This window comes from Cyclopterus lumpus, chromosome 23 (genome assembly GCF_009769545.1).
Source record: "Cyclopterus lumpus isolate fCycLum1 chromosome 23, fCycLum1.pri, whole genome shotgun sequence".
NCBI lineage: Eukaryota > Metazoa > Chordata > Actinopteri > Perciformes > Cyclopteridae > Cyclopterus > Cyclopterus lumpus.
This window is the reverse complement of record NC_046988.1, coordinates 7,341,455-7,485,633: the sequence shown is the minus strand read 5'-3', so window position 1 is coordinate 7,485,633 and position 144,179 is coordinate 7,341,455. Positions and strand designations below refer to the sequence as shown.

The following is a 144,179-nucleotide window of genomic DNA, read 5'->3' as shown; positions in this document are numbered from 1 at the left end:
CCACAGAACTGTAAGAAGCCCCACAACACCATGTGTCTCCGTCCCGCACAACAGATAATTGTTTTGTAACTGCTGAAAACGTACTTTCACAATATTTTCAGGACAAAACAATGTTCACCCTTTCAATTTGCTCGATGACAATCCGACTATTACATTAAGTTGTATTTTGCCAACTAACCCTCGCTGTCATTAAAATCCATTTATATTTAATCATTCCTTTAGTCTCAGGACATTGATAACAGTGTCTGCATGGTGTTTATTTCCAACTGGCTACAGCCTGTAGGGCCCCAGGGGGAAAAAATAGAAAAATAACCGTATCTCCACTTGCTAAAATAACTGCTTGTGAATCAGCTTTTCTGGCTGGATTGCTATACACAGGATCAGACCTGCCCCAGTTCAGATCTTTGACATGACAAATGAAGCTATTGATCCACACAAACAGTGTGGCGGTTTCTTTTTAGTCATTCTTTTATATCTATTTTTTATGTTCCTCCCTCCACAGTAAATCCTCTTTTCAGTGACCTGTCTATATCCGCCGCTTCCTCCCTTACAGTAGCTGAACAGAGCTAAAGCAGACTTGACCTCTGAGATTAACTTCTAAGACATGAAAGCTTGATAATTTAGAAGGCTTTGTGGTGATTATAATAAAACGTTAAACTGCTGATTTAATTTTTCTCTGATCCCTTACTCTGTTTCTACACTTTTTGTTTTTGATGTGTCCTTCAGGTACTTGTGGAGATGCGCACGGTGAGGTGCGCAAAAGTGTGTAACCAAATGTGTCTATGTGTGTCTATGCTGAGCCAATAGTTTATTTTGTCCAATAAACATTTGGACAAAAACAATTATATTAATCCATCTTATCTTAATATCCCATTCCATCACACACACACACACACACACACACACACCATAGAGGAGCACTATGCACATCTGTGAGCTCATCAGTGCAGCAGTTGATTTGGTTTGCCCGAAGCGCATGGATTACAGCTTTCCCTTATAATCCGTAGTGGTGATGAAGATGAGTCTTAAAGATCTCAACTTCTGGTTTACAATGCACAGCTGCAATGAGGTCAGTCATCTGGCCTGTAGTTTTTAAATTGTTATTTCCTTTGTTTCTGTAATTCACATTTAACTGCCAACTAATTTTGGTAAACTCTATACTAATCCACTGATCCAAGATTAAATCACCCCTGCTATGATAACTTATATTATAATTTATATTATTCATTGAGCTATGGAAAGAGATTTTTCATGCATGAAATCATATTGAAGTTAACCAATGGTGCATATCTTCCATGAAATGCAATGCCATCCGAAATATAACAGTACAAAACAGCCTCAAACAAATTACCACTAAGTTAAATCAACACACCATTTGACACAAAGTCAAATATTGCATTGGACATTGACTCAATACATAGATGTCTCATCTCTCATGTAGCTCTGACTCTCATCAATTAGAAAGAAGCATATGACCTTATTTCTGTCATACGTTGTCATCCTGTTCACACGCCAATCCAACGTAAATAACCTATAGGCCATGTGGGATAGATTGAGAATGTGAGACAGAATGTCTACACCTGCAGAGACTTGCAGCCCTGCGGTAATGGTCTCAGGAAAATGAAAGATTTGCAGTTTGACAGGATGTGTCAAAAGTGCCCTTCCAGCCTCTGAGATATCCCATTTTTAAACACATTGAGCAAATGGTGCTATATTATAACCACTGCATGAGAAAGAGCCAAGATAGAGAGACAGGAGAAGGAACAGCTGGCACCATTCAACAGATGTGGATGTGTCACTTCACTAAAAGGTCAACGTAATAAAAACGAAGAGTCCATGCGTTCACATAATAACACTAATGCAGTCACCATAAGAAATGATGGCGAATAGATAATGTGATACTAAACACATTCACACTCCATTCCAATCACACCCAAACATGTAAATGTGTACAAATGCACAAAAACACATCTCCCTTTTTATCGTGATTCTTCTCCCGTCTCATGAGTAAAGTAGGTATCCATCAAAACAACTAAAACTAATGTTGGCATGAGGCCATAATAGGTAGTAATTGCCAGTAATTGTCAATAATTACAGTTAAGAGTCTCCTTTGGGCTTGTTGTGAAAATGTTGACAGTGTTAATATTTTATTGATGTATAGAATGATGCACTACGGGAGTCGTTCATGCAGCAGATGCATGCCAAGCCGATGAAGCATCAACACAAACGCATTCGTAAGGAGGTTCTGCAGCCATTTGGCGATGACGATGGTGTTGCTGAGATCAATGCACACACACTAACACATTCGCCTTCTGTGTGCACCTGTTTAGTTCTCCTGTGCTCGACTGCATTGGAAAAGGTCAGAGCTCAAATGCAGCTAAATCAAAGAAAGAGTGTAAACTGGCAGATCAATGGAGGTGATTCCCTTCCAGTGATGAGAGTATCTAAGCAGAACATAAATGCATGATCGGAAAAATGTGTGGAATGCAATGCTCACAGAATTATTGCATGCTTCTAAAACCATCTGTTGAAAAAATGATTACAAATACTGTGTGATTTTGAAGGTGTTTGTGTTGCATACACAAGTGCACTTAATGCAAGACAAACATTTAAACAACATGCACTGTTGAAGTCAATTACATTCCAACTAATTAACTAAACAAATAATATTGAAGACATTTATTGTATGTGTTATGTGTGGGGTTTGTACGTGTGTGTGTGTAAGGGAAATAAACGGCAATCCATTCAACCATAAATCTGCACCACAAGCCAAATGTCAGCATCATCCTTGGTCTGCGATGTCCTGGGGCACAAAGAGTTATCTGAGAGGAGGAGGAGGGAGTGGGATCAGGACCATGATTAAACGATTCCCAGAGTCATAAATCCACTATGTCATAATTCTGGTACAAGCTGCAGACTCATGCACATGTTCTGTCACTTACACACTTGCACACAACGATTACAATTCACAGGCAGTGTACAGCAGCACCACAGACCCCGAAATAAAATCCCCACTGTTGCAGAATTCCTTTGGCATTGTCAACCAGCGTCCCACTGGCCAGAACAGAAACATGGCGCAACTTGTTTTCAACTTGTTTGCTGCAAGAAGGAGAAGCAACTGTAGCGACTTCGCTTTAGAAACTTGAGTAGTGTTGCGAAACAGCTTTGGCCCGCAGCTGCTGCCATTGGCTGTTGGATACGCAGTCTCCGAGAGAGAGAGCCACTGCACTTATTAATAAGGGTGCGCATATATTCTCGGTGTGTCTGAAAATACTCGACAGTAATGGTGATGACTTTGTAGATCATTATTGAATGTCATTATTAAAAAGTCATGTGGATAATTAACATGGGATTTTATTTGCGAAACGAAATTCACGCGGCTGACAATTTGGCATCAATAATATATAATGTGCACTCTGAATGTACAATAAAAACATCCTTAAACATCAGCCGTAAACTGAGAGGTGGGTGAACTGAGTTCGGGCAGGTTAAGACTCCATTACATGCCTTTCCCCAGCTCTCCCCTCTTGTTGTCTCCCCCTCAAACTACCCCTCCTCCCTTCAGCTCCATCCCTGTAAGCCGATGGCATAAACACATCAGGCAAGCTTTCTAAGGGAGAGGATGCAAATTGTTATCCAGCGTTTTACCCCTCCCTTCCTCCCTCTCCCCCTCCCCTGCTTTCGTCTCTCCACAGTTGGTCATGGACGTTTTTGTACTTTGATTTTCTGCAAGCTTTACCTCATCGCATTGCTTTTGCCAGAGACATGGAGAGAAACCTCTTACACACACGACTTACACATGGACAAGCACACACACACACACACACACACACATGCACGCACGCACACACCACACAACTATCTGGTTGCCAGATTTGCCGGTGGGCCCAGAACAACCCAATCAAAGCTCAGCTGTAAGGAGTGCCATGACAATGCAGAACGGATGGACACAAAGAACAGGGGAGGGTGAAGGGTGGGGTGAGAACTTCTCTCAGAACTTGTGCTTTCTCCTCAGTTGCATGTGTTGACTCAGAGAGAGAGAGAGAGAGAGAACGAGAGAAAGAAGATGGCCTTTTTGTGAGCCAGCAGAGAAAACCATCAGAGGGAGGGTGCTTGATGCAATCCAACAAAGTGGTTCCCCTTTCCTCTTTCAGTCTGCGATTTTGGAGATTGGAGTTGTGCTGAACTCCCAGTTCTCTGTGTGTGTGGGGGGGGGGGGGGGGGGGGGGGCATAGCATATATAGCATAAATACTATATATAAAGCCTATCATTGTATATTGATCTTCCGATCAGACTAAACAAGCAATTTGAGGACGTGTGCTTGGGTTCTGGGAGCCTGTGATGAACATGTTTCACTTTTTAGATCAACCTTTACTAACCAAATGATTCAACATAAAAATTATCATTGATAATATAAAAAAAGATGTGTTAGTTCCAGATGGAAGATGGAAGAATAATGTTGCCGTCGCTTAAAGATAGTATGAGCACCAAGGAAGCAACAATCAGTCACTGGTTTCAAATTGTTGTCGAGCACCTCTAAATGCAGGCGATGGAGATCAGCATGTTGAGTATGCCAACAGGTATTTGAAGCTTTCTGTCACTGCAGAAAGGGGAACGTAAAGGTCAAATGTCCATCACAGTATCAACCACCGCTTCTCTTTAGTGCCTCCTGCTATTTTTTCAAGGCAAGCAAAGAAGTGAGGACAATTTCTGTGGAGGGGCTCTCAGTTGATAAATCGTGTTGCCATAGGAACGTTGTTAGTTGCGTGGGTGGCAGGTGAGGATGTTTTGTGTCGTTATAGAGGAAAGATTTAATAGGTCCTCCCTACACAGAGCAAGAATGCAAGCTTGAGATGGCAGGAAGCTCTCATCATCCAATTTAAATGATTATCAGTCCCAACAATATACAGGAGAGGGAGTGAGAAATGATGACATATCAAGCATATGTGTCAGAGTTAAGGGGTGATATCATGCATGAGTCAACACCTCTTGCAGATTAAACCAGTTTTATAATGTGTACGTTTAAGGAGAGCCAGAGAGGTTTAATATGGCGAAACTTTCACATGGCAAAACTTTTACATTTCAGGGCAGTCGCCGCTTTTCCTGGCAAGTTTAATCACGGCAATCAAAAATCAATAGCCGTCAGTGATGAAAAGTCCGAGGCTTTACAAGGATAACAAGGAAAACACACTTTATTCCAGCAACAAACTTCTCCCAGCACTTGGCTGAGAGTCAATCACTGCATTCGAACAGACACAAGCAAGTCCAAATCCCATCAACAGAAGAAGAAGAAAAAAATACTCAAGAAAGGCAAAATCCCAAACTCAAAAGGGAGTAAGTAGCACACAGAGAGGAGAATAACACAAACACCCAGTGTAAGCCTTATTAAATCTCTCTGTAACATCCCCAACATTATGCTGCTACACTATGATTTATCCATAGGGGGGGTGGAGACAGGAGTAGGTGGGGTGATGCAGGGAGGGTCTTACAGTAAAAGCAGATCCTCCCCCCACCCCACTGCCTTCTGGCTAAAGCGCAGCAGGGGTCCTCCTCAAGCCCGCTGTTTCACAATTACTGTGGTAACGGTGCATACTGATGCCCCCTGACACCGCTGACACTCGGAGCAGACAGGAAGTGAGAGAGGGACAGGGAGAGTGGAGCAGAGTGGTGAAACATATCATTAAATCACTTTACATCCTTTAGTCATCACAGCAGAGGATCCTTCCAGTGAGGAAACAATAGAATACTGGAGAAATATAGTAATCAAACGTAGTAATCCTTTTCTCAATATATTGTATTGTCAACTCTACTCAATAGGGCCATTCCGACTTTCAATCATAGCAGCACTGCACTTCAGTGAGGAACAACTATTGTAAACAACACATCTGCAGCATATAATAATATATTCAATACATTTTGCTTGGCAATTTTTTGGAATTGGTCAAAGTATTTTTTTTAAGACCTTTGGACAACAATAAAAGCTCTGAGCATGCGTCTACCAAGAAACGCTGGTGTTCTTATATTAATATTTCTAAAGGAGAGGTGGTGCGTTGAGTGTTCACAACCCCCTAACACCTCTTATTGCACCCAGCGCCTGAAGCACTTTTCAAGTTGAAACCAGTTCAACTTTTTTGAAAGCAGCACTTATCAATGTCACTCCAGAGTTCCCACAAGCAATAAGGTTAACGTGGGCTGGGACCAGGGTGGCCTTGTCAAGCGGTGACATACTCTGAGGTTACATAAACTGAGATTAACTTCTATCGCTACATGTCGACTCCACTTCAGACCCTAAAAGTGCATGTTGCATACTATCAAAACATGGTTGTATTCTGCACTCTAATTTAAATATACCTTGATTTTGTGGATTAGTGTTGTTTTCCTGTTTTTTTTCTTCTTCTTTTTTTTTTTTTTCCTGCATTATTCAACATTTCTTCTGTTCTCCATGTACAGGTGCAGTTTCTCCGTATGTATATTGTACTTAATTCTATATTGGAACTTGAAAAGTAACGATCTGGACAATTAAGAAAAAAAGGAGTGTCGGAAATAAAAAAGAATTCCAACGGTTAGAGGAAGCGTCTGCCTGAACAGAGTCACCGAGGGATAGATTACAAGCCGTGGAGAAAAAAAACATAATTCATACGTTGGTTGTAGGTTACATGATGAATATTGAGAGCTACGAGGTATTGTCTGATATGGATGAATCAAATTTGTGCACGCAAGCGTGCATACTTAAGCATGCGTGCCCATGCCTCTTTGCGATAGACAGGATGAAAACGGAATTAGGGGCCTAATCCTTGCGTGGACTTAAGGCGTCGGCGCGGGAAGAAATGATAGAAAGGGGGGGGGGGGGAATGCCCCAAGATCGTCTGCAATTTTCTCATCATTTCATGGATCCGAAACAAAACTAATTTACTTCTTGTCATGCTCGGCTTGGCACACGTAAACATAAGAGCCAATATGCCACAGCATGTCACCTGCCGCTGCATCAAAGAGAGCTGTTTATATATCAGGCTCACGGCTCCATATGAATCATAGAGACCTGGGAGAAACGCTTTACATGGTCTTATCAAAAGGAGCTGTCAGACCATGTTGGGTTCTTTCAGCGTCACCCCGATTCCCATCGAAAACAGCAGCAGCCCGTGTCTACTTCTCGATTTGTGTCCTGCCTCATCGCTCACCTCTATGTCACAATGGTCAGGATTCTTATTCTTCCTCTTCTTTTTTTGGGGGGGGGGGGGGGCCAAACCCCACACACGAATACACACAGATAAAGTTATGTGCTTGTCAGCTTAGAGTGAGGCAGAAAGATATGGGACGAGAGAGCCGGAGGCAGAAGCAGTCAGTGAGAGAGAAGGATTGAGGAGAAAAAGATGAAAGGAAGCATAAGTGAAGGCTGGAGGGAGTGAAATAAAAGTGGTGCGACTGATAGATAGAAGCATGTACATGTATTCAGCCCCATTATAAATGGCACGTGACAGCTTAATGGGACACTGGCCACCAAGATGAAAAAAAGAAGTGAGGAAGTTCTGAACAGCAGGATAGCAGACGATGTGTGTGAGCTCACACACACACACACAGACACACAGAGACACACACACATGCATGTGTACATTTCTTCTCTGTAGGCGTCACACATAGGCTGAGTAAACTCTTCGGAGGAGAACAAAGGTTCTTATTAAATTGGATGCTGTGACGGTTATTGATTTCTCCGCATAGAAATCAGAACGCCTTTTGTTTGGAGGTCCTCACTTTAGGTCTCTGCTGTCATTGCTGCAGCAAACATCAATATGCAGCTCTGTGGTGCATTACAAAAGGGTTAATTACGAACTTGTAAGCAATTACTCTCTTAATGTAGCATATAGTCCTCCCCCCATATTGGAATTTAGAGCAAAACCAGCAAGCCGTCAGTCAGTGAGACCATCGTCCTAATGAAATGTCAACTAAAATATAATAGACTTTGAATCTTACATTGCACACCAAGTTTGAACTCTGCTCTAAGGTCAAGTCCTCACAGACAAAATACAAAAGACAGCGGGTCTATGTGACAAGTCAAGGTCAAAGATAACTGTAACTGAATTCCATACAAAGCAGTTAATCTCTTATCCTAAACAAAGAAATAAACCAATACACTATATTTAATTGTGTCACACCTGCCTTAGAATATATATATATATATTAAATTAAATGTTAGCCCTGCAGCATTGTTAGAGTCATGTGTCTAACCATCCCAAAATATGTGAGACCGATTATGCTGTGAAGAACAGTTGGTGACACGGAAATACAATTTGCAAGCTTCTCTGTGGTGTTTGGTGGCACGGGAGACGAGGGGGGTCTAATTGGGCACTAGCCAGCGTCTGGTAGTCCTGTCACAGCCCGGAGGGGTTTTAACTGTGTGTGTGTGTGTATGTGTGTGTGTGTGTGTGTGTGTGTGTGACAGAGAGAGAATGAGAACAAACAGAGAGCTCCATTCAGGTCCAATCCACAGATGCATCATTCAGTCTGACATGACGATACATCTCTGTGACCCGAGTATTCATATAGGGCCTCACCAGGCCAGTCACAGATGCATGATTCACACCCACACACACACACACACAAACACACTTCTGCATAGTCTTTCCTACACTGCTAACAGGCATTAATATCACTATGGAGAATCTTCCCAATTCATATTCATTCACAGTGACATGAACACATTGCAAAGATGTTCTATGGAGCTTATTCTTGTAAGTGCGTCGCCTCCAAAATGTAACGAATGTCTTTACTGCCAAGGTTGGAGTGAGAGTTTATCCATTAGCAAGCCATAATATTGACAGGGCCGTGCTCTCCGCGTCCAAACTCCAGCCTTGTAGCCGTAACATTGGCCCACAGACAGGGGGTAGTATGTCAATGTGAGGTGCTTACAGGCCGATAAAGGCTGCTCTTCCAAGTCCTATAGGCAGGCCTTGATGGACAGCACGCGGGGAAGAGAGAGAGGGAGAATGACTAGTGCCAAGTGCTCTTACAGCCTCTAAGAGTTTAGAACTGGGTTGGAATTTGGTGAAAGGACAAGGAGGCAAGACATAGATGAGATAGGATTATCAAACTGCCCAGGGACTAAATGTCTTTCCCTTAAACTCCCCCCCCCCCCCCCCCCCCCACACACACACACACACAACACACACACACTAAAAGACTACAAATGCCCAAATTGGAGCATGTGTCAGGAATTGAGTTGAGCGCATACACAAACAGACACACGCTACACTCCAGCTGACTGGCCAGACACACTGACACAGATAAGCAGAGCAACCTCCGCCTGCCCTGTGAGGGATCTGCTCTCCTTTACCTCACAACTGCAGGCCCCACACAGCTAAACAGCAACTAACAAAGCACTCATCACGCAGCAGCAGTAGCTGTTTATCTTTTCTTTGTAAAGTTTGTGTTCAGTTGTCTGTCAGAGGGACTTGGGGAACAAAAAGGCATATCATTTAATAATATCATAATGTCCCCTATGTAAAAAAAGATGTTATAGGGAAATTTGGTAGGCTAATGTCAATAAACATGAATTATCCAATATACAGATCACACATAATATTACTACTGTGTGGCTGAAACAAAATCTTAATTGATGCCAAGGAACGCCTAGTATATGGGATCGATCCATCCACTGTACCAGCCTGTGAAGTCACACTGCCCCTCATGGTTTTTCCAGGATATAACCTTGTCCCTTCAGCCACGGTGAGTGAGCACTAAACACAAGTATGTAATCTGTTGTTGGAAAACAAAAAATGACCCGCACACCTCAAAGTGCATCATCACAGTTCTTGCAGGATACCCGTGCAGAAGCAATAACGGTGAACACGAAGAGTTAAAACAAAGAGCGTTTGGATGGGCGATATTGAATTGATGCATTGAGTCTGGAGTGCAGGTGGATCGAGGGAGGAAGAAACCGGTAGAGGGGCTCAGAGTACTCAGTGTGACTGCTGTACTGGGGATCTGCATTTTGCATCGGCAAGAGCAGCTGTTTTCTGCACATGAGGTGCAATGGAGGGTGGGAGGAGTAGGAGGAAAGAAGGCGAGAAAGGGGGGGGGGGGGGGGGGGGGGGGGGGGGGGGGCGTTGGTGCAGGATAGAGACAAAGTAGGTCCTTGACTCCATAAGTGGCGTTTGGATCAGGGATCCACACTACATGGTTGAAACTATAGCATGTGCTGAGGAGCCTGCATAAAATCAGCTCAGGGTGCAACAAACCCTCCCAATCAAATATGAATCACACAGATTGTAGGGAATGACACACATAAATGGTGTGTGTGCCAAAGGGGTTGAGCAACCTTGTGTACAACTATATAGGTACAAAAAAACTAAGCTTTTGATAATAAAGTAAATAACTGTTTGAAGGCAGTGTTGACGGTAACACGATCTTAAACATTCAGCATTAAAAATAAATACATTTACTCATCATTGGTCATCACAACGTCTCCTGGACCAAACAAAAGGAGGCTCATTATAAGTCAATGGTGTCTCTAAAATACCTCTAAAATCAAGTTTAAATGAATGAAAACAGTGAAGTAGTCAAGACACAAACTTTATTGGTGTGTCAAAGCAACAACAACAAAAATCATTCATAAAATGTGTTTCAATAATCTGTTAAAAAAAGATTAAAAGAACTCGTAAATTGCACACATCACGTGACCCAGAGGGATACTGTATAAGTATCACAGGTAATTCATTCCATGACTTAAAGTCACTTCAACCTCAGGAGTCCGGCCCTGCAGATATTACAGGACAGTGTTTTCAGTTCAAGCCCTCCTCGCTTCTTCTATGTGGTCAAGTTCAAATGGAGCAGACACAGTCGACCCAACTCTCATAATGATAAACGTGCGGTTACATCGTGCGTTATCAAAATATGTTATGTATATAGACCTACACTGGCTACGAGGAGATACATTTATAAAAGGCAGATACGCGAGGAAATTATCCATATTGTCCAATCTTTGAAACCCTGATGTTATAAAAATAATAAAACGTTTGGAGAGGAGTAAATGCTTGAATAGTTTCAGGCTACAGAAAAGAGACATCCCAACGTGGACCCCTAAAGATGCAGGACATGCTCTGAAGCCGGCGCGTATTAACGAACTTTCCTCAAATAAAGAACCACGCCGTGCTCATCACTCTCACTCACAATGTGTTCCATCAAGCCGTCAACAAGTGACACAAACACGGTTGCTAAGACCGACCGAACCATGTGTGGCGCAATATCACATCACAATTGTCCATGTCCACGTTTTAGAGCCGAGACACCACTGGCATCCCGATTGCAGACCACGAGTCTGCGCGGCACTCAACGCTGGTCCGATACGCACCGGGTTGATCCCCGAAGGCACTGCGTAAGTCTTACGCGGAATCCCCGAATACATCTTTCAGTGTGTAACCTTAACGCTCCAAGAGTGTGGGCATGGGGCGCTCTCTCTCTCTCTCTCTCTCTCTCTCTCTCTCTCTCTCTGGCTTACAGTGAAGGGCATGGGTGATATGAAGCGCCCAAACGGAGGGAATCCAGTCAATAAATGGGTCCCAAGTTGAGATAAATAGCAGGTCATTAAAAAGCTCTGCAGTTCTCATCGGGGCTAGTTGGAGCCTACGATCCAAATGGACAGGTTCGGGAGGAAAACCCGCCCGATCGCCGGAGTGCGCAGCGCAGGCATGGCGCAGCGAGAACAGGTGCAACACGCCTTCCCGTCACCTGGCTGGTGCAGTGGCAACCTCACACCCAAATCCTGGGGAAAATGGCACCGAGGCACCCTAGAAACAGTCCCGCCGGTGGGAACTAACGCCTCGAAAAGCCTCTTTCCTTACCTGTAATCTATGCAGATATCACTTCACAGCCGCAGCCGCATCGACACTGCGGATAAGAGGCACGTCCAGAGCGATGCCCAACTCCTTTTACTCCCCCCAAAATGAGAAATGCTCAGAATAATGTTAGATCCCGATCAAACGGCTTGTCCACTTTAAATCCCGAGCAGAGGTGAAGTTAGAAGGCGATTCCTGCAAAGGCAAAATAAATAGCAGCGGACTTCCAGCAGCATCCCCCGATCAGCAGGACCTTACTACGCCGCTCTGGGCGCTCTGAGACACCTCTCGTTCCCCGGCGAGGACGCACTTTGTATGCCGTTGGAAAAGCCGCTGCACCGTATGGGATACCGCAGGAGGCTGGACGTGTGTGCGCCCGTGTGCGTGTGCATGTGTGTGTTTGTTTGTGTGTGCGTGTGTGCGTGTCGAGAGCGTGTGTGCATCGATGTGACTCAGTGCGGTGCTCCTGCTCAACTGAGCTGCGGACCGTGCTGCAGCGGAGTGCGAACCGGAGAGAGGGACCGGGGGGGCGGGGGGGGGGGGGCGCTGCCTCGGAGTTTGCAGCTTCGCAGCGGATCTCGAGGCTCGGGGAGGACGGAGCTGGTGGCGCTTCGCCCTTTTCAGGAGGCGACTGTTTTTTAGTTTTATTTTATTTTATTTTTTTACCAAGGATGCACATCTCGGGTTCGGAGGGGGCCGCGTTTGGGTTTAATTCTTTAAGTCCCTGGCAACAACCCTAAATAGGCTTAAAACGCATTAATGAGCTACACAAAACAAAACAAAAAAGCATGTATTACCATAATCACGTTTATTATCTATATCGTTCAAAGACATGGGACAACATGACTGTCCGATTCCACTCGTGTCTAATGCAGTTCCACGTAGACCTTTTAGTGTCAGTGACTTAAAACCACTTTTTAGAAGTTGGATTTTTAAAGTTCAATAGCTCCACCCTTTTGGTGGATATTTTTTTTCTCCACGAAAAACAAGAATATGACAGATATGAGCTTAAATAGAGCTTATGCTTTGTTAAAAGAGAGGTTTATGTAATGCATTCATCCCGTTGAGAATGGGATTTGGCTATGCCAAAGGGGAATTTACACAAACAAATGCAGGGTTGAAATGATCAGATCATCGGATTTGAATATCTAATCGCATGATCATTTAAAGATGGTGATTAGGCAACAGAGGAACATAATTACGACACTTGCATAGTTGTAAGGGATTCAGTATTTTTGTTCTTTGATGATCGTTTAACATGCTTCGGGAGTGTATCCTCCCCCCATACATTTTAAGCAATTAATATTCTAAAAGGCCTAATTGTGTAATCATGTCTTTAACGAAGTACGCAGTGTGGGAGAGCAGGGATATACCTGTTTTATAAATTAGGCTACGAAGCCTATTCCTTATCTTCTTCAATTAAAGCAAAATCCTTTCAAGGTCGACTAAATATTGCGCACCATATTGAGTCAATGGTGAGGTTTCTTTAATTTCCATTGCATGAGCTAACTTTTAAATGAATATTAGTATTTCAGTCAGTGGTGGGATACAGGGTTTGGGGATTTGTCGAAGGGCTCAATGAAAACAACTGAGAAAAAAATAATAAACTTAAGAAATGTTGCATGCGCCCCGGACCGTTTATCCTACTTCCCTCAGAGAGGCAGCGTGCGCTCGGAGAGATCATTTCGAGAGGGGGGGGGGCGTGCCTGCTGCAGCATCCTCCCTCCGTGCCCCTCTTCCTCCCTCCCTCTCTCTCCCTCCCTGATCTCACTTCCAGAGGGGTTCCTCGCTTTGAAACACTGCATCAGAGCCCCACCTACAGGCCAGAGAAACTTTACAGCCACCGACAAACACAAGAAGTGATTCACTGGCCCTGCAGTGCTGTGTGACCATGTCAACCTTTTTTTTTTTTTTGGGGGGGGGGGGGGGTTCTACAAAATGTTTATAAAGTACAATGCCAGCTGTAAAAGCCTTGTTGTCATACAAAAGTGACACAAACATAACGGAAACGTGACGTCCAGCCAGATAAGTGATCAAATGAGCGGTCGCCTCCAACAAGCATCCATCCAAGTAGTGTGTGCAGCGTTCCCCGAAACATGATGAAGCATGATGGAGCCGGCTGGACCATCGAGCAATGATACAGGAACGAAGGTCATTCTAATCTATACTGTGGCCATTGGTCTCTTGGGAGTGATGACGAAGAGACTGTTTTACAGGCGAAAAACAACGAACATTAACAGAGATCATTTAGATTGCATGTAAACTAACCATGAGTAAAATGGCACTGAAGTACAACCACCAACTGTAACATCTTACTTCCCTCGAATGTTTCCCGCGGCTGCCTTCAAGAAGGCATATTCAGCCCTAGTTTAGACTCAAGTTAAGGCGTTAAAGTAGACGTTGTTAAAGTTTATGCAACTTCGTGATTGTCAACAAACAGGAAATTGTCACAGCTCCCTATTTAAGGCCATTTAGGAGCCAGTGACCGTAATCCCGCCCACCTGTGTACCTCTTCTACAGCTATATGCAAAATAAACACACACTAAAATAGTCGCACATAATAGATAGCCTACTTAGCTATAAATAGTCGAAGAACATTTGATACAAACAGGCTTGATAACAATGTATAAATGAGCCTGCAGACATAGCTTTACACGTTTTACTTTTTCTTTAGGTTTCTTAAAGTGTTTAGAAAACAGTTTCTACACTGTATGCTATGCAGCATCACTTACAGTGTATCTATTAATGGCTCGCATCAAACAGTGATATTAAGTCAGTTTTTTTTTTTTCTGTGTGATACCCATGAGATTCAGGCTATTATCTTTGGAAGCTCCGGGGCCTCTTCCTGAATTTAAAATACAGGTCTGTGGGTTTGAAATCAAATAATGGACTGAGATGGCTTTTTGTAAACAAATAAAAACAAACAAAGGTCTAAAAGTTCAATGTCACCTCTGAGGAAGGCTGACCCCTTGTAAATCAATTCACACGATAAATCAACAGTGTGTGTTTGGGGGTTGTCCCGATTTGCCCAAATCACAATCTGACACGCCATTGATTTCAGTATGTGTCAGATAAGTGTTCATTTATTATACTTGTGTCCTTCAGACAGACTCTGCAAGTATGTCTTGGAGTCATTTGAAGGGTGAAAATGCATAGATATGAACAAACCTATTGGTATTTAATTATTCAACACAAACATAGCCCTAAATCAACAGTCGCTGGATCTCAATATCAGATAGCTTTCAAAGCACAGCAAATCAATAGTGCTGCAATCTACAGTGACAATAGTCATTCCATGAAGGGTCAGGATTGCATGACCTTATCAAATTAATGTTAAGGTCACTGGCCCGTCAAACACGCTTGGACCAAATGATAATGGATCGGTTTAATTATGTTTTATCATCGGAGTTCCATCCTATCGTTGTGCTGCACGCGCATAAATTAATTCAAGGATGAACAGGTTTGTCTTGAAAGATTTTTTTTTGTTATTATTTATTCACTTGGTTTAAAACATATTGATCAGATAAGTAGAACATGGACATGAATATCAGGCATGGCATTAAAGACAAATATTGTAATGTCCATTGTTCTCTCAACAACTTACAATAATATTGGTGCCTGTGACCCTTTATGTTTGTACACTTTATTGTCACACAAGACCATAAACATGAACTCTGCTCAGCAGCTGTAAGTGTTGGCAAAGCAATCCAACCACAAGGTCCTTTATGTTTTGGAGTTATCAGTCACATGACACAATTTTCCTCAGCAGATGGAGTGGACAACATTTTATGAAGTCTTTAAAATGCTCATTTTTGAAATGTGAACATCTACAATTCAAAATCCATATTGGCTAATTAGTTGAGATTCATAGTTCATTCCTCATCTTGGAAACAGCAGTTGGCGAAATAATCTGACCGCAACACCCATTAGCAGCTGTTTCGGAGCTTTCATTAGCAGCACCATAGATCTTCTTCAGCAGACGGGATCCATCCAGTTGTGGAATTTTGTTCCATTTTCCATTTGTCCATCTATTTGTCTGACATTGATACAAAGTGAGAAATTGATACAGGACCTGTCAGGTTATTTATTGTTATACAGATGTCAAAGTATAGATGTAAATGTTCGTATATCAAATGTTCAGTAAATCTGCTCCTGCTGTGTGAACGCTGAGGGCAGAGGAGGAGAGGAGGATGCTAGCTCGGTGCTCGGCTCTTTATTAAAATGCACTGACCAATCTGACTTCCCCATTTGTCTTGCAAATGAGATGACGACTTATGGAAGCAACATGAATAGCTTTGATGAAGCCTCTTTTTTAATGCAGTCAAGTGGGTTGGAGGGAGGTGCGCGTGTGTGTGTCTGTGTGGACCCTATTGCCAGCTGGCACAGTGTTATTTCAGCAGCTCTCCTCATTTTACCGAACACTGCGTGTGTGTGTGTGTGTGTGTGTGTGTGTGTGTGTGTGTGTGTGTGTGTGTGTGTGTGTGTGTTGTGTCCCTGTGTCCTTTTAAATTAACTCAGTGAACCCCTTTAAACACAGCTGTACATGGTTTATCTTAAGCCTGTGGGGGAAACAGAGATCACCCCACAGTGCTACACTGTTCCCGCGGGTCCCCCGAAATTCCCAACACACACACACACACTGTATCACACACATATTAGACATTCATCACACATCTGTCACTGTATATCCCTCAATCCGGAAGGCTGCTGAATTCTGTATACAAAGCGTGTATATATCTGCTTTATGGTCAATTTACAAGTCATTTATATCCCAGGGACGAGGACATTTATGAGCTGCCAATGGTGATGCCGGATTTAGTGTGTCCATCTTCATAAAAGTGTATGTCCAGTCCCTTCACTCTCTCAAAGACTGAATTCCTCCCGGTTCGAATCACACTGAAACACTGGATATGTCAGCCTTGTCCATGATATCTCATTTTCGTAGAGAATCTATTAGCATGACGCTGAGCTAATGAAGTTTTATGTGCTGTATGGGCGCAATGAATGACACTCTGATAACCCATTGATTTGGATTGTAAATAGGTTTTCAATCTTCTGTCTATTATATGAGTTACTGGATCGTAAATTATATTGAAGCTGACATTTCTGTATATCGTGTGTGTGTGTGTGTGTGTGTGTGTGTGTGTAGAGGAGGGTGCATGGGGGTGGATGGACGGGCGTGTTGGATATGTCACTCAGGCATATAATTAGTTAGTTTGCATATTGATGACTTACTGCTTTTTGTGTAAATATGTGTTTCAGTTTTTATTCCATCATATCACGCGTGTGTGTTTATCCATCCATGTGTCATCTCCATCAGCCTCCCCATCAAGCTAGCAGCTGCCTGTCCACATCGCTGTGTGCAAGTGTGCGTGTGTGCGTGTGTGTGTGTGTGTGTGTGTACCAACACACTGCAGGGCCAGGTGAGTCAATGTTTTGCCAGCCATTTCTCCAGAGATCCAAGCTCACGTCGCTGTCTGTCCCCCCAGAATTAAACTCTTGGGATGGGCGCTGCAGATGGTCAGGGGTTTAGAAAGCGGGGCCACATATTATACAAGCAAGAGAGCAAAAGCAATCACAAATAAAGTTATAGAGTGGAATCAGGCACAAAGAGAGCGCACAGTTAATCTGTGTTAACGTCCCCTCTCCACTTTAGCCTGGCATCCCTTCACATCCACTGCCAGCACCCTGTGCCAATGTCCAGTGCCATTACAGGAAGTGGAAAATAAAGGTTTGGCTGTCGGGAGTGGAGCAGACTGGAGTTGGTCGTCACAGACATACAATTTTCACGTCCCCACTAAATGGAATAAACAGTATTTTCCCTGTTGAGGCAGATGTTAAAAATAAGAAGAAACAGTGCAACCAATGTGTGAAATCAATAATATGATATGCCTAACAATCACTCAGAGAGCACCCTCTCATCAGTGGCCTCCACTGCAAACTCAACATGCTCAGAATGTCCAAACAGCTGCTGATGAGGCCAAGCTAGAGCTGATGCTCTTCTTATTCAGACAAACACTGACGGTTCTGAGAATCCATTGCTTATAGTCCGTGGATGTAATGTAAAGACAGCATCTTTCACCAACTCCTCCGGGAGCTTTCAGCACTATATATCGACTGGCACCGTTCCACATCACACACTATCACTATTCCTCTTTCCACTTCCCCTTTGGAGTGCATCCACTGGTATGTTCATATCCTCTATCCGTAAAAGCTTCATTTTGTATGTCCACATTTTCAGATAGTCTTGTCCTTTGATATTTATTCATCCTTATATTTGTTGGGCTTAAATGCATGAGTATTGTAGCATGTAATGAATTTATTTTGGCCCTTGTGTCCTGCAGTAAACCCAGAAAGCGGATGAAGTTCTCTGTACGAGCAGCAAACAAGTCAGCATACACAAACATGTGTCACTTGAAATCAGTCTGACGTGTGTCTGAATACATCTTGTTAAATATCGGAAGACAGGAAAGTTTCTAAAGGGCACGACAGCAAAGGCACATCACGGGCCCATGCACGCAGGGTTGCTGCTTGAAATACATGGATGGAGGAGTGTCATCGTACCTTTCTGCCATTACTGAATCCTTAACCTCCATCCCGTCTTCTCATGTTGTTGATGAAATACAGCATTAACGTATATCAAGCATTTAATCACTGAATATGGTCTAAAATGTGTCTATTTGACTATGTCCACGCTATTTAATCTTGATTCAGACCTTACATCATGATAGACGATGAGCACCAGTGATAAGATAAGGAGAATACCCACAAATGTTATTTTCACTCTTAATTGATTGAACACGGAGGGAACGCATTTACATTTTAAATGGATCGTTGTCTTCCAAGTCTCATGGAAGAGCTGTGAATTGTGTAATTATGCATGCATGGATACATGACTTACACCTGCAGTGTCATTGCACTGTACAGAAAGCGCTGTATGTGTTACCATAAGTAATGAGTGGCAGACAATATCATATTCATTTTGCATGGGGTTTTTAACAGAGGAATGATTGCATTTTGGTAACAAACAATAACTGAGCACGCTCAGGTGTGCAGACAAAACACTACCATGTTGCTACATTTGACAATATTTAGCGTGGAATATATGAATGACGACAAAACATCATATTGCTATAATCTGGCGGCACCGAAAAACAAGAACACAAACAGGTCACACTTTATAGTAACTGCATGCTATAAAGAATTAGTTAAGTATGAGTTAACACTTAATTCATAATTCATAAAGCATTGTTCCGTACAAAGTGTTACCGTTTACTTTTGTTTGTCTATTTAGTATTTGGTCATGTTAGAGGCAGCAGTGGCCGAGAGAAGTCTCTCCCCGGTCCTATGGCTCAGTAACACTTTATAATAACTGCACGCTATGAAGCATTATATAATACTTCATTTAAAAATGGTGAATCCATCATTTCTAAAGTGTGGAACAATGCTTTATAAATGATGAATTACTCATACTTAACTAATGCTTCATAGTGTGCAGTTATTATAAAGTGTGGAACAATGCTTTATAAATTATAAACTACTCATACTTAACTAATGCTTCATAGTGTGCAGTTATTATAAAGTGTGGAACAATGCTTTATAAATTATAAACTACTCATACTTAACTAATGCTTCATGTGCAGTTATTATAAAGTGTTACCCACAAACACACTATGCAGATATAACGCATGCTTGAGTTACAAAAGCTGAACAACAGGATGCACCAAAACAACACATCCAGGCCTGTTTATCATACAATATGCAGGGGAGCTTCTTTATTAAAACATTTCAACGGATGCTCGAGACGCAGTGTTTGTTGTTTGCACGTGTAGTCACGGTCACCGAAGAAATCCCTTTTAATGCATTCACCCTCCCTTTGATAATCCTTCATTCATTGAATCTGTTGTACTGTAGTTGTTGTAATACTTTATAATCCCACTCCACTTTGCTTGTGATGGTTCCGCGATAAAATAAATAAATAAATGCCAAAAAAAGAAGCACCGAGCACACAAAACCTAAACAGCACACTGTGTATATATTGAGGTCAAGAGGACAATCCAGTCGGATCCTTCCACAGTGACATTACAAGAAGAACAAACCGTTCAAACCAAATGAGTAGAAGCAATTTCACTTCCAGGTGGAGATGATGTGCTGCAGTAAAAGGTGAAGCTGATATTTGAGTCTACAGTTGTGTCACAAATAAGGGTTAGAAAATAGCTTCATCACAGTTTTCATTGCAGAAGGAATTGTGTAAACTGGTATAAAAATACCTGCCAGAACCATCTGAAACACACAGCAGTTTAGTCACGGCCATCTGATGATTCTGGCACATGTTTGGTACACCTACACAGACAGGCAGGAGACGTGCGTACAAACACATGGCCACGCATTACAAAGCATTGGTTCCCAATTGAAATGTCAGGAATGTACAAAGGAAAGCAGTCCTGCATTAAGAAAGGTTATCCACTGCCATGCAGGCCTGCAGTGGACGGTTCATGCACGTCAACATCATTGTTGGTTTCTTATGCTAATCCTATGTTTTGTTCTCCGCTGTATCATGTGAGCCACACGCCAACCCACCTCCCACTGATGCTGCACAGGAATTAAAACAAGCCAACCCCCACACTTAATGGAGCAGGCGGATGAAGAACCCAAAGTCAGTAGCTGGCTATCAGACATTATGTGAGGGTAAAGATTTTTTTTTTAATATTAGTGTAATTATTGTATTTACTGAGAAGAAATGACATGGTATACTTTGTAGCTCGATGAATTGCTGCCTTGGCATTTGTTTTTACGAAGGCACCGTTTGTCATCCAAAAGTAAAGAAGAGGGAAGCCTCAACAGCAACATTCAAAACACAAGACTGAAATCTGCTACAACTCCCAAAATGTTTGACAGATCGTTTAATTCAGGGATTTACACTACACAAGAGCTGTATTTAAATTATTAATGTGTTCACATCTGCGGTTCTTGTAGATTTGGCCACTAGTTTCCGCTTATGATCAGTTCAGAAAGCGCACGACATGCAGATCTTTCATCTACAGTGCAAGTCAAACTCTTCACTTATGTATGAGACACTCGTAACTCCTAGAAATTATGTTTGTATGCGACTACTTTTCTCAATGGTGTAAATGCAGATATTTTGCAATATGTCACTGAACACATCAGTAACGAGACATGACATAACCCTCACCAAAGTACCTTTGGGGCTTTAGAGGTGCAACGTGTAATTCCCTGATCAGCCCCAGTCTCCCTGGGATCAGACCCCGAGCGATTGGCTGAATTCGAGCTAATTGCTAACTGAAAGGTCCCTCCGGAGGCCCCCCCCCCCCCCCCCAAACACCCGAGACAAAATACAATATGAGTCGTTTACTCGTTTCTGCCACTTTGGATTCAATCCAATGAATAAAACCTAAACCGACTCTTAACCTTCAACGTCAATGACAAGCCTTCCGGGCCGCTCACATTCTTTATTTTCTCATGATGGACTGAGGACAGGCTGGACACTACAGTCACTCGCCATCGGCCCTCCAGGGACAAGTGGTACTACAAGACCGGACGGGCCCAGGTCAGCTGGGCGGCATGCTCGTTTCATATCTCTCGGATATCTCTGCTACACAATGCGTAGAATCACATCTTCCACATAATGTCAACACTGTAACCACTCCACATTCTTTTGATAATGTTTGTTCATTTTCAATGAAAATTCTGCTCAGGCCTTACACATTGTCCCTTTAACCATAATTTATCATTTGTTAATTTAGTTTTTTTTTATATATATATATATATATATATATATATATATATATATATATATATATATATATATATATATATATATATAGTTTTGCTGCAATGGAAATACTGTATTGGTAGCTCTTCAATATTGTTACTATTTTAGTAGTTCAACACTCACAGTGCACACACTCCCATCTTACCAAGAACATGCACACAATCACACAAAAGAAGAAGGGGATGAAGGAGAAGACTTCTGCAAGCTGACAAGCGGAAGATTAATTCATCTTTCCCAGCCAGTCACTCCCACTCCCTCCTTCCTCCAGTTTCTCTTTCCAGCCTCATTGTTTTCAATAAAGTGTCAAGACTGGCCATTTTATAATCACATTTGTGACTTGGGATCTGGGATTCAGATGCAATCAATGTCTAATATAATCACAGGGTTATTGATTGAAATTGGAGAGATGGTGTGAGCCATCCCTCTCATTTTCATTTTAACACTCTTCCTCGCACATATTGTACACATATTTACACAGTGCCAACGCTGGGATCTTTAAATTATTGTCTACAGGTTGCCACTATTTTACTGGTGGTAACTGTTAGAAAAGAAGGAAAGGAAATGATATATCAACCTAAAGATAGGCCTACAATTGGTAATTGGTAAGAATAGTTCATCCTCCTTTTCCATTTGTTACGTTGCTGCTACAAATCTAATGGTGTCTGTCTTATCAGTGTAGACATTTGGGGCTGAAAGGAATACATATCATGCACTCTAAGTGGTTGTTAGGGATTATTAATACATGAACTTCCATTCTGATATTATGTGTGTTCGACAGGCAGCAACGAGTTAAAGCACTGAATGTGAATGTGACTAGAAAGCATTGATGAAGATGGAGCTGTGCTCTTGTATGTGTTCCTTATACAGTATACAGTTACATTATACAGTATTTACCCTATACAGCACCGTGTGTGTGTGTGTGTGTGTGTGTGTGTGTTGGCATACAACAGTGCTTGTCAGCCAGAGTCTGTGCAGCAGTTCCACAAGGTGACATTTAGGGGACAGTTTCACACACTGAGGAAAACTGCTGTTTATCACCTGCTTCTGGAAACGTCACCTAGCCTTACAATAGCTATAGATCAGGGTGTGTGTGTGTGTGTGTGTGTTACTGTGCATGTGAAGGAGAGATAGAGAAAGAATATGTATTTGATATTCTATATTGTATTTTCTTTTGATTATTTATGTGCTTGAGTCAAGTATGTGAGATATTTTGGGGCTGCAGGTTATGTCTACGCTAGAATGGATAATGTAACTATGATGTCACCCCCTACCATGTTAATGTCCAGTCCCACACACACGCACACGCCCCCGCACACACACACACACACACACACACACACACACACACACACACAGGAGTGCTTCTTCATCTAAGGTGTCTTTCCTGTTAAGACGTTAGACTGTATAACTGTGGTGAGGTTATAATTAAGTTAGGAAAAAGGTTGGAGTTAGTTGGGATGGATAAGTTTAATATCTAAGCTATAGAAAATCTTTAATATCACTGAGAGTCCTCACAAGTATAGAAGTACAACAATATGCACTGATGACTGTGTGTGTGTGTGTGCTTAGGTTTGTGTGTTAAAAAGCCTCAAGTCCCAGGACAACTCATTAAGTGCGGAGCCCTTCCGTAGAAGAATAAGGAGGTTTACTGTGCTGCAGTCTGCTCTCAGCATGCCAGTCACACACAGGAGGGTGTGTGTCAGTGAGTGTGTGTGTGTGTGTGTGTGTGTGTGTGTGTGTGTGTGTGTGCGTGTAGGAGAGACATACACACTCAAATCAGTTACAAAAAAAAAAATGTTTTCCTCCTCACTCACATTCTCTCAAACACCCCACACTACTGACACACAGTCACACTGGCCAAGACACACACTCACGCACACACACACACACACAAAACTTATAAAGACTGACGTGGATTAATGTTCCCCACTGCTCAAGGAGACAAGCCTCTGGAAAAGGGGAAAATTCAACCAAAGAATAGGAACACCCACTGTTCAGAATGACACACAAAAACACAAAAACACACACACACACAAACAAACACTCTCACCCGTAACTGGAAATAGCTTATTGACTGCGTGTTTAAAGCAGATTTGTGTGTGAGGGAGATACTGTTGATTTAGTCACTGCCTGCTACTGGGCACTGTCTCCTTAATCGAATAATTGAGTGAAGGAATTCTATTGACATGTAAAAAGTAACACACACACATGCTCACACTGATAGACGCTGATGGACAGAAATCTGCGATCATTGATTAAAATCCTTTGGATTTAAGTTATTTGAATGGAAATTAAGCATACAGGATTATGCTCGGTTTCTATCTTGGGGTGACATGTGTGTGCTTCCATGAAATGGATTTGTGGAGGTGATTGTGAGACGACCGGGGACAACAAGCTTTTAATGAGAGCTTGTTTGATTTGGGAATTGGAAACTGGAAGGTTTTTTTCTTCATGCTGATTTACTCTGTATAGTAATAACTTAAATATTGCTGATGTGCATGGGTGTTTTTGACTTTCTTCTATCCATTCTTCTTCCTGCCTTCTGTTGTTTTCTATTGTCTAAACTTGGTTCTAAATTCTATATTTCTAAACAAAGACAGGAAAATTAGGTCATAACAAAACTAGAGACAGTGAAAGGGTAAATGGAGGACACATGGCATGAATCTTTTGTGTGACTCTTTCTCTTTCTCTACCAATCTCCCTCTCAGTCGATACACAAGAGCATATGCGGGGGAAAAACACAAACAAAAGGAAAATAGACTATGCCTCCACAGCAATCAATAATCAATCCAAAATCTCTCTCATCTCTTCCACCTTCTCTCTCTCTCTCTCTCTCTCTGTCTGCCTCTTTTGCTCCATCCTCTCCTCCCTTTCAACCCCTTCCACGTCACTAAGATATTGAAGCTGCTGCGTGGACACGCACAGGACTGTACAAACATTCATTTTATTTTACAAGCACACAGACACAAGTTATCGCAGGAAGACCGATAACTTTTAGACAAACTATAAATGTTGTTCACTGCTAAGGGAGGGATTATTTCTCGTCCGCAGTCACTTCCTGGAGTCTTTTTGGTACCAAGAGGTTACCAGGCAACCAGCGGAGAGGAGACTTCAGGAAGTTACTGAACCTGGAGGGAACTAATCCGGCTCCATGAAACCACAGTGTCATCTCTATACCTCCGTTTTTTAAAGGATTAAACACAAGAGCAGTTTCTCCCTGTTTCCTGTCCCTGTGCTAAGCTAACTGCTATTGTTTGTAATTCCACATTAACTATACAGACATTAGAGTCATCTAACTTTTGAAAAGAAGATACACCCAATTCCCAAAACATTGAACTACTCCTTTAGAGGAAGATAAGGCTGTATTTACGTCTTTGATCTAAAAAAAAAAATATATATATATATATACATCAAAATACATCAAAATGATGCATTGCTTTTTAAATAGATCTATTAAGGAGTTGTGAATTTAAGTTCAATGGAGAGGTTTTATGCAAATGCATGAAGTTGTGTGCCTTCTATAAAGTGAGGTGGAAATTAAGGATGTTGAGTACGAGAATGGGAGTGTTTTGATTGCCTCTCAAAGGCTCTCCACATGGCGTCGGCTGATAAAACAGATCTTATTTTCGGGGGAACCGGAGGGTCAATGCTACACTTGCGCGACTAAGCTGTTGGTCGGGACGGGGATTATCGTCTGTAACTGCTGCATGAGCCCGGTGCACAGCGGCGGCCGCGAGCTATCCGGCGTAGTAAAACCACGCGAGCTGGAACGGCTGTGTCGACAAAGCAGGGAGGAGCTTGGATAACAACACACACGAAGGAAGACTCGGAAAGACATTGCTCCACTATGTCTAGGAAACAGATGTGTGCTGCTATATTAATGCAGGTTGGAGTGTTAAACAGGACTGTTGCATATGTGGGATCTCTACGGCTGTGATTTCGAAGAATGAGGTTGACATCCTAATCCCTATATAGTGGAAGCTATGCCTTCACACACAGATAGGTGATGTACACTCTAATGTCTGCGGCCTCGGACAGAGTTTCAGGGAGGCAGAGTCTCCGGTGCCTCCCACCATCAAATACTGCAGCCACACACACACACACATACACACACACATATATATATATATATATATATATATATATATATATATATATATATATATATATATATATATATACAGCCTATATAAGGATCCGTCGCTCAAATGTAGAAGGAATAAATCGACCTCCTTTACCTTCGTGTACCTTCACAGGTGGCTACCGCTTTAGGAAATAATATAATCTTGCCCACATGGACACGATAAAAGAGACATATCTGAGAGATTAGTGGTTGACGGCAGAAGCGAAATGAAAGAACAAAATGGGAGACAAGACAGGAGGGATTGTGGTTTAATCCACCTGCTTTTGTAACCATATGGACCCCCGTTGGCCTGAGATCACACCTACCATCTCCTCTGTAGCTGCTGCCTCAACGTGCTAAAAACATTAAGTTCAATAAATAAATAAAGAAACAGAGAGGAAAAGGCAAAGATGCATATCATGTCGGCCCCTGTGTTACACATCCACAGCTGAGTTCCAGTAACATTGAATAAGACCGGTGACTCTGTTAGTGGAAGCCACCTGCTGTTTTGGCATGGTTGTGTGTGTGTGTGTCTGTATGTATGTGTGCATCACGCTGCTGTGGTTATTAAGGATGAAGAGGTGTCCTATTCAACATCTGTCCGGCTGCAGCGGCAACCGCAAATTCACACTCAGTTGCTTGTGAAATATAAGATGAATAAGGAGATTATATGATTTCAGCCAAGCTACTTTTGTTATTTCTCTCATGTTCAGGGTATATTACTGTGTGTCTGTTTGTGTAAATATGTATTCACCTGCAGGTCAGTGTGCATACAGTACATATTATACTGTCTGTAAATTTAATGTAAGCCTTTTCTATACACTGCCATAGCTGGTAGGAAAAATACTTCCTCGCAATATTTGGTTTGTAAGTTTTAAAATAGTGATCGAGGCCTTTATTTAACCCAACTGCATGAGGGACCCGACCTTAGTTTATAATTCATTATATGGTCCTAATTCATAACATTGACTTCTCGGTTGATTGATTTCCTCAGTTTATGGTCTCAAGTCTTTCAAGTCTGCTTCAATCCAGCATGATGTTCACTTTGTAAACTTTAGTCCCATTGAGAATAACTTTTTAGATGAGTCATCCAGAACAACAACGTGTTGCAAATAACATATTTATATTGTTGAAGTGATGGAAAATGTACATATTTCTTGTTTATCCAACCTTGTTTTTTCCCCAGGCTTATATTTGTTTTTGTGGCGACCACGCCCTAGCCAAGACTGACGATATTTATCCTAACATATAATTGAATTATTTACTTGGCCTAAAATCACTCATCTTTCATGTTTGGAATACATGTTTTGTTCCTCTTACTTGCATTCTTTCTCTTTATTGTTGTTTTTATAAATGTCATAATCGACCCTGACATGAAAGACTTCCATCGCTTATCCAACCTGATCTGTGAACAATGACACTATCACTGCTTTTATAAAGGACATCATAACAAATCGCCGCATCTGGTTTTGTATCCGCTGCTATGGGAAAGGAGATTATTGTTAATCAGAACAACAGAACAGGAGACATCATTTCTTTATCCAATTTCAGCCCTGAGGTTGTTTTCTTTTTGTGCTTTCAGAGGCATTCAATAATTCCAGCTCACATCTTCAAAAGTTGCCTTATTAAACAGCATCATATTTGCATTTCTTAAGATTACAACATTTTAAAAGGACTATGTGTGTGCTATGATCTCTGTGGGAAACGCCAAACATTGATGGGGCCAGCAATGATCACCATCTCTGTGGGATCAGGAAGTAATGGTTGGAAAATCCTGCGGGAGGAGGTTTGTTGTGCGATTGAAAAAAAGAAGAAGAAAAAAAACAGTCCTGCACAGACCTCTGAAGCAATGACTAAAACATCAAAAAGACAACTTAAAATTGTAAAGCTAAAAGACAGAGAGAGAGTGAGCACTGACAGCAGCTTTCCAATTCCGCCTCCACAAGTGGTATAAAGTACGAGGAGTCGCCGCCGCCTCGATTTGTTCCTTTTTGGCTGCGTTCCACCGTCCCACATCTCCACTTATTTTAAATTCCAAATGTAGGCACTTAAAACTCAAATCTTTTATTCATTGGTCTGATTGTGAAACACGTAGGTGGTGTGAAGTGCTTACGGTCACTTCCCAAATGGCATTTAGTGATTACAAAAGCTGAGAGACAGAGTGGCTGCTTTCAGTCTGCTAGCATGGTTATTCAATACGTCTCTGACACACACACACACACACACACACACACACACACACACACACACACACACACACACACACACACACACACACACACACACACACACACACACACACACACACACACACACACACACACACACACACACACACACACACACACACACACACACACACACACACACACACACACACACACACACACACACACACACACACACACCTAACATATTAAATGGCCTGTTTGTTTGCATTAAATATAATACTCACCCAATTCCAAACCCTGCATTGTGATGTAAACCCTTACCTTGTTTTTTACAGTCACAAACAGACACACCTTCTCACTTTCACCTCGGTCTCAAATGCTTTCATGCACCTGGAGAGACAGAACTTGGGCCCATTGTGAGAGGGATAGCTTTGCAATGAAGTACCAATTGGCAGAATAAGAATGTTCCAAACTCAATAGACCGTTTTCATCATCTAAATTCAATTCATGAATGCGTACACACATATTCACAAAATATACTACTCACCTTTCTCAGTATTATATCAATGACCATAAAAATGTGATGTGCAGTATTCATCCGATATGTTGTCATGGTGACTTCCCCGGGCTTTTGGCATTAGCTTTGGCAGAACAATGTGCTCTGTAGTTCAAACACAACCTACATTTTAGTTACACTTTTCATTATCATCATACATTGTCATATTCATGTAATGTGTTTATGTAACTTTGTAAATGCTGTTCATTCTGTACACATGACATCTATTGCTTCTGTCCATCCGGGGAGAGGGATCCTCCTCTGTTGCTCTCCTGAAGGTTTCTTCCCTTTTTTCCCTGTCAAAGGTTATTTTTGGGGAGTTTTTCCTGATCCGATGTGAGGTCCTGGGACAGGGATGTCGTATGTGTACAGATTGTAAAGCCCTCTGAGGCAAATTTGTAATTTGTGATATTGGGCTACACAAAATAAACTGAATTGAATTGAAATTATATCTGTGCAAGGAAATGTAGAAATATGGGAAGAGTCAAAAGTTCATTCTTGCAAAGAGAAGGACCAATGAAGAGAGCGTTTGAGTGTGGCATTACACCAGAAAGAGATGCTCATATATATATATATATATATATATATATATATATATATATATATATATGGCTCACCAATAAATGAGCTGTTGATCAAAGGGAACATAGAACAGAGAGCATAGAACTTTTTTAGGACCAAACTAACTGCCTCAACAAGTGGCTAGCCTGTGTGTGGAATTACCCGTTTATGTCGTTATTGTTATATTTAAAACAAACTGCACATTATTAATTTGTTTATCTGTGAATTTCACAAAATTTCACTACACACACATTTGTTTTCTATTTTCAACAACATGGAGGTAACAAAGATGGATTAGGTAGGAATTCCAATATATTTAAGACACTTTTTATTATCCTGACACCATACATGAGATCCAACGTTTTCTAAAATGTTGCAGCAATTAATGGCAACATAATATTGCTGGAGATTGCATTCATAGTCACACAACAGGCTATTTTAATGCAAAAGATAAAATAAGCTGATGAACAGTAGAGTAGCTTGGGAAGTGTACCACAGATGGTAAAAAAAAACATAAAGGTTTGGTATAGGCTGAGGGAATAATTTAAGATAAATATAGAAGTCCATGCAGGACTTCAGAACAACATGAACTGATTAATGGTTTTCATTAAAACACCACACCACAATAATTCTTCCTCGGAGCAGAAGATGTTTATTACCCCAATGCACACGCCATTAGTGTAAGGTTCTGGTATCTTAAACAGACAAACTCATTTGCTGATGCTGAACACAAGTAATAAGGCATGTGTGCTGATACTGGTGCCACGGATACTACTGGTGCACCTCTGGATAGAAGGAGAAGCTGTTGTCCCCAATGTCCTCTACAATTAACCCACAAGTGCTATCCGCGTTACGTCCTGTAGCAACGAAACCTTTTGCCTCTGGCACTGGGTGAGTATGGGTAAGAGATTAATTGTGTGCACGTGTGTTACAAATAACAATTCAATTTCGATCATGATGTTCAGTCAAAGTGCTGACACAAGCCAAGAAACACCCGTTAGTGTTTATGAACCTGCCTCTATTACCTTCACTGCCACTTAAACACAATGAGCTCCACACATTGATAAGATATTACCCATCGTCCCCTTGGGCTGGCCAAACACACACACACACACACACACACACACACACACACACACACGCACACACACACACAGGCACACACCTCTCCAGGGTTAAACTCCTCCAAACGCTGATAAGCCAATGTCATCCACACAATGCATTAACGCAGCGCCATGTCTGCTCCATCAAAATCGATAGCGGCCCCGGGGTGAGTGCCGCGGCCGTGTTTAAGAACAACCGCACAACGCCAGCAGCAATAATAACCATGTTAATGAGCTGCAGAGAAAGGTCAAGGCTAAACAAAAGAATTCCTCCTTATAAATATTTAAGTGTGATTAACATTAGCAGTCCTAATTAAGCCATCAGTCTCTGCCCTGTGAAAAGGCCTCTGATTAGTCAACACTCAGGATGCCTCACTCCACTGAAGAGCAACTCAGCAGCACCTGATGGGCAAGCTTTTGAGGGGGGGGGGGGGGGGGGGGGTCTGTTATTTAGGTTTTTTTTTTACTAATAGCGGACGTAATGTGAATCATGCAGAAAACCCAAATGATGAAATCACTCCTAATGGTCTCCTTGACAACAGCCTTCTCATTGTTAAACACTTTTTCTGGCAGAATACATGCAAATGTGCACCCTAAGGCCTACGATCATCAGGAAATGGTAGCAGCTACTTCATGATGGGCGATATTGTTTTAAAAAGGATCAGTTTTATTAATTTGTTTGGTGAGACTACACAGACACATGAGGATGCACTGGCCTGAAAGCTGAAGTTACAGCAAAGCAAACCAAGTGTTGAATCCTCTCAATCATTATGATGGACACAACTATATATATATATATATATATATATATATATATATATATATATATATATATATATATATATATATACACACACTGTATATATATATAAAATGAAGTAGCATTAAGGTTTAAACAAACAGGTGTACTCAATACTTGAGTATATATGAAAAGTATCCAGGTGAAGCGATAATCTTTTTTTTTTTACTGTTCCCATCAAAAGTTACAGCTACAGATTATTGTAAAGCCAGGGGTTGCATTTACTTTTTGGGAACCCACTCATGTATGATGCAGATACTTTACTGAGACCCTATTTACCAACATATTAACAGATGTTAGTCTGTGGACATCACAGGGCTCAGTGGTTGGCCCTGTCATCTCGCAGCATGACGGTTCACAGATCACATCTTGGCCCTAGACTCCTCTGTGCGGGTGTTTGATTTCCTCCTACAGTTCAAAGTCATGCAGGCTCTGGCCCAATGAACCTGGATATAGAGAAGACTTAAATGGGAGGTGAACAAAGCAATGTTGAAAATGTATGCCATCGCCACTAATGGACACACATCCATGTAAACACACAAACACGCACAACAATCAATACAGCACCAAAGCTCAGTGCCAAATTACAATACTCCTCATCATGCAGAGGCATTGTGTTGACCATGTGTTGACCCAGAGTCCCCTGGTGTATACATACATATGTGTGTGTGTGTGATGTGTGTGTCACTGCTCATGACTCCATGATCTCATCCGTCCCAATATGACCCAATCACAGACATCAAGTGATAATCATGTTTGAGTGTGTGTCTGTGTTGTGAATGCCCCGAGGCGCCATACACAACTGGCAAGGGCCAATGAAGTCTCAAACACAAAGCATGTTCGTGTGTGTGTGTTTGTGAATTAATGTGCAATATCTTCTGTTTGCCCTCCAGCGCTCTGCTTACAATGTGTGAGTGTGCATGAGCTAAACACTCTGAGAAATGAAGGTGCTAACTAGAACCAAATAGGGTTATTTGGCTTGTCCTCATGACAACCCTTTTTGGTTCTTGGTAGAACCTTTTGTAAAGGTTTCACCTGGAACCCTTACATAGGGTTCAAGCTAAAACCCAACATAAAGAGTTATACCTAGAACCATCTGTGACATGTTCCACCCAGAACCCCCTATGAGAGGTTCAACAGACCCTTTTCGACAGACCCATTTTTGGTGTAGTGGTATTATCCAGAACCTTTCCACCTTCTAATCAGCAGGTTATACCGAGAGCTGTGTTATATTCCAAGGGTTTCATGTAGTACCCAACCAGGGGGGGGTTCTACAGGGAACACTTTTATATTCCAAGGTTCTATTACCCATGTTTTCAACAATCTTTGAAAGAACTCTTGGATTCTTTGAATGAAAAGGGTTCTTAATGGAACAAAGAACCCTTGAAAACCCTGTTCAATAAAGGGATCTTTAGAAGCAAATGGCTCTGGTTAGAATTGTAGCCCTTCAGGAAGAACCCTTCTTTCTAAGAGTCATATTATAAATGAATAAATATTGATGCGTGTCTCAGTATTCACCTTCTGTCTCTATCTGGCACAGGTGTGTGTATATTTTTGTGTTTCGCCTCAACTGCATGTGTTTATGTGCTAAAGCAACGCACATGACAATAAACATACATTTCAGTGTGTGTGTGTGTGTGTGTGTGTGTGTGTCTCATAAGGATACAATGTGAACACACGTATGTATATAAATGGGCCCCGGTCACCCAAGTGTATTGGGCTTGTGGACAGAATTAACAACAGAAATGCTCCGGGCACCAGCTGCACATCGCAGGCAAGCCCCAGCACAAGTTGTAAGTGTAAAGTAATTTTAATCCTCTTCTGAAGGATGAGAAAACACTTTTTACAGCTGTGGGGATTAGTCTAAACTGGATTCTCGCAGGTCACAGATGGATAGGCTTACGCAGAGCCATGTAACAGGTTTAGAAGTCACTGGCTTGTGGCACAGTGCTGCGTCTCTCTACATCTAGCCTTCTAACTTATAGCCTCTGGACGACTTGGTTGGGTTAGTCAGTGGATATCAGCTGATAAAGAAGAGAGAGAAACCTATTGTTCAGGTTTTTTTGGTTTTTTTAACTACCAGAGATTATATCATAACAAACCTGCATGGTCAATATTGTCACCATATTGGTACTATAACATGTGTGTGATGGGATCATGCACACCATGAGGTAATAGATAGGTACTTGCCATTTCAACACTGTATTTAATGGACTGTCTAATGTGACTTACGTTATTCCAACCGTAAGTCAACGTTTCTTTAAGCATGACCACCATGGTAGTGACCGGTTTACAATGTCGCTGTTCTTTCATGGTGTAGTGTCATGGCGGTGTACTACCACTGTGCTGCGGTGACCGCATGCTTCAGTACAGTAATATTAAATCAGGTGCTATGACATTCAGTAGTAGCATCATGAAAACACTAGTAATACAATACAATGAGCCATAATGCGTCTCCAACAGGAAACTCCTTTTTGTCATTTAAAAATGCATCACAATGTAAAAAAACGGAGAAATAAAAAGAACTAAAACTTCCTCTGCGCAGTAAAAGTATGAAACGTCAAACAGAGAGAAACACAGTTTTTTCTTGTAAGCGGTGGAGTTTTTTTAAAATCATTACCAAACTTCTATCGCTTCTTTTTTTCGGACTTCAGCCTTCCAGCAAGTAATTTCCTTTAGTTGTGCAGCTCAGAAAAGAGCACAGGAGAGATTTGTTCTTGTCACTCTTAAGAACACAGAGACACTTCAAACCTGCAATCGGTTACTTTCCTCACATAAAAACTATAGAAAAGTCTGCAGAGCTTTTATTGTGCCTTTAGGAAGCCACGTCGCCTTGCAGTGAAGATACCGACTGACCAGGTAACAAGACGAGTTACGGTAAAGGGCACAAAACCATCTCACACCATGGTTTCTAAGAGGGAACCAACACCTTTCTGAAATTATGTTGAAATGGATTGTATTTCATTGCACTGGGCTTTCTAATTTTCCGGTAATTAAGAATAAACTCCATTATCATCACAGCACAAAGGCCTCATGTGTGGGAATGACATACACAAGGAACGAAACAGGCAGCTTCCAGGGAACTTTTACATTAAAAAATAGTTTCCATTTTGTGAGTATGTGTGTGTGTTTGTGTGTGTGTGTGTGTTCATGGTCTACAAGGTCATCCTCCTGTCCCGGTGGTCCTACTGTCTCAGCGCAGCAGCTCAGGGCCTCATTACTGCTCACTTTTTTCTCTGGAGGGAAACTGAGTCAAAGCCAAGCTCTCACTCACTGCCTCTGTCTACCTACATATACCCCCCCACCCCACACACCTGATGTTGAATCTCTCACAACGCTCTAATGATAGAGATCCTCCATGCATGTGTAAGATCTTTCCCTCACATATTTGTCCTTCTCTTCCTGTAACTGTTATTCTATCACCAAGTGTATTTAACAGATAGCTCTTCATCTCTGTAGCTTTTTCCATGTCAGCACAGTAATGTTTTTTTTTTTTTTAATACATAATTGACTTTATGTACTTGTATTGACATCGTGTCCTTATAATGGAATTGTTGCCAATTAAAAAAATGCTGTTGCAGGGTCAAACTAACCTCTGGCAAGAAAAGAGAAGCACTTAAAGTAGTAGGAGTATTAAATAGACACATGTTCATATTTAGTTGCTGAGCTATTAGTACAGCATACGTTGTTTATTACAGAGAGTTTCCTGCCTTTCAAAATCTGTCATCCAAAAACTAGAGACCCAATCATGGCTGTCTACTAAACCTGCTTTATTCTGCTGACTTTCCATCAATTGGCCACCACAGTCGTACATAATTAAACAGGAGCAGTGATTATCGATGTCGTTTAGCTAGTTTGAGAATGTATGGAAACAAGCTTCTAATATAATCATGCATAAAGACTGGAAACAGCGGGCCTGGTTCTGTCCATAGGTAACAACATTATGCCTCCAAGCCCCGACACAGCTGACCAACTAACATGTTATATGTTGTCTGTTTGGTCATTACTACAGTTTTTACAGTGGGTTATGTGCCAGACAATTTCATGGCTGACTGTGATGTTACGAGTGACAGCAACAGTTACAGCTCCCGGGCTGATAAATACTGCACCTTTAAATGTGCATTTTCTTGCAAATAAACACACTTCCTAAAACCTGACACTTCATTTGATATTTTTTTTCATTCTAAGGTAGATCCCTTTCATCGCAGTGAACTATCGTTTGGCTCAATGACCACTTCAGTTCGACTCGGCCCAATGAGACTTCCTCTGTCACCAAATAATGTTTGCATGACCAGAACTTCAGTCTGCCAAAGAAAAAAAAAACAGGGACAGGAAGGAGGCAGCACTTTCTAACACAGAGCCAATAACTCACTCCCCCTAGCTGGAACCAAACATGTTGTTATGGCGCCATGCAGACAGACAACAGAGAGAATTAGAGAAGAGGTGCAGACAAAAACTAAAAAGTACAAATAAATAAAAGAGCAGGAGAGAATGGCAAAGGGGAGTGTGAGGGAGAGAGAGCTCTATAAATTGTAGCCTGAGCTGCAGGGAGGGCGAGCTGCCTGATGAATAGAGCCATCAGCCTAAGCAGAGGCTACAGAGCAGCCTGCCATCTGCCTGCCCATTACTAGAATGGAGTATACGAGGGCCGACTCATCTGCAGGCCCCACTGGCATCGCTGGCAACCAAGAACTTTTCTTTATGCGTGTGCGTCTCTTGATGAAGTCCAAACGAGACGAGGTGTCCTCGCCATCGACGAGATCCAGAAGCACATTCCCCAAGTGTCTTCTGTTGGGTTTTTAATATTTGCGGGTGAATGCATTTTTCAAGAGCTTGTATCTATTTGGAGCGTATTGTGTGTTACTGTTTGTGTGTGTGTGTGTGTGTGTGTGTGTGCGAGGGCGGCCCTCGTAGAAGAGTTACAGCAGCGTGGCAGACGCTTCACACATCATTGGCAAGCAGGGAGAGCCAATCAGCATCAACAGATCCGCCCCTCAGGCTGCCGGACTATTCCTCAGTATCCTTGATGATTTAGAGAGTGAGAGAAAGAAGTGGGGGGGAAAAAAAGTACGACAAAAAAAAAAACCCCAAAACAAAGCAGGAGACGGAACAAAAGAACAAAAAAGGAGAGTAAATTCAAACACAAGAATGGGGATTGACTATGTGGAGAGACACTAAAAAGGCACACACACACACACACACACACACACACACACACACACACACACACACACACACACACACACGCACACACACATATATATATATATACACGGATAAGAGAAAGAGAGAGTGTGTGGAAAACTTTCAAGGGAAAAGCTATTTTCTCTCCATAGAAGGTCATTAAATCAAATGTGATTAGTCATCATGGTGGAGGAGGCTCTCTTTTGTATTTCAGAGTTGAGTGCATCTGGTATATTTTTCTGCTTAAAAGAGAGCAGAGGCAATATAGGATTGAAATATCATGAAAAGCAAGGGAACAACAGTGTAGCGTTATCCTAATCGCTTCACAGTCCAATGCAGGAAGTGGTTGTCGCTGGGAGTGACAAAGTTTCTCTGCTCGTACAGGGACAGATGGCACGGAGCGCTTAAAGAAACCGTGAACGCCTCACTGACAGATGCTGATGGCTCACTTCTCTTGGGACACTCTGAATGTACGTGTTCTTCCTACACCGGGTGCGTGACTTCTCGTGTTCTGGCGTCTCCCAAGGGTGTCAATGCTCGGCGACTAACGAGACAGACCTGTCCTCCCGTGTCGACCATTGAACGTCTTGCTTCTCGTGCCCAAATCTACTGAAAAGAATGATCACAATCAATTTTTCCAAAAAGAAGACCGTGCTGCGAGAACACAATATTTTGGCACAAACATTTTTGGACTACGTGACGAGAAATCATCCTGATGGAGCGAGCTCCAAGAGACGTAACAATCCAAAGTATTGGAGGCACATCTTTAGTGTTCCGCTACTGCCAAACATATTTGGATCGGTGTGAAAATAAAAATCACGGCTCTTGTGCTGCAGCAGCAAGTTTGTCATGTGTTAAGAATTCAAAATTCAGAGCACATCTATTGCCTCCACACGGCTCTCAACATGGCGATGGATGAGCGATATTAATGCTCTTAATAATCACTAAGTGAAGGCCAGATCGGTTTCACCTTCACATGAATGGGCCCGACCCCGCACAGCGGCCTTGGGGAGCCCGAGAGCTCGGACGCCGCCTGTGGGCCCACTGCACCTCCACTTCAATATTTAGGAGCAGCTCGATCCTCAAGGACACCTCAGCAACACTGTGATGCGGAACAATTATTCTTTTTTTTTTTTTTAATATAGCTCACTTTGTTATTAGGAACACTTTTTCCTATATTTATACTGGAAAAAGCTTATATTAAAATCTCATTACTCATACCACCTGATAAATGGAATATCTTAACAGTGGCTTCAGGAGGCGGGCATACAGTATAAATTCCAGCTAATATAGCACTACATACATTTTGAATTTTATTATGCCCATCCCTTATGTACCGTTTCTCAGGAAATGCATTAAACTCAAGAAACAGTGCTTCTTTTTTTCAACTCATAAGAGCCAAAAGCACAAGAAGCTCTCCACATAGAATATATTGTTGAGATGGAGTATTTTCATAGGTCATGGTGGAGGCCTTTAAAAAGGGAAAGGTGAGCTCCATGTTTGGATCTTATGATTCTCTAATCATCCTTTAATCATATCAGAGGGGATATAATCTCATTACAGACAGAATACACCGTTAAATCACTTATCCTGGCTCGGAGGTACGGGGTCAGATGGAGGAGTCGTGCAGCTTGTGTCAGAGTCACAGAGGGAAGAACAAGTGGGGTATAAAAAATAAAAAAAATAAGAAGAGGGCTTGTGGAGAAACACCTGCCATGAACTCCAATAGCCATTATCCCCAACCTTTAGAAAACCCGTCCAACGCACACACACACAGTATAATAGCGGTCAATCCCTCGCCCCTTCGAGACTCCAAAAGTCAAAAGGCAAGAGGACAGCTGACTGACAGACAACAGCGGGATTAGTCAGAAGGAATCACATGCATGCGCGCACACACACACACACAGCTTGCTCTCTCGGTTGCTCTGTCCGTCCATCACTCTCTCTCACTCACTCACTCACTCACTCACTCACTCACTCACTCACTCACTCACTCACTCACTCACTCACTCACTCACTCACTCACTCACTCACTCACTCACTCACTCACTCACTCACTCACTCACTCACTCACTCACTCACTCACTCACTCACTCACACACACACACACACACACACACACACACACACACACACACACACACACACACACACACACACACACACACACACACACACACACACACACACACACACACACACACACACACACACACACACACACACACACACACACACACACACACACACACACACACACACACACACACACACACACACACACACAAACACACACACACACACACACACACACACACACACACACACACACACACACACACACACACACACACACACACACACACACACACACACACACACACACACACACACACACACACACACACACACACACACACACACACACACACACACACACACACACACACACACACACACACACACACACACACACACACACACACACACACACACACACACACACACACACACACACACACACACACACACACACACACACACACACACACACACACACACACACACACACACAGCTTCTGATGCAGCATTAAGATAATGTCTCCAATATGATCACCTGCCTCCACATCAACCCCAGACGGCGTCCCCTCTGACTGAGAGAGACAGAGAGACACACACACACACACACACACACACACACATACCAGTTAAACCCAACCGAGAGAGTCTGGCAGAGTGCAGACAGCGTAGAGAAGCCGTCTCCTCCAAGACAACATTAGCCTGGGAGACTGAGCCGAGAAGGGACACTCCAGAAAGGAAGAAAGACAGAAGGAAGTACATAAGTAAAAGGAAAGAGGGACAATGAGGGGGTAAGGAAAGAGAGATCCCTGCTCTTTCACTGAATAGCTCGAGCGCAGCGAGGATTCACACAACAGAGATTTATAAAGAAAAGACAGACAGCTCGAGAAACAGAGAGAAAGCTAGATTATGAACCAGAACATCTGGGACGGATGTTACCCCAGCGCTCCAGTCCCCCTCTCTTGGGCTCATTCACTCCGTTTGGCAAAATGTCGTCGTGACAACATGAGGGCTGCGCATCCATCAAAGACGTACAATGCTTGCTTATGTAATTACCATAAAGTAGACACACACACACACACGAGAGAGTCAGAGACCACTGAATATTCATGGAGGAAAAAGTTAAACAACAGTTCCTGCATCGTTTCGTCTTTTATTTCCTCTGATCAGACATTGTCACAAGTGTTGGTCTGGATGAATTCTCTACACGCAGATCGTTACATTATTAACTCACACGAACAGATGCAAAGACGGAACAGATGATGGGTACATGTGTATTTGTGTACAGGAAAGTGCATCAGGAGCAGGAAAACAATGAATTATGGACAAGAAAATATGACTGACTTCTATTCTTCTAAAAATAGACTTTGATTTAGCCAACAGTGTTGAGGTGAGAGGGGATGGGTCCAAGTGGCAGGTCACAGAGGTGGCTTACGTTCTTGTGGTTTTGTCCGGTTCATATTTACGGTCCTTCTAGTGGGCCAAACTCAGGCCTGCAGGGTCCTGTCAGTCCCTGCTCTTTCTCCAAAATGGCAGCCTGTGTCACTGCCTCCCTACGTACTCATAGGAGAGATAGACAAAAGGTAAGAGAGGTGGGGAAGGAGTGTCTATTTCTCTATCAGGGTGCTGTGCTCGGTGCCTCTGGTCCGGTTTGGTTCTCCACAAGGGTTTAGAGGGGCACGGTGCGTCTTGGTGCTGACTCATTCCTCACTTCCTCCACTCTGGCTTGGTCTGTTTGTCGGTCGGTCGATAATCAGTAATCCCACACAATAAACTCTTCATTGCTCTCCCTTTCTTCCTCTCTCTTCCTTAACCCCCGGTCCTCAACTTGTTCTGCAGACAAAAGCAAAGAGAAAAGTGCATTAGAGAGACAGAGATGGCATAAAAATAAAAATAGACAAACAAACAGAAGAGAAAGATATTATGTCCCTCAGAGGAGACAAGGCAGTCAGAGGAGGGCCTGAGACTAAAAGGGTGAGTTGGAGAAGAGGAGAATAGACCCGAGGGCAGTGCATTCCATGTAAGAGATAAGTGCAGCCACAAATCCCCAGCACTCCGCCATCTCCCTGTCAATAACCATTTGAACTGTTCTAGTGCAGCTGATGCCACTGAATGAACACTGCCGAAGGAGCGAAGGGTGGAGGAAAGAAAAGAGGGAGAAGACGCAAGGGACATGAAGAAGAGGTTTACGTAGACAGAAACTTTAGGAAGAAAAACATCTTCGTCCTCACTGACCAACTTAATAATGGGGCTTTGGATGAGATACAGTATGTCCGTCTGTTTCTTTTCATTTCTTCAAAGGAATCTACTTTTGATCCGACCATGAAATGATTATTGACACAAACATACAACACTCCACCAGGAATCATAAATAAAACCAGGTCGGAACAAGAGGCAGAAGAGATCACTGAAAGGATAATTCCAGTTTAATAAATACTTTGTATTTTCATCACTTCTGTTGGTTCTGAGAACATTGTGACGATGTTGTGATTCTTTTTCTGAGCTTAGTGAGCTTGTGCTTTCCCTTCCACACACCTGGGGCTTTCTTTAAAACCTCTGTTGGTGTCTGAACTACTTGGCCAAAATAAAATAAAAAATAAAATACAGACAAGATTTACTGACGTCTAAAAATATAGAAAGGACAAATTAAACCATTGAAATAGACTTTATTATCAGGAGCTATTCGGATTGAAATGTCAATACTTAAGAGCTGGCTCCCTTTTCCTTTTGATACTTGCAAACATAACACCCTCTGAAGCCACACATAGGGCTCTCTCTTGCACATTTGAGAGTAAAAAGGAGATGGAAGGGTCAATCTAAAAAAAATGAAGTGGGGAAGGAAGCGATAGGGAGCAAGATGCGGCGAGAATATGGAATGAGGAGGCAAGCAGCGGATGGAAAGATGAGCTTCCATGATAGACTCTTACTCATAGAGGGAGTGGGAAAAAGAAAGGGTGTCCTCCGACTGCCTCTTCCTCACTGTTTGCTATCTGGACCTGTTAAATGCTGAATGCATTAGGCATGTGACTAGGGATAGTGGCAGGGCAAAATGGGGCACAAAAGAGAGAGTGAAAGTGGGTTTAAATATTATCCATGACTGTGGCGATATAAACGCTAATTATCAGTAACAAAGGCCGGCCGGCTGACAACACCTCCCTCTCTCGGCTGACTCTAGTCGAGGGGTCAAAATTGTAAATCTGAGATTCGCCGGATTTGGTTTTTATCCCCAGCGAGATAGCATCTTGGACATCTTCCCCATCTATACCTATGGCGCTGCAGTTGTAAGTGGAATTTAAGATTTGAAGGGGAAGGACGAGGAAAGGGGAAAGAGATTTTGCTGTTTGGAAATGGCATGACCTATGATATCAAGTGTCTTTGAGGAGATGAGAGCCGGCTGTTGGCGCCTTATGGATCTCCTCTGACCTCCAGAGGTCAAAGGCATGTCCTTTGACATTTGTTCCTAGTGCAGCTTCCTGCTTGTCTCTGATAAAGCTGTGTAAACATCCTAATCATGAAGCTGCATCAGCTCATATCAATCCGACTTCATTCCTTCCCCCTATTTTGCCGGCTGTGTAATTCAGCATATTATTCCTTTACAGCCTTATCACAGAACTGTTTTCGTCTTTTCTTTTTGCACCTAATGACTTTAAAAGCAAGTCTGATACAGATAAGAAGCGCAGACGAACAGGAGTGTGTTGCGATTGCCGCAGGGTGATAAACACAAGCGGATTAACATATAATATCAGGCTTGCTTCCAAACAAATTACAAGATCATAACAGCATCCGGCCTAAGAACGTACCCTTGCTGCATCTGCTGAGTCTACAGGTAGCCGTCTTGAATGCACGTGCACACCCACGCGATGAATAAAACATTGTGCAATTTACATGATGTATAGCTTAAAAATATGTCTGCATCTGACTTTTAGATCTAATACCAATACCCGCGAGAGTGAGCGAGAGACACAAAACTCAGTTTCCTTCATTTACGGCAAAACAATGCAATTGAAAAAAATAAAAATAAAAGATCTAATAGAAAAGCTCTATGAATGTAAATTGAGCTTCTTGAAGCCAAGTGATGTTACATATTGCAAAGTGAGGGAGGAGGAATCAAGTTAATATGAACCTGAGTGACATTACTATTACCATACAGTGTGTGACCGGGGGAGACAGATGGAGGAAAAACATTTGCACTTGCAAATGAAAGGAGAGAGCACGGAGAGGACAATGCTATCCAACTAGCAGCGGCTACTCCCTTGGCCTTATTACATTAAAACACACACAGAGAGAGTCAGGGGAACGCCTGTGTCAGCAGGTATTATGGAAATAGACCGTAAGGTTTAAACTGGCTATTTAGAGTGAGATTTTTTCAGGCGCCAGTAGCCCGCTGGAAATTCTATTCTCCCGTCTAAAAGCCAGGAGCCGGCACATGTAAATGGATGCCCATGTGTATGTCTGAGTGTATATTACATTAATTCATTTAGACATTTAAAAAAGGGGATGGCTGCTAAAGTGTAGCTATCATACACACATATATGCCCAATGACGTATTCTGTAGCTAACACACACATGGGGCTTCTTTGGAATACACACATCGATTCAAATGAAAGCTACACCACAGGATTAGGAGGCGCTACAACTTACATATCATCTGTCCATGAGGGTGCATGCACACACTTGTTATTCTTTTCAGGGGGGAAAAACAACATTATTTATGAGGTTTTTATACAAATTACGTTTTACGTATTTTCCTCACATGCAATCGGGTACAGTGAAATGCTCATTCTTTTCACTCAACAAGCATGCAAAACAAATAAACATAACATGCATATGCAAAAGATGCAAGTGTAGCGTATCAAATGATGTTCACGTGAGATATGACAAACGATAACAGCTTAGTTGGGTAAACACGCACCTGTTTGGTGTTGTTGACACACTGCAGGTAGAGGGCCGCTATGTTGGAGCAGTTCAGGGTTTTTCCAACGTTCTCCTTGTAGCATGCGAGGATCTGGCCCTGCAGGTCTGCACACACAGGATATGCCTCATACCGCCTGCGGGGGGGGGGGGGAGAGAAGTGGGGAAACAGTGTGTGAAAACAGGGACAGATATGGTGGTCAAATTGGGGCAAGGGTGGAGCCTGAGAAAAAGGGTGATGGGGATGAGAGTTAATGGGAAGGATAAAAGCGTAGACAAAAGGGACTCAAAAGTGAATAAAGGCAACATGGGAAAGGCATTGCAAGGGATTGACAGCATGAGCATGAGCTATAGAAATTAAGACCAAGAGAAGGAGCGGTATGGACTGTTTATTGGTTTGCAAAAAGACCATATCAATGGTCATGTATCTCAATGCATGAGAGCTCACTGAGCTATACAGCAGTCTAGAGTGTTTACACCCGTCTGCCTTTTTTTGTGCGACTGACATTCCAGTCCAAAACACCTGAAGCAGCGATCGATATTACTGTATCTGCTGTAAAGAAGGTTAATCCGGCCATGCAGTATTACATCGACAGAGAGGTCAGAGGGTTTTCGGAAAAAAAAAACCAGACAATACAAGGTGTCAAATAAAGCTCCCCACAATAACTTCATCCCCTGAAAAGGGAGATTCTTCAGTGCTCTGGGACTGCATGGGAGAGAAGCTAACTCGGCCAATCAATGTGTAATGCAGAGTAAACAGCACTGGTTTAATCTAGACAAGCAATAAGGCGTAGTTGTTACAACGTGATGATGATGATAATGATGATGAGGTTGAAATTACCGGCAAGCGAAGTATACTTTCTTTTGAATTACTCCCTGTTCTTATGTTTTACATTTAAAACACGCTTTAAAAAGACCTCACGGAAAAGAGTATTGATCACTCGACTGGATTGTAGTGAATCCATCCATTGATTGCGCATGGCACCCTGAAAGAGTCAACCATTTACAAACTGCATAGCTGTCACCTTGGCGTGGCCTAAATGGCTAATTCAATCTTTTTGCATCCACCAGGAGGTTGTTGTTGTAGACTGTGAATGCAAATATGTCTGGTTATGGGGCTACACACCACGAGCTTAGCACTCCCAAGTCTGTCCTTGAGGTCTGCTACAGCTTTAGTGCTGCCGTCTTAGCTGGTCTGATCCAGATGCTAGGCCTTCTAATAGTAGCGGCTACGCTAAACTTCAGCGCATTTAAATGGGACTTTTATGTCAGATGTATGCAAGTGTTGGACCCTTTTTTGCCAATCTGACGGGGGGGGGGGGGGGTACCACCAGCACTGGTGCCTTGCCCAATGTTAACTGCTTTTGTCTGTCTCGTCACACACCCCATAAAAAAAAAACATGTGCATGCTCGGGCTATTATGCTAATGGAGGTGTCATCGTTTTGTTCACACCAGTGCTTAGGACACCCCATCTGCCTCACTAAACGGCTCGCGTGGGTGTGAAAGACATTTTGTCCGTCAGCAACTCTGGAGATCTCAAAGGAATACTGGGGGGTGAAGCCGAGCCCCTGGAGTCAAAATCAGATGTTTGATTCGACCCCCGGAGTGAGAAATTACCCCCCGTCGGATACAAAGCAGGGGATTGGTCGCATGGGTCATTACCCAGGGTGCAATGCAGCAGGAGGCTGGTGCAGCGTGCGCAAGGTGTACATATGTGCATCACCACATGGTCATATTTGTTGGCAAAGCTGTACAAAAAAAATTATATATATATATATATATATATATATATATATATATATATATATATATATATATATATATATATATATATATATATATATATATATATATATATATATATTGTCCTTGCTCTGCACACCTACAGCAGTGGTGTGATCAATCAATGCAGTCCATCAATCGCAGGACATTTTTAGTCTGGGCCCGCTGGCTTCCTTGAAGTACATGGTTAATTAGGGAGTTTTAGAGGTGCAGGTTGGACACCGTTGTCACCTTTGGAGCCATATATAATACGACCGGTTCAATATCCACTGTACAGACACGAGAGTGGTATCAATCATCTCATCTAACTCTCGGCAAGGAAGGGAATGCGTGCATTTCCCCAAAATGTGGAACCATTCCTTCATATTTTGGTTGATTCCACGGTAGGTGTCATCACTTTGAGTGCAGACTGGTACACTATGCTGCAGGGTGTGTGGAGGAGGTTCTGCATTTGTGGATCCATTGGGGAAAAATCCAGTCATTTGCTAGGAGGCATGACAAGGCCATTGCTCTGCGTCAGGGTACTGAACGATGACAGCAGTGCTCGCAGAAATCCTCGCCATCCTATTCCTATGGATCCTGTCGCTCATTTATTACACCGCCTATGGGCATCTACTGGGACGAGAGGAGCCACATACACCCACTAATTACTTTTTTAAGCGTTTGCGTTAATACCAGGTGCATCCTGCTGATACAAACCACAGTGTTTATCACCAGTAATGGCCTCTGAGAGAGAGCGAGAGAGAGAGAGAGAGAAATGAAGAGGAACTAGACAGTGGTACTTCTATTATTGCTTCCTCTCTGGTTCTCTCTGTGGGGAAGGGGCAGAGACAGTGGTTGAGTTTATCATGGAGACAATAACACTGTCACACACACTCTGTGGCGGCACGCTGCATCCTCCATCATCTACCATTAAGATTAACATAAAGTTCCTGCAGCCAACCACAACCACAGTTGGTAGGCAATGACTGCACCCCTGCCACCCGCCTCCTCAGTTTTACATTGGGAGCCCTCTTGTCGTTTACGAGAGCGCGGCTGCTGTAGTGCTGTGCAGAAGGGTGAGCCGATGCAAAAACACGTCATATTATGAATGCGCTATAAACCATAACAAATAGAAGATTACCCTTTAATTAATACAATGTACTCATTTTTAGCAGAATAATATAAATCTATGATATGCAATACATCTAAGCAAACAATACACTCATCTAACACACTTGTGGCCATTTAAAAAAAACGTACTATCTGAAGAGAGATTGACCAAGGTAATCTCAAAATTCTTTCAGCGAAGTTATGGAAATACATTCAGGTATTGTACTGAGTTTTTGTGACAAATTTGTATCCTCTTTTTATTACAAAGCGCCAACAATACCTCCCAACAGAGCTATATTCTTCATGTTGAATTCAGAACTAGATATAAATATTATCAGGAGTAAACCACTACAAAGTGTAAACACATTAGATTCTTCCACTGTGCGATTAGGGTATAATTAAAGATATTGTCAAAAACATGTGAATCATCCAGATCCAACTCAACTTGAGCAGTGAGGCATTTATAAACATCGAGGCTGTACCACACTCCCAGAGGCAAATCCTCTTTGATGGTTATGTTTGAATGGAAATGAAAAAGAAACAAAGAGGCACTTTCACATTTGTTGCAGCCCTGGTTTGGTCATATTTAGGTTTTGGTTGACAAGATGTGACATATTTGGGTCTGTTGTGGGTAGAAGAGAACCTGGAGCTCTGTTGGCCAGTGGTTCCCAAACCCTTTTGCTTCTGACCTCTTTTTATCAAGCAATGTTGACTTATCATAGAGTGCATGTCCATGAATAGCAATTTTTCTTCTCAGATTGTTTAATTTAATTTTTTTCAGAGGGTTGAGGATGTCAAACTATGCAAAATTAAACAGAAAAGTCTGAAAAACAGAACTCTATTACAGAGAATTTAGTTTTTGCTTTATTTCCTGACCCCGTAGATTAATCTTGTGACCGACAAAGTGAAATAATTCTTAGTGACACTGCTGCTCTCGTATAGATTATTCTACAGGTTATAGAAACGGCCATTGCTAATAAATGCTCCCTCCTTTTTTTCCCCCATCTCTATTCTTCTTTTATTCCTTTCTCCTCTATTCCCTCCCTCAACCCCCCAGAGGTTCATGGTATATTTAATACAACTACATGTGGTGGGAGACTCTGAAACACAGAGACATCTAGCCATTTGCGTTATTATTTGCTCTATACGTGTGTGTGTGTGCGTGTGCGTGTGTGTGTGTGTGCTGCTGTACCCCAGAGACAGTAAATCTAAACCGTCATATAGGGGTCTCGCCTCGTGCCATCAGTAGTAAAGGTCTCTATAACACCTTATCCACCCCACCCCCACCACACATCAAGCAAGTCGCCATTGCTTTGATCCATTGATAGGAATGAAACGGTGGAGTGAGGCTGGTTTTCAGATATCTACATTACAGTTTCTCTGCTCTGCGTCATAAATCACAAAGGAAGGAAGGGAGTGGAAAGAATAAGGACAGAGGGGGGGGCACTCCATTGAGAAGCTGCGACAGAGATGGGCAATGTGTGCTTGTGAGACGGAGGGCAGGAAAGAAAGAGAAGAAGAGGGGGAAGAGAGATGTAGGAGAAGCAGAGGAAGAGCCTCCACAAAGCACAGCTGAAACTCCCTGCTCACTTCCTTTGTGAAGCTTTCCTTCAGGAGAGAACAGAAAAGGGAGGTTGAGAGGAGGGGCAGAAATGATATGAGAGGGTGAATGTGTCCCATTTAACAAGTAATAAGGCAGAACAGATTACCTACTCACTCTCGCTCTCACTGTCCGTCTCCCTCCTCAAGGTGTCCCCATATCATTTAATACAAGCCCCCCGCTGCACAAGTCAGCACATTTCCATGGAGGGGGCATATTCCTATAGGTTTATAGCGACGGATACATTCTGCAAAGAACATATTGACTGCAAGAAGGACGTATTGAGATCGATGTTGGGCTTTTCATACAATATGCATGTGTTATGCCAATAGATAGAGCGGGGAACGGTGTCAGTACATTTTTCAAAACCAACGTATATTGACCATGACTACCATCTGCTGTAACAATGTAGAGCGAGTGCACTAAGATGACATTCATAGATCTCCGTTATGGGTACAACATGCTTCAATAGTTGGACAAAGTGCGAGACACATCTGGAAAGATGTACGTTCATTTGTCATAATTTGAGACGCATTAAAACTCAGAACAAAAGACAAAGTCGCACAGATACCACACGAACAGGCAGGCGCACAGGCAAACACACATTGTCCATTCCCTGGTTAGCAACTGCCCCCCTGCAAAAATCATTATGGACTCCACAGACCGGCTCTGGAGGAATGCTGGACAACGTTTTTGCGAGGAGAGCACAGCTTTCTTCCAATAATATAATAACATAGCAAGCAGTGGATGGGCAATACATATGTAATTGCTGCAAACAGCTTAAGAAAATGAACATAAACTTAATTACCGCCTCGTGGTTGTATGCCTCAACCAACCAGTCAAGTCTAATCAGTTCGTCCAAGTGGACTTTTGTGCCAAATTTGAGTCACTTCAACCTGAGATATCGCGCTCCCGAGAATGGGAAGTGAGGACAGACGTTCGGCCGTACAACCCAAAAACATAAAGGCCATGGCCGTCGCCGGGGCGGAAGCATAACATAGCATAACGTGTGTTTGTGCATACAAACATAGGGTGGTTTCATGACCCCAAAATAACTATGTTCATCAAAGAATAAATAAACGGGACACATTTTGTTTGGTACCAAAACAAGACTCAGGTTTTGTTAGAGACGAAGGAATCAAAAAGCATTCATCATTAAAAAAAAAGCAAGCCAGCAATCCTATCCAAGAGGATGCCACAGGACTTTACTAATGGACTTCTCATTATATTTCCATAAAAAAGCGCTTGACAAAAACAGGTAGAAGCCACTTTATGGTCTGATTTGATCAGATTTCACACAGGTTGCCAGTATTTATCTTCCTCAATCTCTGACTTGTTCTCTTGCCTCCATTCATCTACAACACTTACTGTAGCTCCATCGACAGTATGGATTACACTCGGCTGCCACCAGATTGAGTTCCAAATCACCACATTCTCTATTTATCATCATTTGGGTCCACTTAGGGGTTAATAGGGTTAAGGGGTGGGCGCTGGTTCCCCCTTAAGAAGCCCTCATGTTCTCTCTAGTTAAGGCAGGCGTCAGTACCGAGGGGGGCAAATAAATACAAATGATCCAGTTAAGGAGAAAAATGACACACATTTCGCTCACGCTGCTTTTTAAAAGCAGACCTGAGTGACCCCCTGCAGTGAAATCCATCAGCATGGATAAGAGATTAAATAAAAAAAGAGAGAAAGAAAGAAAGAAAGAAAGGGGGGGCTGTAACAGAAAGAGAATCAAGAAAAGTGGGATGGATAAAAGAATATTCAAGAATTGAGAACGAGCGAGAGAAAGAGAGAAAGAGAGAAAGAGAGTGAGCGGAAAGCAGACGATAACAAAGCGGGTGTGAGCGAGAGAGATTTGAATTAAGACAGAAAACACAGCTCATAAGTGAGCAGCGAGGAAGACAGAGAAGGATGAGTGGGTGAGAGGGGGAAAAAAAGACGAGTGTATGTCCTGTTTGACCCCTCTTCAAACACACTCCAACAAGGAGACTGGTCTCCGGCCTCAAGCTGAGGAGGACGAGCATGTTTGGAAAAACATACCCCTGAAAGACGTTGGCAAGTTCAGGGCTATTTGTGTGAGATGCCGTGAGCTTTGTGGTTGGTAAATATGCTGGTGGACATTCACTGCATATCCAAGAAACGCCAGCTGTCACATCGTTCCTGCTCCATCATTCATGTCACTGCGCTGCTCACTCGATGAAAAAGCCCCAAAGAATACAGAAAACCAATAAAAGCCGTGAGTGGCATTTCCAATGCCGCAAAGTCACTAAATCGGCCACTAAAAGGTGTGAATGTGCATTGTGTGTGTGTGTGTGTGTGTGTGTGTGTGTGTGTGCCCACGCAGGTGCCGAGAATTGGGTGTGCTTTTTACAGCCAGCACTGCGAAGATCTTAAGGCAGAAAGAAGAGCTTTTAAAGCAGTTATTGACTTCTGTCTCTTCAGCTGACCACCATCTTGTCCCTGCACCCGGGTTGCCTAGCGACAGATTCGCGGTTCACCCTCACCTGACAGAGGGGTCAAAGCGGTGCTCCGTCTTTGCTGCCTCGCTGGCGACGACTTCAGAGAACAACACCTCCACTATGACTGAAGTGCTTTCCTATTGAATTAATTCATGTTATTTCTTTTTATAATTAAAAGAGCTGCTTGGCGCGATTAAACATCAATAAAATCACTACTTCATTAATTTTGGGACCTCAGTATTATTCGCTTAAACAAACAGAAGCACTGCCAAAAAAAACGGAAAGCCTCAACACCTTATTTACATTTTGGAGCAGAAGGGTGGATTCAACAGGAAACCTGCTGGAGTTTCTCCAGCGTGTTTATCCTCCAGTAATTTGAAAGAAAAATGAAATGTTCGGATTTTGTGTCCACGACCTTTGTGACAAGAACGTAATGGTTTGTAGAAAATTACTGAAACGTGGTCTTAAACGTAAATGACACAATTCCGAATAAACTTCACCATGATCTTGGTTTACTATAATTAAAACAAAGTAGCAGATTTTCGCTGCAACTAAATTACGAAGGAGTTTGCTGGTAATATTGCACATTGTGTTCATGCAGTTAAGAGAAAACGTTGAAGTTGCTTATTGTACAATGTTTCGGGTTAAAATGGGCTGAAAGAGGGATGAGTGGGATCTACTTTCTCCCACATTTTATGGAGGAGACGTCTCTTGACCTCTGCGGTGCAGCACACGCGCGTCATCAAGAAAAACAAAGAGACATTTACATTCAACAAGTTTCGCTCCACGCCTCCTCATTCCACCTCTGCGTGCGTGTGCGGAGGACTGCGGCTGCTGTTATTGTCGACTGGATTAAATTTTAAAAAAATTATTCAAAAGAGATAAAAAAATTTAAATATACAACAGACGTAGGGAGCGAGTGTGTCGCCTGAGGCAGGAGAGGAGTGACAGTGAAGTGAAGTGACAGACTAATATTAGATTTTATTCTCTATGGCCGACTGTGGGTGGTGGACCAAAAGAGACTTGGCTTCGACACCTACGTGCGTTTTAAGTCACAAAAAGGTGAAAACAACACAACCTTTTATGATCTTATCACCAATCACCATCGAGGCTGAAAGAGAAATCCAAGTTTTTGAGGCCTGAGAAGGGAGATGGAGACATAAGAGATGCTGGTCTCAATCCTTCAGTATAAAGCCTTGACAGGCCCACCCTTTCACCAACATTAGATGTCCCTGTCCCACCTCAATTCTGCAGGGACCCTGGACACACACAGAGTGACCTGCTTCAACAAAGAAGCCCGAAGCCCCACCAAAGGTTAGCACTGACAGGAGGTGTAGGGCTACGCCACTGTTCTTTCATTCCCCGTTCCATCTCTGCGCATAATCTTACATCCATCATTTCCCTTCATGCCTGTCAGCTTGTATTTCAAACTAAAGCTCCATTGGGTCACTGCAGCCCATCGAGACAACACAGACACAGACACACACACACACACACACACACACACACACACACACACACACACACACACACACACAACCTTGTTCATACTTGTGGTGCCGTACAGGTTACACTTCCAGTGCTGGCCGGTGTGGTAATGCATCAGACTTGGATAAACAAGTAGTGGTGAAGGGGTGGCAGGTTATAAATCAGGTGCAGGGAGAGATACAGTAGCCTCCTTTTCAGAGGCAACTGGGAACTCTTATCTACAGTCAGTGTCACAAGGAGAGTGAATAAAAGCTTCTGTGTTACGTGTATGTGTGTATACAACATACTGCATGATTACATTATCTGTTACAGGTTGTGTACATTTACGTATATGTGCAAGGGCTGTACACCAAATGTCTTTTGCCCAGGTCGTTGAGAGCAAGTTGATACCCTGCAGATTTATGATTCATGGTCAAAATTTCAGACACTCGAGGGGCCTTTTCACAGTAAGAGTGCAGTATTTGTTCCTCACTTCAGACAACAATTGTTCATGTGTCCATAATTCTGTGGGGAAAAATATGAGAAAATTAAAACAAAAAACAAATGTTAGTTTGTCAGGGCACAAGTTTTTAAAGCATAATGTTAGAGATGAGATGGATTTGTTCTCATATTAGTATTGCGCCGGCTTAAAACACTACCATTGTGAGAAAGAATATATATGCGAGTGTTTGTAATGAGGTCACAGTGATGCAGTAGCGTTCCGGTTGGGACAGCGCCATCATTCACAGAAAACCCTGGTGGGAATACTGCAGAACGGCAGCGAACAGCTGTACGGCATACGTACGCAAACCACACACACACACACACACACACGCACACACACACACACACACCTCGCTCTCTCGGGTATCTACCTTTACCACTTAAAATGTATTTTAACATTGCAATCATCCCACTGAGATGAATGGAACAAATGCACGCTGACTACTTGCTTAAGGCTATTTGTAAACTGTTTGGTTAACTTGTGTAAATCGCACACCATAATGAAAGTAAACTCACCATGAAAGGCAAGAATATTACTGACTCAAGAGAAAGACATTCAAGACAGTGACACAGGAGAGACATTTTCACATTAGTGTAAATCAACCGAATGTTTTTTGTTTTTGCTCAGAATGTCTTGTCCCGATCCGGTTTCAAATCAGAATAATTATTTCCCTCGTTGGTTATTAAAGAGCATCGACCAAAAGAGTCATAATAAGAACAGGTGAAGCATATTACTATGACACATACATTCCTCCCAATTCCCTTCCACTCTTGAGACCTGATTTTCCTGATCTGAATGACCCCCATATTCCCAACTGATCTTACATCACATGGTATAAAAACCAACCCCCCAACAGCCCCAATTAAAACTTGCAAAAGCAAACATACACATATAACCCTTGACAGGCAGAATTCTCTGGTCCCTATAATAAACCGTAGCCCAATATCAGCCATAACACTAATCAATCCCTGGAGTACTATCACTCTGTGGCACTGATATGAACTGAGTGGGGAAATGAGGACATTCTAATAAGAAAGATGTCATCTCTCGCACTTTATAACATCCTCACATTAACATATCAAATGCTAATTCTATCAAGTATGGATAAGGCTCAGCCTGTGTATTTTTCTTCTATTTCTCGGGGACATTTTCAACTTCGAGGAAATCAAAAGCCTGAGTGATACAAAGAAATTATATTTTCTGTTATTATTCAACAGAGGGCACAGATAGCATCTTATCTCTGTAGGGTCTCTGACATAAGAGAAAGAGAGAGAGAGAGAAAAAACATACATCACACATGAGCTCACACACAAACAAAGATGGGCCAAACACGCCCAGTTAAATCTAATTAACCCTCTGCTCTGATCCCCTCAATATATCCATGCCCCCGGCTTGTAACACCAGAGCTTCCCGCCATTTCATTAGCGCACACACACAGACACACATGCATACACACACACACATACATACACGCACAGATACCCGCCTCCCATCCACCATTCCACAATTGTAATCCAGTCACAACCTTGCTAATGCACCTCCTATATAATCCAATCAGCCAATCACCGCTCTTTATGCAGAGGCCTGTGTCACATGACTATCCGCACGTTATTCCAACATTCGCATGCCGTTAGCACTGTCATTTGGCACTAATGTTATTCCAGTGTTTTTTTTTTCTTTAATGTGATTTGGGAAGTCTCAGCTCTGGCTTCCACGAGTCTAGCGCTAAACCCCCGGTGGGCTAGGCTAATCAGTTTCCAGCATTTCTGAGGGAGACAATGATCCCAGTGTTAGCGCTGGCTAATGACAAGCTAACACAATTAGCCTAGCCTCCCTGGAGGAGAGCTCAGAGGCAGGGCCCATTCTTGCCCCACCTCCTACAGGCTCCTCATCCACTTTTCCTACATTACTATGGAGCCTAATGGCCTCCTATTAAAAAGACAGATGGAACACGGGTGGGGAGGGATTCTGCATCTTCTTGAGTTACATTGGTGTCGAACATGTGCTACATCTATGACTGCTTGGATGTTTATTATTATTATTATTACCTCCTTTGCTAATGACTTGAAGTAATCATTCTTTCACTGCAAGGTGTGGCTTTGACATGTATTATATATGTAGCATATAGTAGCGGAGCACTTGCACAGTGAAGACCAGACATTCACTCATGCTGCTATAATGCACTCTGGTTCGAAATAGATGCTTGCAATCTGTATAATATAGAAATATAACGGAGGAAAAAAGAGTCAAACTATTTGAAAGGCACTTCCTTTCTGCAGTACAGAGGTTATCTTTTACTTTTTGTCTTGGTGTCGGAAATACTATGTATTATAAAACTGCTACAAATTATTTGACAATCCTGCTTGACCCAGGTCCAGCTGAAGATAAAGTCTTACAGAAGAAATAACAACAACAAAAAAAACAAGAAATGCCCCGTCAGCTATCATCAACATGCGATCAGGCTTATCAGTGAACCACATCATCAACATCAGCTAATGGAATGGGCTAATGTGATCCTGATTGAAAGACGTCGGTTACAATGTGGCTTGCATGATTCAATAGTGTATTCACTGGTCCACATGGACTTCTAATCTTCAATGAATTGGACAATACAGATGGAGTTCACCGAATTTAATAAAATAAATACCTACGATGCATGACAAAAGAAGCAACAAAATCTTAAAAAGCAACAATGAAAGTTCTACTTTTGGAAGTAAACATAAAGAATGGGTTAAACTTTAGAATTGGTATGTGACTTTAAGCCTTTTATCTACTTTGGATTGACTGCGTCCAAACTTACTTGAACTTGGCATTCACTTGGTCGGCAGCTTTATGATAGTTGTCTGTGGTGACCTTGTAGAACTGAGCACTCTGCAGAGAGACAGGGGGAGAAAAGCCAGAGGGTGAGATAAATGCATGAAAATGTGATTGCAATCTTTCATACAATAAAAGTCTATCCAATTTATCATCATCACACATCCCTACTTTCAGGTTGAAGCTATTTAGGCAAAAGGAAACCTCGTAACAGTTCAGATCTGATACGGTCCTGCCTACTGTGCAGCCGAGCCTACACAACCCTGCCTCATCTTAGAGCCCTCAAACTATTTATGGAGAGGATTACCAGGAGCGCAGGTCTAATAGCACTCGGGACTATTGTCCACGACATAGAAGTGTAGCTTTGTGAAATGTAATGTCTACAGGATGCAAGTATATGCCAGGAGGTATTAAAAACTGCAACGGGGAAAAATATTGGCATTGTTGGGCGTGCACGTATGTTTGCCTCTCTGTGCGAGTGTGTGAATTATGGGTTGTGTGTTTATGTGTGCGTTTGAGCTTATCCCCTCGCAAACGGCCGCAATCCTGTAAGGTCAGAGGGCGGCTCGTCAACAGTCAAAAACCCCCAGTGACCAAATGAACCCATCGCAGGACTCCTCAGCCTGAATTACCTCCTCAAACACGGCTATATAACATAGCTCCTCCACCATTTATACTACTCAAGGAAGATCTGCTTTGTCAGCCCCCAGTGGCTGTTATACACATTTATGATCAAATGCTGAGAGATTGTTAAGTTTGACAGATGGCTTGGTGGTGAGTCGTATGAGAATCGATCCAGGTGCAACACCGGCAATGTCTACCACTGCCTTCCTGTGAAATACTCAATTTTAATAATAACATTACTTACTGTGAGTAAAGGTCACACAAGCAAAAATGATTATAATTAAAAAAATAAAAATTCTTCACACATCAGACAGATTAGAGATGTTTTTGTTTGGTTCCTGGTGGGTTATCGTTATGTATGAGGTATTGCTGGGTTAAAGAGTGTCTGACATTATAATTAGTCAACATCATAAGCAGACTGTCACAAAAGTTGCTGGTCTAGCCAGATGAGATGGTTCTGGACACATTTTAGACTTTTCAGGGTCAACAATGAAATTTGAAAATGAGTTCCATAACATCTCTGCATTGTTAAAAGAGGAACAATTGCCCTTGAGAATTTGTCGTGCAAAGAGCACACAAGATCGGGGACAAGCCAACCGGTGGACCTTATATTCACTGGACACCAGACACTTAAATCACTGTGCATGAATTAAAGATACACTAGAAACGTGACAAATGTAAGCATCTCGGCCCCATCTGCCCGGAGTTAACCTTCTAGCGGTAAAGACATTCATCATAGTTCAGAGCAGATCAATAGGAATGAACTGCGCTGCTGTAAAGATCAATAGTTGTGCGTTGCAGAGCTAAAAGAAGATGGGACATGACAACGCTGACAAAAGGTCTGATACAGATTTGAGTCCTCTTCATTTGGATGGACTCCGAGGGTTTGCAATGGATTCAGAGTCCTTTACTTGTTCACATTCTAAAACTGTAGAGTTTTGTTCACATTCTAAAACTGTAGAGTTACACATGTAATTTAGTACATATATACAGTTATAGATAGTATATGTATTGAACTGGATAAAACATGTCTTGATCCTTTGCAATGACACATATTTATTATATCATTTTTCCCCCTCTGATCTCTCATGAGATGTCTCAAGTCCACGCGTGTCAAGTTTAATTGATTGGAAATGATTTATGCCTGTCAAGTCCCATGAGTAAAAATGAAGTCATGAACTCCAAAAACCTCTCTGTAGATGCCCAAGATACACATTCAGAGATGCATTTGCAGTAAGTGAGCGACAAAAAAAAGATCCTGCATGAAATATATAAAACAACATAATGTGGAAACAATGCATCAAATGCAACAAACATAATGTGGTCTGAATGCTTAACCTACCGACTGCACTGGTCCCTCAGGCAGACATTAGTTTGCATGTAAAACACAATAAAGTAGTATGCCCAAAGTTTAAGAGTTAACTTGTAAGCTCCCGTTGTATCTGCGCCCTCTTGGCCTTGAATCAAGTGGTTTTTGGTGGAGACAAAGAAACTGTCAAGAGCTAAGAAAAAGGATTTAAAAGAGAAGCTTATTCACAGATAAAAAGACTAAAAAGAGATTTTTGGGGATGCTAAAGAGGCGAGAATAAGACTTCTCCTGGGTGCCGAGATTTAGCCATTGGAAGCAAAAGAGAGTCAGAAAGAAAAGAATGTGGGTGTCTGTCCAAAATACTAAGTAAACGGTAATAATACCTCCCTAAATGGCCGAGCTGGCACTAATCAGCTCTGTTGGAGGGCAAATGGCCATGTGTGACAGTGACTGAAGGACCACTCACAATACACCTGCACACACAAACATCGCATGTGCATTAACGCTGACACCTGCGCGCACTAGATACTAACACAGCATGTGCACATGTTGTCAAATTATCTACACATATCCTGGTGGCTTTAAACAATGTGTCGCACACAAACACCAGAGTGAGCGTAGAGGAGTGTAATTTGTGTGATTACTGAGTAGTGTCAAATCGTGATTTCCTGCCGTTGCCCAAACTGATTAAGAGAGTAGCCCTGACCTTTTGTTCGCCCAGATAGGAAACATCTTTTGAGGGGCTGCAAAACATAACCTTGTTTTTAGTCTCGCAGAGAGACGCCGTCAAGCAAATCTTTATCGACGGATGAATCGAATTGTGTCGCTACCAGAACTTTTTTTTCTGTGTCTAACCCATGAGCAATCAATTTCGAAAACAGTGTTTCTGTTTATTTTCATCCTACTCACTCTATTTGCTTTCCACTGGGTCTTTTAGCTCAACCGGAGCCAAACAAAATGCTGGTGGGGGGTGTCACAGACAAATTAAGTCATTACTGCTAATGCACTGCAGCGATATGGAGAAGATAGAAGCTGCACTGCAACACAAACTGCTCAATTTAGAGAAAAAGCTTCACATTTTTAATGAGTAAAACAAATAACTCCCCGTACTGATGGAGTCTTTCTCTTATCTGCTGCTGAGCAGGAGGGCCGAAATGGGGAGGAACCCCACCATGGCCAATATTACGATTCTGCAGAGCTAGAGTAAATGAGACTTCTGCTGTGTGCAACTTGCTCATAAGGAGAGCAAAGAGGCTGTTAAACAGTTATTGTGACGATCCTTCATACAGATTGTCAGCCAAAAGGTAACTAAACATGACTACAGTCATATTTAACCATGTGTTCAGACAGAAGGCAAGGCGAATGTTAGAGGTGGGGGTTACATGCAAAGTCAAAGGAAAGATGTGATCAGACGCAAAAGTCGCACAAAAAAGGCCCAGATGGGTCCATTGCTGGTGAGCTCACAGCTAACGTCTGTACAGTCGGTGCATCGGATGGTACGCCCGGCGGTCAAATTCAAAGGGAAAACCGGAGTGTAAAAAACACTGGTTGCATGGCAACCTCACAGACTTTCACATCATTCCCCCCCCCCCCCCCCCCGTTTCCAGTATTAGTGCTAAGCTATGCTATCCGGCTGAAGATTTATATGTACAGACGATCTAACATTAAGAAAAAAATGCAGAAAAAACACACTTCCCATTATGAGCGTTATTCCTTAAGTTTACACGGGCAATTTAAACGTTTTTAGTTCATTAAATCCCCACCCTTGCAAATCTCTGTAAAATGTCTTGTCAGAAAAAAACAGAAAACCTAGTTGTTATAACGCTGACCAATAAATACATTTTACCACCCAGAACTACGGCCTACAAACCATCAGTTGAATCAACACCTCTGTCACATAGTTTAAAACTAAAAATGAGCCCTATAAGCAGACTTCAAAAGTTGTCTCAGTAATATTGTTTTGGCCTGTGGTGCGTTACTGCCGTAGGATTTATGTAGTTATTCTTTTACATTAACTAATGTGCTGCTCTGCTGTTGTGAAATCGCCATTCCTTGAAAAGACTTCCCGTTAAATCCCTGTGAATCCCATCATGCGGCTATAACAGCGAACAGTCTCAGACACAATAATTCAACACTGCAGCACTCTGTCATGTTTTCACTACGGATTACTGTGTCTCCAGTTATACAACTAGCAGAGCCAGAGAGACTACATTGATCGCTTCATGGTGAAGAGAGACACATTTTAAAAATGTCTTTACGGCTACAATACAGCAGCAAGGCCATCAAGGCACAATGGCTGTTATTTTTTGAATTGTTTCAATGTTTTTGGCAAACAACAAGCAAAATGTACTTAAATGTGAGCTCCAGTCTTCAGAGAGAGAGACACAGAGGGCAAAAGATCGAGAGGGAGAGAGAAATGAGAAACTGAGCGGAAGATGAAGACACCAAGTCAGAGAAAGAGATAGAAGCTATTACTGTTTTTTTAATACTCTTTCCTCTGTATGTCTTCCTTTCACAGTGCTGTGGTGCTTTGCTATGAGATGGCAATTGCTGCAGTGATTGTCCTCCATAGGAGAGCAGAAAAATCCAATTTCATCGATATACAAGGCGAAAAGAAAGATGGAAAAAAAGAAGAAAAATCCTTTCTGAATAAAGAAAAAAAGAAAAGGAAAGAAACTGAGAGAGCAAAAAAACAGCAAAAAAATAAATAAATAATATAGAGAGACAGATGTGGCCAGGAGGGCGGACTGGAAAGAGACATGGTTCATAACAAAAAAAGACCAAGAAAAAAAAAAAAAAAAAAACATGAGCAAGTTGATTGTTAAATATGAGATTGTTTTACAGCAGGGCAGGTATTGAGTGAAAATGTAATAAATATATAGATATTGTTTTCAGGGGCTATTTGGTAGCTGTGGCCCCAATGAGCGGCAGCAGCAGAGGCAGCAGGCCGAGCTGCCTCGGAGCTGGTGATGGCCTGTCACTGGAAGCCCCTCTGATAAATGGCTATGTTGGATTGGAACAGACGTGTAATATATATCAGACTTATATTCTCTCTCCCTCTCATTCTGGGAGGAACGGAGAGAGGGTGAAGAACGCGATGTGAGATAATATTAAGCTGGAGGTAAACCACGGGAGCCTTGTTCACTGCCCACCAATAGGCTACTTGAAACTGGTCAACAATGTCGTGATTTATTTCATGGCCACATATTTGTCCTTATATACAAGTTAAGCGGGTTTCAGAGTTTATTTTATGTATGTTTTTACAATATTTCAACTCCCCCACTTGTGGTAGGTGCTTCAATGAACTGCGATGGGCGGTTTCTTTACACATGCCATCCCTCATGAATATTTAAATCAGCTACGATGCGATGATGAGGCCCATGACAATTTCACAGGACCCAAAGTTCTGTCTTTATATGTCTCTTAAGCGGTTTACATTAACAGTCTCCGATCCAAATATATGACATTTATATTGATTTAAATGGACAACAAAAGAAACAAATTCCTAATCACGAACAAAGAAAGTTTGGTATTTGTCTGAACTTTGCGTTGTTTTGTTACATCGTATACATTTGATCCAGTTGGTTCTGGTTTCACGTTGTAATTATGCGAGTGCACAATAGCGCTCCTCATTTATTCAATTTTGAAAATTTCACACTAGAAATGAAATTGATACACACTTCTGTACGTCTGTATTTGTATCTCCCTGTACATTTGCTCTCTCGACTGTCTAATACACTATGTATTGAGCTCATTCATCTGAAGTGGACACTATTGACCAGGCGGGCGTTTCAGAGAGAGCACAGGAACAGAACATGCCACTTGTGACTTTGTTCGGTATGCTCACGTTGAAGAGAAGATGGAGTGAGGCGGGGCTTGGAGTGCCAAGTGGGGCCAGAACATGGAAAAAGGAGCGTTATTAACACAGTGCACACTGACTGCACCCCCTATGGAGTCCCCCCGCCGCTTGCTGCACAGTAAGACAACATGCAATATGGCCACCATTGATCCCCAGTTACACGAGGGATCACACACCGTCACACACTTTGGCTCAGCAAAGCAACAAAAAAGAAAGATAACAACTCATTTTGAGGACAAAGTGCTTTGGAAATATAAATGTTTCGTCATTTAATTCCTGTGCATGAATCAATAAATGTTAATTTGTCAAACATTCCCCGTTGCTTACAATCACCTATTCTTTTACCTTTCAGTACTCTTTCCACCTGTTTTCTTTTACACTCTCGTTCTTCATCGCTTGGTGCTATTTTATCTTTTAAGCACTCTTCCACCTCCTTTTACTTTTGTCTTTCTTATCTTCACTCACAAATGTCACCTCATCATAATTCGTGTGATACCTTCGCAGGTAGAATCTATTTAATTCTAGTTTGTCTCCAGCTGTCGCGTATCTTTTTCTATCTCGTCTTTTATTGTGTTGAATCTCCAGTGTTTCTTTTTCCGCTTTAGCTCCTCTCTTCAGTACAGTATCTCTTTCCTTTTCATTCACGCTCTCTCAATCTGAGGTGTGAAGGTGATTTGTTGACACTTTGATCTAAGGAATATTGACCAGTGGCCAACATGACTGATGGATGGTCAGTGCCTGAAGTCGTTAATGCCTGTGTTAGTTGGGTGACTCATCGCTTCAATCATCAGCACTCACATTTACTCCTGTACGGGGGGATGCAGTAGGTTGAATCTGTCCAAAGTAATAATGCAACACAAGCTCAGCTATACGGCTAGATCAGCGAGGTTCCAGTGCAACAAGAGCGCATGGTAACATCTCAGAATATTTCAACATCTTTCACCAAGCTTTCAGCTCGAAAGGTGCAGTAGTTTTCTTAGCAAATGATCCATCACTTAACGCACACTTTCCCTTGACGTCAGCAAATGGCGTCCGCTAGCCAAGCAGAATGGTTCAGACCAGTGCACATCCAATTACTGACAGACGTCCACTACCACTCAATACCCACTGGCTTCAGAATTCATGCTCAGTGAACGAGGGAAGATTTGCTTTATTGACCCAACAGGATAACTGTCCACTAATGGGAACTAGCAAACCCACACAAAAAATATTCAACAAACACGGTGAATTATTACAATGGTGCTGCCGTTTAATCAGCTAGAACAAAAGCATTAAGAAATGGCACCAAAAAAAAAAAATATATATATATATATATTTAAAGCAATGAATAAATGTGCACAACATAAGACCATATCTCTTCATCATGAAACGTGTGAACCACTTGGATGAAGACAGAATCCTTTGACATTGAGGTCCTATTGAGGACAGTGTGTGATATTGTGCTGGGCTTGTATACATGTGAACTTCTAAGAACAAGAATATGTTATTCCTTCTTCTTCCTTATTGCATATATCTATCTGGCTCCACAACAGTGGGACATTTCCATGTAGTTTCCACCACTGAGAGCGTTTGACTTTTTGCACCATCCAAAAGGGGAAAAAACTCCTTCCCAGCATGAAGGCATCATTTTAAGCACATTAAATGTGGCCTTGTATCCTTCCCAAGATACACTTATGATTTGAGAGCAGCATGAGTGCGTCCTTTTTTAAAACCCTCTTCAACAGGGCATTTGAACCTGGTTGCCTGCCTTGCAGGCATCTCACTCTGGGACCAGCATGGAGCTGCCCTTTGAAGTGGGCTAAGCACAGCAGCTGATCCTTGCCCCCCGCCATAGGACAATAGTTTGACAAGGACATCAGGGTAACGCCATTTTCAGCAACAGGAGGACACACACAGGGATGAATGGGATGTAACCTTTCATCCTTCAGGTGGAGGTAAGGAGGGTTGAAATTAAAAGAAAAAAAGAGCAGAAGAGAGCAAAAGAGCCGTAGAGAGACAATTGGAGAGAGACGGAGAACAAGAAAGACGGAGAGCAATGTGCACCACACTGGGGAAAGCATGCAGAGTTTAAGTTAAAGGTTGAAGGATGATAACAGAAACAGTGGGACAGAGAGATGAAGAATATGAATAATGTGACGTTGGACGCTGAGCCCACTGTGTACTCTGGCTGAATATCATTCTCTGCAATTAACTAATTTCCATTACTGCTAACAACACATGTACAGTATGTCTATCTTTACATACAGTATGCAGAGTAGACTTGCAGAGCCTGGTTAAGATCACTGCTGTATTTCTGTGTGTTACTGGTAGAGCCTAGTTTTGTGAGTTGGGTTTACATTAATATAATTTATGTCCATATGCAGGCAGTTTTCAGGTTGGCTTATGGTGTTTCTTACCCTCTGCTCCAGCCGAGCCACCTGCTCTCTGTAGAAAGCATCCTGCTTGTTTAGGTCTGCTTCTCTGGCGCTCAGCTGCTTGGCCTAAAACACACACACACACACACACACAGAAGAAAAAACATCACTTGTGTGTTCAGTGGAGCGGTGCCAATTTTATGAGACTGATCACGAAATGCACAAATACGCACTGTGCCTGACGGCATGTCCATAGACACGTTTTGCATGTAACTAACATCTAGAAAAGTGTGTCCATGTCTGTGAGACAGACGATGCCTCGGTGGGTATTGTAGGAGCGTGTTTGTCCTCTTGTGTTCAATCTTCAGCAAAACAGCTATCGGGTCAAGAGGATAACATCAGTTCTCAGTGCAAAGGAGCACCATGGTCTGGCGTAAATATATCTACCCAGCACTACCAATCTCCACTGTCCCGCCCTCTAGTGTGACCTTTACTAAGCGTACGGCTGAGTCTGGGTGATATACAGGACGCATCAGCTCCCAGAGAGGAAGTGTCCTTCACGCCGGGGGAGAGGGGCAATGACTCAAATCTAAATAGAAATTAAAATGCTACTAATCATGATAAAAGGTTTAACTTTCTTTACAGACACATATTTCTAATTGTGAAAATGACCTCATCATGTACTTGACTATGAAAATAATAAACACTGGTGGTTCGGGTCTTATAGCAAGCAAACTGAGAGGTGGTTGTTCAAAGCCACAGTGAATAAGGTGACAGTCATGTCATCTATACCTCCACAAAGAATTTTGGAGGAAAGAAAGCTGTAAATAGGTAAAACATGTCAAAGAAGCTAAAAAGGAAAATAAAAAAAACATTGACTGATACAGAAACAGTGAAAAATAACTGAGTAGAACAGAAGCTAGAGACCTCTCGACTTACCTTCCGTCCAATCTCCTGAATACGGGAAGCATCGAGGGGAAAAACAAAAAGAGAGGAGAGAAAGAGTTTAAAAGAGGCACTGATTCATCCATGAACTTCTTCAAAGTGACATTTGGAAAAGGTTTGGAATTCAGAGGCTAGGGGTGACAGGCTGCCACACTGTTCTGCTTGAATACTCACACTTGGTCGTCTCTACCTCCTCTTGCACTGGCACATACACACAGACACACCAGTCCATACTCACACGAAATATATGTATGGTTTATGACCATGAACTATGTTTGTATGCACTAAGCAGTTTCAAACTCAAAGACACACCAGCACACTGCAGAGGACTCTCCTATGTAAAGCACCCACGCTAAGAAACTATGAAGCCTTTGCTTTAAGCAAAGTGTTGAAGGAGACACAGAGAAGTATGAAGAAAACAACGTATGGAGAACTATTTTTTTTCATTTGCATTCTGTCGCCAATCTCTTCTACTCGTAGAACCATCTGTGTTTGGCGACTGCAGGCAGATGCATTGTGATGGAGTGGTGAGGAGTGTCACCGAAGGGCTCTGCTCGCATGAGACGAGTGAGGGGAAGTTTCAAAGTCAAGGGGATGCTCCAAAGGCTTACACACTACAATTAATACAGAAACAAGGGTAAACACCTGCGCAGGCATGCAGTGGCATTATGTCATCTCCAGGTCCAGACATAGAGGGGGGAAAACACCGCCGCCGTCCTCAACACAAGCCGACATTAACCACATTAACCAGCCTTATTGGTCAGGTCAGGCGATGGTCTCTATTGTGTACCCGTGCATGTCTGACATGCTTTCACGTGGCCAGTGTGATGCAAAAACTCAAGCTGCCTGCACTTGATGGAGTCAAGTTGAACTTAAACCTGAATGATAGCGTAGGGTAAATGCGCTCTGAAGTACACCCTTACAAGTCTGCAGCAAGTACACAGGAAGTAGCACTAGTCGTGACCTTAAAATGTGTAATCGATTCCAGGCATGCAATCGGGGCTTCTGAGATAAATGGGCAAAGTTTCCGACATGCTGGGTTACGTCGGACGAGGTGCCAAAAAACTGTCTCCCACCAACAGCTCAATTTAAGGAGGAAGAGGAGAGGGATGATGGGAAACACAACGGAGAGGATAGGCAGGGGGTTGTGTGCTGTCACAAGTGTGTCCAAACTCAATGTTATGCTGATAGGTGGCGACTAAAGACTTTAGCTTTTGCAGATTGGAAGACAAAAGATGCACACAGACGCCGGGACACAAACAACGGCTCAGACACTGATCTGAAACGCACACGTCAGCACAAACACACACACACACCAGCCGGAGCAGCTGTACCCACAGAGAGCGGGTGGAGAGATAAATGTGTGCTGAAGGCGAGACTAAAGGGGTCAATAAAAGAGGAGAGGTTGTGACAGAAATGTGTGCCCAGGGATTTTCTTCTTTTTTTTCGCTCACTTTTGTGTGCGTCTATACGTAAGTCTGTGCATGTGTTCCACACACACACACACACACACACACACACACACACACACACACACACAGGATTACTTCCGACTGATTAACCCCATTCAGCAGACTTTAAAGATAATCTAATCATACCAAAAGCCAAACAATGGGACAGACTTCAACACTGGCCATGCACCCTTTGTTCACCTAATGAAGAGGTGGTCACGGGTGGTGGAGGAGAGCCGGGTTAAGTGTGGGGGGTGGTAGAGGAAGAGAAGGGCAAAACTGGACATGAAATACAATTTTTTTTTTTTTAAAAGAACAGAGAGATCAGAGACAAAGAGAGGAAGAGGACAATAAAAGGTGATTTATCATTGAAAGTGTCAAGAATGGAGAACTGGCTGTTAGATGGGGACATGGAGTCTGGGCCAAGTGCATCTCCTTAACTTTAGAAAGAAGTTAAAGAGAGAAAATGATCACAAAGTACAGAAAAGAAGATGCAATTGGAAGTAAGGGAGGAAAGGGCGGACACCTGAAGCTCTTGCAACTTTCCAGCTTTGAAATCCAGACTTTTCTCCGAGACAGTGGTTTCTTAAAGGAAGCCTGAAATGGCCGTCAATCACCCTCATGATGAACGTGAGTTTTCCTGATTTTATGAGCACTTTCAAAAAGTTGCAAGTCCAGGAGGACGATGTAATTAATTTTGGCTAATTTACTAATTCCACCTTACTAATTTTCCTGGGCAGCAAACATAAGGGGGGGGGGAAAGTAGCCCAGTGAAAATTCAAACAATCATAAACAATACCCGGCAGTCTTCCAGTCCATTCGCTGCGGTTTGTAGCCCAGAAAACTAGAGCAACATCAATCCCCCGCCCCCCTTGTATCCATCTCCCTCTGGTCTCCTATTAAGTACAGTAGCACAATGGCTGAGGGTGACAGGCAGCTGAGAGGGAGACCGTGGTGGTCAGATTAAACGGATCGTTTAGGCGAGGTGAACGCCTCTGTGAATATCAATTAGTAAGCCGTTGAATAATTAAGGACAGCCGTGTTTTTTAATTAGCCGACTGCCGCAGTTTGAGCTGGGAGCAGGAGGAGTAGGAGGGGAGGAGAACAGGAGAGGAAGATGGCAGGAAGGATGAAAACAGGTGGATTTTGCTGCGTCAGGCCCCGCCCCACCCGCCTCCTGTTCTCTCGCTGATTCGCTCGCATGCATTCCAATTTCTTTCACACCAGCTTTTTTGTTTTAAGTGTTCTCTTTGTTCGGTCGTTTTCTTTCAAAGCATTCAAAAGGCACTAAAATTAAAATAACTCCTGCCTGCAGCGTTTAGCAGGCTTAGGGCAACTGCATGTGCGAGTATGTACTTATACTGTGCCTGGCTCCATTAGGGACTGCCTGTTATAAAAGACATTATAGGGAATAATACAATGATGTCATATTTGCATACCTTCCTGCTCTCCTTTGTGAGGAGACACTATATACTTTCAAGGCACAATGGAGGAACAAAACACGATGAAATACACACTAAAGTATGTTAAATGAGACTGTACTCCCAAGTCGAACAACAGCATCATTCATTTCAGCAAGTGAGCAACTCAAATTTAATTTGAACCCAAATCATGAATATTCCTCAACCTACCAAAGTCGTGTTTGTGCCTGAACCTAACCAAACCCTCACTGTAGCATTATCACATCATAAAACAGAAGGCACACAAGCAACATTGTCCTGCCGACAGAGGCGTCGGATCCGAACACATTTATTTTTGCCATTCTGGAAGGCGGGCATTTTGCCATTTAACATTTTGATAGTTTTTTGTCTATCTATAAGTTGTGAGCATATAACCAAAATGATTTTCCCTTCTAAAACTGTTTCCATCTGAATAACTTTTAGATGCTTGAAAAGGGTAAAAACTATCCAGTAACAAGAAAAGATATTTTACTGTATTCGAGTCAATCGAAAAAAAATATTTTTGTGGAGGAGAAATACGTTTTTGATTATCTCCTTTCCCATCCATCATCTTGTTACAACACATGCACTAAAACCCCTTTGGAGAGTCCCGGCCCCCAGGTTGAGAACCAGCGACTTAAACCAGTGGATCCTCTCGTGATAAAAATAAATTCATGACAAGTTTACCATACTAATTGCCAACAGCATACAGGCTCCGGAGCACAATCTTAAAAAATAAATTTAAAAAAGGCAATTTCTTAGCACAAGAAAGAAAAAAATCAGATTATGCCAATTATATACACATTACATTTTTCATTTCACACCTCAATGATGGAGATCTCTGTATTGTAACAATGACGTGAGTCACAGTTACAATGTAAGTCAACTAAATGCTTATGAATCACGCTAGATGAAACTCATCTCGCAAGATGCCATGATCGATAGAGCACAGATCAGATATCATCACATTAACTAACGGCACCTCATCCATAACCTCGGCCTCTTTTGTCCTCCCCCTGCCGCCATCAGCTCAGTCGGGTTTCGCCCCCGTGACGACGAGTAGCCACATAATCAATGCTCCCTCACACCATCCAAGTGAATGCGGCAGCATGGTGGGTCAGAGCTGCTCACCGGGGCCCATCTATCACAGACCTGCACGACAGGGCCCTGGGACAACCCAATGTTGAAGCAGCGGGCCTCAGGTCATGCGTGCTCCGACGGGCAGGGAGGGGAGGGTCAAAGGGCAGCACAATGCGACCATGCTCCGGTGTTAATTGGTACGGCGGAGGTGTGGGTGGCACGTGGGAGGTTAGAGATGGATGGAGGGAAGGGATGGGGGGTGGAGGGAGTTCATGGGGTAGAGAAGATGAAAGGTAGGGAGAGAGATGGGTCAATGTGTGGATGGAATATGGATGACAAGATAGTTGGAAGGAGAATTTTTTTTTTGACAGGAGAACTGTCATATCGAGGAGATGGGAGAATATCTTAAAAGAAGGGTTTGATGAAAACACACAGTTTCTCTCTTTTTGCAGCCATAGACGAATACTTACACGCATACTCAAAACTCTTGCAGACACACATCCCTTCCACAAATCTTGGCACATCCTGTAACTGCCTCTAAAACCATTGCAGCTCTATCTTTAAAAGCTATCACTGGCAGATCAAATCTAAGTGATGGAGTGTAAAATGATATCACCTAACACAGACCTTACTGGCATTACCCTTAGAGTAGCTAATAAAAGTCCTGGTAGCAGTAGCAGTACAACTCCATTAGCAACCATTCACTTTGCCTGGTTAATTAGCATCAGAGGGTTTTACTGAGCTGCAATAACACTTAACTTAGGTTCAAGGCTAGTGATTAGTCTCCATTGAAGGTGCTAGGGTCATGGGCGATGTAATCCTGTCAGGTATAGTGTGCTCAGTTAATGGGCTTAACCTTGACTGATAACACTAAAGGACCTAAACACCGTCAAACATATATTTACACGCATAGTAATGGCTAAAACACATGACACTTTTTAAGTTCAGTTTACAGAATCAAATTAGTCAAAAGAGCTGCATTCGAAATGTATCAAAATTATGATAGATTTTGCTCAATTATCAAAAAGTCTGACTTGATTGTAAGTACTGCATATGCACACAACATGCCATCATATATTTAAAAGTTGTCCATCTCTTACAAATGATCCTTTACTTCACCAACCACCCATATTTCTGGTTATTGTGTAGCTATTCGGTCAAACACCAAATAAGATGAGACCGTACACATCTGTACACATGACATCTATTGCATCTGTCCATCCGGGGAGAGGGATCTCCTCTGCTGCTCTCCTGAAGGTTTCTTCCCTTTTTTCTGTTTTTTTGGGAGTTTTTCCTGATCCGATGTGAGGTCCTGGGACAGGGATGTCGTATGTGTACAGATTGTAAAGCCCTCTGAGGCAAATTTGTGATTTTGGACAAAATAAACTGAATTGAATGTGCTCCAGTCAAACTAGCTCAAGAACAACTTGTCTAAGAGTGTTATGAGGTGTGCAGCGCACACAGCCTCCCATCACGGAGAGGGGTGAGCGGCGCCATTTGTCTCTCCTTGAAGGCATTCATGGTGTTAAAATTGTTTGTATATGCAAAACCTGACTGATGTAGTAGGCATGATGTCAGATTGTTGGTTTTGGATAGTTACAAAAACTGTTGGGAAACAGTCTTCGCCCCCAATGCTCAAGTCGGAATGGTGTGTGACTTTGGCCCAACATGCACTTTGTTTGACGCATACTGACCCCTTGCGGTGACGTTTTCTTGGAGTAAGAAAGCAATGCAGACCAATTGCACTGTAGAGAGTAACGGGAAATGTGGGGAGAAAGTGAAGGAATTTGACGAGCAACAAAGTGCGCTGACTGAGTTTGAATCCTCTACAGGCGTCTTCCACCACTGGGCCACAAGGACAACCCGAAAATAAACTCGGCAAGCACGGCCGCCTTGTCACGACATAATAATGCAGCATCCTGGGCACCTCTTCATGGGGATTGATGTCAGTGGAGCTGCAAATGGTCACAATAAAGTCAAAAGAAGCAGCGGTATCATTAATCATGGAGAACAAGCTGGCAGAGAAGCTCTGACTGAAGCAATTACCTTCTGACCACTACGCTGTAAGAATTAGTCTACATTTTACATCCTTTTCCCTACTGGGTATGTGGCGTGACCAGTGAGAATTGCTTATTCTGTGGAAATACTAAAAAGGCATCCAGTGTATATGCCAGCAACGACAGCAGTGTGCAAGTGCTGCCTACCAGGTGTCTGTTGGCAAACAATATAACAGTGTGGTAATGTGGCCGAACATCCATACAATGAATTAGTTCCCTGTCAGTCCATATTATTCATGTTTCTGAGAGTTTTCATCCGTTAGCATCAGATTCTAAAACAAATAAACCCACTTTTTAAAGTGTATTTTTGCTGATGTCTCCTCCGCTTCCTGTTTTGTCAGCTGTGTACACATGCCCTAGTATGTTCTTACTTTACTTCTAATTGTTCGGTAACGTGACTATCTTTGACAAATGACTGAAGCATGGAGCATCCTCTGAGAAAAAGACATTGAAGCCACAGGCTGCAGACAGAATTACACTCCCGGGGGGAGCATCTCTTAGCACAGTGAGTAATGACGCAACGACCTGGTGGGTCAAAGGGCTGGCCTGACCAGGACAGGGACCGAGGGGCCAGGACAGGGACCAAAGGCCAAGAGGTGTAGGTGGTGAGTGTGGGTGTCTCAATGTTTGTGCGTGTATCCTAACTACTGGCTGTTTAAGGGCACATTAATATGAAGTGTCCTTGTGGAGTCTGTAGCTCATTGACTGTGAACGGAGGTCAACAGAGGGCTTGATCTGAACCAGCTGGCCTTAATGATGCCGAGACAGGGAGTGTCAACCCACACACACACATTTACATCTCTTTTGCACTTCTCCCAAAGAAGATACTCATTTACGTTAAAGTATATAAACAGTAAGATTTATAGTAATAAATAGCTATTCAAAAGCTTATCGAAGATAAGTAGGACCATGGTAAGAAGTTCTCAGGATTGAAAAGTAGGGAATATCATTGGAAAAACTAGAAGAGAAAAGATCGTCCAGTGAAAACAAATGGTGCTATTGAGCCCACAAAAGGTTGAAGTCCTGATAGAAACATGAAAAATCACTCCCCTTTCTTCTCCCAGACACTTCAAGCCCCTCGGCCTTGTTGGAGACACCTCCTCCACCACCTCCACCACCACTCCACGGCCAGCTTCTTCGCTGAGGGATGGCAACAACATCTGCTGGCTTGGAGATTGATTAATTGGCTGATCGGGCGCCCGCGGTGTAAACTGATTGATTGATCATCTTGGGGTTGGAGCTGCCTTTATCAAGAGCCCTGGGGAGCGAACCTCTGGAGGTCCCCAGTCATCTGTCATGTCCAACACACAGGGGAAGACGAAGGAGTGATGAAGAGCTGTGGGTTCATTACCGAGACATGGGGGGGCATGCATGGAGGAAGTCTCAGCCAAGACAGGAACAGGGGGGCATGCCGAGAGAACAATGAGCACATGGGGACAAAGGGGCTGAGGATGAAAGGAAGGGAGAAGATTCTATGGTGCTTGTCGAGGGAAAGATAGATCCAGACATACATGAAGGTAGACAGAGAAAGTAGTGTGGACCAGCCAAGCACAACAACATCATAGGGACAATCTTTTCCATATACGGGCAGAAAAGAAAACAATTAGGATTAATTGTCTAATTTAGTTGGAAGTTATTAGTACTAGTTGTGGTTATGGGCTTCGACATACAACCTCAAGTCACTTCTAATTCCTGACCACATGCCTGTTTGACAGCGAGCAGCGGGCGGACGGGGATTAGAAGCCGAGGAAAACAAGTGTGGAGAATGCAAGCACGCACTCATTCAGAAACTAATGGCAGGACATTCCTTTACTTGACAGCAGAGGACACAGTGAATGACCTGAGAGTGGAGAGGGGCATATTGTCTTTGGACAACAGATGTCCCCAGGGAGCAACGTGAATGAGAGAGAGAGAGAGAGAAAAAAGAGAGAGAGAAAAAAAGAGAGAAAAGAGTTGTTTCAAGAGCGATGGAACAACCTAGAGCAGAGAGAAGGTGAGAGGAATGTAGAGTGAAAGACATGCAAGGAGGAAGAGAGGCAGCCTGAGGATGTGTTCCCGACACTGGACCTCGTGACAACTCGGGCTGCATGTGCCCGACCCGTCTGTATGCACACGCCTACAGAAAGTGAATCCTTACCCGGATCCATCTGCATGTAAAAAAAACAAAAAACATCCCAGCGTACGAGTAAGCGACTGAATCCTTGTGTGATTATGGCTGTGGGCATACTGTACATTTCTCCACGCTCATGCTGTGTACCAATGCATATTCATTCCACCCAGCAGCAGGTGGTCTTCCCAGGCCGGATGAAGCCAGAAGGGAGCCACAGTCCACCTTCAACTTTCGTCTATCAAGCCCATGTCAGCAGATTCAGGGTCACCTCTAATCCACTAACCCTCTTGAGCTGAATTTAAACCTTTTCCCCCCCCTCTCCTTGCTGCCCTACTGTTTGCCGTCACCAACAACTAACTCTAAAAGGACCGGGCAGAAAAGAGACATTTCTTCTCTTAAATCACAGGTTAGCCTCTTCATTTACAATTGGCATGTAAGTATGATCCTTTCCACCTACATAACATATCACATCAATGAATAAATACATATTCTTATTGCACCAAAAAGAAATCCTGCTAGTCGTGTTGTTGCGATTTCTCTCAGGCCGTTTGACATTTGTTTAAAGTTTACACTTTTTGTGTGTAGTTTTAAGTGCCGTTTTGGATTAGTTTGTTTCCTAATTGGAGTTTGTACGCTTGTTTTGAGAACAGTTCTGTGAATCAATATCACTGTCTCTCTTGTCTGTTCTCTATTTATCTTTCACCGCTTTCCATTCTCTCACTGCTTCCATATCTCATCCAGATGTCCTGCCTCTCGACTCCCCTCTCATCTTCCTTCTCTCCATATGTTGAAGTTCTTGCCATCATTCAATCAAAATTTCTACCTCCAGCCCCATTAGCTGAGCCGACGGTTCACTACTATAGAACCTCATTAATAGCACTCTGTCAGAGCCAAGACGGAAAACACAGAGAAAAGGGAAAGGGACGAGTTCAAAAGAAAATACCTGTCATATTATACATCCAACCTATCTACTGTATCAGGACGCTTACCTTTTTGCCAATTAAGACTTATATTGAATAACTATTCTCAATGAAACTACAAGACACATGGAGGTCTTGACTATTCAATTCCCGGCCACAGCAACGCTTTCTGTAGGGGTGCCTTTAGCCTTAATGAATGGCTGCAATTAACATTCACAAGTAACAACCTCTTGTCGCATTCTCTAACGGGGGAAATAGAATATACAGCGGAGAAAGACAAGTTCAACGTCAAACACTTTTTGGGAATATGTTTTCTCTTGCTTGGCCAGCAGGTCAAGTGCATTCAATGCTCAGGCAAAGGTGAGGAAGAGCACACTGCACAACATGCCTTTTCTAGTCAGCTTTCCAAAATGTTTAAAACAAATGAGGGTGAATACATAAATACATACACCGCCCATTGAGGCTGAGGGAATAAATTGACTGTACGAGCTCTTATGTCAGAAAGAGGCTTTCCTGACACCAGTATCCATCCATCAATCCAGGCGCTGCCCTGTCCCGGCCCCGCCGCTCGCAGGGCCAATTAGCCGACAGGGTGAGGGCCTGGCGCAGAGTGCCAGCCACGGGCTCTGCCAATTAGAGCCTGACCTCCCGCCCAACCCCGATACTGGCACTGTGTGTGGACACCACACCCTGGGCAGGGGTGAGGTACGGCCGCCAACATGCAAAGGACGGTTGAGTGGACAACCCACCAAGACGAGAGAGAGAGCGTCCAAAAATTGACAAATACGTGTATATAGGGCACGTATGTACAGTACAATGTCAGGAAACAATCGAACCTGCAGTGGTGCGGACAGAGTATCTGCTCTTTTAAGTTGAACACAAACATGTCATTTAAACATACAGACAAGAATTCACAAAGACGTACTTACCTTTTTACGAAACTGAAAGGAGAAAAGCTTTGCATTTGCAAAGTGCAACTTTCAGTTGAAGAGGAAATAAACAGCCGATTGTCATGTTGTCCGTTGGTCTTTTTTTCTGTGGCTCTAATAATTCATCATTGCGGAGAGTATATTCGTACGGTCTCATGTAAATGGACCAATATATCCACAGTGACTGATACATTTCCCCTCCAGACCGATCAGTGTCTGCTTGTGAGATCTGTAATTGTAGCTCCCCCTCTGGGCCAGTCAGTGAAACTCTGATGAAGCTGGAGAGCTGTGTTTTTTGGAGTTTTCTTTTTCAACTAAGTCAAAGTCAAAATCTAATGTATGATGTCTGAAATATTAAGTATATATTCTGTCCAGTGCAAGAGAATATCATGTTAATATCAGATGCATCACTCACAAGATAGTAAAACATGCTGACAGTTCCTTCCAGCAGAAGGATTTATTCCCTTGGATGTTTTGGTAAATATTCAGAAATAGGCAGAGATAATATTCCATTCTTGATTACACGTTTGCAATATTTTTTTTGTTTTGTTTTTAACAGCTAAATAAGTTAACACTTACTCCATAACTGACAGGAAACCAGTACAGAGGCCGTTTAATGGCAGTAGATATAAGAGTTTATCCAAAAGAGTGACACTATGTGGTAAAACTGTTGCGTTCAAAGCGTCTTCAAGATCCCCCAAATTACTTTTGATATCACCCTGCAAAATAGTTCAGGTATTGTGTGTGGACGACATATAAATTCAGGTGCTGGGAAAATTTTGATTTTCACAAACTGGAGGAACTGGTGGTTTCCATTTGTTTAAGATGACTTTAGTTTTGGGTCAATCTGTGATTTATGCCACATCAGCCTAACAACTTCTGTAATACATACACAGAGCAAAAACAGAAAAAAATATTTTCAACGTAATGCAAATCAAATAGATAAATTCAATAGCGTTGAGCCTGGCAGGTGTTTTTCTTACAACAGCTCAGAGAACGTGATCCAAAGATAGGAGGCAATTTGTCCTTGGTGAGCTGAGCATTATATGTAAATCACAGTGTACCAAGACCTCGCTTTATCTCATTCAAAAGGAAAAGACATGAGGACCCCCTCACTCCCCAAATCGTCTTTATACTCTGTGATGTGGACTTCTGAAAATATTATTTCTCTGTATATTTTTTTTTAAATACCACCAACGGGCACTAATTCAAAACCCAGCAAGTCTCCATTAATACCTAGGAAATTAAATTGTCTGGCCATTATCAGCCGGATCCAGATGGCTCTATCTAAAATGTAGTACACAAGTACAAAAGACTTTCTACAATTTTATTTTTTTAATAACAGAACTTTTGCTGATGGTTGCGATTTTCAGAGGGCGGGAGGGGAGAGGAGTACTGTGGTGAGCAGAGGGGGACTTGCCACATTAAAAATGTTAAGCTTCTCCCAAAGTCATTTTCATGTCAGCCAAGCATCAAATGGAACACAGTTTAAGGAAAGAGTAGGTACTGATTTTCTCCAGGAGGTTCGACAGGTGTGTGTGTGTGTGTGTGTGTGTGTGTGTGTGTGCGCGCTTGTGTGAGAGCATAGTTTCTTTCCATTGATATTCTCTGTAAGATTCTACTACTAACAGGCTGATGCTTCAATAATGATTTTTTTTCTTCAAACTCTTCAACCATGCCAAACCACCTGCTACTTCTACAATAAGCGGACCATGAAATCAAAAGCAAGGCTATAATTTTACTGATTGATCCAAGGAGCACCTTTTCAAGAGCAACTGTACCCAGGCCTTATAATCATGCTCATACTGCTGACTCGTAGCGACAACACGCTTTTCTCAAACCCTGTGCTGCTGTGATGTAACGTGGTGCTGTAGCATCACAGCCAAGTACAACAGATCACACCTGATGACGATCGAGGCCAGTGCAGATGCGTTTTCCCTCTCTCCAAAATCTGGAGTGGGGTTCATATGATACATGATGTGGCACAGAACAAGGCTGAACCTATGGGGACCAAACACAAGTCCAACTTTAAACCCCCGCAGGAACTCGCAAACTTACTGAAAAAGAAACGGTCTTCTAAAATAGGTCTGATAAAAAGGTTTTATTGGTGTCAACTCGTATGTGTGATTTATGTTTTTTACATTTCCTGATAGAAAGGTTAAAGTTTTTTTTCTCTCCCAGCTTATCTGTTTGTTTTTTGTCTCTTTGACATGATTGCCTACAGTTAACAGAATATCTGCTAGGCACAAAAAAACTAAACAATTAAACACTTGTTTGTTTAGTTTTATTTCTTGATTCTCCAGGAACTTACACAAATCTGATCACATCCTTCTGTTGCATATTTATATACCTTACGCTGTGTTCGTTTAGGGTCTCAAAAAAGAAAAGTTTCAAAAGTAAATATTAGATCTGAGTGTTTTCGAACAGTTGCCAACTGTAGACAAAACCACTGCCGGCAGGTAGACACCACCTAGGCCACGGTTTGGAGCTCGGAAAGATTGATGACTCAGGGTTTGATTGAAAAGTCTGCCTCGGGTTAGAGCCGGTGTCTCGGTGAAACGCTGTGGCCTGTGATTGATTGGCCACTGGGCGAGTTTGGCTCCGCAGAGCACAGAGTCGTTGAAAATCAAAAGAGGGGACGGCAGAAGTCTGTGATTTCATTAAAACGCAGATGTGTGGACTGACAGATGGCTGTGGACTGTGAATAAGTGCATGACACGTGTGCCTGTATGTATATATATATCTCTCTGTCAAAACACATCATTTGTCAGCGCATGAAGACTATTATCTTTATAGTGAGCTCATTCATTCACTGGTCTTTTCTGCTTTGACTTCAGCCAGTATCCACTGCAAAGAATCACAGATTCCTAATTGATGTTGCTGGTAAATTAAGCACTAATTGGCCTGTTCTCTAATTAAGGGTTTATTTCTGTGTAATGAGTCTGGTAAGTAACTCCTTGATGAGGCCATCTTGACCACATAAAGCCAACAATCAGCCGTCTGGCTGCTCATTATATCACAATCATAGAGAAATGACTCTGAATGACCACACAATGAGAAGATACGTCTTTATTAGGTTCCAAGTCTGTTGGTGACGAAACAAATCAGTGTTAGGCGTTGCGACTATTTCCACTTTCTTTTCAGTGTGAATTCAACCAGATTAACCCTTTGTTATTTGTCGTCACTGTGATCTCGGAAGTGAAGCGGCCTCTCCTGCTCTGGACGAGCAGGCATAAGTCAGGAGAAATACGACTTCACAAAAACTATGGAACGTTAAAGGCTCAATTAAACGTCATTCAAACAGTAATTGAGTTTGTTTGCTTTGTATCCGTCCGAAAGCCAATAAAAGAACGCAAAGGAGGCGAAGATGCCATGCAACTATACCGCTGTGCTTAACTACCACAAACCAATTGTGTATGCCGGTGTTCCTCTTTCTTTTACTGCGGTTCCACCTGAGTGGCAGAACATGTGTGAGCGCTGACACTGAACATGTTCCCCTCAGACAACAGAACCCCAGGAACCCAACAACAATGACAACACACACACCCCTGCTTTGAAGTTTCAATTACTGGTAGACTTGGTGGCAGGCTACTGCTAGTCAGCCTGACAGGGAGAGGAGTGACTAGTGGTGGAAAGGCCTGAAGGAAAAGCACTCCCACCAGGGTGGTAGGAACCATCAGGGGACCCGGCTACGATGGAGTATATATTAAAAAAACAAACATAATATCTTAAATCATTTCCTCCGTATCTAAAGCATTCTAAAGACCTGACCGTTTCATCTAAAAAAAAATAAAAAAACACTAGAAAATAATAAATATACCTTTGTTCTGACTCACTGCTTGTGAGTAGTATTTAATGATGCACATTGGATGAAATTAATGAAATGCAGAGAAGGAAAATTAGCATCACATTGTCGCCGACCTCGCTCTCTTTTTTAAATGTTGTTTAAACTTTTATTTAAATGAGACGGGGAGCACAGAAGCTTAACTATTAATTGTTTTAAATCGTTATATATATATATATTGTTCCAGTCCTTTCAGAAAGTTCTACTACCCCCCTCCTGTGGTTGAACAATGGCTATATCTAAAACATTATTCTTCAGATTCCTAAAATATGCTGGCATAAAGATGGTTTGGTTGTTCTTATTTTAGTGCTTAATAAGGCAAGAGTCAGAAGCAGGTACACAATAGGAGACAGAATCTAAAATCAATCAAATCTAAACGCTGCCTAGCCCTGGTCTTACCCCTGGTCTCGGGGCAATTCACCAGAATGGGTGTCGCTGTAATTGGTGCAGCTATGGCTGTGGAGGTTATGGTCATTATAGGTGAGCGTGGGGAGGCCTAACTGCTCACAGCACCGCTCTCATTGTGTGTGAAGTAGAGACGGGGGGGGGGGGGGGGCTGTATGGGGTCCTGCTGCTCACCGTGACCTGTATCCTAATGAGGAGGACAAATCAATACTACGCTGGACAAAGAACACAACGACAGCTGCCACAGACAAATGTTTTTTTTGTGGCAATGAACATAAGAGCAGGGCTCAGGTCAATTCAGATTCAATTAAAACAACAATACTAGCTTCGGACTGAATATTTAACGTTCCTATTAATAAAACATATATTATATAAACACACACACACACACACACACAGTACTCAATTTGGAGTTACTGTTATTTTAATGTTTCATTCTTACAGGGGGAGCAATGTTTTTTTCATTATTTTCTATGCATCATCTTATCGTTTAAGACAGCAGCCCGTTTCAATACATCGTCTTACTGCTCATATTTCAAAAGCACCACTCCAAGGCATCCTCGTGGCCTCGACAAAGTCAAAGAAATTTCTAGCGTGACATTTCTGTCTTCCGTTCCTCTTTTCTGCCTTTATTAAAACCAACAGGAAAAACGTTCCTCAGAAGTCCAGCAATTTCCAAAACACTCACTTGTTTCAGTGTTTTTTGAAAAAAACTAATTTCCAAGGAACACAAGAATAATGTGCCACACAAAGGTTTTATGACGCACGACTGTTGTTTAAACGGAAAGTATATTTTTCAATGGGTTAATATATAATAAAAAAGCCGCACGGTGAAGAAGTTTTCCAAATAACTTTTCAAAATAATATCCATTAATATTATTTTAACGGTGTAGCACTTAATCAGAACACTCTTTTGTGCGAGATTCAGACAGCCAGCTAAATATATGAAGAGAATTCATCTTAATCTCATATAGTGAGCATTGCTCAAGGACATAACAAGGTAGCATAAGAGATAATGCATAAGGTGTTAACAGGTTTACTGGATGAAGGACTGAACAAATTACCTCTGAAAGCGCCATCAGCCACCAGATTATGTGCAAACCACAACCTCCCCCTGGAGCTAGTTCTCAATCAACTTATTGACTTTGCCTAGCAATCATTAGCACTTTCACCTTACACTTTATACCTCCATGCTTATGTACTTGTAAATATAAATGTAATTTGTTGGGTAACCTGCGCACATTTTGAGTAGCATTTTACATCTTTCTGCTCTTGTTTTTCCTTTTTGGAGTAAAAAAGAAACACTGAGACAGAGAAAGAAAGACAGACACACTCACACGCACAATACCTTAAAACATGTTTTATGTTTCATCAAAGATGAGTTCATTGTGCGTAGCGGACAAACAAACTGAAACGACAATGAGTGGGAGGCGGCCTTTTGAAATGTAAAAAAAGTCCATTTCCAGTTTGAAGGAATAGTGGCTGTGTGGAAGCGGCTGACTTGACAATTACACGAGCGGGGCGACCGCCACTGTGCCTCCACTGATAACCTGTCAGCTTCTATTAAAACAGCAGCAGTCCAAAAGAATGCTCAAACTGAGGAAATTATCACACGGACACGCTCACACAATTGTGAAAACAGTAAAAATCCTCCGACAGCGACTCTTCCGCTGCATTGCGTGTGCGTGCTTTCGGGAAGTAGAGACAACGTGGTTGGAGAACAGAAACCACCAAGCGGGGTCAAAGTGAAAATTGAAGTTCCGTACAAAGAATGACACAGAAGAATGGATACGACTGTGGTTGTATGCTCAGTCTCGTACTGAATGCATCGCCATTGCAGTGCAGCTATCTGTAGTCTGAAAGGCGGCTAATGGCCCGAGGTTAGCCCTGGGCCCACAAGTGAAAGCTTCATAGCGCGCAGGAGGAAAGGTTCTCTTAAGTACGAGGAGTTAGTACTTCAGGAGTGTGCAGGCAATGACACGCACAAGGACTCTTCTCTGTGATAGTTCAGTGAGACCCACCACCCACGGTGCTACTCACATATTACAGATACAAAGCAGGTGGAACATTCTTGACCTTGCTCCCACCTCCTCCCCTCATTTGTCCCTTCTCTTTCCCGATGAAAAACAATAGAAATTAAATTACAGAAATCCTACAACTTCACCGGCTTTCTTCACAGATGCTGAAGGGAATAACACTTTACATGCGTCTCCCTCGTCGCCTTTTTTTTTTTCTTTTTTTTCTCCCTTTCGTTTTGATCGCCGTTCCAAATGAGGGATCCCTCATACACTTGTCCTGCGGCAAGGAATCGCGTCAACACCGCTCCTTCTCCCTCAACAAAATGATTCATTTTTCCATTACGCCGATAAGCGTGTGAAATGAGCTATATAATCAATAGCATACGTTTGTAAACAGCAGCCACACTCGAGGGAAAATGGGTTTTCTTTTTTAAAACAATATGCTGTGTCTGTGTGTGTGTGTGTGTCATCTGACAATGTTTACGAGGGCAATTTAAGGAAATAAAGACACAGGCCGCTCAAAATGAAGGTTTTATAATACTTGAGGATGAACGTGCAGACATATGGAGGGGGACAAACATATCAAACTACAAGATGTGGAAACGGCAAAGATGGGTTTACTTACGATTACTTCTTTTAGAATTGACTAAAACTTCTGAGTTGGCATTATGATTGAGCTACTGCGTGTGTTATTGTTACTGTAGGGTGTGTGTGTCGAGACAGTTCAATGAAATGCTGCTCAAAGCGATGCTCAAACACTCACAGCCCTGGCAATTGTCACTGCACCAGGCATGACCTGTCGATTACAGTGAATAGGTCCCTTGTGTGTCGGCGCAGGAAGGTGTGAACGTAAAATGGGATCCACCTTCATGTAAAAATCGCCCGGTGCTCACAAGGTCACACAGCCAAAATGCTCACGGTCTGGTATGATGCTGCGGCGCACGGCACTTCACCCGACTGAACGTTAAAATGCATCAAACTGTTTGACAAGATAAAGGAAGATGGAAAGGTTTACGACAGCTGTTCGTTAACAGACTTACGTGGAGCTGAGCGCGGAGCTTCTCGTCCTCGGTGGAGATCCTCTCTCTTATTACAGCTTGCTGGATGCTCTCGTGGGCCACGGCGCGCTCCACAGACAGGATCCTGGACACTTCGTCCTGTACCTGGGACTGGGCATCATCCTGAGCCTGGGCTGCTGCCCGCGCCTTCTCTGCCACAACCCTGTGGAGCGGCGACATTTTACATGATTAAAACACTTTAACCCTTTTCTAAACATTATAGGTTTATGAAAACACTGCACAACCTCATGTAACCTGCACTCAAGGAATAACAATAATAATAAAAATGCACCTCACTGTAAAAAAAAAAAAAAAATTATATATATATATATATATATATATATATATATATATATATATATATATATATTACTCCTACAGCTATATCTATAATGCATGACTTGCTACTCAATGTTTCAGTGTACAATGCCGTCTACAGTATGTTGCGTCTACTGCACTGCAGATCAAGGTCCCTTTGTCTTTACATGCTATACGGTGAACCATAAGCTCTTTTTTGCAGGTTTTGGAATTTTTCACTTTGAAACTAAAAACAAAAAATAATAATAATCTTGTTAAACACATATAGTGACTGGCTTCAGGGACATAGGATAGTAAGTGATCATTTTCAGGGCAGTAGAAACCATCCAATTATCGTTTGTGTTTGTAGCACCACCCACGTTCACATGCCTGCAATGCTGCACTCTCTCTCACGTGAGTAAAGGTCACAAATGCAAGTTCAGTGCTAATGAAGCATAGATATAGGCCATATATTGTATATGGATTTTTAACCCTAATGTCATCCATACACATAACCGTGCTATTCCACTGTTTGCAAAGAGGGGGCAACATTGAGAGGTCCAAAAATATATATAAAAACTCACAGTCAAGTGACACCTGTTTGACAGTTCAAATTAATTTATATAATTTCCAAATAATTAACAATTAATCCAAATTTGATTATCATTAAAAAGACAGTGTAAACACCTCTTTTCACCGCAAACAGGAATAATCAATCCACTGATATAGACGTAGGCAGCACGCTCTCTGTGGATACAGGACCACCATTTGATCCCTGTCACTGGGTTCTCATAGTTGCCTAGCAACACACTCCCTACTCGGCGTAGGCGACAGTGTGCTTGATTGGAGAAGAGAAGGAACGTCCCAGAAACCCTGAAAGTCTTCCTTTCAGGGTTTCTGGGAATCAAACAGTGGTGGCGAGGTAGAATAAACACAGAGCGAGTGCCTGACTGAATTATGACAGGCTGAGTAAAGATGGCGAGGATCTTAATAAACTTCTGCATATGAAAAATCCTCAGAGAGCGATAAAAGACAGCATTGATGAGACGTTAGCTGCCCGAGAGTGATGGTGACTGGTTTCGTGATTTATTCCCCAGATAGCAAAACGTTTCAATATTAAATTCCTTTACATTCAAATGAACCATCTGTGTTCCATCAGTTGTTAAATGACTAATTCACTGATGCCTACAGTGGAAACAGTTAAATCACAATAGTGAAATATTTAATTACATGTTTCTTCGGTTTCTATTATTTTCAAAGTTGCTTTAAAAAGGTCGGAAACTTTGATGTATAAATGAACACTTGAGTTAAATGCATGACTCATTCACAGCCTCATTAGGTTTGTGCATTTCTCATTAGGATGATTTAAGTGCATCACCCTGGTTGTCAAGTGTGTGGAAACAGACATGGTTAGAGCATGCGGATTCTACACCTTTTGACAGTTTTCTTTATATTATATCAATACTCCCACTGATCTGTCAATGTGAATGGTTTTCATATTTTATTCTATTCACTCAGGTCACCTGTGAATATACCCAACATCTTGACAGTGAGGAATCGTGATGGACAGACTAGTCTCACTGATCACCACTCCGTGCCTTTGAGCAGATGACGGGTAGGTCTAATAAAAATATGTCTGATGTCTTAAAGCTGCCATTTGCCCTGCAACACCACTAAATGTCAGGGAGCAGGGACGAGATGGGGAGACAGAGGGAAAAGACAGAAACGGGGAGAGAGGACGGAGCGAGAGTGAGCGGTGGCGACATGACATGTTTGGCCCTGAGGAAGTGAAGCAAGGAGGGAGTGAGGCAGAGAGTGGGAGAGAGAGAAAGAGAGACCAGCCATGTCCAGTCTCACAGTCCACTGGGTTCCACACATCAGCACACTCCATCCATCATCGGGGTCCAACTCTCGCGCACACACACACACACACACACACACACAGCCTCCTAATGGCCTTTTACATTCACCATTTCCCCACAATCAACGCCTGCCGGCCTGCACTGCTAATGCACATAAGCTACCTTTTACTCAAGAAGCTTCAGCTGTTAAGATTGCTTCTACGATAACAGCAAAGTGACGGCATAGGGCGTTTTTTCTTTTTTCTTTGTTGGTACTCATGTGGATGAACATTAGCAATCAGTTGACCTTTTGTAGAATGACATTCAGACCTTCATGGCATATGCACAGTATATGTACATTAGCAATTATTACTACAGTAGCAGAAACACATGCAAAAATCTCCTTTTGTTTCCACGTTTCTTTTCGTGACGCAAACATGACAGACAGTGACGTAGAATTGAACGAGGCAAAGCTGAACCATACTAATTGAGAAAAGACAAAAAGACCAAAACACCAGGAAATTGTTGTGGATTCAAATAAATGGTTGAAGAAGAATCCCAGTATTCTCTTGTGGAAATTATAAGCTTTACTTATTCCCTAAAAGTAAAACATGTCTGAAATCTACAACCTGGACAAATGAAAGAAAAAGGGGGCCGAGAAAATAGACAGCATTGCAAAAAAGTCCCTCGACTGACTTCCTCACAAGTGCTAACCCAAGCAAAGACTGCTATCACTAGCCGGATGCTATCTGTCTGCTTCACCTCTATTGCTTTCCAGTCATTATTGCCCTGTCCCTGGGATATTGGACGCATTTTTCATTCGACTGTAGAAGATTGACACCGGGTAGGAAAGGGGGGCTTTGAGGTAGATGATGGAGAATGGAGTCAGACAGAGAGAGGAAAAAGACAGCCCCTATGGAGGGGAAAGAAGAAAAAAAAAAAACATTTTTAGAGGATGAGTCCTAGAAAGTGAGTAAGGATAATCTTGGCCCAGTAACCTGTGTGTTTGATGGCTCAGTGCATCGAGCCTTGGAAACAAGACTGATGGAAAGACAGTGAGGAACCATTCGTTTGAAAAAGGAGTGGACTGCGAGTCGGCCTTTCCAGAAAGGTGACTCAGTATTTCCGGAAGATGACCGTGAACAGACATACTCCGAGCTATTTTAGGACACTATTTTTTGTTTTTTAAAAAGCCGACAGGGATTAGATCTGTCGCAGTTTGTATGAAAAATAGCAGCTGAGATACTCTTACTTTGTGTTAAGTGGCTATCTGCAGCGCGCACACACACGCACACACACACACACACACCCGCACACACACACCAAGAGCTGGTTGAAGCCGTCATCACCCGTTACTCCACCGAGAATTATTTCAAACATCATTACCCTTGCACAAGCGTCACACAAAAGAAATAACAAATCTGTGTCTTATACATTTGCTTTCTTTCCCTTCCGTCTCTCCCCTCAACACCCTCTTAATGCGTCCTGTTGTCCACCTGTCACCTACAGATGTGCCTCAGTAGAGTACCGTCAACCTGCCTGCCAGGCAGGATGGACCCTGACAGACCCGCATAACAGTGCAGGCTCGACCTGAGCGCCTCGAAAACAAAGGCATTTAAAGGGCTAATGCAATATTGATGTTGGGAATAATGTCGCTGAATGCTGCCTATGAATATTTTATGGAGCCAAGCACTCTCCATGACACACGTGCGCTCACACATAAACACGCGTGCACCGCACCTGACTGTGGCTGCAATGAAATGCTGGGACTGTGTAGTAATTAAGTGGATGGGGAACAACGGACAGTACAGTGAGACGATTTATTGAGAAGAACCCCCACTCTGCAGAAGGAACATAAAAGCTACGTGGTGCTCCGCCTTCTCATTTGCCCACAACTATGAAGAGACAACCGCAACGCTCCGAGTGCTCCGACAAAGCACACTGTCAAACGTGAACATCGTTGTCACTCTCACCTCCGTTGTTGCCTCTTCAAGTATCATACCTGGTGCAGTGTACAGCCATTTGATTCACTTCAAGAGGCAGAATACAAAGACCTCGTATTTAGTAGTGTGGAATAAGTTCAGAGGCCTGATGGGTATTATTCCGTATAGCTAACAGGGTGTTTTACGGAGCTTAAACACTGAAATTACTTGAAGTTTGTATTGAACTCCCTCCAACTGATACCATCTGTTCTGCATAAGACCAGCTCGAGTAATAGACAAGCCACAGACGGTGGATTTGCTCGGAGAATGAGTCAATAACCATTACTGTGTTCCTGAATAGGTCAGCAGCCGGCTACAGTGCTGAACATGCTGATCATTTATTTTCCAAAACACTTAATGTTTCTATATGTACATTTCACCGATGGTTATCCTGACACTTAAAATGGCCGTATACACTGGGGGTGGCAGTTCCGTTATGTGTGTATAATAGGACTGTGTTTATGAGAGGCAAGAACCATAAACTGGAAGAAATTGCTTTTTTGGGAAATAAATCTAATCATGCAGGTAGTGAAACATTAAGATGATAATATCACACACACAGTACCAGTATACATTATAGATGTCCTAAGTAGGAAAAGCAGCACAGGAGAATGTACAAGGTGTGAAATCTTTACTGCTGAAGCCTGAGGGTTGCATGTGTGTTTTGTGCATGTACACCAGTAACGTAACCGTTATTGTTGTAGTTCTGAAAAATAAACATACATTTAGTACATATGGTATTCTATATGGTTACTACAGCATTGCAAGGTGTAGTTACTTGTTTGTTTGCAGGACTGTTGATGTCGTTGTTTCCAGGTTTTTGCTTGCATGTTTTACAAGGTTGCTAAGATGGTACTAGATGGGCAACAGGTGGACGGTAGGGTTTATCAGATGGTTATTAGGCTTTATGAGATGGTTATTAAGGGGTCTCAGGCTGATTGTTTTATATATATGGTTTCTAGGGTATGTCTAGGTAATATTTAGGGTGTTGTAATGTTAGTATATCCAGCAGCAAAAGTGAACTGCAGTCAATGGGCCTCAACGGACCACATGCTTAACTCAGTCTGCACTCTGCAGAGCCCTCGCGGCTGCACAGAGCCTGTTAGTTTATTAAGTTTTTTTCTTTTATATCCAATGTGTCGCATGTCCAAATTGCAGTAGATGTACCACTGCTCTCTCTTGGGTCCCCATCAATACACCGTCTTTGCAGGAAGTGAATCAGATGACCGGTTCTGGACATACCCACAGACGGAAAGAGATTCTTTGCTTTATAGTTGGATTATTATTATTCTGTGTGAGAGAGAGTGTGTTCCAAGTTGCTCAGGTGTTCCCTGTTTTTGCAGCAGTTACAGTTAAGATATCATGAAGAAATAGCAAGTGCAGTGAGCGAAAGCCAGCACTGTTGCCAATACAAACATATTTTTAAGGAACTCCCCTGACACAATCCTGGCTAACTCAGGTTGGATTCAGGGACTTTGGGATTTTCTAATAACCTCCCAACTGTCCAACTCGGTTTAAATTAGTTGGAGATGTGTGTGTGACAGTGCATGTATTTCTGTGTGAACAAATTTAAAATAAAATAAACATGTAAAAATCTGTAAGCTGGACTATATCTGTCTTGCATCTGACCTGGGGGCAATACGGAATTTAATAGGCTGGCTGGTTAACGGGAAGACAGACGCTCTGGGAGAAGGTCAGTGTTCTCACTCAAAAGTCTGACACACAATTATATTGCCAACACAAGCTCCTTGACCACATGTTGAAATAATGGGTCGACGTTTCGTAACAAAAACAAAAAATAACCTTTAAGTGTTAAAGTTGGACACTCAAACACATGCATTTCCTGCACGGGAGGAGAGAGGGAAGGTAGGAAGAAGACATGAAAAAAGAGGGGAGGATGCAGAATGAGGAATAGAGGAGGGTGATTGAGAAACGGACAAAAGATGAGATGGCTGGAGAAAGGAAGGGCCCGAGCGAGGAATAAGAAGGCAAGATGGGAGGGAAAGGTAGAGGAAATCTGGAGAGATTTACCCAGAGGAGGAAGAACTGGATCGAGTGGTGACACAGGATGAGTTAGGCTGAGGGAGGACAAGATGGTCTAAGAGTTATCTCCCCCTCAACCCTCCTTCTCTCACATCCTTTTTTTCCTCTGAGTCGTTCTGCTCCGATGCCTCACAGAGAAGTGGCAGAGGCAAATCTGCTCCCTGCAGCCGCTCCTTGATACAAATGAGTTTAGGCTGCACCCAAATGAACTCCTCACAGAGCTTTTACTTCACTGCGACCAGAGCAAAACATGCAAAGCCAGATCACTGGAGTTCATTTATGGCCCTAAAGCCAAACTGAAGATGTACCGCCATAATCCAAACGCGCCAAATTCCCTTGTTCTGTGTTGCATTGAATAGAATGGGGGGATTACCAAAGTAAAGTGTGGAAATAATAACATTTCTCACAAAAGAAGATTGAATGTGTGCTCGACAGGTCTAACACTCTTATTGTGCATGAATTATTTATGGTTTTGGGGTTGAACATGACCTTGAGATGTTGGCCTCATTGTGTGTTTTTCCCCCCCAATGACCTGGGGGTTCACAAGCTGAGCAGGAGTTTCACTGCAGGGTTCTATAACTATGGTGGCACTGGGCAGTCTTGTTAGCTGAGCTTAGATATGCTCAGTTATTTTACCTCTTATTTCAAGTTTTACAGCCATTCAGTTTCCTAACCTTCCAACACAGCGAAGGCCATAATCGTTTTGCCTTATTTTCCTTGAACAAACAAAAACTTCCTGTAATTACTGCCTGCACTGTGGGAAGGTGAAATACCATTGCAATTGAATTCTTCTTCGACACCCCAGATGAGAAATAAAAGGCTCTGTGTTCCTCTCATCCATTTCTATTAAAAATGTTTTAAAAGAGGTGAAAGACCTTTTCAGTAGTGATGAAAAAAGTTGTTAAGAAAAGTCTCTGTTTCATGCTTTGATTTATATACTAATACTTTCTGATTCTAGACAAAAGCCTACCAGTGATCTGCACTTTTTAAGCTCTCCTTAAATCCCAGAATGCATTTTGATGGCTGTCCCATGTATTACTGCCTGTAAAACTGTTATCTTGGAAAATGGACACGCATGCACGTTTGTGCATGCGTGTCCATTTTACGCCTGCACAAAAAGAAAAACAGATTAAAAAAAATAATGGGAAAAATGTAGCACAAGAAATAACAAATGGCACACAAGGCCACATTAAATATATTAATATGCTTCTACGCACAAGAAAATACATGCAGCAAAAGTGCTGGCTAACAATTGATTGTTTATTCACCATTTCATATTCAGTTAAGTCTTCTTCAGCTGTGACAAGCGCAAACAAAAACTGGGGTGCTTGAGCCACCATGAATTCGATTAATTGCAAGGAGGGTGTAATTTTGCGGCACTTACTGCTCCGACAGACATAAATAAGTGAGCTACAGGAAGCAATCACATGTAAAAAAAGAAAATGGCCAGAAAAAAAATAAATTAAAATCAATTGACAAATGATTTCTCTGTTCTTGAATGAGCTTTAAAAATCGAGGCTAATCGCTAGGCTAACACTCTCTCCTCCTGGATAAAGAAAGGTTGTGTTTTCTTTCATCCCCCATACAGTACAAGCGTTTAGAGGCTAATCAGAGTTGTTCATTCACCAGGGTCTGTTGGAGATCATCCAGGGCTATTAAAGAGGGGACGCAACACCATTATTGGACATTATGGCATGTGCACCTGCTTCTTTAGGGTCAAAAAGTAGAAGGGAGAGGAGAAATGTGCTCCTTACATGAACAGTGTGTTTCTTTATCAGGTGGGGCTAATGGATCACCCACTCAACACCCAGGAAATTACCTCAGGATAGCACCCTCCTTTCTCAGGCATGATTAATTGATCCGGAGAAGGAGAGAAGAAGCAGAGATAGAGGGAGGAAAAAAGTGCTGATGTGCTTCGGAAGAGAGGCAGATTGGAAACAGTGGGGATCGGAAAGATCGGTGCTGACCTTTTTGACTATTAATGAAAGTGTGAAAATGGTTCACATCTGAAAATGTCTTCGGTTTCTAATGACATCTTGGTACAGGAATGGACACAAGGTATGGTACCCTGATTCAATCTAGCACGAGCCAAAGGAAAGAAGGTAGGAAAGAGAGAGGGGAAGGAGAAGAGGAGCAGAGAGACAGGTGGTGGAGCAATGCACACTACATAGAGAACACCAGAGAGACAGATTTTCAGGCAACCCAGAAATCCTAATTTAAAAAAAAATAATAATTATAGCAATCAGTTTGCTTCTGTAATACACACTGCGCCTCACAACACCAAGACCTTTGATGGACGGTCATAAACAAAGACCATTTACGATCACCCACAAAAACAGAGTGTGTATGTGTGTTTGCGTGTGCGTGCGTGTGTGTCTCACCAGGCTTGCAGCTCTTGCTCTGCCTTCGCCCTATCCTGCTCCAGGCCTTTAAACAGCTCATCAGTGATCTTCTTCCTCAGGGCCTCTTCATCAACTGGGGACAGAAAGACAAAGGAGAGAGAGAGAAAGTTAGTGGAAAAAAAGAGAGCGGTTTTAAGTAAACAGCTGTTGTTTGCCAACGGGCATATTGTGTTTGTTGAGACACCAAACAGTCATACTTCTTTTTTTTTTTTTTTTAAACAGGTGTTGGAAAATCTGCGTTAATCAGAAAATGTGTTGCTCAAAATGAACAATTCATCTACAAGGACTGAGGGGTCTATGTTTTGCTGCAGCAGATTGTTTTGGGATTTTCAGAGAGATGCAATGATGAGTGAACTCAGAATTACCTCTGACTATTTTGATCAAGCTACGGTTGGTAACGTTGAGAAGCTAGCAAGAGTAACCTACAGAAAAATAAACAGAAAAACAAAGCCCATTGTTGCCCACTCTTTTCCAATGAAAGTAGCAACCAAGTCGGCAACACAGAGCCCGACTGCTGGCTAAACAAAAGTTGAGGACATCACCTTATGCTTTATGAAACTGTGACAGGATATTTTTCACTGATTTATGATATTTCATACCGCAAATAATAAATGATTACACACACACACACACAAATCACAGCGCCATGCCACTCTATCTACATATATTCATGTCAGGGACATCATACATGCATGATTCCATGTCTCCACCGGTCTATCTTGGCAGGTAATTAAGCATGAAAGTAAAGATGCCAGCCTGCGACCAGACCAAAACGTGCTTTGAAGACAGAAGTGCCATGCGGTGTGCTGCGACACTGCAGTTATGAGGGGGAGGGGGGTCTGAGTGTGTCAAGATTACGCTGCCACTGCATTAGTTAGATAGGATAATCCCTATTGTCAGAGTCTATTATTACCTGGTAACAGCAGGCCAGTGGACACACACACACACACACACACACACACACACACACACACACATTTTCATTAATTAAAATTAGGATTGGTAAAGTCTATCTACTAAAGTTTAATCATTTTGACGAAAGAAAGCGTAATAATCTACAAGCTCCAAATACAGATCAACATCATAGTCTAATTAAATGTTTTAAACATTACATGGGCCAAAGCCTGTTCATCAGCTTTTCAGATACCTTGTGGACCGAAAGACAGAATGACACGATACGAACCTCTCCGTGGGGAAAGACAAAATAATTAGATCTACAATTCTTGGCTTCGAATTTATATTTTCTCGGCGGTGGAAGCAGAAAAGTAGTTTTGTTTTCAGGGAATATAATGTTCTTGACTGGTACTTGTGATTGTCTAAAAGTGCCTTGGTTAAGCCTGGTTAAGACTAAAATGATGGTCCACTTATAATGTAACAAATCAAATATGCAAATTAATCAAACACATAAATATTAGATGAAATAGCATGACGTTTTTTCATGTCATGGATACATAAAATCCCAGCAGGTTAACAAGCATTTCTCCTCCTGTCATTTTAGTCTCCTTCACCTCCCTCAGCAGCTTTATGACACCCAAACAATTTTCTCTCTACAATTCACTTGTTCTTTTCTCTGATACCCAAACTCCATCCAACCGCTTTTTCCTCTTCTGCTGAAAGCACAACGTAACAGGAACTCACAGCATGACAGCGTTTGGTCCAGGAAGGAGAATGAATAAGCAGCAGATAGAGGGAAGTTTTAGTGTGAGAGGGCTTCAGAAGAAACACTCGTGCGTACAGAGGCGGTGATTGACAGTCGACAACTTTCTGCTGCACAGTTCATCCTCAAAGACGGAGACTGCTGTCACCCAACTGTCCAGAGTGTGGGAAAATAATATCCATCTAGTCTGACAGCACTCAGAAGCACCATTGATCCCACTGCAGAGGAGAGTCTAATTACAACTCTGTTAAGAACTACGACAGAAAGACGACCTGTTGGGCTACGAGCTTGAATCAGCCATATGGGGATGTCTGTCAAGTTTTCACATCAGGTAAATATGAACACATCAGATGATATGCTACGATTGTGTTGGTTAGACGTCCAGAAATGGAGAATTTGGGTACCTGTGATAGAACTGTCTGGCATCTAAAGACTCAACGATATACTGTATGAATATCATATTGTTTCGTGATATAGCTCGAGCTATCCTGTTTGGATGATAATCTTAACATTATGCTTAAGTCAACAAAAGGCCACAACCTATTCAGTCACATTTGACTTGGCAGATTGATAGGCAACTAAGACAGCCACAGTTATAATTTAAAAAGCATGCATATCCAGAGGATAACATCTAGGTGGTGGACAGAAAAGTGTGTACAAGACGAAGCCAATAGAGTTCGCACAGTAGATAATGTTCCCATGACCATTTCATTGATCACCACTGGTGATACTTTGAGTTCCAGCTCTTCTTCATACTTTTCTGGGATTGTTTCTGTGTTTCAGGTGCGAGCATTTGAACATGATGAAGCATATAGCGACCCGAGTCAGAGATTTTACGTATCGTAAGCTAAAATGTGAGTGAATATTGGGCGTACAGCAGTCAGGTGGCCAGAAACATGACTCCAAATGAGCACTCTGTTGCTCCGCTCCATAATAATGCTTCTTTAGATATGACGAGATTCCAGAGCTTACTGGACAGTTTTCAGTGAAATATACAATCACATCCACATCGGGCTACTAATGTTTCAAATTATTATCTGAATGCATCAATGGTCCTTCCCCAAGTATCATAACAGTAGTCAGAAGTCGAATCCTGCCCTTATAAACTTTATTCCATTGAGTAAGACTGGCATTTCTGTATCAACCGCCCTTTAAAACTACCTCAGGCGTTACATTGAAAGCATAGAACCCCTTAGCAGTGCACTGTTAAAAGTAACATTCTAAAAGTCCTCCGTGTTCAGATGAGCCCAAGCAACTCCTCATTTATCAGCACATCCTGTCCAGCCCTGCAGAGAGAGGCTTCAGACAGCTAGCAGGCCTGCAGGGTCAGCCGGAGAACAGGTTCTGATATGATAAACACTGTCTGGGGTCCTTGAGGGAAGCTGGTTCGGGTCAGAGACAATTCCAGATTGACAGAGCCAGTGTCAATCCTGAGTAGGACATGTAAATGTTAAAAAGATTAAAAACTCATCATCTTTTTAGACGTGTCCCCCTCCTTTCCTTTTCCACCAATGACTAAACCCTGTGGAAAAACCCATAGTGGAGGAGAGGCGGTGGAGTACAGGCTATTGGCAGTGGAGATAATAGACGAAGGCAAATTGCGTTTCTCATCAGAAGTTTCATTAACCCCAGGACCCGCATGGAGGGCATAATCTGTAACATTACCACTTCCTCACGTTTCTAGCTCACCGCAGACCTTTCACTATGTTCACATAGGAAAGAGAAAAAAAAAGAAAAAGAAAGAAAAGTGCCAAGAGCAAGCTTCCAGCACAAGCAGCAGGCAGGTGCCATTTCTGATTCTCTATTTTATTCACACTCTGTGCTGTTAATTCAATCTCAGGTTATGAAAAAGGACCTAACTGATCGCTTTACATTTTCACAAGATAACAAGAAAAGTCTGTTTCAAAAGCAGAGCAATATATATTTCACAAGTTTTACTCTCACATTTATGCATGCGCACTAAGTCACGCACATCTCTGCCAATCGTTTTCATTTGCCTGTCCCCCCCCCCCCCCCGGTCTCTCTGCTTCACCTGGGAGACATCTTTAAGCAGGCCATTAGTCCAGCGCAGTGGGAGGGCTCTGGTATATGAATATTTATAACACATTGGAGAAGGTGTAGGAGGTTCAACCTTGACTGTGGTGTAATCAGCACACATACCGACTCAGGCCCATGATTTAGAGACAGCCGACCTGCTGAGAGCCTCACTCGATACCAAACTCTGGTGGACGCACATAATCAATGCGCGCCTCATTAAGGTTGTACCCTTTCAGAATTGGGCTGAACTTTGCAACTTTTTAACAAGATTCACATTCATAGTACATTATTTTTTTTTCCTTCTTTAAAAAGAGTGCGCTTGATCAATTGTTCAAGTTGACTTTTATTCCCATCTCCTTCATTATACTTGGGGAGCTTGGTACATAATAAGCTGGGAGGTGACCTTGCGAGCAGAGTATATCCAAATTACCGGAGTAAATGTCACCTGATATTATTGTTGTGCGATAAGGGCCGGTCACAAACTAAAATAATAACTGTAGTGAATATGTCGCAATACACACACTCGATCCTTAACAAGCAGATGTGGTGTGTGCCCACAAGAAGATGAAGAGAATAGAAAGAACATCCTTTCTCTGTTGCTTTATTTGTCTTCTTGTTTACTAAAAGATTCCAGAATGGAAATCAAAAGACATTGGTGCAATAACAAGATACATCTGTAACCAACCACCTAAAGAGGAAACGCATCAGAAGATCTGGAATCCTTCGTCAGCGCGGCATTGTGCTGTCTCTCATAATAACTACACTCAACAGCCTGTCACACATTTAAGTGAGACATTGTTGTATTTATCTGAAAAAACTAATTGCCACAAACAATGAAGGAGTAACTTTATTCAACATGGGAGACAAATTAAGCACCGCCGTGAAATTGGCCCCAGAGTTAATGGGAAAAACAGAGCAACAAAGAAAATTCTATTAATTGTCCAAATTGCCAAATGTGCTCAAACAAAAAAGGCAGTTGGAGTCATAACAAGCCCTATTGCACATGCGCGCGCACACACGTTTGTTGTTGGAAACTGCAGAGGTGTCGTTGTAATCACTGGAGTCAGTGTTGCGTGGCATAAGTTGGCCTTTTTTTAATTACCTTGCTGATTGAGCACAGTCAAGGATGGGGAGGCCTGCCCACACCCTGGATAAAGGGAGAACCAGCACCCACACCCCGTTATGTACAGTGTAATGAACAGGTAACATTCAGATGTCCTCTGCCAGATATGTCAAGAGATAAGGGACGTGCTCCCACACTAAGGAGACAATAAGATGAAAAACTTTACTTTGAGAGACATTTTTTTACTAAAACAGTGTACAACGTACATGTACAATGTAAAATCAATATGTTGTTAAGAGTGACACATTTCTTTGCACTTCTCAATAAGGATTATAGAGTTTCTCCTCATAATGAGACTTTGCCTATAAAACAACAACAATTCAAAAAAGTAGCTATTTTCTTATTTCTGTTCTTAATGACATGTTTTTTGGAGCAGTGGAAACAAGCTGAAGACATAGCATCTAAACGTTCACCGGCTAGTCACAAGGTGTCTGTCTGCCGTGTGGTGCTGGACAGGTAGCGTGCAGTGGGTTTCCTTCACTAAAAAAAAAAAAAACAGCTGACTGCTGAAGCCAAAAACAACTGATGGGAGCGGTGAAAGCTGAAGGACGCTATAAAGCCCCGTAATGCTGACTGGAGTCAGGTCATAATTCACTGCAGGTTCTTCATTTCAAGTGCTCCCTTTCACATGCAACTTGTCATATGAGCAATTGTTTATATTGAAAAATAAATATTAATCACAGCTGTTTAAAGACTGGAATTTTTTTCTAGGAAGTTTAACCGCACTATTTTGAGTGTTGTCACAAACCGCAGTAAGAAGGGTCAGCTTGAGCTCCAATGTGACGATGAGGCACTAATTACAGTATAAAGGTATTAACATTAATAAAAGCAATAAGTAATCATTTCATTAACAGTTAGGGAATGACGATGAATCATAATATGACCACGGCTACTGTGAGGCCCATTTTAAAAATGAAGAGTAATTACAATCTGGAAGAAAAAGTTAGACACAAAAAGCTTAAGGTGGCTCAAAGTAAACATCCACACAATAAATATCATTCAAATGAAATGTAACTGGACTTAAAATAAATCCGAGGACAGCTCATTCCCACATAACCTTTGCCTTTTAATTAACATTCTACTGAAGATGCGCCGATTAAATTTCAGGATAAAATGAGCCACCAAGAACAATTACTTTCTTCAGTTTTTGAGCTTTCACTCCTGTCTCTTGTTAGAAGAAACAAGGCACACATTTGTCCACTGGCCTAGGTCTGAAATACCCACAGCACAAATTCAGGAACAGCCAGAGATTGAAAAAAAAAAAACTTAAGATATAGTTTAAAAAAAGCTTTGAGTAAATCCTCACCCAACTAGATTATCCATTCTATATACAAATAGGGATCTTGACAATTGTCTGTTCCTTAACATTGATTAAACTACCTTATGACCACCAGAATATCAGACCATACTACTGAACAGCATATGCCATAAAGTATCTCAACATTTGGTTGAGAAATATACCTAAAATACTGATTTTCAGCATATCAGAATAAAACTCACCGGCTGCTGCAGCAGGAGGTGGTGGTGGTGGTGGTGGGACCGAAATTGACTCAGGCACTACCACTGGCTCAGGGGCAGGAGCAAGGAATACTGGATTCACTGGGGGCTGAGGAGGAAGTGCAACTGGTTCACAAGGTGCGGTATACTCAGGCAGGGGAGGTGCAGTGAATGGCTCAGCATGCTGTAGGGACAAAGTGTTCCCTGAAGGATGTAGCGGTGGTGGCAGGATGATGACAGGCTCAAAGACCAGAGTGGAAGAGAGGGGTTCTGATTTGGGGAGAGGGGGAGCAATGATTTGTTCCACCTTGACAGGAAGAGGAGGTGGTATGGGTTCAGCTACAGATGAAGGAGCAATGGGTAGAATCACATGTGAAGGAACAATGGGTTCAATTACTGCAGGAGAAGCAACAGATTGATTCATGGGAAGAGGAGCGGGTTCGATTGCAAGGGGAGAAGGAGCAAGCAGAGCGATCGCTTCCACTGCAGCATGGCAGGGAGCAAGAATCTGGGGAGCAATGGGAGCAGAAGGAGTGACAGATGTTGGCAAAATGACTGGCTCAACAGCAGCAGGAGCAGGTGGAGGAGGTGCCGCCACAGGCTCATAAGAAGGAGCAGTGACAGCAAGAGCAGCAGCTTGGGGTGATGAGGATGGAAGTACCATGTCACTGATGGTGGGGGCTGCTACCTGTTCCTTAGAAGGCTGCGGAGGAGGTGGTGGAGGTGCAGCCACAGTCTCTGTGGCAGATGGAGCTGGTGGAGGAGGAGCTGGAAGTGCAACAGGTTCTACAAGAGGAGGGGGAGGAGGCAAGGAGGTGATCGGATCAAAGAGGGGAGGAACTGGCCGCAGGAGAGGAGAAGGAGTGAGGGTAGGTGCCATGGAAGGTGGCGGAGGGGGAGCATGTTGGAGTTTGGGAGGAGCGTCAGGTTCCCTCATGCGGTTGATGACATTCTCAGAAAGCTGCAAAGCAAAGTGGAAGAAAAGATTCAGAGTAGGATCGAGGTGGATTTAATTAAATAGTTTGACATAATGTGGGTTTATCACACACATAAATACTTAAAGCACTTAACTTCTGTCGCTTAGACATGTTTCTGTGTACAGACTGACCATATGGGACACATGTTACTAAGCAAACTGTGCTGGTAGGCTGGGTTTTTAAGTAACTTTGGACAGAGCCAAGCCAGCCAAAGTATTTATGCTAATATAGTCATCTTCCAGTTTTAGCTTCATGCTTAACACATCTTCTCATCTAACACGCAGTAAGAAAACAAATATGTAAATTTCTCCAAATCCACTTAACATTAGAAGACAACGCTTTGTAATTAATCTGTTCATGCAAACATCACAGCATTGGCATGAACAGGATTACGCCTCATTGAAAGATAACATTAGCAGCACTTGCCCTACTGAGTAATAATAGACAGTCATGCCAACTAAAGCCTTATCTGATCTTACTAAAGCCTCTCAATCTATATTTAACATCGGCTGGCAGCGGCAGAGGAACTTGTGACAGCTCCCACCTGATGACAGAAGCTGACAGTCAGCCCATGTGTACACGCATGCACCTTTTTAAAAGCAGAACAATAACATTAATTTTAAATCAAGAATGCAACAGTCTGTCGCGGTTTTTAAAGTCAGTTTCATTCATACATCGAGTGACAGACAGCCCCCGCGCACGAGGCCAGTGACGTCAATGTCAACATCCCCACAAGGACATTGGAAAGTGAACTGTACTGGCCCCCTGCAACGGCTATTTGCTATGCATTGTGACAGTGTACACTCCTTTACGTTAACCTAGCTTTCAGAGTGAGTGAAAGTCATGCTGTCTGGAGTCTGTTTGCAATAACTTAGCATAGCTGCTTTAATACAGGGCATGTGGCGCTCGTGTTCGTTTAGCTTTTACGATACAACCTAATAAAACGTTGCGTTACCTTATATCGGTTTAAGGCAATCACGACGCACCTGTTTACTCAACACTCAGCATGTGTGTATACTGTCACTTACCCGTATGCCCTTCACCACCGATATATTCTCGTTCTCGTCCGACTCAAACGACACGCGCCGGGTACTGTTGTTCGCTCCCATTATCAGACCGCAGGTTGCCAAAGTGTCAGTTATCTACATGTAATATGGAAGACTGACACCCACTGTCTTATTTGGTTGAGTATAATTGCGTTAGCGCCAGGTATAGCTAGCTGGCCAGGCCCCACAACACACACGCCACTGCTTCGGCAAAGAAACTCACTTCCTTAGCATGACGTGCGTGAAGAACGTGCAACTTGATTGGACAGAAGCGTCTTACATCAGTGGCTTTCATTGGTCCTTGATCGTAAGAAAGTGGGAGCGTGAGAGCCGTTCTGGGGATTGTAGAGCACTGTTAACAGCATCAGTGCAAACACTTTTTGATGTATTGCTTTTGAATAGCATCCAGAAACATTGTGCTATTATTGAAAAAAAAATATATAATAATATAATTGTGTTAGTTATATTTCCCTGAAGAGGGCTATGATCTATATTGTGATAAGACATTATTAGACGTATACTTTGACTGAACACAGGCCGAGACAATGTATAGCCTTGCTCCATAACAATAATTGGGCTGACAAAAAGAGAAAAAAAGGATTACAGTAAATAGAGGGCAGGTCAATTGAATTTACAAAGGGCAAAGTAAATTGCCAGATCTGTCAGGAAAAGAAAAGACAGTCCCTGAAATGAAAAAAGATCTCCAATGAGAATAAAACGACGAGATAGGGAAATATTTACCCATTACATGATCAGATTCAGTGGCCATATTGTGATGTAGAATCTTTACTTCAGAACTGTACCAACATCCTGAGAATGGGTTAGTGGGCGCATTATTTTTGTGTCCTGAATCTCTTTTTTTCTTCTTCACATAGACATTTAGTGGTCATTGTTCATGGCATCACTCAACCCATGCCAGCCACTTACACTGAAGTTCATCTACAATGTCCATATCCTGCTGTCTCTCTCTCTGCCATGAATTGATGATGTCTCTGCAGAGTACGTCTCTGTTCATCATTGTTGTCTTTCCACACTTTGTTTGAAACACATCAACACATGCTGATATTTATCCCAGTGTGTGTAATTGTTATTTGTATAGGAGAGCATTTAATCCTGGCAATTAATTCGTGAACCAAAAATGCTGTTGAAATAATTTTCCACAATGAGTGGCGGAGTATTGCTATTCATTTTCTAAATCTGCCCTCTGCTCCCATGTGGAGGGGATGATGGAATACAAAACAAAATCCCACAGTCAGCACCACTGGTGTGGACAGTTTTTGGACCCGAAAGAAGACTCATGAAGCAGAACTAATGTAATAAAAGAAGGCTTTACTTGCTAGTGAGGAGGCTTACAGTCAGCAGCAGGCAGCCAGTCCAAACCGACACACAAATCCAAAGGGGCAAGGCAAGCAGGGAAATAATCGAAGACGATAGATAGATGAAACATGGTAGGGGTAAGCGTGCAGGAACAAAGCATAGAATGCATTAACAACACTAGTGAGCATTCAATTATTTGGAACAATTTAGAAGCAGCAACGAGCAAGTGGAAAAGTCAGGTGATCCGAATGAGTAATGGACAAGAAAGGCATTTAAAGATATACGGAATGACAGGATGAATACGATGAGACAACGTTTGAAACTGTGGACCGAACAGCAACACAGGCTGGTGAAGCCCTCTGGTTATTCTTGGTGGCCTCCGTTCCACAAAGAGCAGATGTCTGTCTTGGAGAAATAACACCACTTACCAGCTCTTCTTCTATGACAATAGGGCAGTCTGTCTGAAACGCTTGTGATTGCAATTGTTTTTCTTCTGGTATTAATGCATGCTGCTATTAATGTTATTGTACAAATGTATTTATATTTAGTGATGTAGATAAATTATAAATTTTGTTCATCCTATGTTTTCTTTGCCTTATCATAAATCCTATAATAATAATAATCAATAATTATCAATAGTTATTGATCCCAAAGTGGGGACATTCTTCTCTGCATATCCATTTAAAAAAACACAGCCTTGCAGGACATAACATTGAAGCAGGAGATTTGATATGCCTCGAGGAGAGAGAGCATTATGAGGAATGACAGTTCATAAGAATAATCCTACAAACTCAATATATCATACAGACAATGATCAAATACAGTTATTTATTATGCTCTTTTCTGCTGATTTCCCGTGTTTTTGAATTGTCTGTATTGTGTTGCATTGCAGTGCGAGCATAACTAAATGAAAACGTGTTTTACAATTCATTGTGGTTGTGTATGCTGTGTGGCATCACAAGGGGACAGGTAGTGGAGGGGCGCTACAGAGTGGCCACCAGTGCAAAAACTACATCTCCCAGCCTGCCTCACCGCTCACCCAGCTGCAGCTGCTTAAGGCACCTGATTGAGGCAGGGCTGGGAGACTTAAGGGAGAGCACCTGGGAAGGAGAAAAAAGAGCGGAAGGTGAACCCACGAGCACCTGGAAGAGGACAACAAGGGAGAGGACCTCGTAGCCTGGATTCACCAGGATTGAGTTTTTGTTTGGTTAATTAACCACTTTCTCCTCCGGGATGTTTTGTGTTATCTAACTGGACCTTTTTTTTTGATACTTTGTTGTTTTTGGATGTTACCTTGCTGGTGGGATGGTGGGAAATAAACCTGGACTTTTTGTTAAATACCCTCGGACGTGCCTGTGTTCATCTCTCTCTTTGCACCGCCCCAGGCTAGCCTGTCCTAGCGACAGCCCGTGACACTACAGGTGTAATGTTATTGAATTATTTAATATACACACAGGACTCACGTTAAAATATTTTACACAATAAAGACCTTTTATCAAATAGATACAGTATTTTAATATAAAACTATTTAACAATGGCTGGCAGTGCTGTATGTGCAAAAAGTAACACATAAAATAAAGAAAGCTAAGGATCGATGTAGGAAGGACTGTATCGTAAATGAGAGGATATCAATCACCGTGAATGTGGAGGCTTGCTCTGAAAAGAATTGACTTCACAACAGCTGACATGAAGTGGTTACTCCAACGCTGAGAACAAAGACGGTAAAAGCTCAGACGAGGTAGTTTGCAGCCGGGCAGGACCATGAGGCCCTGGAGCTATGAGTCAGAGTCAATTTAGACAAACTATACTATTTATCTACATTTAATCACACAACGCAATCAAATACATGCAGATCCTGAGGTTACATTGTTTTTAATTATCCGTGTTTCTCTGAGATCATATGCAATCAAATGTTTTCAAAGTCCTCATATTTTCATGGCCAGATTTCCCCAAGGGGCTCATCTCTACAACAAGTCCATTATTATTAACACATTATGTAATAAAGAATTACAACGTGCAGTAGTGCCCTCACGGCATTCTCTGGAAAGCCTCATTGCAGCATAGAGACGTGGTAGAAGTGTAGAGTGTGAGAAAGAGCCTTGCTTGTTGTTTATGATGTAATTGTAAACAGGAGTGTTATTAAAACTGACTCCTGCCTTTGATACTGAGCAGTATCCTGCATATTCAGTGACATTGTTCTGATATGTTGCCGAAACCTGACTGATGATGGAGTGGATATAATCATACAGAATCATTCCCATCTAACCATGCATGTGCAAACCTGATGTGTTGAAGCGGATAGTCTATTAGTCCCTGAAAAGTTGATAGTGGGGATATTAACTTTTTTCTTCTTGCTTTATCCTCTTAACCTTCATGTTATTACTGCTTTTGGCAATAACTCTTACTTTGCCTCACTCTAATGGTGCTTGAGTTGATTCCACATTAGACATCCATAAATCCTTATCTAATTTAATTTATCTGTCATCTCTACAAAATTGAGTGCTTATATCAATGAAGATATCAGTAGAATCAAGCATGTCTGTTAAAGAAATGGGTTTGCTGCTTAAGGTGGTGCATTAAGTTGGAGATATGAGGCACTTATGAGGTTTTGTTTGATCCAATTCAATATGATGAGGAAAGTCCAGTGGGGAAGTAATAAATGCACTGTTTTGCTGTTTGCCTTCCTTTTCCGTGGAAACAAGAATAGAAGTATTTGCTTCATCAACAATGTATAACAGGGTGTTTTTGGAAAGATGAAAATACTTTCTTCACACAAATCTCCTATCTTTCTATGGTATTTAACTACAAAAGCTATTTTCATACTTTAAAAGTGACTCATCACATCATAAAAACCAATAGACTACATCACAGTAGATTCCCAAGACAAAGGAAATTAATAAATAAATAACCACAAGTGGGAAAAAACCTGCTTAATATACTGTCCTTTATAGCGCTCCTCAACCTTAATCATCAGCTGCAGTTTCTTAACGGGTTGCATTATGTCACATTGTATATTTACACATTTTGGTTGAATGAATTTCGTATTTTTGTTTAAAGTGGCTGAACCATTATATCACAATGCTGTGAACATTGCCTTCTATATATTCTTTACTGCAGCTTAGATGGAGGACACAAAGCAATTGAGATGCACCTTTTGCATTTAGATCTATTTTAACAGATCACAAAGGCATTTCCTACAAAGACCTTATTGCCCTTGTATTTAATCCACACACAGGTCAGTCAGTTAAAGCAATCACTTACTGTCCAAACACACATCAAGCTGAAAGAAATGACCTTGGCGCAGCGTTATTGGAGAAAAGCAGCGTTATTGGAGAAAAGAAGCCCTGTAGATTAGTTGGACTGATGGCACATGGGCTGCAGGGAAAGGTGCGATAAGAACTTCAAAATTAAACTTGGACCTGGGAAACTAGTGCCTTCAGAAGAAAAACTGTGGCTTCCGCATGACACAGCGATTGTTTCTTTTTTTTTAACAAGAGACACAAAGATCACCCACAATGTTATCTCGTCAGTCCACCAGTGCATCAATCAGGATGCAGGCTGCTGGGAATCGACCCCCTTTGGTCCAGAATCAATGCCCTCTCCCGTTCTCATTGGTACAGCAGAGATTGTCAGAGATACAGCGTAGGAGAGCCCTGCCAAATCCAGCACTATATGTTCTAAATGGGGGAGGCTATTAACTCACTGACACAGACTGTCTCCCTCTTTTGTCTCTGCTCAACCTCTCCTTTATCAGTTTCAAGAGAATTGGAATGAAAATGTTCCAAAGAAACATGATATATATTGTGATATTTGTATTGAAAATACAGATTATTCCTCATCAACCTATCACACAGTAACCAAAATTAGTATCTGACTGTCCCATTGTCTTTATCATAAATGGAGATCCGTGTTGATGGAGATCAATTAAGCATATAGAGTTACACAAGTATATAATATAACAATGTAATTATTTGAATGGCTGATTTGTGTCCAAATATATTTTATGATAAAGAAACTTAAATTGCTGAGTAGAGTAGATACGCTTCATAAGTGTGACTGTGACCAAAGCAGAAAAAGTGCACCACTGATGAAACTACAACTCCCAGACCTCCTTCCTTCGCGTCAGCTCGCGCTTCTCTCTTCCTGTTTGGGTGCCGCAGCTGGAAAAATGGCAGCTGAAACAGGGAGATACAGGAGTGCAGTTAGCAAAAACAAAGACCCCTCTGGTCTTCTTATCTCTGTCATAAGGTAATGTTTGTCACATTCATTGTTTAAGCTATGCAGCGTTCATAAGCCGTCGGACAGCGTTTGAATTATGCTCGTATTTGCTCTCTGACGGGTTGACAGCTAGCTTGTATGCTAAAGCTACGATAGCAACATCCTTCCTGTATTGCTGGTTGTTTGTAAGAAATTAGAGCTCACAGCGTTGCTATTTTCCTTTGCATTATGAATTTAAGGAGTATTTGTGAGTTAGTGTTCATAGCACTGGAGAAAAGGTTAAATACTACTGGCCACAGTACGTGACTCTTGCACATTTGAAAATCCTCTATTATTCATGTCACAATAGGCAATGTTTGTAAAAAAACTAAATAATAATCTTAACAACTGGACGAAAAGTGTTTTTTGCACGATATAGAGTCGGGTATTACATGAGAGGCAATTACTGCAAATACTGTGACCTCACTGTGACCTGCAACTAACGGTTTTGACAGCTGTAATCTCAAAACCTTACTTACCTTCATTTGGAAGTGGAAATGATGGGAGAGAGTTAAAGGCTTTCCAGCGTGGAGGCCAAGAATATCCACCGGTCCTCAGTCATACAATAAATGGTTTAAATTCTATAATGTAAATAAAGGATAACCTTTTTTTTTTTAGCAGGAGTACCAAAGGAGCAACTTCAAGCATGTGAAAAGTTGCTTTATTTGGCAACACTAGTATCAGTGTTGCCAAATTGACATGAGTTGTATTCAATTGTTAGTGGAGGACCTATTTACCTTTCCATTTGTGTATTTTGATATATAGTATTTTTTTTAATGGTTTTACAAATTTACAAGAGCTTTGCAACAACGGTTCTGTTTTGGACTATTTTGTTTTATTGAACTGGGTGGGTTTTCAGGCTTGAAACTGGCAATCTGATCTGTCAATACTGACCAATACTAAAGCTGCTATGGACCCATTTGTTACAGCATGAATGTATCCAGGGTCTGACATTTCTTCCTCACCTGCCACTGTTGCAGGTCACTGAACGTTTCCTTTTTTGTCGAAAAGCCAGTAGTAAATACGGAATATATCATGAAACCTTTATCCTTGATTATTTTGAACTTTGAAATTGCTTTAAAAAAATAACATCTCTTCATATGAGGGAAACCTTTCTGCCATAGTGGCAGGTGACCTGACATTTTAGCTGCAAATTACATTCCCTGAATGTACCGGTTCATGTTGCCATGCTAGTATGTCTGCACACACTTTTCTTCCTCTACCTTATGCTTCAAGTGCTTTACTTAAGCGCCCACTTTGCCAAAACCCAGCTTGTAATTGCCATTTCCGGAGGGTCTCTGCTCTCCACTCCAACGTTGATGCTTCCATAATGTGAATTTAGTTATCGAGTTGAATCTACTTTTCTGTTCCCTCTCCTCCAATGCAGGACTTTGTCCAGCAGTGATGATGTGCAGGACAGGGAGACAGAGAAGGGTCGTTTGGAAGAAGCCTTTGAGACATGCGACAGGGACTTAGATGAGCTGATTGTTCAGCATTATGCCGAGCTTACCACTGCCATCAGGACCTACCAGAGCATCACCGAGCGCATCACCAGCTCCCGCAACAAGATCAAACAGGTAAAATGAGAGACTTATGTACACAAATGGACACTCGAGGGTTGGGGAAATCCTTTACTACATTACATTTCAGGGTCGGCTGTAGCTCATGGGGAGAGTGGTTGTCCCGTAACTACAAGGTACCCAGTTCGATCTCCCCATAGGTGTATGTCAAAGTGTCCTTAAGTAAGACACTGTACCCCCAGTTGCTCCCTGGGCGCTTCACTGCAGCCCACTGCTCCTTAATAACAAATAACAAATGCAGAGAAGAATTTCCCCACGGGGATAAATAAAAGTGTACATTTCTTTCTTTTCTTTTTAGTATTTGTGCGTACATTGTTTCTGATGGATTTCAGAGCAGTGATGCTAAGCTGTGTAATTAAAAACAAAACAAGACCATTTTCATTCATTTTAATTTGTCTCTTCATACATGTAGGATCTTTTAAGACTAAAAGACTGACTCATTTAACACAAATCCTTTTCACCCAAGAAGGAACCTGCCTACTTGAAAATTGTCAGCTGAAGTCAAAATCCTGAGCTGGACATAATTTTCTCTATTACACTTGTAAAAAAAAAAAAAAAAAGAACATTGAAAATGTGAAGGTCAACTTTTAATGTCTCCTCCCTCCATGAGTGAGCCAATAAAAATTTGGCAAAAAAGACGTCCAGTGCCCTTGCGCTATTTCTTCGCAAGATAAAACAGAATTCTAACTAAGGTGTGCTGGCATGGTTCTGTCTTGAAATGACGACTTATACATTTTACTTGTCACCATTGCATAGGGTTGCAGATAATTTGACACGTTATAGTAGGAAAAGTAACAGGCGGTACTAATAACCTTGACGATGGCTCCAATCCCCAGTATACTAGTATCCCAGTAAGTCATGACGAGTGAGCCAGCATGCACAACACCTGAAACACTCTGAAACTGAAGTCTCAAAATTGAATTTAGCCGTCGTTAATTTATATATTTTGCATCTGTACGTTTTGTACTCTTAACAAGTCAGTATGTCACGAAAAGGCCCATTTGCAAATGTGTCACTTTCCTTCCATCTGCTTTAAACACTGCACACCCCCACACAAACAGAAGGAGGGGAGATTCTAGGTGGCTGCATCTGTAGCTCTGCCCAACCTCGAATCAGCGAAGCTAATCAGCCGGAAGTGGAAACACCTGTGTAGGTGTGCGAGGCCAAAAATACACCCCCTCCCAAAACAAGTTTTAATGCAAGCCAGAAAATCAAGTGTTTCAAAGGAGATGATCACGTTCCCTCTGAACTGATTACATATGAATTTATTTTATTGGTATTTACGTTGACATTATCAATGTTGCCTTTATTACCCCTACTCATTATATTGTGTCACTGGAAATCTAGTTTCTTTGACAAAATGTGCACAGAAAATCTAGTTTGTTGCAGGAAAGAAAGAGGGCAGGTTAAAGACACATGGCTGTCATGGATCTTTCTTAATAGCTCTTCAGTGATCTGGCAACTGCACCGCTCTGTTTTCACTGCGAGCTCATGAGATTCAACATTTCAGATTCTTGCTCACAACTTAGCATGTTTTTGATAGACACACAAAGAAATTATTTTTTATTTAAACAATAGGTTATGCTTTACCATGAAGCTGTTCTTGAAGTAACCTCTCTCTCTCTCTCTATATATATATATATATATATATAACAAATGTTATTAGAGCTTTAATCTGTAAAGACACATTTATACCAGAGCACTCGGAAGTAAGGAGTGACTTACTTTGTACTTTTCTATTCCTTCAGCTTTCATTAAAACATGTATTTTCTTATCTTATTTTATTTTATTTTGTGCATTGGTACTGCTGCACATAAAATGGGCCTGGTGGTAGTTTGCCCTACTTTCTTGATTTTAACTCACTCTTGCCTGCAGGTGAAGGAGAACCTACTGTCTTGTAAGATGCTGCTCCACTGCAAAAGGGATGAGCTGAGGAAGCTTTGGATAGAGGGCATCGAGCACAAGCACGTTCTCCAGCTGCTGGATGAAATCGAAAGCATCAAGCAGGTGCCTCAACGGCTGGAAGCCTATATGGCAAGCAAGCACTACCTTCATGCCACAGACATGCTGGTGAGTAGACTAATGGCCAGAGACGTGGCGGTGCAGGAGCCTCTTTTTATGTGTGAGCTGTCCAGATTTTCAGTTATGTAGAGAAGCAGAGAGACAGAAAAAAGACATTTGAAGTATTTTTTGTTTCGTTTGTAAGCAATAAGAAAGTGAGAAATGTAAAAAGGAACAGGTTGTTGTCTTGTTTTTGAAGTTAAAGTCCAAGTGGGAAAACATATTGACATACTTTATGTAAATGCATACGGGGCAAATCCGAGGCAGCTTCTGAGACCAATGGTGCGCACAGTGCACATCCATAAACACCACTGTCTATGAAGTGTTAATGCTAAGATTGATTTCCTGGCACCTCTCATTCCTCTAAAGAATAATTTTCCAGCTTTAACAGTCCGGTGGGTGCAACTCTTTGACTTCAATAGAACAGCATCTAAGTGCAGTAAAGGCGCTGCAGGTGTGTATGTTTGCGTGTGCTCTTGTTCTTTTGATGTGTGTTTTGCTGTATGCTTGGCAGGGGAGCTGGAAGGATTGTATTGAGGACTAAACGACCAGGCTCTGTGATCCCTCTGCTCCCCCCTTCACTTCCTCTCTCCTTTCTCTGTCACACCCACACATCTTCCTTTTAGACTTTGGTAATAATTAGTTTGCTGAAATGGGGTTATCTGAAGAGGAGGAAAAAATAGAGGTATGATGATATGCCTAAAAGACCATGACGAAACTTCTGTGTGGGGGTGGAAAGAAGTGGAACTTCATTCAACAGCGTGTCTTGAAAGGTAGTGGAAAGTTCAAAGTCAGTTGGACACTTCGACTCTGTCTTGCACACTTTAAATACGCTTTACTTGATCAGGATAGTGCACTTTTGTTGGTATGTAAAAAGCCTACTTCAAAAGGACATGTTATACGCCTCTGTATATCAGAATGCAGTTTATGAATAAATGATTTTTGGAAAGTCCACTTTAAATAAGCCACATTTAAAGCCTGGATAGGCAACATTGGAGAAACTAGCAAGAGTACGCTACATTAAAAAAAATGATGAGCCCAGTGTTGCCAACTCTTATCCAATGAAAGTAGCGAGCAGCACCAGCTCCAAAAGTCACTAAATCCAGCAGCAAATTCTGCAACACTGACAGCCCGTCCCTTCAGGTCTTCCTCCAAAGCCACTCCCCCAGAATTAGCGGGGCGAAAAGGGAAGAAACCTCCGGGAGAGCAGCAGAGGAGGATCCCTCTCCCCGGATGCACAGAAGTACAATATATGTCATGTGTACAGAATGAACAATGTAACAGTTACAACACATTTAATGCATATGCATACCAAAAATAACAGCAGCAGTGAACATAGTAGAATAAAAATGATAATAAAAGCAGTAATGGTATTGCCAATAGTAATAGCAATACAACTAATAATAATAATAGCGGTATCAGGTGTTGGACAGGGCCATATTCCAGATATAACCACAATCCATGTAAACCTGTGAGGAGAGAAAACACAAAGTCTCTGGAGAAGGAGTAAAGTTATGAATTGATGTGATGAACTAAATAAACAATTACATGAATTACAGTACATGCATACTGGATACTCGGTGTATGTTGTTCTTGAGCAAGTTGATGTTTGCATGTAATTTCCTTTCTAAGTTGGGGTATTGTTTACTCATAAAAGCCATGTTTCAAAATGTTGCCTTTCTTTGAAAAGGTAAATACAGACGATGCCTGCTTGGTGCACAAACTCGTTAAATGTATTTCGAGTGTGTATTGAAAGCTGTGCGAGTGGGCGGAAAATCTCTCAATACAAACTTAAATTAAAATTGGCCAAAGGAATAATGTCATTCAATATGACAATTAGGTATATTTGAAATATATTTTTCAGTGTCCTCGACACACTGCCTTCGTGTCGCTCCACTGTAGCATCATCCTGCCTGTGTCACTTCTCCGAGAGTCCCTGAAGTGTTTAGTCCCATCATGCTGTCAGTCATTACTGCACTCATCTGTCAGATTAACGACTCCCTGGTTTTCACTTGTGCCTTCTGTTGCTGCTTCTCTCCTCATAATCCATTTCTACCACTCTTTTCTTTCTTCAACAAAAAGTTGTTAAAGGTATTGTGCTTGCTGACTCATGCAGTATATATCTGTTGTTATTATATTTGCTGTGTAGTGTGGCAAGAGTACAGACTAGCCAGGAATACACGTCCTCGCCTCTCTATCGCTCCTTTACTGTCTCGCTCTCCATAACTGTGTGTCGTGTGGGTGGGTGTGTGAGAGAGAATGTGTGTTATGTGAGCCTTATCTCTAAGGGTTGACAATTAGAATTCAGACTACGCTCTCTGTCTGCTATTGAATGGCAGGTCTTGGACCCCATGGGGGTTTGGTTAAAAAGAGACTGTCTTTGGTTCCAGAAAATGTCCTCTCCTCTTCAGTGTCCTCTCTTATTTCCTTTTTCCTGTCGTGACACAAAACCCAGGTGTACACACATACCCCCCCTCCCTCCTCGGAGCTCAGAGCTAGGGATGACCTGTCATACTCTCCCCACTATCTTATCCTTCTCACAATGTCTCTTGCTTGCTCGCAAATTCACAAGAGGCTTCCTTTCCCTCATTACGCTGACAGGACCGGCCCCTAATGATGTTAAGCAGGCTTCCTCTGTCTGCCCAGCCCAATGGTAATGAGATTCCCCCCCAACACATACAGACACTTAAGTGTTAAATGATTTACAGTCATACAATCATACACCTATAATCATACACAGACACATCTGGGAGGTGTATATGTGTACACACACACACACACACACACACACACACACACACACACACACGCACACACACACCAGGTTATTCTATTAAACCAAAGGGGGCTGATCGTGCAGCGCATTAGCTCATCTTGTCACTAATGTGGCTCTCATTTGCATCAACACACACTTGACCCATGCACTCTCTCCCCCCCCCCCCCCCCCCCCCCCCCACACACACACACACACACACACACACACACACACACACACACACACACACACACACTCCCTTCTGTCCTGCAATGGCCATGCAAATATTCTTCCCAGCACTATCATCTCGCCATTACTGCTCTCGAAATAAACAATGTATATACATACGCATAAATACACACATACAGACAGGTACATTTTATTTAACGGCATTATGATTTATTAATTGCAAACATGACACAACCACTGCTGCTCCTGCTGATGAAAACTGGTAATGAAAATTGAGGTAAAAAAGAAGCACCGAGGGAGAATGAGTGACGCAGGAGGAATCCGTTTTTGGAAGCAAAGTTATTTTTCATAGATTGTACATATTACTATGTTTATTCATAGGTCAATTGAAAATAAGATACATGATTTAAGTAATTGTGTAAAGAGTGTATTCAATCCATTAACAATAATTGTAATGAGTGCCATTGTGGTTGTTGATGTCATTGTGTGGAGTGAGGCTTCACCATTGCAGACTTTCTTTCAGTTGGATGAAAAATGTAACTTCTGTTGAAGAACCTTGAAGACTGGCTAACTTAATCGGGGAATGCTGGGGGTGAATAAGGTTTGAACTGTGACTTGCCACATGGTTTCTTGATTTACATTAGATTAGAGGTAGTAGGTGCAGTTTAAAATGGAATGATCTAAAACTGGTCTGACTGGCAAATTTGATTATTACAATCATATTTCCATTAGCCACCATATTAGATTTGGGCTTTTTTTTTTACCAACAGAGCAACACTAACTACAGGTTAGTGTGATGATGAATTCAATTTATTGTCACTGTACAGCCCATATGCAGTTATTGTTGGGTAATAATTCAATATTGCACCATGGATATCCTCTGTGTGTTTTTTCCTGAACATAATTTGTTTTATATCTGTAAGATTGAGTTTTGTAGGAGACAAGGAACAGTGAATGTGCAGCCCTCCACCCTCCGACGTTGGTTGTGTGATGATGGTTCACTGGCCATGGAAGTTTTCTGTAACTCGGCCACAGAATGAGTTTCATATAGATTTTCACAATTTGGTGCGGTGGTGCCCGGTTCAATTTCAGGCCAGGTCTCTGTCATTTGTTGTCCTTTCTGCTGTCTTTTCTGTGGCTTTCTAACATTCAGTAAAGACAAATGCCAGAAGAGAATCTGAAAGGCAAAAGATCAGACGCTGTAACGGTGGAAATGTACAGCTTGGGATAACCTGTGATTGTTATGTTTTCATATATGCAGGTGTCAGCCGTGGAGTCCTTGGAAGGCCCCCTGCTGCAGGTGGAAGGGCTCGGAGATCTGCGCCTGGAGCTACACAGCAAGAAGCTCAACATCCACCTTGTACTCATTGATGAGCTGCACCGACACCTCTACATCAAGTCCACGAGTCGTCTAGGACACAAGAACAAGGACAAAAATGCTGCTCGCCTGCCAGGGTAAGGGGCGGTTTCTTCAATGTCTTTTACTTCATGGTCACCCCTTTGGGGGTCCAGATGTTCTCACATGAATACAAATGTGAAAAGAGTACCCCATTCTGTTCAGGGGATGCTTGGCCATTGACTTGATTGAGCATGAATGACATACGTGGGATAAGTGTTTTTATTATTGTTTCCGTCACTGTGCAACGACATACAGTGTTGTGCACTGTAGCATGACTAGTGAACACAAATATAACTGTCTAACTTTAAGATACATATTAGAGATTTCATTTTATCACATTAGATTGCGATCCCTTTGTTAATATCCCTGTAAGATTTGCCAAAACTGTCATGAGTCTTTTATGGTTTCATACAACGAACATTGAAATACTTTTTTCTTCTTTTTTCTTAGTGTTATCACTAATATTCTAGGCTCTGTAACAGTGCAGGTCGAGGTACTAAACGCCTTTCTTGTTTGCGTATTATGTACCGATGTGAAATGTAGCCTTCAAAGCGCTTTCTTTGAAAAGTTTTGACTATAGTTGTGTAACCATTATCAGTTTTACCAATGCTGGGACAACTTGCCAATTATTTACTGTATGGAAACCAAGCCAATTACTGACAAAAACAATTAGACCATGTATGACTTGTTGTTCTAGTTGTTTGTTGTCCTATGTTTGTCCTCTGTGCTGTGAAGTTCCAAAGAGACAGACGAAAAACACATCATCATTTATTGTAAAGAGGATAGCATTACTAATTCAAATTGGGAGATATACACTTTGAGTCATGATAGCAGTTCATAAATAAGACGAGAGGATTCAACACACATAGTTGAATGCAGCCACTGGGAGAATAACAAGCCATGCCTCTGTGACCCGAGAGCCAGCTTCTTAGTTGCAGCCGTATGACTTATTAGGGATAATAATGTTGATGCTGTTGTGTTGCTTGCACTTTTACATGTGTGTCTGTGTGTGAGGTGCAGTAATTATGGTGGTGGTGGTTTGGTGAAGTACAATGATTTATTACTAGGTCCTGGCCTTCCTGTATTGGGTTGCCTCGAACAACAAGCCAGCCTCCATACACCCCACTCACTTAGCAGATACACTGTGTTTATACAGTCTAACTTAAAGGACCTGGATTGCTCCCACCTCCGGCTTAAGGCTTGATAAATGGCTCATTGGAAAGCAGCACCAATCCCACCCATAGATGCAAGGCTTATTTGTTATAACATTAGATTGTTTTTGTTAGAGAAGGCTTAGTGGGTGCATTTCTGTTAACGCATACTAAACTTTTATACGTGTATGAAAGAAGCTATTACTCCAGATGTTTGGAATTAATTTGAGCCTATTCCTTTAATACAGTCGTAATATCATGTTTTATCTGAGACAGAAAACAAATGATTGAGTAATGTGACTTATTTGATCCCTGGATTGTTTTTCTCGTCGCAGCACCACGGCCAAAGATTCATCTCCAATTCCTGTGTTGGATGTCAGCAACCTGTCCACCCCACGCAAGCTTTTGGATTCACAGTTCAGCACACCTGGATCCAGCAGTGGTATGTTCCCTAGATTTTAGTAAGAGGGACTATTTGTTTTAAGTTTAAGAGTTTTAAGAGGTTGCCTCATGGGGGGGTGGAAGGGGGGGGACATTGTTTTTTTGCTCTACATTAAATTGCATACATTATAAGAACTACATAGATACACATATCAACAAACCAGTGTTGTTGGTCTTTTTGGATAACAAAGTGTATGGATTTCAGTTTGCAATTTTACTTTCACCGTGCTGATATCTTTAGTGATAATGAAGTCATTCGCATCATTCTCGCACATACACACTCCTACTATAATAGAATGCACCAGAAACTGCTGTACAAAGGACTAACCACACCACTGATGCCTCTTTACACACACACACACAAACACACACACACACACACACACACACACACACACACACACACACACACACACAGTTTTACACTCACACACCTACATTTAGCTATTTGCAGTATATACCACCTTCAACCAAGATCATAATATACATTTCCCTTGCTAACAATATAATTATCTTGTCCCCCCCTATCTCTACTATTAGTCACCCAGCATCTCTGTCCTCACGGCAGGCAAACAGCATTCATTACGCTCAAAATGGTAACCGGCACTTTAACAGAGACTGATAATGCCGACTATAACTGTATTCAGAAATGTATGAATTCTCCCTTGGCTGGGGTGTAGAGTCAGCACTGCATTCCTCCCAGGCAGAGACTAGAGGAACGCAAACAAGTAGATAATGAAAAAAGTTAATCCTGCAATAACTTGGTGTTCCCTTGGTGTTTCTGAGTTTTTATATTAAGCCTGGCACTTTTTTCACCGCCCACTCTCGGCGTTCTAAGTTAGCGAGTTTTTCCTCGGCTCTGCCAGGCAACCGTCTGCCGTCCTGTGCATACCACTCAGTCTCCACACACATATTGGCTTATTGCTGCTGCTACCTAGCTACCTTCCCTATACCCTTGTCATAAATCAAGTTCAATCTTAGCAAATTATCCTAAAAAGCAATATTTCCCTGAAAGCAAAACTGAGAGAACTGATGTCGTTCTCTCTGTTGTTCTCTATCTCTGTTGTTCTCTATCTCTGTCTCTTTAGCTCTTACTTCACTGAAAGTGTATGTCACCTAGACCTAGAGTACAACTGTCATTTCAGTTATGTATCTCCACTTCTCATTATCACTGAGTTTAGCCCATCATCATGACCTTAAACACAATCGAATGTACGAATCACCACAAATTCATAATACATATTTGTTTAATTCACCCACCCTGTAGGTCTAAAGGTAAAAGCTAAACCACAGCATTTCACATTATGCAAAGAGAACACTGGCGATTTAACTAGCGCCAGGTGGTAAGAGCCTATGCACCATCATGCTAACAAACTGTGATCACGACACATCAGCCGGCTTCCATCAATGGCCCAGCTTGCCATTTTGTCTAATAGCATTAGAGCACCTCATTTGTAGCTCGTAATTGTCATAATTATTACACAAACTCCAGTTGGAATGGGGGTAAAAGAGGAAATACACCCAAAGTCCATTAACTTGCCATAAACATTAACTCTCTTAACGCGCTTTGATGGGGAATTGGACGGCCCTATCTAATGGAAATTAGAGCATCATTCCATGCTGTCACTCTTAATTTAGCTGCTAATGTGGCTAAGTCAGATGGAAAGAGCATGAATGGGGGAGGATAACAGGATAGGTGCAGGTGTGTACATTTACACAAGGAAGATATCGTATGTTGTTGTAGTTAAAGCTGCTGTTCTTTCTTTTTTTTTTTTTGGTTAAGTTTGTTACTGAATTTTTACACATCTAGTTGTTATGTTTGTGACATTGATGGAGAGGTTACAAAAGCTTCCAGTGTTCTAAAATGTATAAACATCTGAGTTGTGTCTCAAAAGACATTGTCTTTAGTCTTTGAGCACAATGGCTCAAAACACCCAACATAAAGAAAATGGACAACAATTAGTTTAAAAGTGTTCAATCCAAGTCTTTTTTAATAATTCAATCCCTATGACTGTAAATATCTTTGAAAGCACGTCCTAACTAATGTGTATCTATATACTTTCTCAAGTGCGTGAGCTGCAGCTGGAAGTGCGGGACTTGAACCAAGCGGACCTCCCTGAGGTGGATCCAGAGGAGAATAGTGCTGAGTTCATGGGCATCCTCATAAAGGTAGATTGGTAAACACCAGACACGCTATGAATTTCTTCACCTCTGCTCTGTTACATCCACTTGTGTGTTCTATGCTTTTATTTCATTCCTCGCTTCAAGTGAACTGTTTCAATTGATCGTTCTTTTTTTTAAGGCTCTGGCCAAGTTGAAGAAAATCCCTGAGACCATCAAAGCCATAATGGAGCGGCTGGAACCTGAGCTGAAACAGATCGTCAAGAGGTCCACCACCCAGATAGCAGACCATGCATACCAGAGAGGAGAAAACTTGGCCCAGGAGAGCCAGCCAAGGTACAGTAATTATGAGACGGGCAGGATGAGGAAACGCATACCGAAGGAGGAAGGCACTATGTTAAAACATCATGGCTTCCTGAGTGTGGAGACTTATTCCCTGAAGAGTGAGAAAACTGAAGGTTAATAGATAATAATAAAATAGATGAATTAGGAATGGGAGATACAGGTAGTAGATAGCCACGAAGAAGAAACTATAAACAGTTCTTGATAATGCTTGCCTGATTGAAAAATGATTAGTACAATCAGCAATGTTTACAGTGTAAACAGCGCTATGCAGCGACTGTGTTATCACTGAAAAATACCTTAATAAAGCTGTCACCTTTTAGGCCAGAGTTTTACAAAAGCATCCTTTTCACTAATTATTTTGTTGTTATAGTATTCACATCAGACTCAGTTCCAGTGTCATTAAGTACAAGGTGGTACATCTCTCCTGTGGTTGGTAAAGTGTGTTCTTACTAACACAGTACAGCAGTGTATAACTACTAATATGGCTTGGATTGGTCACCAGTTGTTTTTGACTCATTAACTCGCAGGAAGTCTTTCAGGTATGATTGCAGTTGACAATGAGGGCAGGAGACAACATGTTGTGAATGCAGTCCCAGGGCGTTCATAGTCAGACAGTCAACCAGGTATGAAACACCGTAAAGACTAGGACTGGAGGCACATCCGCCTTAGACCATGAAAACAGATTCTCTGCTGCTTTAAACCTAGACAAGTCATGGTGATATACACACACACACAACTTCACACCTGCCGTAGAGGACTGCTACATTTTCAAAGCAGCCACATCAGCTCCTGCAGACTTGAACAGTGGGCAGACTTGGGAAACACAGGTCTCAGTCCACTGATCCCGAACCATTTAAGAGGAACGTCTTGTTTTCTGTCAGGGATGTTCTCTCCGGCCTCGTCTGCCTTCCCTCTCCGGTTGCCTGCTGAATCTCATCTGACCTCAATGTAACTGGCCACCTTGTAGCTCATTGCCAGCTCTACTCCTTACAGATTGTTTTAAAATTGCCTTCCTGTGTGTACGTGTGTGAGTGCTTAACACTATATTTGTGTCAGAGCATTCGCATTTGGGCGAACACTTAGAAGTGTGTATGCGTGTGTGTGTGTGTGTGTGTTCTTGGATGCATGCACACCTAGTTCTGCCTATGTTCACTTCAATTTAAAGCCAAGGCTTGTTGCTATGGAAACTCCAACCAGTGTACCACTTGTAGGGAACAATGGTCCTGCATATTACACACTATATTTTATCGCACTGCAGACTAGCAGGCAACACTTAAGCACTTTACAGCCTATATGGCGGCGTGTCGCTTACTCTTGGAGGTTTATGGTCTTATTTGCCTCCCCTGTGATCAGCCACAATGAAGTGCATTTTCATTTCCAACTCCTTTCACTAGTTTTTACTTTTAGTAAGATACTCCATACAGGTTCCCACTCCTTGGAGCAAAGTTATTATCATGCACCACTGATCTGTGAGTAGTTCAAGTTAATTTACATCAAAGCAGTCTGGTTGAACTCCCTTTTTTCATTTTGCATGAAAAAAAAGAGGCTTATTTCTTTTTGCTTTGCATTTAGTGGAGAAGAGATTTTGAATCCCGAAGAAAGAAAGCTGATTTAAAGTGAAGAACTGCTTGAATGACCAAAAAACATGAATACAAAGTAATTTAAATCCAATTTAAAAACAAGAAAAGTACATTGATCACAAGATAAATTGCTTGTCTATTTTATACATGTTTTTCTTCTTCTGCATGTTCAGTAGAGGGGTCTTTGGAAACATCTGAGGGACACATTTGTGTGATGTGTTTATACTCTGTGGATTTGTGTATGACAGCGGGATGACCTGGCATATTTTATATTTCAAAAGTGGTTATTTAAACCCCTATATGCGGTCATTTCTGTGGCTGACAACCAACCCAATGAGAATTTATTCTGGACACTATCGTTGTCCTCTAAAAATGACACACACACAGACAAACACACACACACACACACATGCACGCGGTGCCGGTCAGTTAGTCAGGGACTGCGCATAGACGTGTGTGCTCCCTGCTGTCTCTACCGACTGTTCATCAGCAACGTGTGCAAGCTTCGATCCTGAGGGGAAATGAGAAGTGAGGCCTCAAAGAGCAGACGATATGGATTAGGATGGCCTCCACTGGGAGATAATGAGGAGGACTAGGCTGTCTACACTTGTGAGTGTGTCTGCGTGTGTTAGTAATGTGGGAGGTATGGTGGAGGGTGCTTAGAAATGAAACTAAATGAAGTGGGGACGAGGTCAGAGCCATACATTTTGTGTGTCCACTTCTAGGTATGCATACATGACCAGGAATTGTTTGTCAGAGAGAGAGAGAAAGCGAGGGGGAGAGAAGGAGAGAGACTCCTTGGCATTTCGCCGCTCCCCTCTTCGTCTAACGAACATCTTCCGTTCGCTGAGTTATAGCTCAGAGTGATTTGTGCCTGCTTTCCTCTCCATTAATAACATTTACTTGCAGCCACTGCCAGTGTAGTGAAAGACAGCCAACCAAAATGCCCCCGAGTGAAGCATCCATCTTGCCTCTACATTATCCCGATACCTTCCCAGGAAACCTTGGCCACTTCACAAAACCTTTAGCATACATTCTTTTCTTGCAGAATTAATTTGTATTGACATGCTATTAACAGAAGGCTCTCTGTGCTTTTGAGTATACTTAATAGATAGTATACTTGCTTTTGGCAGTCTCAACTTCTTTGGTTTGGAACCGTAAACTTTTATTCTGGTTAGCTGTACTTCTGGCTAATAATAATATGTGTTTCATCAGTAGAAGACATTCAGTTAGATTTGTGTAAGAATGATTCAGCTGTCCAGAAAAGAAAGATGGATATCAATCTAGCATCCATCTTGGACTACAAATTGACAATATTTTGAACTTTTGAGCTGTAGTCGAGTGAAAAGTATAAAAAAGGTTTCCACCAATTTAAAAAAAGTCAGGTGAGAGTATTGAAGGACCTGTGTAAGACAAACAGTGTGGCTGTATTTATTTTAAATGTAGAGTAACTCCACTAAAATAAAGTGGACACTCGCTAGCACGGGTGAACCGGGTACTCATTCCGACTTGACTAATGTAACCTGTGTTCCCTCTTTACTTTAAAAGCGTTCCCCTTGCACAGAAAGCAGGTACAGCAAAGTCTGCATGAAAGCATTAGTGGAGATGGAGCAACGGAGAGTTTCCAATCCAGAGCGTAGCACTCAGATCAAGTGGAAGGTCTTTTTGGTTTTGGCTGTGCTCTCTTCTTCAGCCGGAGCCATTTAGAACTAATGAGAGTAGCTGTGCATTTGAGTCCAGTTCATGCCGCTCACTACTTTTTCTTATAGCCGGCTCCGGCCCCGGGTTATTACTGTCAGAGAAATAGCTGTGAGTATGTGCTGAATGCAAAATGTGAATGGAAACGGGTAACTGAAACACCCTAATTGGTGTAAATGTGAAATGCAATCCGTAGTTATTTGTGGGAAGATTATCTGTAGCTATTTCTTATTTGGCTTATTATAATATATTTTTTTTCGAGTCTGATTTATTCATAGCAGTTTTACAATTACCATTATTGTCTAGGTATATATGGTTGAAATAGAAAGAATTTAGTAGAATCTCTATACATCCTTCTGGTGCCAGTGAAGATGTAAAACAACATGTATGGACTGTGTTGTTATAAATCATTCGGATGCCGTTCAGCATGATCCTCGGTGTTTCTCTGCTGTTTTAAATTGGCAATACTGTGGGGTGTGGAGGCTTTTTATAGTCTTTGCTCGTGATAGCAAAATAAATTCTGTTAACTGGTGTACCGGCTGGTACAAGCAGTCACACCACACTCTTAAGTTTTCTCTCTTTCTTATAATAAAACAGTTTCTTGGTGGCTTTTTGTTTTCTTCTTTAAGAAAACCAAGGCTCGATGATTTACTTAAGTAGTGTATTTTCCTAACTAATAAACTGCCAAATAAATGTGTTCCAAAAGGGTAAAACAAAGTGAGCGTTACTTCCCATCACTTCTCTAAATCTCCCCCCTTTCCCCTCTCCTCGTCATGTCTTCACCCCTCTCTCTCTCCTGTTCTCCACAACCCTCTGTTCCTCTTCTTGCCCTCCCTTTCTGCTCTCTCTGACTCCCTCTACAGGCTGCTGCTGGATCTGTTGGAGCTGCTGTTTGATAAGTTCAAGGCAGTGGCCCAGGCTCACAGCGTGGTGTTGGCCCACCTGCAGCGGATCGCGGTGCAGTGCACGGGCGGCGCCTACGAAGAGGGCATCAAACTCTACGAGCAGGCCGACGTCTCCGCCAAGATCCAGACGGTGCTGCAGGTCAGACATGAGCAACAGTAATATAGACGAGTGCTGATATGCTTGGACCATTAAGAATACCATAGATGTTGCTAACATTAATACTTAAGTATAGGGCCATATGGTAGCACTGCCCCTTGTTGTTTGTTTTGCCTTTCCTTGCTGGCAAACCCCCAGGATCTAGTTGTTTGTCATTGATTTATTTTCCATCCAGCACTTGTCTTAAAACATTGATTTAATTCACCTTCTCTCGTTGTAAATTAATCAGTTGAGAAACTGGCAGTGATGTGATGGATGGAATTCAATCTGTCTGTAAGAAGTAGCCGGAGAAAAAGACAGGGGAAGCTTGATTGCTTGGATTAATTTAAGGTTCTTTAATTGGTGTGTATTTATGCTGGGCTCTTGCCCCCTGCTCCTGTTTGATTGGCTGAGGAGACGAGCAGCTGTTGAGCTGACCTACAGTGAATCACGGAGGAAATTCTGTGGCAGCAGTTGCTCTCAATGCTGTGTGTGTGTGTGTGTGTGCGTGTGCGTGTGTGTGTGTCTGCCTCTGTGTGCTCATACCCAAGAAAACAGCCTTTTCCCTTCTGCTGCTTCCCTGGGAGTTGTGTAATGTTTAATTTATCACATTTTCTGAAGCATCTCTTGTGTCTGTAGCCACATTTTAACCAGCCTGGATTTGTTTTAGAGGATGAGGTGCTTTTTACTTAATTTTAACAGGCATCTCTCAACCACCCATGATTTAGATGTCCTGTACACAATTACACAAGATGGATAAGAACCATCTTTTTAAGAACTTGATCTTGATCTTGATCTTTATGCGACCCTCTTGGAAAAAGTACTCTTGAATTTGCTTCCTGCTGTAGTTTCTCCTGAACGCTTTGATTGTTGTCATGGTTATGTATGGCAAGGTCAGTGCTTTCTCTCCACAGCCCAGTGTTTCTACTCATCATAAAACTCCTAAAATGAATAGACTGACAGAGTGCTGTTGCCTTGTGAAATATAAATTGAAAGCATCTATTTCTAACTCACACTCCAGCTTGTCTGCTTCAAATAAGTAGATTCCCCCCCCAGCTGGCATGCATGGATTCATAACTACACAGGAGTGTTTAGGTGTGTACAGTACATGTGTTTTTCAGAGGGTGTGATTGTGCATGGGCATGCAGTTACAGAAGGCATTACGCCATTCCCCAGCACGCGTTCACTGCCAACACCTAGTTGCCAGGGGCTTCACTCTCCCCTGTCTGCGCGATGTGAGATAATGTAATCTCTTGATTAGAATACTCATTACGTGAAATGAGGTTTTCTTATTCACTCACTCGTGTTATTATTTCCTGACCGATTGTATCGGTATGAAAGGCCCTCGTTCATCCCACCCTCCCTCTTGCCATTTCTCTCATCTCTTGCTTGTTGTTTTGCCTTTCTCTCCCGCTCCCCATTTCCCCTCGCTCCTTCCTTCTTCAGCATCATTCCTGCAGTCTCAGTATTGCAGCCTCTCAATTTCCCAATACCTTGCACATATCACTCCTGCTCCATGTAATTTCCTTCTTCATCTCATTATCTTGCTTTCTTTTTCTCTCGCAACTCCCACACTCCGCTTCACCCCCTTCGTTTAGCCCACTCTGTCTGAGAGACTTGCATATCAGCAATGAGAGAATTTAAATTCCTACCGCTCTCACAGAAGCTCTGTTAAATTGTATAGGATGCAGAGTCCTTATCTCACCTCCTAAGACCCCAGAAGGGGCAGGAACCTTCTTAACATTGGGCAAAGTTAGCATACTAGCTTTGTTAGTCCCTCATCATATCTTAAGTTCTACCTTACTATTGCGTGCAGAATAATAATAATTAATAGCGATACTTCTATAATTGGTATGACGGCTTGAACAGAACAAGACTATCATTTTGCCCGTTTTACAGTGAATTCATTGCAATCCCTGCCGGTCTTGCACCTCTTACATACGGCAGTTCACATCTTTGACACATGTGCAGAAACCTCTTGGTAGGTGTTTTTTTTCTTTTTTCTTTTCTTTCCCACTTTGAGATGTGGAGATACCAAGTTGACCTTTCCACATCACATACCAGCAGATAGATGCAGGAGCCGAGAGAAACACAGGGTGCACCCAGTTACAAGGCCTTGGCAGAGAAACGCCGTTCGTCAACCTGTGACCGAAGCCCAGTAGGCTTAGATTGGGGAGTAAGCAAACACACTTTGAAAGTCAAGATTCATGTAATGGTTCTAATCCCCGTTCAGAAATGCTGGGGAGGCTTCTGCTGTTAATTTGAGTGTGGAAGTATTGATTCAAAGCATAGAAGGCTGGATATAATCAGCGGCATTGATGCTGGAAGGGGTGTTTTGAGGCTTTCTGTAGAGAGTGTGTGAGTATATCTATTGATTATTCACACCATTATTGAATTTACATTTCTTAGTGTACACCCCTGCATGCCTTTGCCACTCTGTTCCCTATATCCATGATTGCCTTTTCCCTTTTCCATCAGAAACGTTACAGTTCTTCAAAGCAGTCCGTTATATCAAAGGAATCACAGTGACTGGAATTTGTGTGTATCCAGAAATGATTAATGTGCTTCTCTTTCCTCTTAAAATACAATATTGTAGGTAGCATCTGACGGTCTGTAAGCTCAGCAAGTTTAATGTGAAGTGTTTGTCAAAACAACATTTGGTGCCAAGAAAGAAAATCCCAAAGTTTCCTTTGAATCATTAACGAGATAAAAGTCACAATACGTTATCAGGTAATTGGGTAACAGTTCATAAAAGATCACAGTTCGTAAACCTCTCTTTGAATTCTTCATTAAGACCACCCAGTGGGAGTGTTATTTAATGTATATTTGCCACAGAGTGTCACCGGCTACTGACGTTCATCACCCCTTGACCTTGTCGGCCGTTCAGTTTGAGGCGTGCAAGTTTGTTAATTAGCTCGGCATTTGCGCATACTGCAAAGATTTGTGCCTGGGTGACTGCTCGCCGTGTCTGTTGTGTGCTGCGGGAGTGTGACCAGAGTGCAAATCATACTTTTAATGAGTGGCTTCCTCTCTGCAGACAAGGGACTTTGAGCCCGCATTCAAAAAATATGGATAGACGCTGGCTATCTGCTTCGTGGCGGAACTGATTTCTAAATCACAGACACGTCACCAGAGAACTGGAACCTGCGTATATATTAACATGTTCTACTGTAGCCAGAGATAAGAAAGCTTTTTTGATGCGTGAGCTTAAAAATAAGGAATGAAATTTGACATGTAGGCACCTGTCTCCGCTTTAGAATTCGCTTGGTGGCACTAACCAGTCGATTCCTTTTCTTTTGGTACTGTGGTTTTTTCCCACGCTTTGAGGATTCCTTTAACACACAGCTTCCATCCGTCTTTCACAGGAACTTCTAATATTCTTTCTTGTTTTTATGTGGTTCTGATCTCATTCCTCCTACCCGCTCTGTTTAAAAAAAAATATTTAGTCGCCCATTTAACTTTTTTAAATTTGCCTCATGAATCCTTTCATTGCCATAACCAAGACAAAAATATATACATATTCTAGTGGCTTAAATATGCGGTGCCTTCTATCGGCTCATCAACGGAGTGAAAACGAGGCGAATTGAATTGCCAGAGAGCAGCCAGAAGACAATGATCTCTTTTAATTAGATATGAAGCACAGACATCGCTTCGTTGTTCTCGCCCAACATTTTAATCAATGTGTCACATTTATTCTGCCTTCCAAAGCACTGTCATATTTACATATTGCTGGAGCGCAGTGAAGTCTAGTTCTCGATGGTAGAGTCTCTTGTCTCTCAGCCCCCCCCCCCCCCCCCCCAACACACACACACACACACACACACACACACACACACACACACACACACACACACACACACACACACATATATTGACTACATCAAATCACTGGAGACCTGTAGACTTAATCAACTGCTCATGTATGTTTTTTCAATAATTTCCTTGACTTCCACTTAATGACCGTGTTGCAAAAGAGTACACAATAGCATGTCCTCCACAGCAAACGCTCGGCATCATCAACGTGTATTGTTTTTAGGGATTCAAGATTTGAGATACAAGGTGCTGTTTTGACGACAAATGAGTAATCTCAAAGTGTTCATACTTAAAAATGCTTAACTGTATTTACTCTGGTTACAATTAATAGAATTGAGCAATTAAAAGCTATTCACGACAGTCTCAGAAAGCAACAACAGAGAACATTGACTTTGAACTGGAAGGAAACCATAGTGGTAGAGTTCACATATAATTTAAACCAATTATGGTGAATAGTAATATTGTCAGTATGTTTAATCAGTGTTGTGATCTTTGCGATTCAGATAAAAGATAGTATCCATAGAAACAACATTCAATACCACAAACTCTTCTACTATTCCTCTTCCCTCTTTGTTTCAATCAATAATTACACAAAGAAATGTTTTCACATAAAAAAAAAAAAGAAAAGAAACATGCTTGGAGACATGGCAAGGACACCGAGAGGAATGAAATGGGTCCCAGTGAACACGCGGGCACATCCTTCCTTCCCCTCGGCAACAAGATAGCCTTCAAAAGATTGACTCGATGCGGCGCGCTCCAGGTGGGAACCCCCGCTGGTTAGCGGTGCTCAGTGCTGCGGGAGTAGTTGTGGCCGGAGCTCTGTCAGAACTTGTGAAGGTTGTTGAAGTTTCTGGAACACAATCAATACAAGCTGCACGAAGAACACTTTCTTTGATGGCCAAGGACATTCTGGGCTTTAACTTCAAGCCAGCAGCAAGAGATATCCGTCAATATGTTTTGTGACAAGACACCAGCCAAGGGATTTAAAGGGAAAACAGCCGATTTCAATAAAGACTTGAGAAGCGTCGAGATTGATGATGACGACTTAATAAGAAGCAGAGGATGGAAACAAGGAACGAGAAAATGAAGTGATACTTATTTCTTCAATTTTCGCCAATTGACTGGAGAGTTCATCCAATGACAAGTGCTCACCTGCAGAGCTTTAAGTGGTGCTCTCCTAATTGCACTGATGCGTTGGGTGTTAGGGCCCTAATGGACAGAATGGAGGATGAGGATACACTTTCAGAGTGACATCAGGACATTTGAGTGCTTATGATGAATAACAAAGACAGACTTTGCGGAAGCTTTTCCCTTTCTTTATTTTTAATAGAAGTTGGCACTCAGTGGACTGATTCAAGTTTGTGACGAGACCCAAGACATTCAAGTGGCGGACAAGGTTGATTGGTTGGTTGATAGATAGAATTTCATTGAATAGTTGTTGGTGGAAATGATTGTCTTTGTTAGGAGAGCTCTTGAAAGAGATGTGAGTTTTGCATGTGCGCCCACTCATACACATGGGCACCCAAACACATACTGGAGCCTGATTATTCACATCTGTACATACCGACCCTCTTTTCATCCATTGTTTTACGGATTCAGATGAATACAGTTGGGGGGGGGGGGGGGGAGATTAGGAAAGTGTGTGTCCTCCTCTCCTGTTTCTCTGTCAACTCTTTGTTGAAATTCCCTGAACTAATGAAGCATAGAGATACTGGGATCCATCTACACTGTAGAAGTTGCTAAGAGCACACCTTGATGTTTAAGTGCCAGATGTTTGACCTGAACTGTTCAAACAGAGAAGGAAATATGGAAAGAGACATTACTTAGTTTTCATCTGGTACTACCTGCAATACTGCTTGTCTTCCCCTGATGTCCGAGCCAGTTTGTTTATTTTGGTAACGTGTGTATGTGGGCTGTTTTTCATTGATGTGACGCTCTGGCTGCAGTCACCGAGCCAACTCTTTGTTTTCCCTTTGTCTTTGCCGTTTGTGTCCCCATTGTCTCCTAATTACAGTTTTGCTTAAGTCTCCTATCTAACTTAATCTTTTTGTGTCCTATCTTTGCAACACAATTGTCTCATGGGATTTTCTTTACACAATTGTAATACAATTATTTTGACTAATTCCTGTTTTTCCTGGTAGTTCTTATTTTTGCCACGTCTTTGCCACTTCCTATACGTGCGCCTCGCTGATGAGCCGTGCGGTCCTACACAGGTGACAGTAATAGGATCTGGGCCTCTTTGTTGCATGAGTAATAGCAGTTTTTAATGAGATTTCATATGCTTGACCTGATGGGTTAGAGGGAGGAGGAAGGAAGAAACGAAGATTGTCTTACGGAGACGAGTACAGTACATGCAGGTCATATGAGTAGTTGTGGAAAGGATGGACTGCTCCATCGTTTTTATCCGTGAATAGCAGACGAGTACAATATTCCACACACAGGGGGATAACATTCGTGTCAAACCGAGCAAATATCTTATTATTTTATATTCATCAGGTGTATTCATTTAGTAAAAAATATATAAATAAATAAAATGTTTTGGCACAAAGTTGTGTCCATATAACTGCAACTGCAGCACATTATTACACTGCATAAAACTTTAATAGAAGACTATTGCCAATGGTGCAACATTTAGTAGATCGTTTTTTTAATGTAAGTATCATCCTCAAGCGCTGCTCTAAATATGGTTGTGGCTTTGCGTGCGTAGCTCTCTGCTATATTTGGAACATGTGACGCTAGGCAACTACAGTTGGGCCTTGTTTGTAGTCAACGGGCTGGCGAGTGTCGTGTGGATGACTGCAGCTTACTGGTGATGTGGAGGTAGTAGTTTGCTCATTTTAATTCCTTTGCAATGTACTTGAATAGAATAGTTGACAGGTGGAGATGTCGTTGGCTCATATTAACGCGGAAAGATCTCTTGTGCCAGAATTAGATGTCGGGAAACCGAGTCTCTTTTTTAACTTCCCTTTTGAGGTGTTAAATCGGCCACGACTGGTTATTTAACCTGGCTTCTGTCTTTGCCGCCCATCTTTTTCTCTTCCTTCTCTCTCTCCATTCCCATTTTGTCTTTAGCATTCCGTTCAGTGTTCACTCTGCACCTATAATCCCTTGCTCTTTCTATTCTCCACAACTCAAACTTTAGCTCTCCTTCTGTGTTACTTCATGCCTCCCATCCCTCGCTTCCTCTATCTTTCTCTCTGTGCTAGCAGTCCAGCTAATTGCCTCCAAAGTTCACTCTGTCTCGGGGCTAATGCAATTTAAGTAGGGTCGGAGCCCCTTCATCAGCCCAGTGCTGGCATTTCATTAAGTCTACTTGGGCGTTAGCTTGCAAGCAAGTGGGCTTTTCGCTCCATCAGCTCCTCATTAGTAATTAATACACTGATAGGATTAGCTGCTGCATGAGGCTAGTGGCAAGTGGATGCCCTGGTGTTGCCAGTTGGAGAGGGCATGTGTGATGGCCTCCACTGCTGCCTGTGATGTGGGAACGTATGTTCGAGAGTAATTACATGTGTGGTCAAAGATATTGTGCGTGTGTTGAACTTGCGTATTAACATTCATGGCCAGTCGCTACAGTATCGCATTAGCCTTATTAAACTTTAAATCACAACAATTTTAAGTTGGAGGAATTAATTTTAGCTGTCTTTTCAACAAAATGTACCCTTTTTTTGAGGTAAGCTATTGAAACCTGTGAAAGAACCACCACCCTCAATATGATATAGGACGCCTGCTTAAGTATTATTCTTTTTAATGGCTGTGCATTTGCATGGAAGTTCGAGCGTGTGCACCCAAATTACCGTCGGCGCTAGCATGGCTTTCCCATGCATGATGGGGGAGCTCTCCACAGCGTTAATTACATCATTACGGTCCCGATGGATCTCCATCTACTTGGCCATTACTCCTGTCCCATTCTGGACTGACCCACATGGCGCCTCAGAATTAGACACACACAGGCTAAATGGCCCTGCTAAATTATGAAGTTATTAGATATGGGAGGCTATTTTAGAACGTATGTATTCACACAGAGAGAGGAATGAAGAAGGGCGAGAGTGAAAGGGGAGGATGAAATCTGGAAGACTGAGCAAGAGAGAGAAAATAGAAATGTGAGAAATGAGAGATGATGAAGCACGAAGAGATTTTGAAAAATGAGAGCCAATGAAAGCAACAGATGATAGAGTAGAGGAAGTTCACTTTCTCTGTCTGGCCACAGTTTCAACGTGCTCGTCCTCGGCTATTGTTAGAAGTTGATAAGATTTTTATGAAGCACGATAAGACGTTGATGGATTTCACCATGGATCATGTCGACGGATCAGGAAGAAGGTCGACAAAGTTTTTATGGCGAGAAGGACCCAGTGGCCTTTTTCTATCTCCAAAGTTTGGATTTTCTTTAGTTTTTTTCTGGATTGGCTTGGTGTATTGGTTACTGCCATAGATTGTGAGACTATGAGCCACGCTACATACAAAGCCTGCTGCTGGGGATGTCCAAAGCTGATCTGATAAATATGTATCTCTGCTGAACAAGGGCATTTTTTATTTAATTTGACACAAAATCTGATTTTAAACTATAAAATTGTCTTGGAACAAAACAACAACATTGAATGGCAGCCAAATGCTTGTATCACCAATGTGGCCCAAGATCTGTTAAGAAATAGAAAGCAGTGAGAGACGGATATTCAAATAGAATTTAAGTGACCCTGGATAGAGAGTTAGGTCAAATAAGGCTGATGAGCCAAACATTATAAAACTGAGTTCCACACAGCAACATCATTTTTTGAACATGACCGAGAGCGACTCTCGGTTGCAGCAATGTTTTGTTGTGAGCTCTATAAAGAGTGAACATAATCCCATCCGGTTAATGTATGTAAATATGGGTATTTCTCTTTTTGTACCTATACCCCTAGAAATAGACCTGCTGCACACATGCCTTCTAGTTAAAAAAGGTACTCATGAATAAGTTGATAGGTGAATAGAGCAGGCGGGCTGAGCTTACAGGATATGATCGTGCGGGAGCTTTAAAGTCATTAATAAGCCTCCATGTTACATTATCGAAGGTGTAATACCAGGAAGCTTATGAATGTGATAAATGAGGGACTAACATTAAAGTAGCCTCAGTGAATGGCTTTACACTGTGAAGTCAACTCATAATTGAGATTGATGCTATGTACTTTGTTATGATTGTGCTTTGAAATACCACAGTATGTGTCAGTAGACCTATTACTAGTGACTTTGTAATATTCCATTACATATATATATATATATATATATATGTGTGTATATATATGTGTTACAAAGAAGCACTAAGGATGCACTTAGTGTGTGCATGGAAAGATTGACCCCATGTGACTCAGCTAAAGGACAATTTCCCATAATGATTTCTGTTTCTCAGCTTTCGACCTTGTGCTCTGTTTGCTGTTTTAGGTTCTGCTTATGGAGTATCTGGACGTGAAGAACAGCCGCAGTGCCACAGAGCCGTCGGCTCAACTCTCTTACGCTAGCACTGGCAGTGAGTTTGCTGCCTTTTTTTCCAAGAAAAAACCACAGCGTGCTAAGCAGTCGCTCTTCAAGTAAGAATCCCATTCTTTGCTTTCCGCCTTGTGCTATACCAAACACAAGATCAATGAATTAATAATAATTGACCCTGTACATAGGAGAAGTCTTACATTTGAACTATATTTTAGGCTATGAAAATGAGTTGGCCTGGCTTTGCTGTGTTCAACCTCTCAGGCCCAAGGCCATTGCTCATTGTAAATATATTTTTTTTTTAGTTTCCTTTTACATTGTGTGTTGAACCTTTTGTGTGTTTCGCAGGTTTGAATCTTCTTCCCATGCCATCAGCATGAGTGCCTACTTGAGAGAGCAGAGGCGAGAACTCTACAGCAAGAGTGGCGAATTACAAGGTGAGGATGGGGGAAAGAGGGATGAACTGAGAAAAGGAGGGGAGAGAGAGTACCGCGTGTACTGAAGACTCCCGAACAGCTGGATTGGAGAAGTGTAGACGGATGGAAGGGTAGTGAGATGAAGGAAGGGGAAGAGAGATGAAGGAGCAGAAGGTGTGAAAAGTATTGACAGAAGAGTGAAAAAAAGGAAAAGTAAGAGCCGACAGAGAAAAGAGTATAAATTGCGGCAGTGTTTGAGGTGTGTGTTGGATAAAGCAGGAGAGAAAAGAGCAGCTGGAACACACAGCCAAGGTTGAGCTTGGGTGGAAGGATGAAAAAAGGGAGAAAGGGAGGTGTAGGGGTTGAGTAAGAGGAGATCTAAGTGGAACAAAAAGAGACCTTCGAGCTTCCTGAACATGCAGAAAAAAGGGTAAGTGCAGACAGATAAATGAGTCGAGAGTTTTATGAAAAGATGTCTTCCTTTGAATGGCAGCAGGATATAAAAAAAGGTGGAGGGAGGTGAGGGTGGTTTGGCCACTTGTGGCTAAGATGGAGGCAGCGGGATGTGGTCTGATCCAGAGAGAGACTTGATGGAGGGATTTGGTGAGGTGGAATGAGAGCATGAGGGAGCAGCGTAACAAAAGGTCCAGACAGGGAAGGGCATGTTGCAGGTTCGCCAAGTTCCACTTCAGAAAAGAAAAGCAGACAACAGGATTCCGGAGAGGAAAACTGCGACGGAGAGCAGGAGAGCCGGAGAGCAGGAGAGCCGGGTGACTTTGCAGAACCCGCCTACAATGAGAGGCCTTGAAAACCTCTCTCACACGAGCACAAAATGGCACAGCGACAGACTGCCCAGCCAGACCCTGGAGAGTCTGAGCTGTGCTCCAGCTCCTACTTCTGCCACGTCTCTCCCTGCTCTCCGTTTCTCTGCCTGTGACCTTGAGGTTTCAATCAGCAGCGCCTGTCAGCGCTGTTTGTCTGCTACTATTCCTTTTTTTCACACCAAGCTCCTATTGGCATTGTTTGGATGAATAGAGAAGGTGGGAGATGGACAGAGACCAAAACTACTCCGTACCACACCGAAAACTGATCCTTTGACAATATCTGCAGAACTAATTGTGACTATTTTAGGTTAACTACTTATCTAATGTAGTACTAATTAAGCTTATATTGTTATTGAGCTTAGAAATAAGCAAAGGACTGACTTGACTGACAACTCTAGAGGACATTTCAATGCAGATGGAGGTTCTGAGGCTCACAGTAGCTAGTCTGTAAATGTATGCACAATGTACCCCCCCCCCCCCTCGGGGCACAAAAAAGAACAGCGATGATTAACTGTGGATAAAGGAAAACCCCAAATGTTCTTCAAATAACAGCTCTCTCTTTTTCTTCTTCCATCTGTCGGCGTCTCAGAAGGAAAAGGGGTGAAAAAATATTCTTTTTGACTGGCACATTGAATGCCTTGAAGCGTTTATAAGAAGATGAGATTTCTCTGGGCTTTCATTTCACCTGTCACAATGTGTAGCACCGGCCACAAGCCCAGGCCGGGGCCTGAATGGCTGCAAAGAGATTGAAAGAGTAAGAAATCATTTAGAAAGTGAAATAAGTCGACTGTGATGGAGGGAGAGGGGGGAAGGAGGGAGGATGGGGGAAGGTTAAAAGTCATTGTTTTCATCAGGGTCCAGCGAAGAAGCCATTTGGAGATTTCTGAAGGAAGAAATTAGAAAAATATGTATTGAGACTGTGTGGAAAGGGACTTTTTTCTCTCTCTTCAAATTAAACTTACTGTAGGGAGGGAGGGAGGGGGAGCAAAAGAGTTCGAAACGAGAGATTGAGTTGATGAGTTCTTCTGGCTATGGGATTACTCAACACTTAAAGCTTAGTCATGCGTGTCTCTTCGTCTCTCTGCTTGAAGTTTCCTAAACTCTTTTTTTCTTTCTTTTCCCGCAATGTTCTGCTTCAAGTCAATATAGTTATTAACTCAGATGGTCACCAACATAGTCTAGGAAATAAGCGTGTGATTGCTAGTCTTAAAACCAGCTATGCACCATTGACAAAGGAAGAAAGATGCACTAAATAGAGTGCGAAGTCCAAAGCACAGTTTTTGCAGAAGCCTTCGCTGTATTCGCTGCGCTTTTCTGAATTATACGACATACTGATAAAAGAAATGTTTTCATGTTTGAGAGGTTACTATATGTCAAGTTTTTATCTCATGATCTGTTTCACAGCTCTTTAAGTAAGAATCAGAGCAGCAGTGGTTTGTATCGAACGTGTAATGGTTTTTTAACCTACCCAGAGCCACATATCTGTAATGGGTTTGTAATTAATCTGTAATATCTGTAATGTATGTCTAGTGTTGTTCGCCATATATCATTACACACATGCAGACAGCCACACAAGCGCTAGTCACATGCCTCACATCCGCAGGCCGACATACAGGGGGACTTAATTGCTTGCCTTCTCCATTGGAGCACGTCTCCAACGCTTCACTTAATCCAATGCTTGATCTAAAGACTTTATTACGGCTCCATATGCAGCCACATCTGGGATGTATTTGAACGTATGTAGTGAGACCGCCAGCTAGAGCATGTATAAAGTGTTCATATATACAGCAGTTCCTCAGCTGTCTGTGGAAATGTGTACGGAGGGTCTGCGGGTGTGTTTGTATCCTTGGCAAATCACTACTCTAGAATCACAGAACCCCATCCAGATTCAATCACCCTCTCTATGAATAAATTATGAAAATAACACTTTTCCAGCTGTAGACGTGTTACCGTGCCCCCATATACCTCCACACGTCTCGTGAACACGCCCCCTGCCTTTTGATTGCCTCGCTATCGCGTGTGCGGGGGCAGCGGATAACTCTGAGTACCTCAGTGGTCATTTAGAAGTTGAAGTGTGAATATTTCCCAATAAACAATGCACCATGCCGAGTTAGTAATGCATTTACGGACCTTTTTTTAATTATTTCTCTTTGCGTCGCAGCCGTTCATTATGTTTTGTGCGATATTGCCTTGCCCCGAGGCACAATTGAAGTGACCCCCCCCCCCCCTCCACGTTTGCCCTGGATATTTGCTTAAAACAAACATACACACTTCTGACTTCCCCCTTTCCCTGCAGGCGCGTACATAAGACTCCCATTCACAACTCTCTCCCACCTCTGACCTCACTCAACTCCTAAGATGTATTCACAATCACCTCAGTTCCAAATCCATTTCACACATTCCCTGCTTTTCTTTTGATATTCAAATGAGTTTGTTCTTGCGGCGTCCAGCGAACAAAGAGCAGTCTGACTGAGTCCCCGATAAACAACATAGGTATAAACAGCTCTCTCTCCCCACACCTTTTACACCACTTCCTCTTCCTCCTCCTCCTCCTCCTCCTCCTAAGAGAGTGGCTGCTGGGGGCAACCAGAAGTGGTGTTCCTTGTCAAGCTGATGTTGTACACCTCGATGGGGAGGGAAGAGAGAAGACGTGCAAATGGAAAAATGTCTCGTGGGAGACCTGGGTGGAGGTGATGATGGGTGGGATATCAGGGGCGGACCTAGCAGATGTTGATCGCCACGTTTTGACAGAAGTGTACGCGTAAACAGCTGCTTCCTGCCATGGGAAGTTACACACTTTGGCCAAACTGAATGAAACAGGGTTGTTTTTAACACATTATGGTTGGGAGACATTTAGTGTTCAGAAAAGCTGTGACATTTCAGAATGATGATGAGGTTATTAGAGGTGCCCCTCCCTCTAACCTTGTTCTATGCCAAAGAAGCATTTTCAGATGAGTTTATTGTAAAATCTCTAACTTGCCATTTAAATGATTATTTTTCCAATAATTAATTATTTTCATTCGTTGTCAGAATTCAAGGATAATGGTTGTTCACTCATCTTGTCGAATCAATACTTGACTTCAGCTGACCTTGCAATTATGATTTATCATATTCATAACGGAGCCTTAGATGGAGCTCAACTCTGTCCGTGAAGAAATCAATTATTATAGGATTATGCCGCTGGAATGTCGAAGACACCTGCTTTGCATTGTTGGATGCCTTGTATTTATATTTCTTTATTTCTCACCTTTCTTTGCTGGTGGTAAATTTCTCTTGCTCTTTGCTTTTGGGAGATTACAATTGTGATAGCTTGGTGTGCAAATGCGTAGGACAGAAGACTCAATAACACGTCAAAAACATCCATCCATCCATCCATTTTCAATACCGCTTATCCTCATTAGGGTCGCGGGGCGCTGGAGCCTATCCCAGCTGACATAGGGCGAAGGCAGGGGACACCCTGGACAGGCCGCCAGTCCATCGAGGGCACATGTAGGGACATACAACCATTCACTCTCACATTCACACCTATGGGCAATTTAGAGATCAATTAACCTGCAGCATGTCTTTGGACTGTGGGAGGAAGCCGGAGAGCCCGGAGAGAACCCACGCTGCCACGGGGAGAACATGCAAACTCCACACAGAAGGACCGCTCCGACCGGGAATTGAACCCGCGGCCCTCTTGCTGTGAGGCGACAGTGCTAGCCACTACACCACCGTGCAGCCCACGTCAAAAACAGATCAATATAATATTGTCATAGATCATTTTGTATTTACTAACAATTCATAACCGTCGCAATTTCTGAAACGATATCCCAGTGTCAGAAAATATGTTTATAAAAACAGGACATAAATATTTTCTTGATCTCTAAGACAATACTGTTGTTCATCGCCTTGTCTTACAGCACAAGGAAGACGAAGAAAGCGATGGATTTTAAATGTGTCTCTATGTACTGAATAGCCTCAGGTTCACCATTTTAGTTTTTAAAGTCGCCCTTTAAGTGGCCATTATTCCGAGTAAAAGAAAAGCTGAGTGATGTAGAAAAGCCACATGTCACATCAATGACTGATGAGGGCTTTCATAGTGGCCAGGTGCGTGTGTCTGTGTGGACACTACATGAACTATGCATGCCAAGTTATGTCATATTTGACATGTCCGACATGCTGTAATTGACTGGCAGGGTGTAACCGAGTCTGAGTTTGGTACGCTGCAGGAATGCCATTAGAAAATGACATGTCTCCCCTCTTGCTCCGGTGCCAGACCTTTCATGAATCGCTTTGTTCCAGCAGCGACACATTTGGGTCTGCAGATAACAATGCAAGCTACCTCTGTTACCTGACAGGCCATTACTGTGAAAAGCCTTTATTTGTATTCGGCATGAAAGCAAATCTGGAGCGGCTCTGCATATTGTGGAAAACAGGCACACATGCACACGCTTCTGCAGATGTCCCGGCTTTCACTATTTATTTAGTGTGTGTTCGCTTGGGCTCATCGTGTTCAATTTGCTCGTACATAGACTTCAGCGAGGTGTTGATTGGTTAAAACATTAGAGCGACGATTCCCCTGCCCTCATCTTTCAAGACACACGCGCAGATGTAAATGCAGCGTTTCATCTGCTGTGGGACCAGCGATTGTATTACAGTATTAGAAGGGAAGCTGGATGTCACCCAAAATGACTCTGGCATTAACCGAAGCACATCCACATTAGACACATGTCTGCGTGCCTCTTTCACTTATTGTATCCATGCAGCGACGGCCTTGCAGATATGGCCAATATCTGCAAGCTATAGGGAAGCATATTGTCACGCAATCTAAATGTAAACCTTTGAGGAGGAAACTCTTTTCCTCACTGACCTTCTGAGATTTAAAAAAAAAGCATAAGTTAGAGTGCCAAGTTGTTCACATGACATCAAGATGAGAACCCTGGTGAGGTGACGCGCCGATAAGGGAGACATTTCATGCAGGAAGTTGAAGCAGGAAGACTAGAAGTGGTGGGAGGATGCAGAGGACAACAGGAGGAGACTAGAACAAGGTTGTAATAGTTTACACAGTGCAGACATTTAATCAGAGAAGAAGAGCTCTGTGTGTCTTCCCGACCTGAGGCTAATTTTATTCAGCATTGGTGTTGTCATTATCGGCGGCATTGACTGTCACCTCGGTGTTTACTTTTAATCTCAGACCTGCTGATTGCAGAAGATGGAGGGATGAACAAATAATAAAAAGGAAGGAAGGGAGTGAGGGACAGAAGGATGTAAGAAGGGCATGTGGGACACCAGGCTGTAGAGACCCTGGCACCAGCACAGGAGCAGCTCCACTAGCCAGACAGATACACACCCACCTCTTGCTCTCCCAGCATGCAACAGGTTCTTGTGTGTTTAAAAAAAAAAAAAAGGGTGTGCAATGGGCTGCCTGATTCCCTGCTGGGTCCAATCAAAGATGAAATGACACTTGGGTTTCTTGGTCTTTATCCACTCACACATAGGCATGTACTCAATCACTCCAACGTAATTCTTTGTTCCGGTTGACCGATTTCAAGAGCCCCTGGCTGAAAAGAAAATATATATATATATTTTTTTTTTTATGCCTTCGTGATTAGAGGGAGTGGGGTGACGCCGGTTTTCCTCAATACAACAGAATTATAATGGGGAGAACCGTTTCTGTAATAGGTGCCGTTACAGGAAACCTTCTGGTTCCTTCTGGTGAGATATGAAACAGACCCATCACATGTTTTTGTTGTGCTGTCGGTCGGTTGGTTGGTTGGTCTACTGCTTCGTTCCAGACTGAAGCAACGCAATGTATATTCAAGGTCAATGAAGATAGATGCATAGATAGATAGATAGATAGATAGATAGATACTTTATTCATCACCAGGGGAAATTATAGTTAAGATAAAAACTTTGCCACTACTTGCCAACTGATTGATACTGAAGTGTCATTGCTGAAGTTTGAAAGACAAACTGTGTACATCCCCCCCCCATGACTTGACAGGATGTTTTAAAAGAGGCATTCTGCACAATTAATTTCCATTCTGCTACCAAAGTGCATTATTGTCATACCATCACTGACAGATGTGCATTCATTAAACTCAAGACCACGGCGACGCATTGTATGCCACAGTGAGGCTTTTAATAATTAATCTGACTCAATTTACACCAGAATTTATTTATACCATTATTTATTTATAACGTTTATTCTCGGCGAAGGGATGGGTTCGGTCTCCTGGTTGGTGGTGCAGCAGATACCATCCCATCAAATTAATTTTAATAATAGAAGGCTCTCATTAAGACCTAATCAGACATGAAGACAGTCTGAGTGGAATGGGATGCCCGGAATTGACCAGGGAGTTATACATTATTGACACGGAAATTGTTCTTATTAGATCGGCAGGTTTCATCTCAGGGAATATGCAGCCGAAAGCCAGTCTGATTCTTTCACAAGCACACACACGTGGACTCACACACTCACACACACACTCACACAGTCACGCACGCACGGACACACGCATGCATACACGTTTAAATGTATCCGAATTGTATATTAGGGTATTACCTGCATTGATCATTCCCAAACTCATTTTCATAGCGTAACGGCTACACACACAAATGAGGCCATTGAAGTTGAAAATTGGATTATTATATATGTTGCTTTCTGTTTGCACAATTTAGCATGAAATGTGCAGTGCTGGGCAACAGCAAAGATTAGACGCCTCAATCAAAGGAAGAGCACCGCCTCACTCTACTTTCTTTGTCGGCCTCCAGTGACCGTACACACTGTGGAGATGTGCAGATATTGTAGGATCCTACCCAGCGAATTTAAACTTCCGCTCGTCTTTAACCAGCACAGCACGTTGTTTTCACTTTTGTGAGCCTATGTTGTGTGTGTGTGTGTGTGTGTGTGTGGGATGTGATTGGGCCTCAATTACACCAATCACACAGCTGCCCTCCTGCTGTCCCAATCAGAATGTAGCTAGAGCGAGCAAAGGCGTCTTTGAGGATCTGGAGTTGACATGAACACAAACTCAGCTCGCCGTTTGTTTGCATATATATATATATATATATATATATATATATATATATATATATATATATATAGATTGATAGATTGATATTGGCAAATAGACATGGTAGAAACGGACCGTCAAACATGATATCTCAATATGAGAATGTTGTCCAAATACATTTTTATGGAGATTTACGGAGCACATTTAAGATATACCGCTTAAATGTCATTATCATCTGTTGCTATGTATTTGATATTACATAAACACACACAAACCCTCAAATAGAGAATCGGGAGTGTTTGGACTTCGGTCCCTTTTTCCCATACGGGCACACACATTTAGATTGCGGACACAAAAGAGATTCAAACCCCTTGGAAATTAGGGATTATGTCTGTGCCTTTGCCCGCCTCTCTGGATTTCCTCATCTCACTCCCTTTGACACACTCGCAGATGCATAAAGAAACACTCCGATCCCAGGAGACGTCGGAGTGTGTCAAAGAAGGCACACGCTCGCTCTTTCCCTGCCTAAATCTGGGCAGGGCCGGAATTCATCTCAGGATCAAACCTGTTTCTCATCAAACCCATGCAAGTGTATCTAATGCAATTTCACTAAGTCATTGCCCGACTTGATTACATGTGGGCTGGGGAGCCCATGCTAAGGCACCACAGGGGGCTGGATAGGTGTCACTGTGTGTGTGTGTGTGTGTGTGTGTGTGTGTGTGTGTGTGTGTGTGTGTGTCAGCGGATGGTATCTGTGTAGTTTGGGTTGATCCAGTTGTTTTAGTCTCTCTCTCTCTCTCTCTCTCTCTCTGTGTGTGTCTGTGCACTTGTGTGTAAAGCCAGTGTACCGTATGTGTATACATATCTGTACCTGTCAGTTTGTACCTTTTTAAATCCATGGATGTTTTTATCTGCTGAGGTGAGTGTGTTGCAGACGGTGCAGTGGTCCTCGAGGGGGATTTCAGGCAGATTTGGCCACATTAGAATGTGTCGCCTCTTCCTTTCCAGCTTTCAGTTGCCGTCCCACTGAGCACCACACCTCCACACACCCCTCCCACTAATCCTGGATCAGACCACACACCAAGGGACTGAAATGCACAGACACTCATCCAAAGAGCACTAACCAATACTCCAGCGCACACATGCAAACGCGTGAAGTCTCGCAAACAAAATGGCACATTTACAAATTATTTGGAGAGACGACTGGCAGCAGTTTGGTGGCATCCTGACCTGAAACCGGAGCTACCCTGTCACGTCTAGACAACTCTGATGAATCCCATGCATATTAATGCCGGCCTATTTAATATTCATCAGTGCTATGCCCTGTTGGCAGCTGGTCCCAGACCCCACGGATCAATGAGGCCTCTTCCTCGCTCCTTTGTCTGACACGGATGCAGATGTTTAGAGCATGAAATTAAATTGGTCACTGCCATCGGGAATACATACATGGCAGTCAATTTGGTGTGTGCGTTTGTGTGTAGTTGCCAGTTAGACGTGGTTGCTGGAGCCGACCGGTAACGCTAACTTCCACAGAGTCTGTGACATGTTGATGGTATTCATGGGAACTTGCCGGTTGATGACGAGAAAACAAAAGTTTAGCTAGCTCTTTCCACGTTGATGGAAGAGATATATATAGAGAGAGAGAGGGAGATGGAGAACGTGAGAGAGGATCAGCAGGAGTGCGCGTTGGCGGCAGCTTTGTTTAGGAGCCTGTAATTGAGTCTTAATTGAATTGGCACTAAAAGAAGGATGAATGGATGGAGATACGGAGAGAGAGAGAGTTTGAGTGAATTGGACCTCATCTCCGTCTCCACTTAGCATCGCGACTGTGGGCTTACCGTGCAGCCGAATTTCACGGCAACAGATCAGAATCAGGAACCCTTGATTTGAAAGTTTTTGGATGGATTGAAAGCTTCCCTTGCCATGTTAATAAAAAAAACTGTGAGAGTGTTGTCTCCCAACCTTTTCAAAGGAAACTTGTTCCATTAGAAATGCATTATGGAGCTCGGCGCAGGGAACAATGGGTTGATATGCATTTGAATGCAAGGCTGGCGGCGCAGGTAATGCGGAGAAGGCTTTTGCACTCAGGCGAAGTATCTTTGTGTTATATCACACGAGCTTTGCAAGGTCGTATTGGCCATAGAAATGAAACTGACGAAAACAGTGGAGCAGGGCTTTGTGCCCAACTGAAGTCTCCCCATTCCTGAACACACATGCGTGCACAACCATACCTATTTCAACACCCTATCGAAGTAGCTTGGATCGCCGTCTTGTTTGATTTCTGTCCAGGTTTTTCCCACTTAACTCTGTTCACTCGACACCACATCTCACCTCATTTCGATTGAACACACTTTCCTCAGGAAAGTGCAGTCAGCAAGCCTCGAATCTTGTAAGCAAACTTTTTACTCAAGTTTTCCCCACACACACGCACACACACACACACACACACACACACATACACAGCTCAATTGTTAATGTATCAGACTCCCTTGGTTTTGAATCTCTGCAGTTATTTATTGCATTGTCTGTTTTTTCCAGTCTCACGGCTGTATTGATACGGAGTGCTGTGGGACTTCACCATCAAACCAAATCCAGACATCGTGATGTATAACATTTCCTCCAGGAATGCCACGCGCTGCTCTCCTCCTGCGTTTGCTAATCATCAACTTTACTTGTGGATAATGTCTAAACCTATACCTAAACATTAGCGTGTGCATTCATTTGTAGTGTTCTCTCTTACACGCACACACACACACACACACACGCACACACACACACACACGCACACGCACAGAAAGAAAGATAGACAATCATTTTGCTCTGCAATTAGCTTTATTGACAACGAAGCGCAATTTCTTCTCCATCAATTATATTGATTACTTCAGGATGAGTGGAGGCAATGAGCTTCGGGGTTCTTTCTCTCCCCTCACAGGGTCCGACTCCCCCATTCCCCTCTGAGCATGTTACATGGCAATGATTTTCTGATTAACCTTGTTAGCTGTGGGGTTCACCCACGCAGTGATGCAGGGGCATGGAAGAGTGCGAGCATGTGGGACATATTTAGATGTGTGATGGAGAGCTGCACTGATTGAGTGATGGATTTATTAGGGCTGAGGTTGTACCGATTGAATATTTAAATGTTTAAGAATGTTTCTGAATAATGTAAGTATTAATAAGGATTCCATGGATTAATGGATGGACCGTAATTGTTATATTCCCCTTTCAGGGAGGTCAGAGTGCAGGGTCATCAACCGAGCAATACTCTTGGGGTTGGTTGAGATTTGGTGTCTCGTTAAAGGACACAGCACGGTAGTGATGCTTGTTAAGTTTCGGGGGGGGGGGGGCTGGTTTGAAAGCACATCCTCAGATCGTCCTTAAGTCATGTAAATGTCATCCTACATATGATTCTCACTTTGACATCTTACACTCTGCCCTGCTCCAGCATGTATGGATGTCTATTTCATTCAGGTTTGGTTGAGTCAAGTGCCGTCTCCTCTGTTCCAGGTGGTGCTGATGACAACCTGATCGAAGGGGGAGAAATGAAGTTTGTGTGTAAACCGGGAGCGAGGAACATCACCGTCATCTTCCAGCCTCTTCTCAGGTACAGCACTGACTGACACAGCAAACATCTAGCCGAAAATGTACTTGGATGTAGCTTGAACATGTGTTTCTAGTTTATTCGGAATGTGATCAGCAGCACAGAACAGCAAGTCTGTAATGAGACGCCACCTACTGTGTGAATGCTGAGGTAGTGTATGAGTGTGATGACTGAGTCAAAAGTAGAGATGGATGAAGCAACGAGGAAGTCCTCATTTCAAACAGGCTGGACTTTAAAGCAATAAATGATGTTATGTCTTTACAGTTAGGAATTTCTGATGTTGGACGCGACTGAAGTCCAGCAAGAGGAAACTTAATCAGTTTAAAATAAAGTTAATGAATGACCACACTTTCTGTCTTTACTGGAACAATTTGGGTAGGATTCCATTAACTCTACGAGATGTGTGTGTGAAAGTGCCACTGTTGTGTTACTGGTCCGTCAGAGAGCTATGACCAAGCCACTCAAGACATATGAAGCCTGGGACATGACTCAATACCAGTAAAACGTAAACTAATTATATTACATGGCCTCTTAGTGACCATTTATTGATTTCAACCATTTTAACATTTAGTGGGATATCGTAAATCAAACATGATGTAATATACTGTTCCTTCAGTCCCAAATGTTTTGTTGATACCATCCAGGAATACGGATCGACGACCATCCTCCCTTTTATTTCTCATTAAATTTGAGTATTGTGAAGGGTTGTCTTTGTGGTAATTTTGCTGTATGTCTGGTAGTTTTCTATACAGCGCTGTGGTCCCAGGCGAGTAGTGTAAATCTAATAGTGAGGCAATTTAATTGAATTGGCCTCCATGCAGTGATACATTACCTTCTACGATGCATTAAACTGAGATGCTTCCTACTTCCACACTGGTGCTTGGCTTACATTTCTACAATTTAAACATCACAGTACAAGTGTTCGTTTATCCCCTAAATGTGAATGTTTTGACTCTAATAGCATCTTGAATACTCGCCAGTGGAGAGCTGTAGCTTCACACAGGCCATCTGTGCTTTACTGTTTGGCTCTTTGAAGTTAACGTCATAGTCAGTGAATACCGACACACATGGAAAGAAACAGCCAATATAGACAGATGTTTGTTTAGAATGTGTTCAAGCATACTAGCAAATCAATGACACGTATACCCTGACCTCTCAACATTGGACTGGCTGCTAAACAATGTGGAATCGCAGAAAATCCGCCAGGTGATTTAGTAAAGCTAGACTCCACTATATCTATCAGATGCATTTTCGCTCTTCATCACATCACCACTAACCTTAAGCTGCATTGTCAGTTGTGATGTTACTTTTTGTTTGTTTGTTTGATTGATGGATGCTCTCCGACAGCAACAGGCTGATCTATGAGAGAATAAGGAAGGTCAATGTTTGGATGTGTGCAGGCCGCTGAAGTGTGCATGCAAGTGCATACGCGTGCTTTAAAGGAAAACGTCCTTTTTGTGCACGTACATTTGGGTATCTGAAGTGTCTACCAACTGTGAAATAAGACAACACAGTTTTCTGTGGGCTGCCGAGTTAAGAAAACATGTGATTCAACAAAACCTTCTCTCTCTCTGTCTCTCTCTGTTTCTCTCTGTCTCTGTCTCTCTCTCTCTCTCTCACACACTTGCATTCCCTCTCTGAGAGACACACACACACATACTGATGTCCAACCCCCGTTCACTGTGGGTCTGGCCAAGCTTTTGTCTGAACAAATGACCAAAAATAAAACGGTGACTAGCTTTCTGCTTACCTCGTCCATGTTGTCTGTAATGGTTCATATCAATCACACCAAACTGCATTGCACACAGGGCCTTCTCTTCCTCTCCTCTTCTCTCCCTCGCTCCCTCCGACTTGCCCTCTCCAGACTTGTAGTGCCAATGGAGCGCTGTTTCTTGCAGATGGTTTTCTAATGGCAAAGCTCTGGCACTCCGCTGATGGATCACTACACCTCCTGCAGCCAGCCATGCAACTCATGGCAGCTTTAATGACAGAAGCAGTTGGGGGGTGCGGCCCAGGAAATCAGTGGCGTGTGTGGGCAAAGAAAAAGGTTTCTTTGCCTGTCTTTTCCAGGTGTACTTTATTATACTTTATATTACTGATCTAAACTTACTTTTATGTTTGGAATCTAATCAAATATAAATGTATGGCTAAGCTTCTAATTTCATTTTACATTTTTATCTTTCGGCTCACTGAACATCACGTTCTGTTGCAGCATAAACTCATTTCCTGGTGGGCGTTACCATTTCCTTTCATGTCATACTGTATCCAGTGCTCCATTCATGGTTCAGATGATGCTGCATGTGGTTGGCCTGTAATTAAGAATAAACGGGATCATAGTTGGATTGGTAAACCCAGAGTTAACAGAACCAGCTGATGAGCTTTAAGATAACAGTGATTTGGGATGGCCAGTGTAGTGGTTGGTAAGCCAAATATTCCCAACAGTTGGACCTGCTTTGTGATATAGACTCTGTCATGGACCAGCGGTGCAGCTCAGGTTCTTCTGCAGGTGTTATGGAAGTTCTCCCGTCCACTTGACACGTGCCACGTTGGCTTGAAGGCGGCCTATTCCATCCACGGTACCCTCCTTGGACGTTCCGTGGGGGATACTGTTAAAATAACAGGTGCCAGCACCATTCCTGTGAACTATCAAATTCCTACAGGTGTGAGCTGTATCTGTATTCTCTGCAACCGAGGGTCTGGTTTGTTACCTACTCTGCTCGGACAGACTGTCCAGAAGCAGCCAGAGAGTGAACAGTAATCAGAATTGCATATCTGTATCTGTGATCCAGAATATGTTGGAGGAATTATATTTCCCACCTGGTCTTGGAAGGCCTCCGGCTCCCCCAGGAAGAGCTGGAGGAGGTGGCTGTGGAGGAGGACATCTGTTTTACCTTTGTTAGCCTGCTGCTACTACAATCTAGCCCTGGCCTAATGCCAGCAATGGGATGGATTATACTGAAGGGGACTAGTGTGGAGTGGATTAATCTAATGTACTTATTGTT

At 42.3% G+C, this 144,179-nt stretch overlaps 2 protein-coding genes across 8 annotated transcripts in view; one reads left to right on the top strand and one right to left on the bottom strand.

Annotated features, from left to right (window-relative positions):
- Window positions 1-39,331: 39,331 nt before the first annotated feature.
- Window positions 39,332-98,359, bottom strand: chchd3a (coiled-coil-helix-coiled-coil-helix domain containing 3a). Of its 7 annotated transcripts, none has more exons than XM_034526390.1 (11): window positions 98,119-98,359; window positions 96,775-97,074; window positions 96,117-96,222; window positions 89,779-89,872; window positions 81,217-81,397; window positions 63,918-63,932; window positions 63,021-63,104; window positions 54,819-54,889; window positions 43,111-43,246; window positions 42,840-42,880; window positions 39,332-40,031 (listed from the first exon to the last, which is right to left on the bottom strand). In XM_034526390.1, the coding sequence occupies exons 1-11, from the start codon at window positions 98,197-98,199 to the stop codon at window positions 40,022-40,024; spliced, it is 1,119 nt and encodes a 372-aa protein (XP_034382281.1). In that variant the 5' UTR covers window positions 98,200-98,359; the 3' UTR covers window positions 39,332-40,021. The 7 variants fall into 7 exon arrangements, with proteins under 7 accessions (XP_034382281.1, XP_034382284.1, XP_034382283.1 ...); XM_034526393.1 differs by having other exon boundaries at window positions 96,802-97,074; XM_034526392.1 differs by lacking the exon at window positions 42,840-42,880.
- Window positions 98,360-103,593: 5,234 nt separating this feature from the next.
- exoc4 (exocyst complex component 4) overlaps window positions 103,594-144,179 on the top strand; it is a 100,549-nt gene continuing 59,963 nt past the window's right edge. The window contains exons 1-11 of the mRNA XM_034525984.1: window positions 103,594-103,701; window positions 105,098-105,287; window positions 107,166-107,360; window positions 111,557-111,750; window positions 113,181-113,287; window positions 115,355-115,455; window positions 115,589-115,743; window positions 119,894-120,074; window positions 129,300-129,445; window positions 129,690-129,778; window positions 141,084-141,180. Of these exons, the coding sequence (XP_034381875.1) occupies window positions 103,622-103,701; window positions 105,098-105,287; window positions 107,166-107,360; window positions 111,557-111,750; window positions 113,181-113,287; window positions 115,355-115,455; window positions 115,589-115,743; window positions 119,894-120,074; window positions 129,300-129,445; window positions 129,690-129,778; window positions 141,084-141,180 (1,535 nt within the window). The 5' untranslated portion in view covers window positions 103,594-103,621. The remainder of the gene's footprint in view (window positions 103,702-105,097; window positions 105,288-107,165; window positions 107,361-111,556; window positions 111,751-113,180; window positions 113,288-115,354; window positions 115,456-115,588; window positions 115,744-119,893; window positions 120,075-129,299; window positions 129,446-129,689; window positions 129,779-141,083; window positions 141,181-144,179) is intronic.

Excerpts from the sequence above, each read along its gene's own strand:
- chchd3a (XM_034526390.1), bottom strand. The coding sequence starts at position 98,199 with ATGGGAGCGAACAACAGTACCCGGCGCGTGTCGTTTGAGTCGGACGAG. Across the intron at positions 89,873-96,116 it reads ACCTCCTGCTGCAGCAGCCG|TTGATGAAGAGGCCCTGAGG; the intron begins GTGAGTTTTATT and ends TTCTGTCCCCAG. Across the intron at positions 54,890-63,020 it reads TGGCTCGGCTGGAGCAGAGG|AGTGCTCAGTTCTACAAGGT; the intron begins GTAAGAAACACC and ends GTCTCTCTGCAG.